At 50.2% G+C, this 140,008-nt stretch overlaps 7 protein-coding genes across 8 annotated transcripts; 4 read left to right on the forward strand and 3 right to left on the reverse strand.

Annotated features, from left to right (window-relative positions):
* Positions 1-622: 622 nt before the first annotated feature.
* ALPK3 (alpha kinase 3) lies at positions 623-34,455 on the forward strand (the record flags this gene model as incomplete). The annotated part of the gene is given in 15 exon segments (XM_084293627.1): positions 623-655; positions 657-868; positions 10,373-10,411; positions 13,555-13,676; positions 20,611-20,728; positions 21,960-22,986; positions 26,061-28,239; positions 29,227-29,374; positions 30,825-30,952; positions 31,225-31,260; positions 31,368-31,642; positions 31,979-32,067; positions 32,275-32,492; positions 32,693-32,741; positions 32,847-34,455. Coding segments are annotated over 15 exon segments (4,995 nt in total). The 3' UTR covers positions 33,169-34,455.
* Positions 34,456-34,601: 146 nt separating this feature from the next.
* LOC311213556 (sodium/nucleoside cotransporter 1-like) lies at positions 34,602-44,604 on the reverse strand. The gene is made up of 16 exons (XM_084293628.1): positions 42,627-44,604; positions 42,453-42,553; positions 42,237-42,328; positions 41,615-41,804; positions 41,117-41,258; positions 40,239-40,352; positions 39,769-39,846; positions 39,371-39,451; positions 38,933-39,013; positions 38,674-38,799; positions 37,329-37,459; positions 36,953-37,121; positions 36,184-36,772; positions 35,757-35,855; positions 35,300-35,411; positions 34,602-35,009 (listed from the first exon to the last, which is right to left on the reverse strand). The coding sequence occupies exons 1-16, from the start codon at positions 42,708-42,710 to the stop codon at positions 34,892-34,894; spliced, it is 2,307 nt and encodes a 768-aa protein (XP_084149754.1). The 5' UTR covers positions 42,711-44,604; the 3' UTR covers positions 34,602-34,891.
* Positions 44,605-53,808: 9,204 nt separating this feature from the next.
* Positions 53,809-71,974, forward strand: SHF (Src homology 2 domain containing F). The gene is made up of 7 exons (XM_084293175.1): positions 53,809-54,489; positions 61,857-61,986; positions 62,992-63,210; positions 64,462-64,599; positions 67,447-67,618; positions 67,943-68,062; positions 71,191-71,974. Exons 1-7 carry the CDS (start codon positions 53,983-53,985, stop codon positions 71,375-71,377), a joined length of 1,473 nt encoding a protein of 490 aa, XP_084149301.1. The 5' UTR covers positions 53,809-53,982; the 3' UTR covers positions 71,378-71,974.
* A 6,728-nt stretch (positions 71,975-78,702) lies between these two features.
* Positions 78,703-88,464, forward strand: LOC311213559 (mitotic-spindle organizing protein 2B-like). Of its 2 annotated transcripts, none has more exons than XM_084293637.1 (3): positions 78,703-78,869; positions 78,983-79,128; positions 88,249-88,464. In XM_084293637.1, the coding sequence occupies exons 1-3, from the start codon at positions 78,730-78,732 to the stop codon at positions 88,404-88,406; spliced, it is 444 nt and encodes a 147-aa protein (XP_084149763.1). In that variant the 5' UTR covers positions 78,703-78,729; the 3' UTR covers positions 88,407-88,464. The 2 variants fall into 2 exon arrangements, with proteins under 2 accessions (XP_084149763.1, XP_084149762.1); XM_084293636.1 differs by lacking the exon at positions 88,249-88,464 and adding an exon at positions 79,209-79,894.
* A 6,703-nt stretch (positions 88,465-95,167) lies between these two features.
* LOC311213492 (olfactory receptor 10A7-like) lies at positions 95,168-96,130 on the reverse strand (the record flags this gene model as incomplete). Its single annotated transcript, XM_084293531.1, has 1 exon — positions 95,168-96,130. One exon carries the CDS (start codon positions 96,128-96,130, stop codon positions 95,168-95,170), a length of 963 nt encoding a protein of 320 aa, XP_084149657.1.
* Positions 96,131-113,938: 17,808 nt separating this feature from the next.
* On the forward strand, positions 113,939-114,878 carry LOC311213455 (olfactory receptor 12D1-like; the record flags this gene model as incomplete). Its single annotated transcript, XM_084293466.1, is given in 2 exon segments — positions 113,939-114,861; positions 114,863-114,878. Coding segments are annotated over 2 exon segments (939 nt in total).
* Positions 114,879-119,286: 4,408 nt separating this feature from the next.
* On the reverse strand, positions 119,287-119,913 carry LOC311213493 (olfactory receptor 6B1-like; the record flags this gene model as incomplete). Its single annotated transcript, XM_084293532.1, has 1 exon — positions 119,287-119,913. The coding sequence occupies one exon, from the start codon at positions 119,911-119,913 to the stop codon at positions 119,287-119,289; it is 627 nt and encodes a 208-aa protein (XP_084149658.1).
* Between the last annotated feature and the right edge of the window lie 20,095 nt (positions 119,914-140,008).

Genomic DNA, 140,008 nt, shown 5'->3' on the forward strand with positions numbered 1-140,008 from the left:
CTGCCACAATCTCGTCTCTTTTGCAGCAATGCCTGCTGTTGTTTTCTCCTTGCAGGCTCCGGGCACACCGCCGTGGGCAGCCCGCACAGCAGAGCTGTGCCATCCATCAATCCCGCTCCGCAGGGACGCAGTGTCACCGGCAACACACCTGCGGCGCTCAGCACAGCCGCTTGACAGGCAAGATGAAGGTGGAACAAGAGGAAATCCAATTCTATTACAGGTTACGTTTTCATCTGGCGTTAAATCACTCTCACTAATCTTTCGCCGCGTGCGCCCACCTCTTACAGCCCTGTTTCACGCTGTCCTCTTCGGGGAGACCGAATAAATACCAGCACCTTGGGAACCTGGGGGGTAAAACAGCTGCCAGAGTGCAAAACACTCCCGGGACTGACCCCAGGCCAACAATCACAGCACCACACAAAGATTGTGCCTTTGAAACTCCAAGGCATTTCGCAGCCGATCCCGAGCTACCTTTGGGAACCCCCAACCCCTCAAACTGACCACCACGCTGCGAATTACGATTAAAAACCTGTCGTGGGGACCCGGGGTTGGCTGTGGGGGGGGAGAGGCCCCCAACGTCACGACTCCACGACTGACAGCGCCATGTGCGGGGCGCCTATAAATGCCGGCGGTGATTGACAGGGCCGGCAGCGGCGGCGGCGGCGGCCAAGGGCAGGGGCAGCCGCAGCCCGGCCGCCGCCATGGGCTCGCCGCGCCGGGCCCTCGGTAACTCGTACGCCGGTAACGGGAGGCTGTCACCGCCGCTCCGGCCGGGCAGTGTGGAGGGAGCGGAGGAGGCCGAGAACGCAGCCTGGGCTTCTCGGCCCAACCGGCGTAGTTACCTGCTGAGCATCCGGCCCCAAAACAGGTGAGGGCGGTGGGGGGCGGCAAGGAGGGGGTGCTGCAGGGGGCTCTGCTCGCCCCGTCGGGGGTCTTTAGTCGTGGGCTGGGGACGAGGAGGAGCGCGGTGGGCACCGCTGGGGTGTGCCCGCTGAGTGCTGGGCATGGCATCGCTGCCTGCGGACAGGCTTCCAAGGAGACGGTGGGGAACCAAAACGACTGATTTGGGAGCTGGGAGGTGAAATCCAGCTGTGTTAAAAGGTGGAGCACCAGTGCGGAAGGCCAGGCTCTTGTCCCGGGCAGCGGGCGGCCGTCCAGCCCGCAGCCAGGGGCACACCCGGGTGGCGAGCGGCTGGAGGCTGCCGGGCGCTGCTGAGGGTAAAGGCAGCGCAGAGCTGGGAGTGCCGTGTCCGCATGCCCCGGGGGGCCCTGCCAGGGTTACAGCAGGATAGCAGAGGCCAGCTGGATCGATGGGAACCCAGGCGCATCCCAAAAGCGATGTGGCGTGTGTTCGCTCCTCGCTTCCCTGCGGGTGTATTTCTGTGGCTGTTGCTGGGGCAGGGACGGTCAGCATCGTGCATCTTCTTATAACGGGGCCGAGTGGACTTTCATGCTGTGAAATGGTGACAGACATGAGCTTCTGTGTTCTTCTTCTTCTTTTTTTTTTTTTCAATTTTTATTTTTTATTTAAACCTCAGAATATTTGAGGTTAAACTTGCCTGCAGGATACTGCCCTGCCCTTTCTGGCTTCATAGTAGTGAAACTGCTGGTGTTATCTACACCAGACTCCATGCAAGGGGCCCGCTGTGCGGGTGCCTTATCTTATTGCCAAAAAGGCATTTCTACTATGTAGATACGGGCTGAGCAGTGACGAGAACTACATTCCTGGGTTAGAAATGGCCTCAGGCAGGAGGTCTGTGGTAGGAATGAGGCTTTGTTCTCAGGGGAGAAGGTATGATAAACATGTTGCTAACTCGGACTGGCTGAGGTTAGTGAATGCAAGGCAATGTGCCAGTGAAGGCGAAGGTGTTGGTTACAGCATTAGTTGTTCGAAATAAAGCCTTTAAATTACTTTGAATTTGCTATGAGTACTCTTCAACCTGTAAGCTCTTGAATTGAGTGTGCATCTTTCTTATCGACGATTTATAAATAATCCATTTCCAGCATGTCAAGGGTTGATGCCTCAAATAATCTGAGATTTGTGAAAATAAATAGAGCACCGAAAGAGATGGAAATGTGCTGCCTGGCAGTCAGATGTTAAAGCTGGGGTAATGCCAAAGTTAAGTTGCCTTAATTCAGTTCCTTTGTGCTTGTATTGTAGTGTGCAATCTAATTGCAATCTGGCTGTGTACCCTAGCATCTTCAGTACCAAGAAATACACATGCAGTATTCAAAACCAACCTGTGACCTCAGACCATGCTTAATGCTGCAAAGGAAATGTGTAATTGAGTCCAGTACCTCCATTCTACAGATTAAAGGTAGAGTCTTTAATAAGATGTTGAGGCCTTTTGCCTAGAGCTTGATTCTCTATTTATCCCCCCTCCCCCTCCCAGTATGTTCAAATTGCACCTTTAATCTGTTTAGCCATAAGGGAGGGTTCAGCAGTCCTCAACTAATACTTCCAGTGTTCCCAGCTGGCTTCCCCAGATCCCAGAGATTTTGCTCGAGGCCATTGAGGAAGATGCAGAGTGATGTGGGCGAGCCTGGCATCTCCGGGATGTGTTGACTGTGCTGCTCAAGCACAGCAATACCGCTCCCTGACTGCAAAGCTCCTAGCCCTGAACACCTTGACATTGCCATGCGAGCACTGTGTATTGGCAGCACCCCAGTTTCCATATGTAGGAGCCTTATGCTTTTGCAGAAAAAGTGACACTGCTGCAAAGATCAAATTGGCAATGGATTCGTTTTCCACAAATTGTCCAATTCCTTTTTCAACCCATTCAAGGACTGGGTCATCAAAGCCTATGGCAAGGTAATTTCATTTTGCCATTTAACTTCAGTGGCTGTCCCTTCTGTTATAAGGAGCAGTGAATAGATATTTGCTAAATAGCAAAACTGACCTTTCCCTGTATTTGTGACATCTTCCAGTTTCTCTAATGAACAGGGGAAGAGTAATATAGAAGTCTTGCTCCCTGCACAGCCTAGAGTATGTCTACAAGTGCAGAAGATTTGAGCCAGGCTGTGTGGAAACTTGCTGTGAAACTGCATCGCTGTCTATGATGCAGGGCAAGGGTTTGAATGAAGTGGGGCTTTTTGTCCTGTAATTAAATAACGTATCATAACAATTCTGGAAAGCGAGTGAGTAGGAATGATGTAGCGAGGAGGCTTTCAGAAAGCAATTATGAATTTAATTAAATCCGGGAACATCTGGAGAGCTTGCCTGGGAGAACTTGAAAAGCAAGATGAGTGACGTGCAGAACAGCAGATAACATTCAGCAGTTTTCTTTAATGCAGAATGTATTTGAATTTGGTGGGTTTGAAGCTGATGAGCATGGGACGAGTGGTGCAGATACAGAATTGCAGTGGGAGGCTGTTTTGGTGGTTGGAGAGCAGAAATGGATACAATGATCCAAAGAAAGTATGTGTTTTTTTTTTCTCTATTGCTGTCTCTGTATGTATTTGTGGAGTGTTTAGCTGAAATACTTGCCTGCTCTCATCACCAGTTCCCAAAGGAAAAGACTAGAGAGAGTAGTGGCATGATGAGGAAATCTTTGTGAAAATAAACTGAGGTTAGGGACAACTCATGAAAAAGTTTCACCAGCATACTTCTATTAATGAGCCATGTAGAGAATAGCCTAGATGGTCTCAGTTGGCTTCCCTAAGCCCATAGTAGGAAAGTGATGTGTAAATTGAAGAATTCCTATTTGGAAACTGGTATGTGCTTTTCCATTTTTTAACTTGGAGAAATCGATGGGGTGATGCTACAGAGTTCCAAAGAACAGAGGTGTTGAGAATTGCTATATTCATGGACTGTCCTGAGTTGGCAGAGACACACAAGGATCATTGAGTCTAACTCCTGGCTCCACACAGGACCACCCAAAAATCAGACCACGTGGCTGAGTGTTGTCCAAATGCTTTTTGAACTCCAGCACACTCAGTGCCTTGACCACTGCCCTGGGGAGCCTGTCCCAGTGCCTGACCACCCTCTCTGTGAAGAACCTCTTCCTGACACCCCAGCCTGACCCTGCCCCGTCCCAGCTCCATGCCGTTCCCTCGGGTCCTATCGCTGTCCCCAGAGAGCAGAGCTCAGCACAAGCTGCTCCGCTTCCCTCGGGAGGAAGCTTCAGGCCACCACGAGGCCTCCCTTCAGCCTTCTCTAGGCTGAACAAACCAAGGGACTTCAGTTGCTCCTTGTACACCTTGCCCTCCAGACCTTTCACCATTTTTGTTGCGCTCTTTGGAGCACTCTCTAATTTTGCGGCTCCTCAAGCTGCACACAGCTCTCAAGGTGAAGCCGCACCAGTGCAGAGCAGGAAAATCACTGCCCTTGACCGACCAGCAGTGCAGTGCCTCATGCACCCCATGATAAAGAATATCATCCCTTTATTAAAGAGAGTATCCAGGATATTTACCTTTTGTGCACTTGAGAACTGGTCTTTAAGAGGAGCCTTTCCCTTTGAACAGACAGTTCAGAGACCATCAATTACTGGCTGTCCTCTGTCTTTTAATTTATCTGATAACGGGCAATGAGGAGCAGCAGGTATGGTGACTTGCCTTGCCCTCGCAGCCACCAAGTGGTTTTGTTTTTGTCGTGTTTTTAAACTCTTATGTCTTAAAGCAGTGGACTATAATTACTTTACAAAGTGAGAGGAAAAGCTGCCAGTCCTGTCCAGGATCTGCCTTAGCTGCATTCATGACTTCAGAAAGTCTCTATTAGTGTCCTTTTTGTAAGAACTAGCCGACTTTGGAAGACATCTAGTGCGGAGATACTTTTTTTTTTTTTCATAAAAACTTATGACAAAGGTTTCATTTGAGTGCTAGGCTGACTCTTCTGTTGGATATGATCAGTACCTCTCATCTAGTGCGGATGTCTGCTACTAGGTCTTGTTAAAGCATTGCCTCCTTGCTTAAATATCTTTCTGCTGTCATAGCTTCGTCATACGCAGCTATTTATAGAGTATAGTGACATTCCCTCTGATCTTTTCTTGGACAGCCGTTTCTGGCTGTGGTGGCAGTTGAGTTTAAGAGGGTGCCTTTCCGTCATTTTTCTATGTACCCAGCTTTTCTGGCTAAGAATGGTTCCCTATCTTGTATCTCTTCCTTTGCACATAATAACAAATTAAGGTGAAAAGAGCTGTTACTATAATAAAGTGAGCTGAAAACGCAGGGCTGCTTAGCTCCTGAAATGCATGGTTAGCTGTCTTAGTTCAGACGAATTCCCTCTTCAGCAGCTGGGCATCTGTAACTTCTTGTGAGACCTCGCTTTTGGCAGCGATCTGTATAAATTCCTGATAGGAAACCAACTGTGGCTTCGGAGGGAATTTGGTGCATCTCTTGTCTAACAGAAGTGTCCCAGATTTTGAATGACACTCATCCAATACTTGCTCAAAAGACAAAAACGAAGGCATTAATGGGCCGATCTGCAGTCTGTAGGCTCCTGAGGGTAGAGGTGTCTTTTTCCTGTAGGTACGGCTGTATGTGCAGTCATGCCTGGTTTGATTGGGCTCCTCGACAGCTGTATGCTATGAATAATAATCCCAAGCTGTGTTTTCTTCAGTCCTTTTTAAGGTGACCTGTCCTCGTCTGGTAGAAAGTTAGGTAAAGCTGGTGTGTAGACTGATAAGATGATAACCAAAAGTGAAAGATCACGACGTGGAGCTGAACAAACAGTGTCCTTCAAGAGCAGTGCTCGAATTTAAAATAGATCACAGGTATGAATTTTGCTCTTCTCTGGAAACCTCATAAATGGAGACATTTCCCAGACCTGCAATCCCCTTTCATTGTGTAAAGGGGCGTTGCAAGAGAGGCAGATTCCAGGAGAAGAAATTAAAATCTGCTCCATCCTCACCCTGTCTCAGCTAGGGAAGGAAGGGCCTGGATGAATGAGGCTGTTATTTCACACTGTCTCTCACCTCTTATAGCATCAGCAGGTTTGAGAAGGGGAAGATGGAAGAGCTTTTTGTCCATTCTTGTTTCTTGATGTCTTTCTTCTAGCTGTAAAGTTAATTTGGATAATAAAGACAGTGATACTTCGGAGTTAAAATACACAAATCTAAAGCATCTCCTGAGTGTTACAGCAGTTGATACGGGAACATGTAACTCAATTTATTGTTTTCCACCTTCCCTGTTAATGAAATCTAGCTCTGAATTGTAACATTCCAGTCCATGTTCATTTGTCTTGGAGTAAATTACTTGCAGAAAAATACCATATTTCTCCAGCTCTAACATCGATTTATTCTGTGACCTTGACAAGTAAAGACTCAATACATCCATTTTCCAGTCTGTAAAATAACAACGTGTCTTGTACAACTCCACAGCACTCACAGCTAGTTTATCACAAGGTAGCTGATAATTACTGCCACAGTGTATGAAACACAAACACACTTTTTCCGTGTGTGCATGAAGTGCTTGATAAGAAGTGAGACACATGGCAGGAAAGAAGCCTTAAGCATAACCACATGTACATGAAAGCTTCGTTGTTGTCTTTCAAAAATCAGAAATGCTTGGCTACTGACAGCTGAGAAAACGTTCAGAGTGGCTTGTGTTTGCCTCAAGTAGTATTAACCTTGGAGGCAGAGAAGTTCATGTGAAATCTTATCCTTAGGAGACTGCATGTGCAAAACATGCCCAGTAATATCACGGGTCAGAGTAGCAGTGGGAGGGAGCATCTGCACGGGACTGTCAGGGCAGTCCCTGTGTCCTGGGGGTGTTCTGCCCCGTTCTCCGTGGGTTCTTACACAGAGTTTTCTGCAGTGCTATTTCCTTCAGAACATAACTCGGAGGTCTTGGGCTTGCTGTCATTGAGGCATTTCTCTGTTCACGTGTTGCACTGGACAGCTAGTGCAGCTCAATCTTCGTGCTGTAGAAGAGCACTGAAATGTATTAGTGACTGTTGCAGGTCGAGTCCATGTCCACGTGAGGATGAAGCTACTGCAAGGCATATTTCAGTGTCTCTTGAACTCCTGTTGACATCCATGTGAGGACCTGAGCTGGAAGGAGAATGCTTTCTTCACTCCCAGATAAAGAAACAGAGAAATGAGGATTTTGTGCAGTGACTGCACGAGAGGGATTAGAAAAGATACTGGATTTAAAGTCTGTTTTTAAAGCAATTAACTTGCCCTCCCCTGTGAGGTGATGTACCAGACTAGGCCATCAATTTGAGCAAAACTTTTAGTGATTAGGAAGTGAGTGGTGTTGAGTTCTACCTCCTGCCCTTGCAGCAAGACTGAAATTTGGCAAGTGCATGAAAAATGGGAGAGACAGTCTTCATTTCTGAAGGAAATTACAAGCAGGTGAAGGGCTAAAACCTATGAGAGGGTGATAAATGTCCAAAGTTTGAAAGCATCTCATGAAAGGAAATTTAAGAAGAGCTGAGGCTGAGCAGCGGGGTGTAGTTCTCATGGGCTGGTGCAACAGCAGTTAATAACCAAACCTGCACTTTTGGGGCTAGTTTTTACCAAGCTGTCTCTTACCTCATAGCCTGCAGAGACTTTCCTCCCACAAGCATTGGGCATGCACAGAGCAGACCTCTCCAATCTAAGCATCCAGAGCCCCCTTTCTCCAGTGGAGAGAAACCAGTGCCTTTAGACCTTGATTCGTATCTCAGAATAAGCTAAGCTGCTGCCTTTATCCTACATCCCTCAAGCTTGCTCAGAGGAGATATATCCGCTGTAGATGCTGCAGTTAATTAGCAGAATCCTGCACTGTGTACACTAACAAGTCTCTGGAGAGCTGAGGATACGGACAGCCCAATCCCAAGGCGTATCAAGCTAGGCGTGCTGGGGCATCTGTCGTGCCTTGCACAGGAGTCCCGCATTTCCAAGTTAATAGGTTTGGTTTAGACTCTTATGTAGTTATGCTGGTGCAGCTCTGTGTGGGTATGCTGTAAACTTAATTAAAATGAAGAGAAACGCCAGCTGCCTGCAGGCAGGGCTGTTGTAGCTGGAGCTTTTAGAATTTGATCTTACTCTCTCTGGGCTTAAATCTCTAGTCTGTGAAAAAAAAAAAAAAAAAAAAAAAGTTTGCTTAGTTCCTTAGCATATTGGGGTTAAACTTTAGTTAATGCCTGTGCTCTTAATGGTGGTGTCTTTCTTTTTTTTTTCGATAGTATTAGGGCTCCTCAAGAGACCATCAGTCCAATATTTAGCATAATGTTTCAGGACATGCAGTGAATAAAGCCTGGGCTGTGTGCTGTACGCTGGGAATTAAAAGTGCTGACGGTGTTCACTTCTTGATCACGTACGTGAGCAGAAGGGGGTTGTGTCACAGGCACCCTTCATTCTGACTCTTGCCTCTTGAATGATTTGATTTACGTTGGAGACAAGACACCTCCCTGTCTGTCTTGTGCAAGAAAGCATGACTGAAACACTGCTTCTGCTAATGATAGCACTCTCCATCAGGCATTTTAGGATCTACCCTCCTGGCTCCTCAAGCAGTGCCTGTGTCCTTTATGTTTCTGGAGGTCAAAAGGAGATGGTTTCCCTTTTAGCGGGTATGCAAAACATTTTTGGGTTCCTTTACTGTTGGAAAGCAGCTCAGAGGAATTGGAGGTCTCTTAAAGCGTTGGGCTGGGCAGGAATGGTGAAGGCAAAGCGATGTGCTGGTCAGTAAGGCAGGTAATGCCAGGGCCTTGTAGTGCTGGAAAGGGCTTGGAGCTCAAAGGGATGCCCCAGGTGCTGGGACTCAACTGGAAAAGCCAAAGGCTGAAGTTCCTCAGACTTCTCCCATGGGCCAACCCACTGCACGCAAGATGGATCAGGCAGCTGATCGTCGACCTGTTTTGGTTAGTGTTTGATGCTTTTCCAGCCAGATAGCTCCTGATCCACTCATCGTCTGGTGGCATGAGCAGTACTGGCACTGGGAAGAGATCAGGGTCATGCGGCTGGGGGTGGAGAGGGTGAAGCTGCTGCTGAAAGGGCAAGTGCCACCTGTGTTTGTTGGGTTAGAGCCGCTCCTGAGTGGCTGCCTAAAACTTCCTCTGTCTGATCTGTCCTTGCTCCCCTGATCTGAGCAAAAGGAGTCAGTGAGCTCTTCAGGAGGCTGCTCTTCTTCTAGTAAGAGTCTCTACACACGCAATTAAAGTGACTTGCATGTTAGTTCTTCATCCACAGGTGGAAGTGCTGCAGGGTTGGCAGTAGCAGTTCCCAGAGGCCTTCTGTAGTCATTTTTAGGACAAGACTGAGTTCTGCTGACTTCTGTGCAACAGGGACATGTGCAGAGCCCAGATGTGGTAATTTGGGCAGGAGACCTGGAGGTGTTCACCTTTCTTAGCTCTTCATGCTGTCCATTGTAGCACCATCAGAAGGCACAGCGGTTTGGTTGTTCAGTAGTGCTCCAGCGTCCCAGGCTGGTAAGGTCTGATGCCTTACAACCCAAAGGGCATGTCCACACTCCAGTCACCTCTGAGGCCATGTGGCGAGGTTGTAGTAGACAAAATGATCGTGTATTTCAGTGTGATTAAGTCAGGGAGCTTGCGTGCTGCAGGCTGGCTGGTACCTACTTTTAGACTTCTGGTTCTTATGTAGATGAACCCAGGGCACAGTCTGATGAACCACTCCTGGCTGCTGTGGGTCTGTGCTGAGTTTATTTCCTAATAAGCAAGGGCTGCTGCTGCCACAAAATGACAGTGTGGGTAATTTGGCTGCGGATGTGAGCCCCTGAAGACACTCCTCTGGGAGAGCTGGTGGCTGTTGGTAAGTAACTCATCTGGGTGTCTTGGGTAGGGTTTGGTGTTGGATTTCATTCCCTGAAATGGCTGATTTTATACAATGCTCCTGCAAAGAAGACAAAACCTGTAGATTCCTGAAAAGTCTGTATTTTATTATAGTTCTTGTTTGTTTGTTTTGTTGTTTGTTGTTTTTTTTTTGGCCAGCCCTTAGTGATTTGGCTGACAATCCAGAAAGCAGTGTATGGTGACCGGAGCATTTTCAGCTTCTCCAAAACCCTGGTACCTCTGTCCTTGGAAGGATGGAGGTGACCAGCTCAGGCCACCTGTTTGTGGGCAGACAAGTGGCTTTGCAGCAGGCTGTACTCTTGAGGGCCACTTACCTGGGTGGAGCTGCCTGCTTCGAGCACAACGCTGCAGATGGTGCATGGAAGGCTCAGGTGCTGCTTCTTGGAAACCTACTTGTATAAATGTCCTGACACTTATTCTCTGCAGTTAATGAATGTTTCATTTTTACAGCCTTTGATTTCAATTTACAACGTGGCTTGCTCGTCCTGGCAGTCAGCCTGAGTAAGGCAGCTGTACCTTCTTTTAATAGGAACTATGACCTGTGCAAAACAACTCACATTAATACGTCTCTGTAACGGTTTATTTCAGCTCCTTTCCATGCTTTTTTATCTAATGGTTTTTATGCTGTTTTTTGCTTAGCTTATCAAGCAGCAGATTCTCTCTCTCCAGTTTAGGAAGGTAAAACTACATTGCATTAAACTTCTCTGACCAAACACTTTGCTGAATCTGGCTGCACACGATTAATCCGTAATGCTTTAGTACTAATTAAAGAGAGCCCTGGAGTGGTCTAACAGTCTTATTCTGCATGAATGCATCCCTAATACTTGCCTGAACTGCGGACAGCAAAGTGAATGTTCATTGTAATTCCTGTGATAAGGTGCAAGAAATATTCGTATTCCCTGGCCAAAGAGGATGGGTGTACAGTTTGTTCAGCTACTTCTTGATATTAAAGTGAGACTTCCATACAGAGACATTACAAATTAGATGTTCCTGCCCTGACACTTTCAAAGAAGGAATTTTCTTCTTTCCTCATCACCCTCTGCCTTAGCATGAGGATCCTCTTTCATTTGGACTCTGCCATGAAATGCACTTGTACAGCTGGACTTTGGCAAAAGAACACATTTGGAAGTCAGTGGGCATTCCTGGTTTGCTGCAGAAGCAAGTAGAGGATTGACTGTGGATGGAAAGGCCTCTCCAGAATACCCCTGTAGCTGTGGGATTGTTAACCAAAAGGTCAGGAAAAGAAAACTGTGAAGAAGAAGAAAACACTTCTCAGATCTTGTTTTCCTGCAGACTACTTTTGTATGGAAATCCCTCTTTAATGTAAAAAGGCTACTGAATTGCTGGTGTCCTCTTCCTAGTCTACAGGGCTTTTTCTGCAGCAAAGATGCCGCTTCAGGAAGGCTCAGAGGAAGAGTGGCTGCTGCCTTGTATCAGATTTCTTGAATGCTCTGAATTACTGGTTTAGAAAGCAATTTGAATTGGACAAGTCTTGTTGCAGCTGGAATGAGTCAGCTGAGAGCCCCACAGTGCTGCAGTCTCTAAAATCCGCCTGTGACTAATACAATGGTTTCTTTGAAAGATTAAAGAGACTTTCCAGGGCTCTCTGCCAAGTGAGCATTGGGCAAGTCTCGTCTGATTCATCTACTGTGCCTGTGGAGTCCCCAGCTTCTGGTGATGCTGCTTTCCTAGAGCATTCAGTAGCCTTTGCTGTATTTCTCCTGACTCTGGGATTTGCACTGAAAGGACCAGGCTTACTCACAGTGCTGCAGTGGCATGGTGCTGGGATTAAACTTGGTCCTGAGCGTGTCACTCTGTGTGTGCACATCACCTTTTATTTTTTAAGATGCTGATCCTGTTGCTCTCTTGCTGGGGTGTGAAATGGTCATTGATGCTTGGGACATTCTAACTTCACTATGTGGATCTAAAAGGCATTTACTGGTCTAGGGACAGCAATCCTTAATGCAAAGGCCATCAAGCCCCAACAGTAACTGCCTTGGCACTGGATTTTCTGCCTTGCTCTTTGGAAATGGGAGTTATTTTTCTCTTGGTTTTGGGGTATGGAAAGGTTTCTCTGCTTTGGCACCCACAGCCCTTTTGTGGCTACGTGGTCGGGTAGAGAGTTGCTTGCCAGGACCAGTCCTTGGTTTGATTTCTGCAGAAAGGAGTCCAAGCTGTGGCATCAGCTTTTTACCCTGTGTCCCACAAGTGTGTTTGGATATAACCCTTGCTCAGTAGATGAGTTGAGTTTGCAACAGCCCTAGCTACTGCCCCTTCCCTTCCCCTTGCCCAACGCAAAGTGCCTGGGAGCTGGGTGAGGCTCGCGCGGCACCAACTGTTTGCTGCCCGGGGCTTCAGATCCCTGCATCTCTCATAAACTGATGCTGGTGGGAAGCCAGAGTGAAAATCGCAGCACTGCAACCTCCAGGTAAGTTTTCTGGGTGGATGAAACAAGCAGTTGCTGTGGCTGGAGCTCTCCTGGCACCTTCAGCCATGCGTGCAGCTCATTCCATGCTGCAGTGCCTGTCAGCGCACCTGCCCTTGCTGGGTTCATGCTAAGTGTGGATTTTGTTTTCTCCTGAAGCAGACTGCTTCCCCAGCAGGTAGAGCATGAGTAGCAACAGTGCCAGCATCCTGCCTGCGAGCTGGGGGCTGCTTGTGAGGCTGGGGTCTTCCTCATGGAGCCCTCATTATGTGCTGAGAGCCCTTCTGCTCGTGGTGGAGCTGTGTCAGGAATGATCTGGGGGTTTGTTCCACCTCTTGCATGTCTTTAGAAGCTGATCATTTGTTTAAGGAATGTGTCTTCCACTGCTGAAAATGATGTAAGTAGAGCTGCTGGGTACCAGTTACATTGCAATACTTGCTGTTTCTCCTAAGGTCCTGGTGCTTGAGAACTTGGGGTCCTCTCTTCCAGTGTAAATATGTAGTGTGTTAATTGCAGAGGAGAAAATGAAAGAAGTTCTTCCCTTCCAAGAGAGCCAGAGTACTATCCAAATGAAGATCCAAGTTGGAATTAAATTCTTTCCCTTTATTTAAGGAAGTCCAAATCTTCTGAAGCCTCTCTTGGTGACGCTCCAACAGGGTTGGCTGTAGGAATACATTGATTTAGTGCCACCCCCAAATAGTATTTAAATGACTGGAGAATCTATGATTCATTTTCATGAGCTTCACAGGTGGTACTGGCTATCTGGATAGTTCTGGCTACTTGGTTGGCCCAGCCTGAACTTTGGGGTCAGTGCATGGGGTACGTAGCATGAGTGCCTACCCACAGTAGCAGATGTCAGCTTAGGATATAATTCCTGAGCTCAGAAGGGTACAAGCCAGGTTCAAGTGCCACATGTTCAGAAGCCACATTCAATTCACACTTGGCCTGAAATTGCAATGTAAAATCTTCACAAATGAAATAAAATCACAGTAAAGAGCACAACGCTTGGAATGCTGATAGTGCAGTATCAGGACTGTGAAGCTAATTTTGTTAGTGTCTTAGTTTGAGCCTGCTGGCTGATCAAAGAAATGCTCAAGTGTAATCCAGAACTAAAATGATTCTTGACATTCATTACCCTGATAGCTTCATATACAAAGGGGTTGTCTCCCAAATGACACTTTAAATTGACAGAATCATCTTAGGAGTGAAAAAACAGTCAAATACCATGCCTCTTGACTTGACTTTTAAAAATCCTACTGTAGGGATGATGGGAGGGAAGGAGGGCATTTATAGCAAGAACACAGCACAGACATATTTCTGAGATGAGATAGGAAGGGGACCCTTTGATTTCTTTCTAGTACTTTGATCTCTAAGAAATGCTTCTTGAATCTTCCAGGAGCACCTTCTGCGCAATCATTTCTCAGCTGACGGAAGAAACCCAGCCACTATTTGAAACCACTATCAAATCCCGTTCTGTGTCCGAGGACTCTGATGCTAAATTCACGTGCATAGTGACAGGTAACAGTGTCTTCAGTGAATAACCTGGTCCTGCCTCCCTTGCTGGACTTGTGCTAGTTAAACTCTAGAGCAAGCGATAACAAGGCAGCACATAACAAGCCCAATGTTGTCAGGCTGCCAAGTAAAGATTCAGCGATTGCATGATGATTGCAGATGATTTCAGCTTTAATTTAAGGGGGGAAGGTGGGGAAACAGTCGAGATTGTAAAGAAGCAAAGGCATAACCTAACATCTCAAGCAGAGCAGATTAAAGACCAAAAAATGTAATATGATGATTACTTCTTGGGCCAGTGACATTTTAGCATCCTAATCTCTGCTTTTTTCCTAATCCTGGACCCCTTAATTTAGGAATGTGCAGTTCTAAAGACTAAATCTGTTATACTGGAGCCACCTTCAGCTCTGGTTGCTGGCTGTAAATCTGCATCGGTGACAAACATGTATACCTGGTAATGTCTGAAATAAAGACCAGTTTCTACCCAGTAAGCTAAAATCTAACCCTGAGCAGGAATGGTTTAGGCCAATAAGAGGGGAAAAGGGGGAGAATGAAAAAAGAGGGTCGTATGGTGATGGGGCATGGCAACGCACTGGTATAAAGGCATGCAACTCCTTTGCTGGTGAGCATTTGTCTTTTAAATATAGAGATGCTAAAATCTCCTTTTTTTCATAGTATTTATCTGTTTATGACACTGATCCTTCCTGGTATTGCATATGTTACTTATCCAGACAGTTTACTCAGGGAGAGAACAAGCTTGTAAGTTCTGGAAGGAGAAGGTTATCTCTAATGAGCCTCTTAGTCACAAGTACCACAACTTGGTTGAGATTTAGGGGATCTAGTTTGCCATTACAAAGATGCCGTAATACAAATAAGCTGTATACAAAGGAGAGCATACTGAAGCACTTCTCTGAAAGACGCCTGCTTTGAATTCTTGGCTCTTCTCGTATGATACACTTGTTTTACAGGTCTGACTTTCTGAACTTGCAAGGCTACAACTGGTACATTTACTTCATTAATGCTTAACTTTAGCAGACCACTTCCTGCTTCTGTGGTAAAACTGGGCTGCTAGGGATGCCTCCAAGCCATGCCCTTCAGTGCTTCATTAGAAGGGCTTTCCGATTGAAGTTATTTAAAAGGAGAAGCTTTACATATTGTGCAGTGGCATGTAACTCATCATTTTGCAAGCCAAGAGTATCACAGGTCAAAAGCTGAGTGATGTTTGGATGCGTTATGAAATCCTGAGTAATAGCAGGTACAGTTCTCTCCTCCTCCTCTCCTGAAAGCGGGGAGGTGTGCGAACCCAGGGCATGCCTGCTTCCTGTAGGGACATGCAATAGCACTGCTTTACCTTTCAGGATTTCTTGTCCCTTTTAAAATGCCTAGTCCGGGCTTAAGTCTCCACCAGCTGTGTTTTGGGGTGGACAGCCCCAAAGTCTAGATAATACTTTCAGCTCCATGTGGGCCCTGTCAAGGTGAGAGGTGCATGTGTGCAGCTGAGCTCTAGTTCAGCTCTAGTTATGCTGGAAGTTGGCTGTCAGGGTAGGAAGTGCACTGTGCATTTGAGGCCAACAATCTGGGTGTGATTTTAGGAGGAGAGGGGAGAGATACTTCAGTCAGCCTTCTAAGGGCCATGTCCATATCCTTCACAGCATCTCTCCTAGAATAGCTGGAGAAACCCTTCACTGTGCAGGAGACGTGCTGCCAAGGAATAACTGCGTCTGCTTGTACCCACTGGCAATACATCTACAGACAGACATGGTCTTTCTCCTGTCTGTAGCCTTTCCTGTGGTCTGCCCATGCTCTCTGCAGGCAGGAAGCTGCCTTCCTGCTTTGGCTGACCTGCTGGTGCTACGTAGCACAACCTGACGTGTTACACCAAGTAGAAAACTTGACCTGATGCTTGTCTCACTTCCTAATACAGTGAAAGAAAGCATCAAATGAACATCTTCATCATGTAACCTATTGCAGTATTTTTACACCGAATAAATTAGACTGGGGAGTATCTTTATGCATTTAAATGAAGAGATGCCCTTCCCAAGGTAGGAATTTTCACAGAATAGCCCTCAAGCAGCTTGGACCACCTGTCCCACTTTGAGTGTGTTGCATGTGGGCTGCTCATCTTGGGATGTTTTTGGGACAGAGGGGCGTGAGGTGGAAATCAAACTCCTGTTGTAACGTCTAAGCAGGAGTTCAGATGTCTCCCCTGCCACGATGTTTACATTCAACGGGGAGATACTACAGGGGGAAAGGAAGTGGCGATTGCATCCCTGGCCAGTGACCAGTGTGGAAACAGCTCAGTCCCACTGCTGTGGCTGGAGTCCAGGGACACTTTGGTTCATAGCCTTACAGGAGGCAAAGGGCAGACTGTCAGCTGCTCCTGTTGTGACTCTCAAGCCCCATACACAGATACATGACCTACAATAACATCTTAATATTTTTTGCTGCTTCTCAACTGATAACGAGTTCCAGGGCAGTCCCACATCTGGGAATACCAGAGACTCGCTGGTCACGTCCTAGGAGGGCAGTGTTTGAAGAATCAGCCTCCAAATTTGCTGGGGGCTGCAAGCAAGGAAATAAGTCTGAGGCAGACTTCCTGATGCTCTTGGGTGGTCACACAACCCCTGCTTTCCTCCTGCTGTCTGGTTCTCCAGCTCTGTTCTGCCTGCTATCAGAGCGCCTAATAAGTCTGACTTGATTGTTTTGGGTCAAATCATGCATCAGTTATGACATATTCTCATTTTTTTTAGACAAAATGAGTTCAGCCTTTATTCTCTGAGAATAAAGGGAACAGCAATGCTTCCTTTTGTTGTGTGATTTCTTGCAGAGCACTTTGCTTCTCTGCACCAAGTGGTTTCCTTGGTGGGTCTGGCAGGACTTCAGGACCTCAGGGGTCTCATCCTGCAGATCCTTTCCTATCAGTACCCATTGGGTGCTTCTCTTTAGAGGGTGCCCTTTACTGCAGGTAGCACTACAAGGATTTTACAACTTTTCAGTTATACTCTGTAGAGTGTATAGGGAAGGGTGATGCATGCTGATGAAGTGCAGGGGCTTGGATGAGGGGGCCTGGGTCTGTAACTGCGTGTTAGGAAGTGAGGCAGTGACTGCCCCCAGCCAAGGCTGTTACCTTGGAGTAACCAAGTACCAGGTTACCTTACTGACCTTGTTGCCCAAATCAATAGCTCAGGAGCTCGTTCCCATGGTTCATTTCATGGGTCAGTGCTTGTGCTGAACAAGTGCCTGACCTGGATAATTCTCCCGTGCTCTGCGGATGCTAGATCAATGCTGGCACCTGTGCTGTGGCACTTGTGCAAGGTGGCCCATCCCTGGAGGGGGTGGGAACGAAGCAAAGTGCCCGGAATCGGTGTGATTTCATCACAGAGCTATGGGGAGGAAAGTGCCCTGCCTGCAGCTTGGGGAGGAGGGCTGGAGTGCAGTGGGTGAGGGATGTAATGAGCATCAGGGATTTCAACTTGCTGCATCTGTGAGAGCCCTCCTAGGGAAACTTCTGTCTCATGAGAGGAAAGTGCTTGGATCAAGAATGTGTGGAGAGGCATGGGGGCTCTGAAGAGAGGTGGATGGGTGGGTCTGGGGAAGGGGTAGGTGATGAGCAGAGGTGGGAGATGCAATGCCTGGGTTTGGGGCAGCCAGCAAGAGAAAATAAGGGGGAGCAAGTGGCACTCACAGGCTAGGGGAATGGAGAGGTTCTTGGTGAGAGTCTGTCCCCCTGTCAGCATTACTGGAAGTCTCCCAGCCTTGGGCAGGGGAGATGGGGATCTTTAAATTCATGAAGCCAGAAAGGACCAGATCTTACTGTGACTTGTCCTCTCCAAACTGCCTGAAGCCCCCAAACAGCTTCTGCAGAGCAGAAACAGAAAACCAAGGTTATGTGCAATTGTTTCCAAACTCTTTTCACCTTCCCAAGTTTCAGAAGCTTAACTTCCCCCTCCTCTGCCCTATAAAATAATAATAAAAAAAAATTGCTTTAAACATGCTCTCTGAGTGATTTTGGATGGCTGATTCAAGAGCTGTTTTGGATAAGGTCACAAAAGCTTTGAAGGCTTCCCAGAATTTTAACAGCTTCAGGAAAAAGAGTGTTTGATCTAAACTTGGCAATTTCTCCATGAAAAAAATCCCTGCTTAGAAGGTCTTCCAGGCCGTGCAGCGCAGGGCCTGGCTGTCACGCTGCAGCAATGCCGCCGGAAGACACACTTCCCAAAAGCTTCTGCTGGGCCTGAAGACACCCGGGGAACGCGGCGGGAGCCTGCCCTCCTCCCCGGGAATGCGCGGCACCTTTCTGTCTGTAAGTGCGGGTGCTTGCTGGTGAATGCAGCAGACCAGCTGCTGGCAAATCCCTCTGAGCACCAGCTGCCTGGGGGCTGCGAGAGGGACAGGCTTGGGGAGGGAGAGTGCCGGGTTTGTGAATGGCTGCTCTGTCCCCAAACGGGCCGCTTGCAGCCGCCGCCATGCCGTGGATGGATGCTGCAGCTGCCGGCATGACCGGCGGTGCAAAGCACCTACCGGGGGCAAAGCCTACCCTAAATTTATTAGCTTGTCAGACTGCAGATGGATGCCTGTGCCTGCAATGCCAGCAGCAGCTCCCCTCCCCAGTATTAGGCTCCCCGGCGTGCCCATCTCACCATCCCCTGCTCGACTCCTGTTACAGCCCCTGGGGAGGGACGGCTGGCGGTCACAGGCAGGCAGCCGGGCTCTGCTGTTCCCAAATGCTCGACTGGGCTGCATGTGGGGTTGGGAAGCCTTTCAGCCTGCGGGTTTCCAACCAGTGCTTGCCTGTAGCTCCATTTTGCTGCCAGCTGGGGTGTTCAGTGGGGGCTGGTCCCTCGCTTTGTGGGCTGGCAGGGTGGCAGCTCCTGGTGGCGAGCAGGTAGCCTTGTGTATGCAAGTGCAATGAGCCAGAGAAAGTTCAGGCTTAGCAGAAGGAAAAGCCTTTCATCGAGGCACTGTGCAGCTATAGAAATTACTGTTCTTTCCGGCAGATGTCAGCTGGGAATGGGAATCAGATGCAGAGGCCACGGGGGGACATCACAGGACTTCTTGGAAATGGTACTCTTGCAGTTCCCAGAATGAGGTGCTGTGGTGGCTGTTCACACAACATTAGGAAAACCTACCTGCCAGCTAGCTGTGCTAATAGCCATGGGGCCTCCTGAAAGTCTTGTGTGCCAGACAGCCCTTGGGAAGGGTAGGGTTGCCCTGGATGAAGTGTGAGCTGTGTATGAAAACGATTTTGTTCCTTGTCCCTGGAACAGAAAGGGAAGAAACCACCATGGGCTTGTTCAGTCCATGGTCCTGCTGCCAAGTGTAGTCAGCAGCTAATATTTATGGAAAATATAAGCAGCAGGGTCAATCCGTGGTGATTTCTTTGCTAGGATACTCATGTGGCTTCCTGCGGTTGGCAGCTTAGGGTTCATTCACTTCAACCACACGTCTGTGAGGGTCTAGGGGAGAGCTTTGCATGAAGGGCTTTGAGGAGAGACTCATGACTTGGCTCCCTGCAGAAGAGGAGGGAGCATTAACCAGCACGAACCAAATGAAAACCAGAGCTGCTGATGGCAGCAGCGAAGGGTGAATGAGGCAGCAAAGGGTGTGAGAGATATAAGGGTGGTGAGGGTGGAAAGGGATGCCAGAGGCAGTGCAGTGTGAGAGACCTCAGTGAGGAAAGGAAGAGAACAGAGTAAAACCTGGGCTGTGGGAATGACTGTGTCATGGGGATGGCTGTTGTTCTCGTCTGATAGCAGAGCAGGAAAGGAAAACTCTTCCAAGAGTACTTCCGCAGCCTTGTTCTGGTCGGAGCAGGATAAGGCCTTGGAAAGGCCAGAAGACGGTGGAGAGCCCTGATGAGCGAGGGGATGGGAACGGAGTGTGTTGGAAAGCGGATGGTGGGGAAAACAGATGATGAATGGGGAGGAGATTTGGTATGTCCTGATTTAGCTCTTTCTGGTCAAAGGCATTTTGAGTCAGCCAACACCAGAGCCAATTCATGCTGATGAGTCCTTGCTCCTGCTTTTTGCTCCTGCTATGGGACCTTCTTTGTGGGAACAGACGTAAGCTGGGCTCAGGCATTGCTGCAGGTTCACAGCTCCTCTGGCTGGTGCAAACAAGAGGCTCCTCACCCTGGAGATCAAAAGTGTCCTGGCCAGCCCTGAAATCTGTGGTCCAGCCATTGGGAAGTGTCCAGGTGGCCACTTGCTAAAGCAGTTTTCCCCTGAAAAATGTGCTGCTCCTACTCCAAGCTAGTGCTGCGGTGGATGGGAGGTGCTGGCAGTGGCCAGCTCAGGTCTGCCTGTGCTGATCCACCGCCGCCGAGCGCGGTGGGGAAGGTGGCTGAGCGCCCAGCTCGCTGGCCAGCCGGTCACACACGTCCTGATGTCATTCCACGGAAAAGGCAGGTGACATCTGCTGTCAAGTGACATTTGTAGGACACCAAGCTGGCTGTGATGCAATCAAGGTTGCTTCTGTTCAATGGAAACTTTTGGATCAGTTTACGGGCTGTGACACTTCGCAAAATGTTGAGGGCTTCACGGAGGGGTGAGTGCCTGTTTTCTAACATTAGCCTTAATCTCATCAAAACATGCCTCTTCCCCTAAAAGCGACAGTGCGCTCACCGTCTGCTCCCAGCCAGTGTTACAGGAGATGGCCATGTGATTCACTCGCCTCTGTTCAGGAATGAAGTGTTGGGATTTTTTCCTCAAAAATAGACCTATTCCTAGGAGCGATAAAAGACTTGGATAAGCCCATCTGTTTTCCACTCACAATACTTTTTCTGCTGTGTGATTTAAAGAATGTGATGAGCCCAGAATAACACATACCCTGTCCTGCCAGAGCGCTTTGTTTTGCTGATGATTCCTTGTCCCTGCAGGAGCAGACTTGCTGTGTGGCTGGTTGCAGTGTTCCTCATGCTGCTGTCCCTCTGTCTCCTCCGCAGGGTACCCGCAGCCAGAGGTGACATGGTACAAGGATGATGAAGAGATGGACCGCTACTGTGGCTTACCTAAGTATGAGATTTTCCGCCATGGAAATCGCCACACCCTGCAGCTGTACAAGTGAGTAAGGAAGCTGGAGAGTAGTTGGATTTGCTGGTGGGAGCTCGTTTTGGTGACTCGGAGAAGCCGGCTGTCAGCAGCGATCCCCCCAGTGCCAGTGCTCCCCACTGCAGTGTTCCCAGCCAGCCCTTCCCAGGCAGCTCTTCTCTCTGGTGACTCCCAGATCACATCAGGATGAGCTCTGTTACTGCATCCAGGGATAGCAGCCATGCTGGAAGCATGAGGAAGGTCGGGAGAAATTCCCCTCCCTGGAGCCTTCCAGTGCTGTAACAGTGTGTGCTGTTGCTGCAAGAGACGGGAGCAGAGTGTTAGGACTAACGCCAGGTGAGCAAAGGGAAAGCACTGGCTACATCCAGGAGGATGATGATGGTTCAGGGATCAGGCAGGATAAGGACAAAAGCAGTTCATACAAGTGTCCTGAGCAAGGACAAAAGAGGGAAAAGGGCTGTAGCCCTGCCCTAGGAGGGCCTTTCCTAACTTCCACTGAGAGGACAGGGAAGGGAAGGGCTGCTTTGGCACTGTACTGGAAGAGTCGAGGGCCTCCTTTATTCAGCCCAGGCTACCCGCTTCCTTTAGATTTAGACAAGGACTGTGTTTCTGGAGAGCCAGGAACATGTTCTCAGCTAGCAGAGACCTGTTGCAGCTTGAGTCCTGGATTTGGGATGTCAGACAAGAGACCTGTATTGCTGATAGTCCTGTGATCCTTGGGATTCCAGCGTGGGCTTTTCTGCCGCTCCAGGTTTCCACGTGGCGCAGTTCTTGCAGGAGCGGTCCAGGAGTTCCAGGGGGTGAAGGCAGAGGTGTGCATGTACTTGTGCCTGCCAAGTTAGGTGGGAAGACTCTGGTAAGGTGGCAGGACAGAAGAAGAGCAGGAATGTAAGAAGCAAAGTTAGTCTGTGAAAAGCTGAGAGGAGAAGATCTTGTGGAAGAATGTGGCTGAGAACAGTCAGAAAGCTTGGTGCTGGCTGTTCCTCCTTCATCTCAGCCCTCTGTTAGCAGAGTTACAGCCCAAAGGGCACTGGGCACTGGTTTACATCTGGGTTGTTTATCTGTTAGTGCTGAGAGAAGGCAGAGCCAGCCCCAGGTCTCCAGACCCACCGCAGGCGCCATGGGCCAACATCTGCATCTTCTGGCCCCTCTGTGGCAAGAAGTGGGAGAGGGCATGTGTGTGTACACAGCTGCAGTGCTTGGGGAGGATGGGCAGGTCTCATGCAGAGCTTTTGGTTTCCAGGTGCCGAGAGGAAGATGCAGGCATTTACCAGGCCTCAGCTAGAAATAACAAAGGCATCGTGTCCTGCTCAGGTGTGCTGGAAGTAGGAACCATGACGGAGTTCAAAATCCATCAGAAGTGGTTTGCCAAAATTAAGAGAAAAGCTGAAGAAAAACTGCGAGAGATAGAACAGAGCAAGAAACGAGGGAAAGAGAATGTGGAGGTGGAGAATGTGCAGGGAATGAGCCCCGATCGGCTCCAAAGAAAGCGGAGGCTGGCCAGGGATCTGAATCTCCGGTCAGGAGCCTCTCCATGGGAGAAAGAGGATGCGGCAAAAGTGCATGTCGGTGATTCTCAGTCCAGATTCCACGAGGCTGAGCTGAAGGAACAGTCAGTAAACACGATGACTGGCTTACCAAACAAACTGGTAGCACCTTTGAAAGCAGAGGTGACCACCAATGGAGATGCTTGTTTGGAAAGTGCAGAAGAGAATGGGAATGGCTTTCTCGCGTACATCTACGAGACGGTGGAAGACCTAGTGGCTAAGCCAATGGCCAAAGACTCTGCAGCTAAAAAGAAAAAGAAAGTGGAGGATGCTCCAGCACCGAAGCAGGAAGTTTCAAAGCGAGAGGAAAGTGGGAGAGACAGGACAAAACCCTCAACAAATCCAAGGTTTGCCCCTCCCGTCCCCTTACGCAGGAGTGCACATCTGAGGGTGGCAAACGATCAAGAAGTGGAAAATACTCCAAAGATCAAAGAGTCTGGGAAAGCTGTGAATCAGGACACTAAAATTAATGGTGATGTGCACTTCTCTTTGAAAGAGATGTATTTTGATAATCAAGCGAAAGCAGCAGCGGAGAAGGAGGAGGCAGGAGCCAAGGAAGAGGCTGCGAGAGAGGCTGCCCTGCAGCCCGCGGGTGTCAGCAGCCAGACAGAGGGTGCTTCACCATCCTCAGAGGTGTCAAAGGCAGGACCTACACCACCCGAGGGAAGGAAGAGCCAGCACACAGCACAGAAGTTGGAGGGACATAAAGCCGTCGGTCCAGAGGTAACTAGAACAAATCTCAGCCAACGTGGTTGTGGTGCAGCATCAGCCCTGGGAGGCTGCCTGCACCCCAAGGGAGCTGCTGCTGCAGATTCGCAGGTCTCCTCCAGCAAAAACACCCAGGAAACTGTCTGGGCTTTGTGTGCCCAAGTGGCAGAGCTTCCAGCTGAGCACCCCATCTCCGAATAAATGTCAGACGAGGTGGCGAGGAGAGATGTACGTCAGGCCCTGCGGCTGGACAGCTGGTCGGTGAGCGGCCCGGGGCGTGCTGCAAGCTCTCCGGTTTAATCGGCAGCCTGACCTCATGCAGAATGCTTCCAAATCAGTTAAGCAGGGAGCTGTGAATGGCTATTTATAGCTGGGGGTGGATGCCTTGTGTGTACGTGAGACTGATGACATCTGTTCAGTTTAGCAGTTGAGCCTGAGCTTCAGCCGGCGTTTAATGAGCCCCCCATGCAAATGAGCGCAGCGTGCCAGGTATGCCACGTGAGCTGTGCCAGGCAGGGCGTTGAATTTTGTTTACAGTGCAACATGTATACAGTAGATCTGGGCTATTTTTTGGCTCTCCCCTGTTGGAAAAACTCTCTTGCAAGACTCATTGTGGTGGCCATGCAGAGCCAGGGCACCGCACCTGCTCCTGACCCTCAGTACATCTTTTAGTCAACTTCTATTTTTGTCACTTAACCACTTAACCTGAAGCATTTTCCATGAAAATATTAGACTGGAGGCTACCAGTTTTTTGCTTGTTTGTTTGTTTTGTGTTCTTTTTTAAAATTTGATGAAGCCTTCTGAGGTAAAGGGTTCTCTGAGTCCAATTTGCAGATGCCATCAGAATCTGGTGTTCAAGCAAGGGTAGGTGCACACTCTCAGTACAGACCAAGGCTGTTGGATGATGCTCTCTGGGTGTAGCACGTCTCCCTCAGTAGGTAACGCAGTACGTCTGGATGTGGGGACATCCATGATACAGAAAGTGGGACTGCCGGCTGCTCCAGTAAAAAAAAAAATTCCTTTCTTCCTCTTATAGATTTCTTTAACCATAGACAGGAGCACTCTTTATTCTCAGAAATATGCTGCTTTATGCAGTGAATTGAGTGTCTGGGTCCTGGACTCAAAGCAGTGAAGCCCACTTTAACCCATTGGCATCACATATTGCTGCATTAATTATTGCTCTGTGTGTAAGCCCATGGAAAAGCAATTCTTTTTCTCTCTCTTCTGCATTATTCTGCCCCTTGCTCTTAAGGAGGGTGGAACTTTGTGTACGGCAGCCAGGCTGTCATCCCTCAGCTTTTGACAACACATCAAGGTATTTTCCTCTTCAAAAACCCACTCACAGAGGAAACCTGTAACTTGACAGCTAGTGTGCTTTTTGAGCAGACAAAAAGCTTTTGATTTGAATTTGAATGCTTCAGCTAGTTAGTGTTGCTGGGGGAAGTACTGAGGCTTTTGTGTGACCAAATAAGCCATTTTAAAACCCTTTGAAGCTGACTCCAAGTGTGCTTGAGAATATTTATGCTCTCCAGGACACAGATTGCTTTTTATTTTATTTTTTAAATCTTTCCCGCAACCCAGACAGGGCCTTAGCAGTGTTTTCCTGGTCTTGGGACCTATCTGGTCCTTGTGCTCAGGACTTCTCTTTGAGATGGATTTATCTGTAGCAGAGGAACTTTATAAAACGCCAGCCACTAGCCAGGCTCTGAACATCCACATGCACAAGGGCAGAGGCAAAACTGGGTTTGAATGAAAACCACCCTTGCAGTAGTTCTTGTATAATTTTGAAAATGGTGTTTTTATCACATTTCTTTGACAAGCCCCTAGTTTAGGTGTTTCACAGTTGCTTTAGGAGAGGTGCTTTTCTAAAAAGCCCCCAGCAAGTTCTTCTGAATGAGCTTTAGTTCCTGTGCCTCCTAGCCCCAAAAGATGGGCAGCCAAAGAGATGCCTCCCTTGGCAACACTGTGGCACAGAGCTCTCTCTGAACGTCCATCTGTGAACCTTGTTTTCCCCAAACTTCCCCGGTGTGCCGTGGTCCTTCGCACTCTTTGCAGTTGAATAGATGGACTGGGGCTGTGCAGTGACCATTCCTGTCCTTTTTTGTGGCACTGAGGACCAAAAACTGCAGTCCTACGTATGAAGTGCCACAACCCTCTTTACCCATGGACCTCATTTTGGAGGCTTAAAACTCCTTCAGGAGAAAAACTTGAGCAGTGGATCCTCTGGGATGTCCTGCCTGCAGCCCCTCTTGATAGGGGAAAGGAAAACTGTTGTGTGACTGCCCCATTCCCACGCAGATGTCCTGATGCTGCTAGCTGAGCACCAAACAGGCACAGCATATATCAGCGGTATCACTACCTCCCCTGAACCTTGTCCTACAGAAACAGGTAGTGTCCCTTGGCTGGAAGATTTCACCAAATCTGCTCGGGATAAAGCTCAGCCATCGCAGTGGGCAGCTTGCTGAAATGTCTGCTAGTGTGCAGCTGCAGTCGGAAACATTTGAGCTTCCCGAATGTCAAAGAAACAGGATGGTCAAATAGCACAGATAACGTCAGGGTGTACAATTTCGCTATAAATCATTTAGGCAGCCTCATCCAGATACTGTGTGACATGCCGATCGCCCCATCTCAGAGTGGAGATTGCAGATATAGTGTCAGGGGAGTACTGACTCTTAAAAAAGAGCATGAATTTTATACAAGGTCTTAGCAATGGCTGTTGAAGATGGGAAAGTGTTGCTCCTTGGGCAAGTGTGGTGTTGGAGGAGCTTGTATTTAAAGCCACTGAGTGACTTAGAGGAGCAGATCCCCTGCCTCTTGGTTGTACTGCTGTGTCTTGAAAGGCAGCAGAGTTGGAGCTGACAGTGAAAAACCACTTTGTGCAGTGTGACAGGGTGCTGTGGGACTCACTACCATGGGATGATGGTGAAGCAGCAAGGCCCTGGATGAGTATCAGCGGTACCAGGTTTGCACAGTTAAGATTCAGCATTCAAGCAGAGGCTGGGCAGTGTTACATGGTACAGATGGACCATAAGCACCACTGAGCAGACCCAGGCAGTAAAATAATGTTTCCCATTTTCTTCTTTGACTAGGTTGCAGGAGCAGTGGGACGGTCTGCTAGTGACCTAAAACATCCAGTGTCTGGCCCAACAGTAGATACCGGTCAGCAAGCCAACAAGTTAGAGGAGCTCAAGAAGGAGACTCCGGTTTGCCAGGACACCAGGGGGGCTGGAAAAAGGACAAACCCCAGGCTGAGGCCTCAGGAGCCACCAAAGCCACCACCACCAGACCACACACAGCCCCACAAGGAGCAACCTCCCTCTAGGAAACAGTCAGAAGGACATTCCCATACTCCTGAGGGCAGAGAGGCACGGAAAGGACTGTCAAATCAAGATGTTAAGAGCCAAGGTAATAAAGAGCCATTGCCAAAGAAATTGAGTCCTCCAGAGCCTGGAGAAAATACTCCTCGTGAGCAAAATGCACATCAGACTATGGTAAAGGATGGGAAGAGCAAAGAGACGGGTTTAGAGCCATCCGGGAGTGAGCCCTGTGCAGAGGCAAGAGGCAGCAGTGTAGCAGAGTCATACCCTGTAGTGGGAGGGACACATCGGGGGCTTCGGGAGGCTGAAACCCCAGCTCCTGCTTCAGGACGAGTGGACAAGGAAGAATCATCCCCTGTAGTGGGAGGGACACCTTTGGGGCTTCAGGAGGCTGAAACCCCAGCTCCTGCTTCAGTAAGAGTGGCTGAAGAAGAATCATCCCCTGTGGTAGGAGGGAAAACTCTGGGACTTCGGGAGACTGAAACCCCAGCTCCTGCTTCAGGACGAGTGGCCAGGGAAGTGTTGTCCCCTGTGGTAGGAGGGACACCTCAGGGGCTTTGGGAGGCTGAAACACCAGCTCCTGCTTCAGTACAAGTGGCCAAAGAAGAGTCGTCCCCTGTGGTGGGAGGGACACCTCAGGGGCTTTGGGAGGCTGAAGCACCAGCTCCTGCTTCAGGACGAGTGGCTGAAGAAGGGCCAATCCCCCCTCTTGCAGCAGGGACGTTGGTGGCACAGGAGGCACTGCCTGCAGCTCACAGCAATAAAGGGAAGGAGCCTGCTGCAGGGGAGGCCCTGTCTGGAGCCCAGCTGCTGCCTCCTGCGAGCAAAGCCACAGAAACCAAAAAGGCAGATGGATCTGCACCACAGGAGGAGTTTCCAGAAAGTTCTTCAGGGCAGGAGAGTGCCAAACAGGTGCCTGTACTACCTCAGAGGAAGGAAGGAGCAGAGCAAACAGCTGCAGCTCCAAAGCAGGAGCCAGCAGCACCTTCGGGCACTTTTGAAAGAGGCACTGAGGTTCAGCCACAAGCACCACTGGTCCTGCCAAGCCCCGAGAAACCTCAGGAAATGACTTTGGAGGAGAAGATGCAACACAAAAACCTTGTTTCCTCCTTGAAGAGCTACCTACTGCTGCTTTTAAAAATGTCAGATAGCAGCAACAGTGACACAAAAGAAGATGCTGAGCCCAGGGCTGAGGAGCAGCCCACTGCAGAGGAGGCTGCGCTCCCAGAGATAGGCATTGCAGGCCTGAGCCCCCGCACCTCCAGGAGAGTTTTGGAAAAGGTACAAAACAACCAGCTCTTCCAGACGGCAGAGAATTTGCCTCTGACTCCCAGGACAACCAGGCGGATCACAGGCCTGATTCAGGAGGAATTTGTTACCAGCAAAGAGATGCTGGCTTGCAGGCCTGTGCCGCCAAAGAGACGTACAAAGGTGGCTCCCGAAGCGGAGGGGTCATCCCAGCTCTCTGTGCCATCCATCGTGGTGGGCAGTGTGCCAGGAGCAGGAGCGGGACAGCCTCCTAATACTGCTCCCATTTTGCCTCCAGTGAGCCCTGAGAAAGAGAGCCCTAGTGACCCTTTGGCTGCACTACCTTGTGCCACACCAGAGGAGCTTGCTTCTGGGGCCCGCCGCAAAATATACCTGCCAAAAACGAAGCAAGCTGGGGAGGAAGAGGAGGCAACCCCAGAGAGCCAAGGGCATGCAAGAAGCCCTACTGTTTCACCACGGCAATCCAGGAAGAGTGCAGCCCTGCTGCAGACACCTGCCCTGGCTCCATCCCCTCCAACAGAGCAACGCTCCCCAACCCTCATGAGGAAGATGGCCACGTTGGAGGTTCCTAAGCTGTATGATGAACCCGCAGGTGACAGCAGCAATGATCCCGAAGTCCCTGAAGATGCTAAGCTAGAAGGGCAGCCAGCAGAATCCAAGAAAGCAAATAACCCATTTAAAGGTAAGGAAAGAGGTAATCCCCGTGAAGCAGATTTCCCTGTTGCCTACAAAGGGAGCCTGGCCAACCAAGCTGGTGAGAGCCAGCTGGGGACATGTGAGTTCTGTGCATTTGCAGGGTTTTCAACATTGTCTTTTGTCCGTGTGAAAGCCCAAAGTGTGCTCCAAGTATTTGAAAAGTCAGATGTAGCTGGGTAAGATGGGACAGATGCTCATCTGCCCGAGCACAAGAGATGCACAAGCACATCTGCTGTAGATAAACTGCTGGCGTCCACCATTCCCTACCACAGTTAGCACAGAGGAGGCAGAGGAAGGCCAGAGACAGTAGCGCTGAGAATGGCTGTCTCCACAGCCTGGACTTCCCAACCCAAGGGAATGATAGAACTAACTCTCTTGTTTTTGGCCAGCATGCCCTGTTCCTCATGGTGCCTCGTGCTGCTCAGGGCTCCAGTGGGTGTAAGCAGGGTAAGCACACACCTTTTCCACCTCTGTGGTCAATGCTGATGTGTTTCCTGGTGGCAATGACTTAGAAAAGGCTTAATGCTGGTGTTGAGGTGCTTGCAGGAGCCAGGTGATAGCCTCACTGAAATCAGCACTCGTAGAATCTGAATCACTTAGGTTGGAAAAGACCTCTAAAATCATAAAGTCCAGTTCTTGCAAAAGTAGGGCTAACCTTACTGAATGCCTACCATAGTAGATATGTTTCCTCCTACATTGCCTACTGTTCTTCTGCTTTGCCTCTGGCCGAGCCCCACTAGGCACTGCAGTGCTGTGCCGTTGAGAACATTTGTACCTCTTACTTCCCATTGTATTTAGAGCTCTGAGACCTTCTCTGGGAAGGCAACGTTGTACCAGGTGGCACTGTGCTGATGTACTTGTGATACCCACCACCTAAGTCCAACGCAGCAGCACTGGGGTAGGCTGGCCTGTCCCCAGAGCTGCATCCAGCATTGTGTGTCTCACCATCAATCTCTTTGCACCCTGTCCTTAGCTCCACAGGTGATTCGTAAGATCAGGGCTGAACAATTTTCCGATGCATCAGGAAACCTGAAACTTTGGTGCCAGTTCTTCAATATTTTGAGTGATTCTAAGCTGATGTGGTACAAGGACGAGATCCCTGTAGCAGAAGCACAAAGGAGGTAACCTGCTAGCTCCACGTCATTGTAGTCCCTGTGCATAGCCCTGGGTTCATGTGTTAAATCCAGCTCTGGCCACTGTTTACTGTGGTAAAGATGCCCATTTTCTTAAGGCTGCATGGGAAGCTCATTGCATGGCACGGTACGTTGTGAACATCATTTGCTCAGTGCCCTGGGAGGGAGGATTGCTCGGACAGGGAATTGCTGCCCTACTTGTCCTACTGATGCTTCATCTAGAGTCTGGCTCAACGGCTGATGCTTTGATTCATGGAGCCCAGGGGAGGGCAGGGGCTGATCCAGACCTTGGAGAGGGCAGGGAAAGTGTTGTGCCCGTCTCAGAGCTTGAAAGCTGGGAGCAAACTACAGAACTGGGACCCCAACTGATACAGGGGAGGGCTGGTAGCTGTGCTGGGAGGGCCTGCACACTGCACTTCCATGCAATCAACACTGGCAAGCACCAAAGGAGAAAAAAGTAGCTCTGGTTTTGCTCTCTCTATCCCTTGGCACTGCCCTTGCACAGGAAAAAAACTTGTGTGTGGCTTGTATCTGGGATGCTCTTTAGGGTGTGTTACGGAGAACAGCTTGTGCTCAAGCCCAGGTGAGCTCTAGCTTGTGTGGGAACATCATCCACATTGGATGAGATTTGCCTGATGCCTCTAAGAGTCGTGTGAGTGAGGATCCTTTAAAATGGGCAGGCAGAAAGAGATGCTTCTGGGGCACCAGTGATGTCCTGTGGCAAATACTTGAGCTGAGGCAGGTGGACTAGGAGTGTCCATTTCCTTCTAGCTGAACAGTGTGGCCAGCTGAGCCGTGGGTCTCGGGAGGAAGATCCCTCCTTCCTCTGCAACCTGTCATCCCCTTGCCAGTTCACACTGGCCATGCAAGGCAGAAATTGGCTTTTGGTTCCTGTGGGGACTGGTCTGCCTGGCGTGCTGCCACCTTGGCCAGGAGATGCCAGCCCAAAGCTTGGTTCTGCAGGTTCATGATTTATTGGTTCCTTGGAAAGGGAGAGTCTGCAGGATGGGGAGTAGTGTTTGCCTTCACTCCTGAATGGCTGAAAATGTAGGAGGAAGCTGAACACCTCTGTGTTTGACTTCCAGCTATCTCACCCAGACAAGCATTTATTAGTCAGCTAAAGCCCTGACCAAGCCAGACTCAGAGGCAACCACCTTTATCAACATGTAGCCCAACCCTGGCCAGAGTTTGCAGGGCTTGCCTGGGAGATGTGCACGTCCGTGAGTATGAAGGGCCAGCCTCCTGTTGCCATGAGGTGCCAGGGGAGCAGCTAGGATGCTCCTGCCTTCCTGCATGCCCACCAGCTGGCTTCCTTTCCAGCCCTCTGCCCTCCCTCCAAAGCCAGCACGGTGCCCACTGCAGCGCCCTGGCTGGTGACAGGGCTCCAGGTGTCCCCATGCACTGCCCGAGGCTGACACCTTGCTCTGATTTCTTCCAGTGCTGGTGATGAGGGCCAGGCAGCCTTGGCCATCGTGCAGGCATCCCAGAAGGACTGCGGAGTCTACCGCTGTGTGATCAGCAATGAGTACGGCACTGACTCCACTGATTTCCTGCTCAGCCCAGAAGGTGAGGAGCCTTCAGCAGCCTGGTGGGCTCTTACAGCTGCCAGGGTGTGCGGTGGGGTGGCACGGCGAGCCACAGGGAGGGTTTGGTGCTGGGCTGCAGAGAGGGAGCTCTGCAAGCTGCCTTGGCAAAGTGCATCTGCCTCCATGTGCTGCCTCTGTGAGCAAATCATGCCTTCCTCCTTGCCATCCCCCCATGTGGAAGTGCGTGGGCCCTGAGGCAGGATGGGATCCTGGCTGAACCCTGACTCCTCTCCTGCTTTGTGTCTCCTCCAGTGCTGTCAGGATTCATCTTGCGGGAAGAGATCGAAGGTAAGGGTGATGTGCTGACAAGCTGCTGCCCCCACCTCCCTGCCGCGCTGTGGTGTGGGCAGGACGTGCCCGCGTGGTCCCTTCTCACCAGCTCTTCCCTCCACCAGTCGGCGAGGAGATCGAGATGACGCCCATGGTGTTCGCAAAGGGCTTGGCTGATGCAGGCTACTGGGGGGATAAGTTCTTTGGGCGTGTGGTGAGTGAGGACATGGAAGTGGGTGCTGGCTTCCTGCGCAAGGCCTGCCGTGCCAGAGCCATCTACGGCCTAGAGCCCATCTTCGAGTCCGGCCACACCTGCGTCATCAAAGTGCACAATTTTATTGTCTTTGGGACCAAGAATGAGAACAGCCTCATTGAGAAGAACTATGATATCACCATACAGGTGAGCATTGCAGGCTGGCATTTGTGGGGAGACCCCACTTTTTCCCCTCTGTTGGCACCACGGTCCCCAGCGCTATGCCTGCTTTCTTTATTTCCTTCCAGTTTTTGAATGCTTTGGATGGGTCAAGCCATATCCCTGTGGGCTTCAGCCCTTCTCTCTGAGCAATGCAGAGCTGCTCAGAGCTTTCCTGTCACCTGTCCTTTGACTGCTGGGATAGGGGAACAACTGGGAGTGGGCCCAAGGGATGCTTTTCCAGGAGGGGGGTCCCAGGGCTTTGTTGCAGGCTGATTGGCACAAGGAGGGACAGGGCCCTGACTCTCCTGCTTGAATCTCCAGGAATGCAAAATCCAGAACTCTAGCCGTGAGTACTGCAAGATCTTTGCTGCTGAGGCACGAGCCGTCCCTGATTTTGGAGCAGTGCCTGAGTAAGTAGGGTGCTGCAGCCCCTTGGGCTTGACGGTGGGGCAGAGCTCCTTGGGAGACGGTGGGAGGGTTCTCCATGGGGCACCGGGGACATACCAGAGGGCAGCAACTTCTTCTCCTACACTCAAACAGAAGAGATTTGGGGGGAAGGCAAAAGCCAGAGACTGATGTGTGGATCTGCATTTGCTGAGCTGTGTGTTACCACACAGGATAATTCCTCTGTACCTGATTTACCGACCGGCCAACAACATCCCTTACGCCACGATGGAGGAGGACCTGGGTGGGCCCTGTGAGCAGTACTGTGTCACCGAGAGAGATGGCAGCTTGGTGGCACGAGGCACCTCGGAGATTGTGCTCAAATGCTGTGCCTTCCAGCACTGGGTATACCAGTGGACGAATGGAAACATCCTTGTGACTGACATGGAAGGTAAAGGGATATTCCCACCCAATTCCCATGGCCCTTCACCACTTGTGTGCTTGCAAAAGGAGGAGAACTACCCCCAGCCTTGCCCTCCTGACTGTTTCCCTATGTGCCTTGGAGCCCTGCTTAAAGGGTGATGAGCTGCCTTTGGCTCCGGTGCCCATCCTTGCCTGGGCAGGGGCTGGTTGTCCTCCCTTTCCTTGCAGGCGTGGGCTGGAAGATGACCAACGTGCGGATAGCTACCAACCTCAAAGGGTGAGTGACACTCCAGATGTGGGGTGGCATGGGGCATGATAGTAAGCGCCATCCGGTGGGACGTCTCCGAGCACGAGGTGAGGCTGAGTGTGGCTGTGTTGGCAGGTACCAGGGGCTGAAGGAAAGCTGCTTCCCCTCCCTGTTGGAGCAATTCGCGGCCACTCACCAGTGCAACCATTACTGCAGCATCCTGGGCCTGAAGACTCTGGAGCCAGCCAAACCCAAGGGCTCCAAGAGCCCCTCCACAGGCAGGAAATCAGCCCAGTCCAGCCCCCAGCTTCCGAAGAAGGGGATGGCGAGTCCCCAGGGCACCCGGAAGGCTACTGTGAGCCCCAGGAGCTCCCGGAGAGCAGTGGAAGCAGGGGAGGCCCAAGCAGCCTCCAAACTCAGGTCTGGAGAGGGCAGCGGGTCTGGTTGCCCACAGTAGCTGGAGCTGCAGCCGTGGGGACCCCCGCTCCGCCCACCAGCCCAAGCAGCCGGAGGGCAGCGTGCGACCACGTGCTGCAGCTGCTCTCATCCCTTTGCTCCTGCCCCGGCTCCTCACGTTTGTGTTGTGTGGTGTGTGCTAGCGCAAGCCACTCAACTGGCTTCGCAGCAGGGCCGGCACAGCTGAGGGCATTGCGGCTCCCACCCGTGGGCCCCCTCTCACAGACCTCTCTGCAGAAGATGCGTGGGGCCATGCACGCCCCTGCGCCGGGACTTGGTTTCCACTCCTGCCTCGTTCCATCTGGCTTGTTTGAACTGGTGCATTCAAGACGTGGGCCGTCAGACCAGCTCCCTCGGGCTTTGCTTATGCTGTGCCCCATTCCTGGCAGTGCTCCCCTGAGCTGACCAGGAGTGTAGGCTCTCCTCCTGGCTCCCAGCTCTTTTCTGCTCCCCCAGCACATGTCACCACTCCTCTCCCTCTTCATGTCCTCCGTAAAGCCCAGACAGTGCTCAGTGTCAGGGGTGTGAACCAAACCAGAGCCCAACCGGTCCTTTGCATGCTGATTTAAATTGTTTTGCTGCAGCGGGGTTTAGCGGTGAGCTGCAGCACTTGTGCTTGCCTGCTGCTATTGCTTGGGGCTCTGGGGTGCGGGCCAGCCCCGTGGCGGGGTGCTGGTGTCGGTGCCAGCAGCCGCACGGGGTGGGAGCTGCACCCCTCTCCTGGCTTCCATGGCTGGGTGGATGCTGAGGGCGGTGGTGCTGCTACAGGTAAGGATGCTCTACCTCAGATGGGGCGCCCAGGAGCGGGGCATTGCTGGCCACGTGTGGTTAGTGTCACCCCCGCTTGGCGCAGTTACCCCAGTGGCAGCGTCTGCCCCTGTCCCTGCTGCCCTGGTGCCACACAGAGGCCAGTTCTGAGCCCCAGGGCCACCTGCTCTGGCCATGGTGGGAGGCATCGACGGGTGGGCAGCGGTGCTCCTGCTGCGAAGTAAAGCCCCCCACAGTGGGACAAGACTCCTTGGTCTCATCCCATCACCTTCCCTAGGGCTCTGGAGAGGCGTGCTGGGTGACAGTGCTGCCACACCTAAGCATGGGGAGGGCGGTGGCACCCGAAACGGTGACTCGCTGCAGCCTGGCAGAGGAGAGAAGGGGCTGGGCTGGGAGCAGGGGTGTGCCCCGGTGCCCTGGTGCTGTCGTCAGATCATTGTAAAATAATGGTGTACATACATGGCCGCCTTGGCAAATGGGTGTGCTCGAGTGCAATAAAGTGAGAAGGACTGGCCTGTTCCCCGGCGCTGTGGTCGCTATGGAAAAGATGAACCCAAGCATGGCGGGACGGGGAGGCTTGTCTGGGGAAGGCAGGAAACAGCTTCAGCCGACAGCTTTACCCCATCCACGCTGGCTGTGGGGAGAGGAGAGGGGCTGGGCCCTGAAGCTGGCACCTGGTGGAGGCTCAATTTGCAAGGTTTGCAGCAAAAAACAGCTATGGCGAGCTTCAGTCATGGGATACATACAGCCTGAGGTTTATTTTGGAGCAGTTCCCCTGTGTCCAAGGAGCCAACACCCAGGGCTGCGGGTTGCAAGGTGCATGATGCTGTCTTTCATCACTGGAGTGGACAGGACCAGACACACACGTCCACACTGTTTTTTTTCGTGCCTCTGGGACCGGTGTGTGCGGACCCTGGTGTTCCTTTGAGCTGGCAGCAGCCTGTGAGTTTCAGGGTTCACCACGCGCAGGATGTGTGGTTGTAGTGCCCACAGCACTGCATCAGCCATAGCTCACTCTCCGCCTGGCCATCCCAGACGCCAGTGAAGGAGAGTGTCCCGTTCTCCAGCATCGTGCTGAAAGGAAAGAGAGGCACGGTCAGGCCTAGAGCCACCCTTCCACCCCCATCCCCAGACTGATGGTTCAGAGGCTCACACTGGGCTCCTCATCCTCCCAGAGAGAGCCAGAGAGCTGGCTTGCTGGGTGCCGACTGTGCCCAGCTGCTGAAGGGCGAAGGAGATGGGACATGCGTGCAAGCTCCACGAGCCAGTCCCATCCCAGCCCTGTCTGCCACCCCCATGCACATGGGTCCCCAGACAAGACCCTACAGCTCCAGACCCTCTCCATGGCCCAGCCGCACACCTACCTAGCGAAGAGTTGCTTGCAGCACGTGTATATGGGGTAGCTGGTAGAGGTGAAGTTGGCAGTGCCGAAGAAGGTCACGCAGTCGCTCACCTCCGTTGGCGTGTACATGAGGCCTGGGGGACAAGGCCTGGTGGTTTGGTCTCTGGGGGACCACACACTCAAATCCCACACCCTGACCATGCATGCACCACATCCTCCCAGCTGGCTGCAGACAGTGGGAGCTCCTCACAATGCCTCAAAGTCCACCCTTGAAATATCCCAACTGCAGCCCAGGTGAGGGTGAGGAGCCCCAGCAGTGCCATGGGATTTGGGGGACCCTGAGAAACTGCCACAGGGGGGAGAGAGCAGAGGGTTTGGAGGCCCTGTCAGAGCCGTGGGGGTGGCCCCCAGCTTTCCCACACCTGCACCAGCATTTGTAGGGGCGTTCAGCCCTTTGCCTGTTCTCCCCAGGGACCTACCTGCCAGGCAGGAGTTGAGCATGGAGACGCAGATGCCGGTGAGCAGGGCTCGCAGCACAACGGAGGCAAAGTCGCTCTTGCGGTGGGGAACAAGGGAGGCTGCGGGGACAAAGCAGAGAGGAGGGCAAGTCAGATCCTTGCTCTGCTTCTGGACCCCGGTTGGGGACACAGAAAGAAGAGACATGTCCCAGGTCCCCATCTGGCTCTGCCATCCAGTGCCCTGCCCAACCATGCTGGTGTAGCATCGTGTTTGGTGGTCCTGGCCACAGCCCAGCCTGTCTGCCCAGCCTGTGGTGAGGGTGGAAGTCCCATTTCTTAGCTGCGTGCTATCAGAGGCTGAACGCTGAGGCTTGAAGGCAGCAAATTCCTGCCGCCCACAGGTCCCATTGCCCCACGCCCAAGCACCCAGGACGTGGGTCACACTCACTCAGGCCTCCCAGCATGATCCCGATGGAGCTGAGGTTGGCAAATCCACAGAGTGCAAAGGTGGTGATGGTCTCGGCACGCTCCTGCAGGGCACAAAGGCAGGGGACAGTCACCCTGACCCAGCCCCACAGCGCCCTGTGCTGAGCTTCATGGTGTAGCTCCCAGCCCAGCCAGCCAGGGTGCAGATAAGTCCCCCCCCCAAATCCTTTCTCCTTCAGTGGGTCCTTCGGGATGACCCCAAACCCAGTAGTGAGTGGACATTCAAGTCTAGTTGGCTGTGGGTGTCCTCCCATCCCCCAAACCATCACCCCCATGCCCTGCCAGGCCCCGTGCCCCGTTTCAGCTGGCTCCATCAGTGCCCTATGCCCAGCGGGGTTGGCAGTTGCCCTCACAGATATCCACTGCTTCTGGCCCCCGTTCCACTCCTCCAGGCCGTCCAGCCGATTCTTCTTGTACATGGCCAGCTGCTGGTACGCCACGAACTCATTCAGGAAGATCTTGGTCCCCAGGAGCTCGGCCACCAGTGGCGAGTCTGCCCAGTCTGCCCCCATGAGAAAGGCCACGGGCATGAGGACGTAGGAGCAGATCATCTGGGAAGAGCGCGCCAGGAGGGAGCACCGCAGAGCTGAGCCCCTGCGTAGCCCCCAGCTTGGGCACCCGCCGCCAGCGTTCACAAAGCACCAGCAAAGTGAACGCTAGGCAAGGGGGGGTCTTGGCAGCCCACTGAGGCAGCGGGTGAAGGTGGGGATGGGCAGGGGATTCGGGGATACCTGAAAGGAGAGGTCTTTGATGTTCACCATCTCCCCGAACCACAGCAAGGCAGCGTTGATGAACTCCAGCACGGCCAAGAAGGCGATGAGGTTGGCCGCGATGTTGGCCACAAGCCCCACCGAGGCAGCAGCCCCACTACTAGCGGCTTCCAGGATGTTCTGCTCTTCCCTGGGAGAAAAAAGACCCAGACAGGCTCACGTGGCCAGGCAACACCACTGTGAGGTTGGTCCTGCTCTGTGGATGTACTGCGCTGTCTGCACACCACAGGGGTCTCCCAACCTTCTGCCACCTGCCATACCCCAATTGCTCCCGCAACTTCCCTGCTGTGGCGGGATGTGTGCAACCCCACCACCCCATCCCGCTGCTCCCACTCACCCGCCGGCGATGTGGACGCTTTCCTTGCCCTTGAACTTGGACTCTTCCACTTCGGGGTAGACCAGTTTGGACATAGCGAGGGCACAGGGCGCAGCCATCACGGAGGCTGCAATCAGTGATGCTGCGTCTATCTGCAACAGGCAGACCATGGGCTCAGGCGCTGCAGCTCCGTGCAGCTCAGGCTGCACAGGGCTGCCCCAGGACATGGCCAGCAAGGGCCAGCAACACCTGGAGCAGTGCCAGGCTTTCTGGTTGCTCAGGGTTGGAAAATGTCTCTGCATTTCCCATCTTGGCCATTGAGGAGGCATAGGTCTGGATGGAGACATTGCTGGAGCCACAACAATCATAACCTCAGATGCTAATCTCTTGCTGTCTGACTTAACCTTGATGATTTTTGTCCCCTCCCTGTCCCTTTCTGTCATTATCATTATCAGAGCAATAAGTTGTGCAACATTGTGAACTTCCACCCCCACTGAACAGCCGAGCTCCCAGCAGGAGCAGAGTATTACCGTAACAGCCTCATCTCACCCCTCCCCTGCCCTCTGCGCAGCAATTTATAATTTCTCTGTCCTTTCACCCGTGGCTCCCTCCTTAAGTAGCCTAATTAATGTTTAAATAGCAGTAGCTCAGCCAGAAGGTCAAGGGGAAGGTTTATTCCCCAGTACAGAGCACTGATGAGGCCACATCTGGACACCACGTCCATCTCTGAGACAATGATGAACTGGGGAGAGCATTCCTGGCTGTGGCACGGGACAGCCGAGGAGATGCTGGAGGAGCTGGGCTTGTTCAGCTGGGAGAAAGGAGGGCTGAGCGGGGGGGAGCTGCAGTCCCCAGATACTTAAAAGGGGGCTGAAGGGAAGACACTTCCCAGAGGTCCCTGGTGAAAGGCTGAGAAGCACAGTACAGGTTACAGTGGAGGAATTCCTGCTGGACATGAGGAAAAAATTGTTCCCAGTGAATTGGGGCTTCTGGGGCAGACCAGAGAGGTGGGGAGGATCTCCACCATGGAGATGTTCACCGCTAACCTGGATGAGCATCCCGCTCAGGCTCTGCCATTACCCAGTCTGGGCAAGAGGGTGGACCAGAGACCTCCAAAGGGGTCTTCCAGGCTAAATCATTCCCTGACTCAATAAGATCTACCCTGATTGCTGTGGAAGGGTCCCTGGCAGAGCTCTGGGGTTTTGGCAAGGCCAGCAGAGGTGAGGTGAGACTGGGCATGGAGACCCCTGGCCCGTTATGGAAGAGGACCACAGTAGGTCCTTTTCCCCCACAAGCTGAGGGCAGTTCTGGCATGTCAGAACCCCTGAGCAGGGAAAACGTGGCTTATATCTGGCCATGCACTCACCCCAAAAGATATATAGGCTCCCATCACGCTGCCTGCAATGGTGGAAAAGCCCCCAGTCATCACAGCATGGATTTCTGAATAGGTCATGTCCGCAAGGTACGGGCGGATGAGCAGTGGGGCTTCAGTCTGTGTGAAAGAAAAGCCTCTGTTGTCACCATGCAGGGCTGTAGGTCTCCTGGGAAGGAAGGAGAAGACCCTTCCTCTGGGGCAGCCTCAGCTGCAAGGACTGAGGGGCTGGATCTCCTCCCCAGAGCCTTACCTGTCCCACAAAAATGTTCCCTGCCACACTCAGGGTCTCAGTAGGGGTGGTGCCCATTGAGAACTGAAGCAGCCAGGAGATCTGGGGACAGACAAGGCCACAGTGTCCCCAAAGGCTCCTGACACCCCACCACCCACCCTGTGAAGCAGAGCACTATCTGGTCCTCCAGCCTGCCCTTGCCAAGCAGCATGGTGGTGGTCTCCAGAAGTGCCCAAAGACCAGGTAGCACCATCAACCCCAGGGCTGGGCTTTCTCAGGAAGATGTGCATGAAAGAGGGGTCACGATAGACGTGTCTATCATTTTAGCAGAACAAGTCAAACCAAATTAGTACCATCCCAATTTTCCAGGGACATCCATCAACTTTTCATTGGGGCTGCAGAAACCACCTGGTCCTTCTCCTTTCCACCACCATCACAGAGCTAGACACAAGGCCCTACCTTCAGGATGAGCCACTGCATGGCACCGAGGTAATAGAGGATGGACATCACACAGCTGAAGAAAACAACGATGGGCAGAGTCTGCAGACAAGACACCAGGGTGCAGGATTAAAGGGGAGTTGAGCAGCACATCTAAGTACACTTGGGGACCAGGCTCCCCTGCCACATGGGCTGGGCATGGTGTTGCATATCCAGCCCACACTATTGGGGTGCCACAACACTGGGCGAGCCCAGCAGGAGGGACAGGAACCCGTATAAATTCCCCATGGCTCTGAGGAGGTCCATGGATGGGCACAAAGCTAAGGGAGACCCATCCTTGAGCTGGTTGAGCTCTGGACAAGGCCAGAAGAAAACCAGGCTCTGCCTCTCCCTCCCCACATCCCGTTCCCCAAGCTGACCTGAAAGGCAAAGACTTCTTCAACGAGCGTGTTCCCAAAGACAAAGACGGAGCCAGCTTTGGTGTAGCCCAGGAAGATCTGCAATTGAGGACGTCATAGGGTAAGAGGGAGATCTCCATGAGCTCTTCCCCTGACATCTGTCTTCTGCCTAGCAGGTGACTGCCCCTCAATCCCACAGCCAGATTCATTGCCCCAGCAGATAAAGACCCCGTGATACCTAGGCTGGGGATAGTGGTGGGGTGTCCCTGAGGCACGGGGCACTACTCCAGCCTGCAAGGGACACTGTGCCAAAGGGCCTGGGCTGTGCCACAAAACCAGGAAAGAGCTGGCTTTTCTCCAGTCTCAACAAGAATGCTGGCGTGCATTCCCTGCCTCTCCTCCAGCCCATGCCACGCTCGGCTCTACTTACTGGTCGCAATGGGAGCTACCTGGAGGGCTTAAGCATGGGACAGGGTGAGCAGAAACAGTACCTGGATCTGGTCACCCAGCCACCGGAAAGCTTGGATGCCAGGGGTTGTTCGGAGGATGAAGAGGCCAATTAAGAATTCCAAGGCAATACCCCAGAAAACAGCTCTCCAGGACACCTGGGGACCAAGAGTAGAATGAGGACCAAAGCGTTACCAAAGCCTACAGACTTACCTCTCTGGCTTCCTGCCCTTTCAGTGGCTCTTGGGTGGTGGTCAGGGGGATGCTATTTGTCAGGAATCCCCTCAGAAACCTACAAACATAGGCTGGTGATAGAGGGAGAAGACAAGTTGGTGGGAGTCAGGAAATGGCTGGTGAAATGCAACCTGCCAGGCTTGCCAGGGAGGAGAAGGGCGGTGGAGACCTTCTTGTGGTAGTACAGACCCCCTAGAGCAAAATTGCTTGTTCACTAACACTTTGGAGGAAGGGGATGGAGGGATTGCCCAAAACATTGAAAAGGGCTGGGCTGGAAACCCCTGGGACTTCAATCACTTCTGCCCCTCCACCCACAGGCACCTGAAGCTCAGGCATGGCTCTGGTGCTGGGTCTCTGGGTCTGCCCCAGTGTGAAAGACACTGTGGAAAACAGGATAAGGGGACCACGGGGGAGCCCTGGGTCAGGCAGCAGGCAGGAGAGCAGTCTGGTGGCTTTGGGGCTGCAACCATCTAGCCTGGGCTCTGCTCCCCAGGCTGTGGCCAGCTCTGCCCAGGGGCCCTGCTGGGCTTTTGTGTCCTCCAGGGAGCCTAGGGACTTCTCCCCTGCTCCAGCCATGGGCCATCAGGGGATGATAATGGGAAAGAAGCATTTGTTCCCCACATCCTCCTCAGCTCTCAGTGCTGGGTGGCCACCTCTGGTGAGGCCACGCCACACCTGAAACACATACTGCGCTGTGGTGCTTGGAGAAGATGAACAGAAACAGCACAATAAAGCAGAAGCCAGCTAATGAGATGAGCTGCTCTGGGTTTCTGGCGGTGTCCAAAGCCAGCCACGTGACCAGGCCGCCCAGGAGGACCACGCTCAGCAGCCTGCAAAGTAAATCCCAGACTGTCACAGAGAGGAAGCCCCCATGAAGGCAGGAGCTAACTGTGTGGGAGATGTCACCCTACGGGCCGTGCATCTGAGGAAACCCGGGTCTCAGATGCAGATGAGGGGTACAGCTAGCCATCAGGCTACTGAGGTAGAGAGGTGGTGGCAAGCCATTTCTGCCACGGCTTCTACATGGCAGGGCCATGCCTCACCACCCATGAGGTGCCTGCACAACACTAGGGCACATGCCCAGTGCCACCAGCTATCGGTCACGCCAGCCCTGCTCTGGCCGGACAACCACAGGATAGGGGACCCAGGCTCTGGGGAGATGCAGCCCTGTCTCCTCCTCACTCACCATTTCAGCCATCGCCAGGATTTTTGGAAGCATTTCTGAACAGGGCTGAGGAGCTGCAATACCTTTGCCCCACAGTACTTCTTGAAGAGGCTCCATAGCATGAAGAAGACAACCACAGCAGTTATGATGAGTAAGGCAAGGGCTCGCTGGAAGTTGAGCCAACAGGCCGCAATGAGGTAGCACAGGTAGGCTGGAGAAGGCACGTATGGGGTCAGAAACATCAGAACCATAGGGATTCACAATGCTAATTGTGGCAAACAGGTCTGTTTCCTCAAAACATCCTTCCCTGACCACCCCTGAGGCTCTTGTCTATGCATGGGGGGGGGTTAGGTAGCACCACCTGAGCAGCCAGGCTCCTTAGTGACAGCATCTCAGCTGTGTGGGTGCACACAGAGTGAGCAGAGGCAGAGAAAACTCTTTGTGTAGGTGGAGAAAGGGGAGGACAGTGAGATGCGGGGAGCTCTCATGGACAGGAGCAGCGAGGTGAGGAGGACTTGGACAATGGGGCTGGTGAGGATAGACACAACCTCCATGTGGGCAGGGGTGCCTGTTGCTCAGAGGCTGGGGGCACAGCCATCCCAGGGGATATGGAGCTGGGGTCTCAGTGCTGGGAAGTCCTCACCTACTCCAAAGATCCCCCAGAAGACCATCCGCAGTGTCTTGGCATGAGCCTTGCAGAAGCGCTTTGCCTTGGATGCTGGCTGCAGAGCCTTCCTGGGGAGAGTCACACACCAGAGACACGAGAGGTGCAGATTTATCCTGAAGATCAGCCCAATTTCGGACTCACTGTGACCACTGGAAATACTTCACATGCATGAATATACGGGAGTTATCCTACCTGCAGTATGAGGAGACTCTCCCTTTCCCTTCTCCACGCCTTTCCTCCTTGCTCCCACCACGTGGACCATCATGGTTCTCCTCATGGAGTCCCTCCTCACCCTGGAAAACATTGTTAGCTGGAGCACCCCAAGCAGCTCCTGTGGCCCAGTGGGAGAGGAAGGGGGTGATTTACCAGAGATTCAAAAGCTGGGTTGTCTATGCCCTTCTCAAGGCTGTCCAGGGATATCCGGTTTTCTTCCATCTCCAGGTGCGCCATTGCCTCACCGCATTAGAGAAACAGCACGGCGAGGGACCAGCTGCCCAGGGAGAGAAAGCTGGGATCAGCTCTGGGAAGGACAAATATCTGACCCCTGTCGACAGTTTGGGGTCTCTGAGGAGAACACCCTTAGAAGTTAGCATTCAGAGCAGCTCCTGCACCAGCAAAGCACCAGATCATCCCGTGGGGTCCTCAAGCCACAGGGCTGGTGCGCAGGCTTGCTTGTTCTTCTCCTGTAACTATGGGAGGGTCCTTGTTCTTCCATGTTTCCAAACAATTACAGGAGAAAATTTGACCCCAGCAGTGCTGCAGGGAGAGCTAGCACCCCTCCTCCAAGGTGCAGAAGATGTTGGCAAAAATGTTGTGGGGAGTTGCGAAAAATAAGAGTGGTCGCATGTCCCATCAGGAGCTCTTGGAGCACCCATGTCCTTCAGTTGAGGATAAGGAAGGTCTTTTCCTGTCGGTAACTAGTACAGCACAGGAGTGATGGGTAGGAGTAAACTGTGATTTGCATGGGGACCAGTCCTAAAGGAAGATTTTACTGGGAGAACTGGTCCAGCAAAGCTAGAAGAACCAGTGTTCCCACCAGTGCAGGGCTCCTTGCAGCATCTCGTTCAGGCACCCTCCCGCTACCTCTGCCTGGAGAAGGACAGGAGACTCCTCTCTGTGCAGAGGAGTCACAGAAAAGGCGGAGGGTGGCTGCAGGAGCACTCTTGCATGAGGACATAGGGAATGGTGAGGAGCCCTTGCTCTGAAGGTCTGAGTGTCAGGACAGCAAGGACAGGGCAGAGAGGGCAGGCTCACGCTTCCCATGGCACAAGGATCGGGCTCCACCAAGGACAGCAGGCCCCCTCCAGCCCAGGGACCCCCCAGCACCTCCCAGTCCCAGAGTCTGGGGACCCCCTCGGGTCTTCCCCAATGCTCCCAGCCCACCCCCAGAGCCGCAAGGCACTTGCACCCCGAGGCAGGGGGGCTCAGTGACCACCTCCCCTCCAACCCCCCATGGCTCTGCTGCTTTTTATTTTGCTGAGGCCTCCTTGGCCACCCTCCTCCCTGGGGTGGTGCCAGGTGAGCAGGGAGACAATCGACGCCCCCCTCCCATGCCCCCCTGTGCCCCCCATGCGGGGCCACGGTGCTCCCCATGGCCCCTGCCCAGCTGTGGGACCCCACAGCCACACGCAGGGCCCTTGTCCTTGTCCCCCACCCCAGTCCCTGTGCCCACCGGGCCCCAGCGCTCACCCGCCAGCCCCGCAGCTCCGGCCTGGTGCCGTGCAGTTACGGATTAACAGCTCAGTCCAAAGAGTCCAAAATGTCAACCCATAGCGAGCGATAGCTCGATAGCTCGGCTCCTCCCGGGCTCACGCCCTGGCACCCAGCCCTGGCTGCACCATGAGCAGCAAGGGTGCTGGAGGAACACGGCTGCACCCTGAGGGTGCTGGAGGAACACGGCTGCACCCTGAGGGTGCTGGAGGAGCACAGCTGCGGCCTGAGGGTGCTGGAGGAGCACGGCTGCACCGTGTGGGTGCTGGAGGAACACGGCTGCACCGTGTGGGTGCTGGAGGAGCACAGCGGGGCAGCCACGGCTGCACCCAAACCCCAGCGGTGCTCCCATCCCAGCAGGACGCTTTGCGGGAAGCAAGCTGGAAGAAGAAATACCTGGAAAAAAAATAAAATAAATAATAAATCTAAAGGGGTGTTAAGCAGAAGGGGCCCCTCCCGGCCCCGCCCCCCCACGCTTAAGAGGGCGCCCGGCGAGCTGAGCAGGCAGAGCCCCGGTAGCGCGCCGTGATCGTATAGTGGTTAGTACTCTGCGTTGTGGCCGCAGCAACCTCGGTTCGAATCCGAGTCACGGCATCGCCCCGGCGGTACCACGGCACACGGGCTCCGAATTTTTTTCATTTGTTTTTGCCCTTATTCCCCTCCTTCCCCCCACGTCCCATCGCACTCCCCCGTGGCACGGACGCCTCGCGGGCCCGTCCCGCTCGCTTCCACCATTTTCGCTCAGCGCAGCCCCGCGGTGGAAGCGCGGCCTCGGGGGCTGGAGCCAGGACCCCCCCGGACCCCGATCGTGCTCGGCAGCTGCGGCAGGACCCCCGGGAGCCTTCCCCGGCCCCGGCCCGGCCCCGCAGCCCCCGGCGAGGCGGTGGAAGGAGCCGGTGTGGGTAGCGACGGGGTGGGGGGAACGAGCGAAAATTGTGCAAAAACAGGGCTAAAAGTATACAAGGCGACGCAAAGGGCGTGCTAGAGCATGTTGATGAACGAGGGGAGTAAGGACAAAAAAAAAAAAAAAAAATTCAGAGCCCGTGTGCCGTGGTACCGCCGGGGCGATGCCGTGACTCGGATTCGAACCGAGGTTGCTGCGGCCACAACGCAGAGTACTAACCACTATACGATCACGGCGCGCTACCGGGGCTCTGGGCGCCGAGCTCGCCGGGCGCGCTGTTAAGCGCAGGGGGCGCTGAGCTCACGGCGGGGCGGGGCGGGCCGCCGGGCGTTGCCATGGCGACACGGGGAGGGGGAGGAGAGGGGAGGGGGAGGCCCCCTCCTCCGCTCGGCCGTGTGCGCATGCGCGCACCCCGCGGCTCTGCCCTCAATGCTGTGAGGGCCGCTGGTGGTGGTGTTCAAGGAGGCTCTCACGTTGTTTTCGCATCCATAACATCCACCGAGTTCTGGTTGAATTGAATAAAACCCCTCCGTCCGGTTCTGATTGAATTTAATAAGACCCCTCTGTCGAGTTCTGGTTGAATTTAGTAAAATCAAGGCTCACGGCAAAGGAGCTCTGCATCAGCTCCTGTCACTCTGTGCCCATATACCAAAAGGGCTCGGAGGTGTGAAGGGAGGTGGAACGGCCCTTTTGTGCCCCCCCTTTGCCCGTGCCCATCTCCTCCTTCCCTCAGCCTCCACTTTAACATGCCCCAGGCCCTGGTGCCTGTGCTGGTCCCTCAGCAGCACTGTGAACCACTGTGTCTACACATCAAACCTGGGGGCTGGTGCATGAGGGGCTCTCCGGTGGCATCTCTGCCTGCCCCGTGTGTCTGGGTGGCTTTTGGGCACCTCCTGCCCCAGTGCTGCCTCTCAGCTCCCCTTGTCTGCACCCAAAGATTTCCAGTCTGTCCCTCCCGCAGGGCTACAGGGTGCTCCTGCTCATCTGCAGCCACCCTTGTCACCATCTGCATCCTCATGCTGGGCCCGGAGTGGGTGCAGCAATTTCCATGTTGGACCAGCACAGCTGTAGTGGGGAAGAAGCAACCAAAGGAGAAGGTGGGATGCTGTGGAGGTGCAGAGCATCTCTGGCAGGACGTGCTGTTTGCACCTGGTGGGGATGGGGGACCTACAGCAGTGCACGCAGCGAGCAGGGGATTCCTCCTTCCTGAGCGTGGTGTCCACCAAGGTCTTGATCCCAATTCTCAGCCTGAGCTGGGTGCTCTCCCAGCTGCATGCTGGGCGCTGCTCACCCGGCGTGCGTGGTGCTGGTTGCTCTGCAGGCAGGCAGGAGGTGGCGGGGCTCGTGCTTCGGATGCTCGGCCGTCAGAATCACAATGACCTCAGCTGCTGGAACAGACACCACCAAGATAAACACTGTGGTGATAAGGAGGAATCGGCCAAACATGGAAGTGAGCAGGGAGGTGGCGAGTGGATGTGGAGATAAGCACCAGGGATGTGGAGATAAGCATAAGGAGGTGTGAAGCTGCTGCCACCCATCAGTGGCAGTGGTGGCCCTGTCCCAGCACAGCTTCCTGCCCATGGGATGCCTTCCCTGGTGGGATTTGGATGTGAGCACTCCTAATAAAATCATGCCGAGTTTTCAGGGCCTCAACAGTTTTTTTTACTGTGTGTTTTTGTCCACAGGATGTTGCTGATCTCCCTGATCTGTCCTGCCAAGGCATTAAGGGAAAAGGGGTGTGTGGTATGGGGGGACTGTCTATCTGCTGGGTGACCTGGTCCCTCTGGCCTCTGCTCAGCACCTGGGCAGCATGCTTGCTCCAGGCAGGCTCCTGAGCTCTGCCCATCCTCTGTGTCCCTTGGTGGCTTTCCTCCAAGCCATCTGATGCCTGTGGGTTGTGTTGGATAGGATTTTAGAGGTGCCTTCAATGTCGAAAAGCTGGTGCAGCCAGGCAGAGCACTGCCGGGCCCAGACGTTGCCACTCCATGGCACAAACATAAATCTTCCAGCTGGCACAGGAACAAAAGCAATTCATCACCGTACGGCTGTCTCAGCTGCTGTGCCCCTAGAGCGGCCTCTCCAGCTGCTCCCTCACTGGGGCAGCCCCCACCTGCTTTCCCCACCTCGGGGAGGCAGAGCCTTCCCCACCGCTGCCTCTCTCAGTCCTCATCCTTCCTCAGATCCCTAAAACATCCCCAGGAGTGATGTTGGTGCCCAGGGGAGCAGGAGGGGTGGGCAGCGCTGCAAGGAAGAACTCCAGTTTTCCCGGTGATATAGAACCGTGCACTGATGCAGGCCATCACTATCGTACTCACAGGCCATAAATGCAGCTTAAAATTTGCTCGGCTGCTGAAAGCCCCCCCCCCTTTCCTGAGGAAATCAGAGCATCTCCACTGACTGATATCATCTAGTCCTATATTCCGTATTCATATTCCTAACAGACACTGCCAGACCAATGCAGGGTGCAGCAGCAAGGAGAAAGGTCTGGGATGATTTTGGAGGCAAAGGTTAAGGTGGGATTTGGCAGGTGAAGGAAAGCACCTCTGTGAGCTGTGTGAGCGGTACAAGCATCCTGACGTGGTTCTGTCCCCACCATCCAACTCCCCATCTTTTTCTAGCTCGTAAGATGCGTGCCGAGAACTGAAGGAGAAGGACTCAGGCTTTTCTTGATAGGAATTTTCAGCTGTGGTTTCCTTGAGAGGCCTTACGAGCCCACAACAGTGCATAAGATATTCTTCTGGGTCTTCTCCTGACCCTGACTAAAAAGAGCTTTTTCCAGTTTAACAGTGCTACATAGGGCAGGCAAACAGGCTACATCAGACCGATTTTGTGCTTTGCTCTGTTCTGGGATCTCCTTCCTTGGCTCTGATCTTCAGAGATCAAGGCAAATGGCCCCCAAAATGCATGGAGTAGGGATTCCCCAAAGCTGTTGCTTCTGACCTGCAGGGAGCACAAAGCTCCTTGAGCCCTTTTGCAGTGGGTCCAGCCTCCGGCGGGAGCTGGGATGTGGTGACAACATCACAAGGGAAGGCAAGCTGCCCCACAGCCCCACAGAAATGCTGTCCTGTGTCCGTATGTGCCCTGCCTGGTTCCAGCTGCCAGCCTGAGCTCTCAATCTGCCTTTGTCTGCACCACAAGCGGAGCCTCCTCCTGCAGCAGGGATTTACAGCCTGCACACAGCCACCTCTCAACCCTTCTTTGTGATGCTGAGCGGGCAGAAAACAGGCAGGCAGAACTGCCAGGCAGCCGGCCCAGTCCTCCTCTCCTCACCACTTGCACTCCCCTCTGAATTCACCTTCATTTTCTACCTCCTACCCCTTTTGGAGACGTGGGGCTGGGCTGGTGGCAAAACCACCTGTATGGGGGAATGGCCCCTGGTTTGTTCCTGTGCACCGTTTCCATCCTCCTGATGGCTGGTGACAGCCCTTTTAAGAGATACAGGGGGGATACCAGGGTGGTTCGCAGCCCGTAGGCGATGTAAAGCCAGTGAGAGCACCTGTCTGGGGAAGGACTCAGCCCTGTGAGCATGGCCATCGCAGCTGGATTAATCAAACCCACCATTAACACTTTCCTGGGGGGCACAGGTCCCCTGCCAGCCCCCAAGCACTGGCCTCCAAGCAGCACGTCACTTTGATTGACCTGCAGATGCTTGGCTCCTTAGTTTGCCCTGCCTCAGATCGATGAGTGCAGGCGGCTCCAATCAATTCCACTTTACTGCTTGCTATCGGGTTCAGATCTGCACTCTCCCAGCTGGTCCCAGCTTCCTTTGTTTGCTCAGGAGAGGAATTTGGGTAGCTCACCCCATTTGGAAGCTGCTGTGCCCTTGCAAGGCCAAGCCCCACAGACGCAGATGTTCCTCCCTGCCCTCCCCACTGGCCCTCGGGACCCAGTGCTGAAGGGGGTGAATTTGTGCTGTGACTTGGAGCCCTGAAAGCATCAGCCTGGCTGGGGAGCCTGAAAGCAGGTAGCTGGATGAGGCCATGAGATCTGCATAATATTATATGGTTGTTGCCACCAAGCCGGCATCTGGCATGAGGTTTCCCTGTCACGAGCCTGGTTTTGCTGGGGAAATACCAAAGGCAGCTGCAGAGAGGTCCTGTGGCTTGGCTCGCCATCCCCAGGAGCACCGAATGTGGCTGCAACTCTCAGGGGCTTGAGCCCATGCACAGTCATTTTAAAGGAAAAAAAAAAAAATAAAGCCCAAAGAGTTTGCACAAGGGATGTTTGGAAATTTCCCTCAATCCCGTACCTGGCATTTGTGGTGAGAGAGGCACTGTGCATAAGTCCTGAAGTCATTTTTCTCTCATCTCTGTCACCCAGCTCTCTTGTTGGCCAGTTTCCAGGGTGCAGCGCCTGGATTTGTGGAAATGAAGCTCCCACGGCTCTCCACACCTTGTCAAGTGTTAATGAAATAATGGATCACAGCAAGGAGCAGTTGTGATGCTCACGGCCACGGATGTGCGGGGGGCTGTCGGTGCTGAGAGCAGAGGCAGAGAAGGCGCTTGGTGCCGCTGGGGCCAGACCAATGCATTTCACAGGCAGATGTCTGTCAACAAGTTGTCGACTCTTCTTTTGGTCAATTAACATGGTTTCAATTATATTATCAACTGCATAACAATTTATTTGACAGAAAGGTTGGGGAGATGTGAAAAACATCTGCCAGAATTTGCCCTGCTTGGTAAAAGAGCATGCTTTGGGCATACCCAGCCTGTCTGGACACAGCAACCAAGCGGCCCAAACACACTTACTTACCCGGGTCTGCATCACTTGTACATGCAGAGATGTCCTAGCTAATGATGCTTGGGAGGAGAAAAATGTCACATCGTATAAAGGACTTGGCATGGGCCCCTGTTCTCCATTGCCTTCCCCATGCAAATCGCTCAGTTTGGGCTCTCACCACCCCTGTGGAACTCAGTGCAGTGCACTGGGGCGAGCAGAGGCTGCAGAGCACCCTGTGCAGAACATCCCTTCTGTGCCAGCTCACTCCCTGCCCTCCCTGGGCACCCTTAATAATTTACATTTAATAATTTAAAGCAATATATATATATGTATATATTTTTATATATAAAGCGCCTATCACTGTGTTGATAAACACTCTTTGGAACCACTCCAATGGCAGGGGTAAGAACAGAGTTGGCCTGAGGAGTACCTCAGCACTTCTGTTTCCAACCAGTTCTTAAGGCTGGACTCTTTTCAAGTTTCAGAGACAGAAATACATGTCAGTTATAAATATATCATGCCAGTTTGGCGGGAGGTGGGGGCAAATTTAGAATGGGTAAAGGGGAGGGAGAAAGGACAAAGGCCTCTTACATTTCCAGTACTGCAAACAACAGTTTTGACCTCACGCAATGAGTCAGTGGACTTTTAAATAGTCTTATCCAAACAAAATCTATTCTAAAATCTCTCCTCTAAATACAAAGACTTTCTTTCTGTGGATTTGAAGGATTTCTTTCCGTGGATGTGTCTGGTCTTGTTCCTAAACCACGCAGCATCTGCAGCAGCCCATGGAGGGAGGGTCACTGTGCACAGTCTCCTCCTCGTGTTTCTCTCTCAACTACCTCTCTCTCCCCACTCAGCCAAACCATGCAGCTCTCTGCCCTGTGCCCCTGCTCGTCTCATTTCCATGCCAAAGTCCCAGTCCATCACACACCCCATGTGCAGAAACCTTAGCTCATCCTGTCACCCTTCTCTGCACATTTTCCTGTTCTGCTGCGTCCTTGGGATGGGGGGAGCAGGACCACACATAGCCCTTCAGCATGGGTAGCTGGGACTGCCCCAGAGGATGGTGGCACCTCTGATGTTGTCTCTACCTTTTCCTAACCTTTCCTATCAGTTTTGATTGAGAAGTTTTGCAGTTCTGGCCTCTGCTGATTGCTGAGGGTACATTTTCACAGATGTCAGTACTTCTGGTCTCAGAACCCATTCCTTTAGATACCTAGGCCAGGCTTGGTTTCTCCATGTGTGCCACATCGCTGGCACTGGCTTTCATCTTGTTTAATTGCCAGGTTGCTCAGGCTCTTAAAAGTCCTCCTGCAATTCTTAGCACTCATCCACAGTATCCATAATAATTCACTATTATTAGCAGATTTTGTCACTTCTCCACTGATCTCTCATCAAACAATCAGCTTGTAGAAATGCAGGTGACCTCTCAGTTGGACCTCCCTCAGGTGCCCACTGCTTTTTCCATGAAAGCCACCAGCTTTGGAAGAAAGAAACTCCCTTTAAAAGAGCTGTGCTGACTCTTTCCCAGGATGTCATATTTATCCATCTGTCCCCTAACGATGCCAGTTTCCTACTCCTTATGCCAGTTTTTGTTCATTTGCAGAGAACAGATGTGTCATTTATCAGTCCGTGGCTCCCTGGCTGCCTCCTTGGAAGCATTTTTAGCATCACAGTCTCCACCTCCCAGTCCTCATGTCCCCTGCTGTGCCCAGACCTCAGGGGAAGCTGTGCATGGCCAGCAGCTGTAGCATCCTCTTGGTCCATCTTAGTTTGTGTAGGGTGCTCCCACGGAGAGAAGGGGCTGCAGATGCTACAGGCATTTCTAAGCTCCCAGAGAAGGCTGGGTGGTTTTTATTCAAAGCTGCTGAAGAAGCACCTGAAGATTCAAGGGGCTGCACGCCAGGGGAGATATTGGTGTCAGGGGTAGCAGCTGACCCAGTACCTGACTCAGGTGACATGGTAGCGAGTGTCAAATGTCCAATTCAGCCCCCACTTCAACTGTGGGTGAATCTTCTTCTGGCACCTCCTCCAGAGCATGCAGGAGCAGAGACATCACCTGAGTCACCAAAATCCACAGTCATGAGTAGGGTACCAAACCCAAGAGGACGGATGAGGGCTGAGGACACATGCAGCTCTCCACAGGGCTGGAATGAGCCTGGAATACTTTGCCTGGCTTTTTCTTCCTGGCTCTTGCTCCAACCTGCCTGGGAAGTGTTTACCCAGGAGAGAGGGCCATGCTGTGAGCTCCAACCCAACGACAACAGAGAAGAGCTCCTGGACCCTCCTGAGATGGAGGTAGATGGTGCAAGATACAGGCTGGCAGCAGAGCTCCTGCAGGCGGACATCCTTCCCTGAGGTCCATACAGGCCACTGCAGGCAGCCTTCTGTCTCACGCATTCATGCAGCCTGTAAGTGGGCCAAAAATCACTTCTTCACAGCCAGGGCATTTTCTCCTCCCAGCTACAAATAGTGGCCCCACCGCCATCCTTCCCTGGGGCTAAGGGGGCCGAGGGCAGCACAAGCATCCCGCTGGGGGCCACTTGCCACGACTGCACAGGAAAGCAGATGAAATGTTGAGTCTGGCACACAAGTGTGCTCCCTGGTCCTCTCCCATCTGCCAGTCCCCACACGAGCAATGCTACGTGACAGCCATCTGTCACGCCAATGTGCCCGGCCGTGGGGACTTGCAGGCAGAATGGCATCGGGGCCACGGATGTGGCACCAGAGCCAGCCTCTACGGTGCAGGCATCAAGCCCGGGTTCCAACATGCATCAGAGACGACGGATATTAACAGTTGGGGATTGGAGCAACACCAGCTGCAGCGAGAGACGCAGATGGAGCTCGGCTTTGGCAGTGCGAATGCAGAAATCTGTCGCTGCTTCTTCAAACCTGAAATGTGCTGCTGTGAATGGAGAGATGTCGCTAGTGTCTCGTCGCGACTGCAGAAAAGATATGAGCAGCACATGCCTGTGCTGAGCCTTGCGGGGTATAAAAAGTGCACTTGGTCAGCCCCTGACTGCCCTTTAAATCTCTCCAAGCACAAAGATGCCTCCCAAGGGGGCTCTCACCCTTCACCCTGCTGCCCTGTGTTGCTGTCTGGGCGGTCTGGGCTCTTCCCTTAGGAAAGGGAACATAACGTCATGCTCAAATCTGAAGGCTCAGCTGTGTCTTGGGATATTCCTCCTTGATGCCCCTCCAGGTGAGAGCAGGATGCCCCACAGGGCTGAGACACGAGAATGGGCCTGCCTTGTGCCCGGTGGCCACCTGCCAAAAGGTATTTGGAAGAAAATCAGCCCCGGCAAATGGTGAGGAGGTGCTGGAGCCATCGGTGTGCTCAGACTGCAGACCTTCCACCCCTAGCATGGCCACAATGCAGCTCACCAAGCAGGGAGCGATGGGAGGGATGCAACAGCCCGGGATGGGAGGGAAGGACCTCTGCAATTCCTCCAGAATGTCCGTAATTAAAAAAAAAAAAAAAAAAAAAAACATCATAGAGAGCTAGATCCCTCCTTGGTCACCTCTCAGGGGATGCGGAGCATGTGTTTTCCAGGCCTGAGGATTTACGAGAGCCGTCGCTGACAGATGTTGCTGAACGCTCTCCCTGGCTCCTGGCAGCCCGTGGAGGTACTCTCAGTCTCACGTGCCGCCGAGCCCTGCATCCCGCTTCTTTCCCAACGCCGGCCGGACAGATTTATTGAGAACCTCAGCCTGTTCTGCATTTTAATAACAACTCCATCATCTCCATCTGCCAGGATTTAGCTTGCTGCTGCTAGGGTGTAAATGCTGCCTCGGTATTCGCTCCACTCCTGGCAGAGCTTTTCTCCTCCTGAAGTCTTTTCCCTCCTGCATTCCCCACTACGAGATTTCTGTTTTACTTCTGAGCACAGCCTCTGAGCTGCGTCCCCGTCGGGATTTGGGGACGGCAGTTTGCGGGTGTCGGGGCTGCGGGCGAGCAGGGCCGGTGCTGCGTGGGGGCGGCCACCCCAAAGGCTGCGAGCCCAGGGAGCTGCCGGGGCGGCGGGGGGAGCCCGGGGGAGCCTCGGGGGCGCCGAGCGAGCCCGATCCGCCTGCGGGGAGCCGAGGGGGAGCCGGGGGGGAGCGGGGCGGGCCCGGGCCGGGCGCCGCGGAGGGCGGTCCCGGGCGCAGGGGGGAGCGGGGCGGGCCCCGGGGGAGGCGGGCCGGGAGCGGGGGGAAGCCGGGGCCGGGCGGCGGGGGAGGTTCGGGGGGGATACGGGGGGGATCCGGGCACGCAGCTCGGCGACCCGCTCGGAGCAGCCGGCGCCGCGGCTCCGGCAGGTGGCACTGGCCGCCTCCCTCGGCCGCCTCCCCCGCTCTTCCCCCCCGCCCGGCCCGGGCTCCGCCGCCGCGCTCAGTCCGCCGGCGCCGATGCTGCTGAGCGGAGCGGCGGCCGGCTCGGAGCGCGGCGCCGGGGCCGGGGCCGGGGCCGGGGCCGGGAACGGGACCGGGACCGGAGCCGGGACCGGAGCCGGAGCCGGAGCCGCCCCGCAGTGCGTGGGCACCATGGCCCGCTGGCTGCGCGAGCACCTGGGCTTCCGCAGCGCCAAGCCCGCACCGCCCGCACCGCCCAAGCCCGACTACCGCGCCGGGCCCCCCCAGCCGCCCCCGCCGCCGGGAGGCGCCGCCGAGCCGCTGGCCGCCGCCCAGCCCGACATCGTGGCCGCCTACCGCCTGCAGAAGGAGCGCGACTTCGAGGACCCCTACAGCGGGGCGCCGCCGAGCGCCGCCCCCGACGGGCCCCGCTACGTCTCGCCCAAGCACCGGCTCATCAAGGTGGAGGCGGCCGAGAAAGCCCCCGCCGGCCCCGCGCCTCCCCCCGCCGCCCCCGGCTCGCCCCCCGCCGGCCCCGAGCCGCCCGACGAGCCGCCGCAGGAGGTGAGTGAGTGAGTGGCCCCCGGGGGGGGCTCCGGGGCTGCTCCTGGGGCTCCCACCGCTGGGGGGGCTCTGCCGCCTCCCCCCTTTATGCCCCCGGTGCTCGGTGCAACGCGGAGCCGACGAGCTCACGGCGGCCCCACGCGGCTCGGGACGCTTCCAGAGATCCCTGACGGCCGCCCCGAGCCTCCTCCTGCCCCGCGTGTGCCTGCCTCGGTGAGCCTGCCGGGGCCTGCCCGGGCTGTGCCAGCTGCAGCCGGGCTCCTCGGAGCTGCTTTGTCAGGAGGCGCCCGTTGCCTCTTTGTCTGACGCCTCCGAGCTGCGAGCCCGGGGTGAGAGCAGCGCTGGGTGCTGCCCGTGCTTCCCACCCCGGGAGCGGGCAGCCCCAAAAAGTCCTCGCCAGGCAAGGGACAGGGGCAGGGAGAGGCTGCCTGGAGCCGTATGGCACCGGGACCCCTCCGAGGGACAAACCCCAAAGGGCCTCGGCCATCCCCGGCCTCCTCACGGGACCCCGCCGATGGAGGCAGGAGGGCACCGAGCGCCCGTCAGCGCCGCAGCCTGCAAGATGGGGCTTGTCAAGTGAACTCGGCGAGATTGCAGATCTGGCTGATGGAGGGAGTTGTTGATACAATCATCGCAGACGCGGGCTTGGCGTTGCCTGACGTGCGGAGGAAACACACACGCCGAGCGAAATCCGCTCGGGAGTGTTTTCACGCAGATGAAGAGCTCGTGGCTGGCGGCTCTCTGGAAGTTGCTGTTAACGAGCGAGCACTGCTGGGAGGTTTGCAGAGGGGCCGTTCGGTTCCCTGGTCCTCCAAGCTCCCTGCTGCGGGCAGTGGAGGAGGAAGAGGAGAGGAGGAGGGCCCTGGCAGAGGGCACTGAAGGTGCTGTTGCAGGGATTTGTTTTGCTGAGGCAGGCTCCTGGCACCTGGATGATTTTGAAAAGGACCAGGGGAAGGCTGTGCTTCTTGGAGGGACTCAGGCTGTGGTTTGTGCAGGGCTGAGCAGGAGCTGTGTGGAGCAGGGACTGCTGGCCAGTTCAGCCACGGCTGGCTCGGGCTCCCTGGGCATCAGAGCACTGGGGTGAAGCTGGAGAGCTCAGCCAAGAGCCAAGATCTGGGGGGTGTTTGGGGAAGCCCAGCTAACAGTGGGAGGCTGAAGAAGACCCTTCGCTATATCGGTGGCAGGCAGCGATTAGGTTATCTCCCAGTCTCATGCATGCCTCTGTGGGGAGGAGGTTTCTAATTCTTCGGGGCTTCGGTAGGGGATGGACGACAAAGGCAGAGCTCCAAAGGCTGGGTGAGACAGAGGTAAGGTAGGATTGTTTGATAGGGCATGCAGCCACCCATTGAAACAATTTCCCTGGAGGAGCGGGGCAGTGTCCACCACGTGGGGCACTTCTGCAGGGCTCGGGCACCCTTTCTGGCTCCCATCTGCTGGCCTTGAAGTGGGGCTGGGTGGTGGGAGGATTCCCTGGTCCCGGCAAGGGCGTGATGCTCACGGTGGTCCTTTCTGGAGGTGGTCCAGGGGGATGGAGGGTGCCTGCACGATACTTGCTCTTGGTGACAACGTCAAAGTGTCCTGGAGCAGGGAAGGCACATCAGGGCTGGGAGGGAGCCCTGATGAGCTCTTTACCCCAAAATGGGGTTGTGGCAGGCTCAGTGCTCCCGCTCTCAGAAGGAGGTGGCGATCCCTGTTCCCAGCTCTGTTCCATGTCCTCAGTGGGAAGCGGGACTCCAAAAAGTGTTTGCGTGTGGGTCTTGAGTCGTGGTGATGTTAAAGGTGAAGGGAGAAGTTTAATTATAGGCACAGGCAAAGCTGTGCTGGGGCAGAGAGGTTTTTTGTTGAGTTACACTAAAAAGCACGCTAATAAGATGTGCAGCCCTTCCAAGCAGGAGGGACAAGGAGGGACGGAAGAGGAAGGAGCAGCCGCTGGCTCGTGGCTGTGTGGGCATGGGGACCACGTTCCCTGGGAGCCCTGTGCCTGTGTAGTGCCGTGCCTTCCCTTGCTGGAGAACTGAAGAAGGGGCAGGAATGTCTTGGCAGCAGCATCCCTCCTGCCCTGGCCATGAGTATGTGCTATGTGACTTGCTGTCATCAGGTAAATCATCAGGTCGTGCTGCCTTACGTGGGGTTTGCAGCATCTCGTGGGGACATGCTTAGGGTCTTGTGGGGACATGCTTAGCTCTGCAGCAGCTCCCTTTCCATTACAGAAGCTTGCTGGAGGTGGCAGGGAGGAGGTCCTTCAGCAGTCCTTCCCCTACAGCAGCGGGCAGTGGGCTGAGACCACTCACCTGTGCAAGGGGGACCCTTGAGATGTCTTCTGTGCCACATGTGGAAGAGACACAAGGAACAAGGTCATCGGGGCTCCCTTTGATGCACGTGGGTGAGGTTCAGCCTCTTCTCAGTGAAGAGACCTCCTTCATGAGAGTGTGGGGACACCATGCAGAGGTGTCCTTGGGGTTGGGGTTGTTTCTCTGCACTGTTGCTCCACACGTGGCTTTACCCATGTCAGGGCCGGAGCCTTGCTGCAATGTTGCTTTGTGTCGTGCCTGTTGGGACTGGCTGCTGGCTCTTGCAGTTGCCCCGTGCTGCTGGGTGCAGGCCAGACCCTCTGCAGAGCACTGGGAGCCTGTCCTGCTCAGTGACACCTTAGGATCTTCCTCAGGATCTGCCTCTTCTCTTTGAGCTGCTGCACACTGGTGGCGATGGGGACAGGGCTGTGTGGTGCAGGGATGCGTGGCCGCGGGTGCTGCCTGCGGTTTGCCAGTGTTCAGTGGCAGCATGATTAGGGTCAGACCCGAAGTCTGGGGCTCCAGATGCGACATTTGTGCTCAGAGGGCAGGGTCAGCACCGTGGGGTGTGGGAATGGCTGGCCAGGAAGCTCCTGGGCGTGTGTCTTTCCTGAGAGAACCTCCCCGAACTGAGTCATCCTGCAAGATGCTGTGCTGTCCGCCCCGGGCTCCCTCCTCCTCCTGTGCCCTGGGTGCAGCCATGTCCGGCTCCTCAGGCGGGGAATCCGACCCTTCTTGGACAGCCGGCTTTTGGCTTACCTAAAAGTGTGGCTTTGGCACCCACTAAAAACTGAGCAGCCTTTGGGAAAAGGTCCTGGGGGTAAAACTGGGGAAATCCTGCACCCAAAGGAGAGAATGAGCTGGGTTAAATCAGAGCTCAGAGTGCCTCCAGTGTGAAACATGGGGATTTGCTGGGGAACTGCAAACACACATCATCTCCAGCCATTTGTTTATAAAGTGAAGGACCTGCCCGGGTGTCCTCTGGCTGGAGACAGAGCTCTGCATGAAGTGGAGCGCCTTGTTATTGCAAAAGGCAGTGGCAGGTAGGGCGTTTGTAGGTGAGGTAGTGCAGAGCCTCAAGTCTGCCCTGGGATTTCGGTGTCTGAGCCATGATCTCCCTCTTGGAGAGCTGCTGCCTGTCCCCTTCCCTGGTGTGCTGTGTAAAAACTGCATTAACACCAGAACCTGGCCCTTACCCTTAATTTTAGTTTGTTTTCCTTTCATACAGTGGGCATAAATAATAGAGTGAGACTAGCCTCAGTGCGGCAGCGGGGATCTGGGTGTTTATTACCATGGAAGATTAATGCATGAAATGTACTCCTGGGCACAGAGAGGACGTGTTGGAGGGTCCAAGTGCTGATTTGCCCGGCTGTTCTCCAAAGGATTGCTTTGGAGAACAAGAGCACCAAGAGCTGTCCCGTGGCATTGGCTTTGCAGGCCAGGCATGCCCTTTGCACCAGAATTGTTTCAAACACAGCAAAGGCTTCAGCATATACATGGGAGGGAGCAAGTGTGCATCGGGGCTTCTTGCTCTGCAGCCCTGCACCGTTCATGACGTCCGGTGCTCGGATTAGGAAATGTCAAAGATGCAGTTTCCCAGGCAACCCTAATTCACCCCCACGTGCCAGTGCGTTGGGATACAGTCAGTAGCTGCGTGGTTGCTGCCATCCATCCTCCAAGAGCTCTGCCTCGCTCTCGGCACTGGGTGTGCAGTGCTCCCCTCCAGCCTTGGCGCCTGCGCTGCGTTGCTGCTTGCTTGGTGTTGCACCCCGAGTGTGCCTGCTGCTGCGTGTGGTTTGCAGTTCCCTTCTCAGCTTTTCCATGCCTTGCCTCTTTGCCATAGTGCCTGACCATTTCCAATATGAAAGTGTTTATATTCTCAGTACTCCATGGGCTCGACTCTTACCCAGAGGTATCTTTGAGGTAGTGGAGGAATAAAGCCAGCGTAGCAAGAAAAAACACCAAGCCCAGGGAAAATGGGGACTCAAGCACCCAATCTGGGCCATTAGCTCTGTGTCTGACCACGTCTCACCTGCACAGAGCCATCTAATTGCTGCTGAGCATCTCTGCAGCCCCCTGCAAGCAAAACACTCAGTTTTAGGATGCTTGGGCTCTCAGCAGAGATGCTTTGGATCAGACCCCACAGTCCTCTAGACCCAGAGCGTGTCTCTCCCTGTCCAGGGAGCCAGACCCAGGCACCCAGGGGGTACAGAAAGGGTTTTCCTCCTGTTGGGAAGAGCAAACGCTGGGTGCAGAGGAGCCTCTTGGCTGCAAAGCCGCTGTGCTGGCGCCCTGTCTTGTCTGAAGCTGCTCTGCTCATGGGGTGGGAGAGGGAGGGTCCAGGACTGGTGCCAGCAGCAAGCCAGGTGTCTGTCTGTCTAGTAAAACACATCTAGGAAATAGGCTTTGTGGCAGGTCTTAATGCAGGCGGGTTTGGCTGAGGACAGGAGGAACGAGCAGGCAGCCCCTTCCTGACCCTGGGAGAATCAGCCAGCTGCATTCACAGCCCTGCAGCCACCTCGGAGCCAGGAGAGCCCTTTGTAAAGGGCGAGCACTGAGCTCTGAAAGCACAAAACCAGGCAGACGTGGGCACTCGGTTGCTCCTTGGTGTGCCTGGCATGGCGAGCCCCTGCCCCTGCACATGTCAGGATGCGTGTCTGTGTGTTGGTGCCTCCCTTGGCACTAGTGCCTGTGCCGATGAGCTGTCACCGGCTCGGGGCTGTGCTCTGCAGAAGTCCCTGCAGCAGCGTGGCAGGGTTTTTGTGGCTTTCCAGGACGTGCGCTCAGCCTGCGGGATGCTCTGTGGAGTGGCGGGCACCAACCTGCTCGGTATTGCCCAGGCAGCAGCCGACTTGCAGGCTTGAGCCCCTCTCTGCCTTGCAGAGGATGAGGGTGTCCAGAAAACAGCTCTTTGAGGGGCTTCTCGCAGGCGAGTGTTAACACAAACCAGGATTTCAGCAGCAGCGCCAGCTTGCATTCGGGTTTCATGCGGACGCCCCTAGCCCTTGCTGGGGAGGGAGGGCAGCTCCAGCAGACGAGCAGCTGCACAAGCCACTGGCAGCTCAGATTTCCCTGGGTGGTTTTGCCTTAGTGGTGGTGAGCAAAAGGCTGCAGCCCTTGGGCTCGGTATTGCCCCTGGATCCCACGGGGCCCTGCAAACCTACATCACCCTTGGCTGAGGGAGGCGAAAGCAGCCACAGCAGATTTCCTGGCTGTTCCTGGAGCCCCGACGTGGCATGCTGGCACTGGGCCCTGCCTGCAGACGTTTTGCTCTTTCCATCTTACCCGGAGAAGCTGATGCTCTGAGCAGACATCTGCTGCTGCTGCTTTCACACCAGTGCTGAGCAGTGTGGGCATTGTCTCGCCACCACATCTGAACCCTCGGCCGTGCATCCACCCAGGGTGTCTGCAAGCCCTGGGGCTGGCCGTCTTTGCTCTGGGGATGATGCTCTGCTGTTTGAGCCTCATTATGGCAGGGCTGGGCTGTGAGAGCTGCCTTGGGGTGAGGGAGAGCTGCTCAGGAAGCCCACAGCCCGCCAGAGGAGGCAGGTAGGTGATAGAGGAGCGGCCTCGTTCCTCCTGCAGCCTGGAGAGATGCAAAGGCTCCAGGCAGCACAGAGGTGTTTACAGCTCCAGTTCCTGTCCCCTTTTCCTGCTGTGTTTTGTTGCTCGGGGCTATTGTCAGATGCTTTTCACAGGAAGGAGGAAGAGGGGTTTTGTTTTAAACCCATTACAGCAGCCCGAGGTTAATTTGCAAGAAGAAGCCCAGGTCAGCACTGCTGGCTCTGCCTGGGGCAGCGAGGTGCAGTGACGCTGGGCTTGTGGGGACCAAGGCCGGGATGAGTTTTGGCTGCTGCCACACTGTGCTCAGGTTCATGCTGCAGGAGCTCAGCACAGCCAGCAGTGTGGTCAGCAAACCTTGCTGGATGTCCCGGCACGGCAACAGACAAGATGCTTGGGTGTGCTCAGACCCATCTAGAAATACCTCCTTGGCCCTATTTTAGCTTTAGATGCTGGGGCTTGAGGTGGTGTGTGCAGCTCCTGGCTTGTTACGGGCTGTGACACTGTGTGATGGGAGCGTTCCTGCTGGGAAGCTGCTGAGATGCTGGGGCAGGAGCGTGGCTCTGGGGACTGGTGGGGACCGAGCTCCAGGTCATCCCTCCTGTCTACCACTGGATTGTCTCTCTGTTGCTCATAAGGACAAACCTTGGTGTTTTTTTTTTTTAATTCTTTATTTTCCTTGAGATATTGTACCTGAGAGGCTCTTGGTGCTGTTTTCTTCTGCCTCCTGGTTGCGTGGAGGAGTCCCGTCCTGTATCACTTGGGACGAGTGGAGATGCTACAGGGTCCTGCGAGAGGAATGGAGACGGAGCCTCAGGCTGTTTGTAGCCCTTTTGTTACGAAACGTCTCCAAAGGAGCCTGCAGGAGCCCTGGAAAACAACCAGCGAGCTCCCAGTTGTGCCAGCTGACACCCCTGTACTGGGGTCTGGCCTGCTTTGGATGAGAAAACGCGGCTGTGCGCGGGGAGCTGATGTCAGTGCCTTCGGAGAGGACCTTGCTGGGGCATCCGCTCAGGCGCCGGCGGCTTTGCTGGTGCCAAGCCGCTGCTAACGGAGGAGGCTGGGCCGCCTTCTGCTCTGCTTGGCTCCGGCCCAGCTTTCGGGACAAAGGCTGGAGCGTTTCCACCGCTGAGAGCCTCGCACGGGCGCCTGGAAAGCTGCCGGCTGCCAGCACCTGCTCAGCAGGGCTCTGGTGCTGTGAAGCCCTCTCAGCGCCCCTGTTCCAAAAGAGGATGCGAAAGGGGCAAGCGAGGGCTGGCAGCAGCCACGTCCCAGGCCCCCAGTGCTGGTGCTCTTTGCCGTGGTTGTGCTGGTGATCCTGGGCTCCTGCTTGCTTCACTCCCTCTCCCAGGACTCATGGCGTGAAGGCACATCCGACCTGCTTCCCTTTGGGGCTGGGGGTCCTGGGTGCCTCTCTGGCTTCTCCTAGCAGAGCTCGTGGTGAGGTGTGGTGTCTGAAGGGGATTCAGCTGATCCCTGCACCCCCTAAACTTTTGGTTTCTTCCCCTTTTCCAGCTGGCTGTCCTGGAGGACTACGCAGACCCCTTTGATGCTGCACAGGTGGCCGGTAGCCAGGCAGGGCTGGAGAAGGTGACGGAGAACGATGGATATATGGAGCCCTACGAAGCCCAGAAGATGATGGCTGGTAAGGTGGAAAGCTTTGTGCAGAGGCCACTGTGCTCTTTGTAGCTTGGGTCCCTGCTGCTGTGAACTTGGTGGCCGCTGTGCTCTGTTCCTTACAGCTTGTGGTAGCACCAGGTCGCCCAGACAAGGCTTCTGAGGGCTGGCTGGCAAACCTGTGTGATTGCTGCAGTGGTGCAACAGCGACTCTGCAGCCAAATTTTCACAGGTCCATGCACGTGGGATGGGCAGAGCGCTTGCAAAGGCTACCCAAGCATTAAAGGCACCTCGATGCTTCTGCTTGTGGTGCTGCCTGTGAGGCTGAGCCAGGAGAGACATGACATTCGATGCATCTGGCATAAAACAAGACAGATGTGGGAGCTGTTTAATTTGGTTATGACGGGTCCAGAGCGTGCCGTTGTCTGCTGCAGCAGCAGGGTCCCCAGCGGGCTCGTTTATGGCTTGAAAGCAGGTGAGGTGAGAGCACTCGTTCCCAAAGGCATTGCTCTTACTGCTGCAGCGCATGCAGGGCGGCTGTGCTGGCGTGTCTGCTCCAGGCTCTGGCTCTGCTTTGTAGTCCCGTGGTTTTCCTGGAGCAAATGGTTTCTGGAAAGCTCACGCGGCTTTTGGAGGAGACTGTTGCTTTTTTGGAAAAATCAGCAAGCGACAAAGAGTCTTGTGTCTGCAGAGAGGCTTCAGTTTTGCTCAGGGGAAGGGCATTCTGTTAAACCAGTCACGCTGGATGTTCAGGGGAGAAAGGCAGCCTTGCTGCTTGTGGGGACTCATTTCCTGGGGCGGTCTGTCCCCATGGACCCCGCTTTGCAGGGAGATACTGCATCATGGGGAGAGAAGGCATCCTGGTGCTGGGGACCGCTCAGGACCCAGCAGCTCTGCTGCTTGTGGCAGGCTCTTGCTGCAGGTTTGGGGTCTGCTCCACCACCAATGCTCCCTGTGTTGCCCTTGGGTGAAACTAAGCCCTTGGGGATCATGGCCAGGTGAAAAGTCTGTGGTTCTTTCCCTCTTCTGCTAGAGATCCGCCAGAAGGGCCTGCGGGAGGCTCCATCCCGGCCGCTGCACCTCTACGACACCCCCTATGAGCCCGTGGCTGGGGGGCTGGAGGCAGACAGCGACCGCCCTGCCTGCCCCCGGCCCAGGGAGTCCCGGCTGCCCGAGGACGACGAGCGGCCTCCAGAGGAGTACGACCAGCCCTGGGAGTGGAAGAAGGAGAGGATCTCCAAAGCCTTCGCAGGTGAGCCAGGACGTAGTAGCTGTGTAGTGTTTTGCAAGGGGGAAGATGTGTTCTCAGCGTGCCTTTGTGGGGTTGGCAGAGCCAGCCTCCCCGTTCCCATGGCTCGGGGAGCGCTCCTTGACTCGTGGTGGCTACTGCTCTTCAGCAGGGCTGGGGGGAGTGGTGGTGGAGCTGCCTCGGCAGCCTGTCCACTGCTCATCTCCTGCTGCTGTGCCCCTTACTGCCTGATCCACACCTCTGGTGCAATCTGACCCCTGTCTCCCACCCCAAATTGCATGGCTGGGGCTCTATGCTCAGCTCAGGCAGAGCCCTCCTTTGGGACTCCCTTTGTATGGACAAGAGCTGGGTGCTCCCCCAGGAGCCTTCGGCCCTGCAGACGTCCAGCCTCCCGACCTATTTATCCGTGTTGCAGGATCGATTGTGTTTGTGTTTGTTAATGAGGAAATCCATGCTGTGCATTAGTGCTGGCTCATCCGCCGGCGCTGGCTAATTGCCACACTCTTATCTAGGATGCATTTTAATTGCAGCACGGTGTGTCTGCACTGCTGCCAGCATGCACGAGGCGCTCGAGACTGTTTTTGTTGGTGCTGCGCGGGGATGGAGGTGAAGAGGTGTGGAGATTTGGGCTTGGGAGTGACTCCTCACCTTGTGGGTGAATGCACATGCCAGGCTGGATGTGGCAGTGTCTGGTTGTGCCTATGGGAGGCCAGGGCTTGGGTCCCAGCACAGTAGTGCCAAGATTTCAGCTTCTTGGGCTCTGCTGTGGATCCCTGGGCTGGGTTTGTGTGGAGGGGTCTGCACTGCTCCCAGAGCAGGTCCTGCTGTGGCTTCTGGAGTGTTTCTCCTTTCCTGAGAAGCTGGGAGCTCTCTGCTGGCCCCTCTGCGAGCCCCCTGATGGGCACCTGGTGCCAGCATGAGGCTAATCCATGGCGAGCAGAGTCTGCACCCCCTTCTCTGCCGCTGCTGCAGCCTGCCTGCAGCCCCACAGCCATGGACAGCAGCTTGTCCTCTGGTGGCCTGGCTGTCCCCAGGAGCTCTGCTGGGGTACTGGGTGCCCCCGTGTGTGTCCCAGCAAGCCTTGGCTGGTGTAGGGCCCCTGGGAATTCCGACCTTAGATCTTCACCCTCCCGGCTGCTGTCCTTCTCCCTGGGCTTGGTGTTGCTGACTTTTTTTTTCTAAGCCCTCTCTTTCTCTCTCTTTCTCTTTCTTTCTCTTTCCACTCTCCCCACCCTCCCCCCTCCCCTTATCCAGTTGAAATCAAGGTCATTAAAGACCTGCCGTGGCCACCGCCGGTGGGACAGCTCGACAGTGGTGAGACCCCCCCGGACGGTGAGGCTGGTGCCCCCGGCCCCCCGCAGCACGGCCAGCAGAACTACGAAGACGCCAACGGTGGGTTTTGCATGACAGTGGGGTGTCCGGGGTAGGCTGTGGCCCGTGCCCACCACAACCCTGCCCTGCTGCCTGCCAGCACCGGGACGTTGCCACGCTGGAGCTTGTCTAGACCTGGCAGGGCTGCCTGCGGATGGATGCTGCCGGCTCTGTGCTGAGCAGTGCAGATCCGCCCTCCTCCTCCTCCTCCTCCTCTTCCTCTTTCTTCTCCTCCACATTTCCCCAGCTCCTCCTGGCCCCTTGCTTGTCCTGCGCAGGATGCCAGACCTTTGTCCTTGACTCTTCTGTGGCTCCTCCAGTTACCTGATACCTCCTTGCACACGGTAGTTGAGCTGCACCAGGGGATTATCCAGTGGCAGAGCTATTATCGTCTGTTTTGTTCTCTCCTCTTTGCCTCCAAATTCCCATCTGACGGCTGCTTTTACCTTTTTGACAACTGTTGAGTGTTTAGCTGATGTTTTCTTGTGACTCTTAATACCCAGGTCACTTACAGGCATGGTAACCACTAATTCAGATCCAACCGCTGAAGTTCGGGGTTGCTTTTTTCCCCAAGTGCATCACTTCATCATTTAACACTGCTCTGTTTCGTCTTCTTTCTTTATTGCCTTGCTGCTCAATGGCAGGGGATCCCTTTGGATTCCTGGCTCTCGCTTTTGCTGTCCTGAACAGCTATATCTCCCAAGGCACATTTTGTCATCTCAGGTTCGCCTTGCAGCAAAGCCCTTTCTGCACATACTGAAGGGCAGAGCCCCCGGCAAATCCCCCTTGGACTCTGCTGGTTGTCTCGCTTATGAAAACCAAGGATTGCTGTTTCTCTTTTGACCCATATTAATTTTTAAGGACCTTGCTCTTACGCTGTGGTAGATTAGTTTTGTTTTTTTTCCAACAGCATCAGGTAAGGGGCTTCTGTCAAAAACCCACCTGGGCTTTCAGGGCCGGCCTTGTTCATGTGCCACCGCTCTTGCGGAGAGCTGGGATGGATCTGTGAGATGTGACTGCTCTGCAAACTGACGGCTGTGCCCCGTTGTGCCGTGCCCGCCTGCGCGTCACTAACGCTGCTCCTGACAGGCACTGCGACGTGCCAGGTGCAGATGTCTGATTTCCTTATCTGCAATTACCCAGGTCCCCGCAGAGCTTCGTAAAAAAAAAACGTATGGCTTTTGCTAAGTTCCCAGGTGGGTTTGAGCACGAGGTTGCACGTGACTGCTGATTTTGCTGCGTGCGGTAGGGATGCCCCAGAGCAGCGCGGCTGATCTGCCAGCGCCAGGTCCCAGCACTGTCCCAAATGCTCTCTTAGGGGTGCTACAGACTGAAGTAATCCCCAAAAAAGAAAGGTCTAATGGAAACTTCCTGCTCCTCTTTGTACAATAAATGCAGGTGTCATGAAGAATTAATTTCTTTGCTGCACAGCCTCTGCTCTTACCCCATCATTTTTTATCCCCGCAGTCACTCTGACACGCACCCTGCTCCTGATGAACACATCAGTTTGTCATTTTTCCTGGCTTTAGCAACACAAATTCTCGTTTTTATTTTGATTTGCTTTGTTGTGTTAAGTTTATCTTGCCAGAGTTTTGTGTTATTCTCTATTTTGCCTGTCTGGGGGTGAATTGAACTTCTTGAAGGATGTATTCTTACTCCTAGGGGCTTGTTTTTAATATCCTGTTTAATCATGTGCATGCTTCTGCTGCTGTCTGACAGGTGTAATGTATTCCTTCTGAGCCTCTAATATGATGACTTGTGCAGCCAGCAAACACTTCAGTGTTTTGATTGCCTGGCTTTTTAACAATTGTCCCAATTTTTTAAGGTGATGAGTTGAAATTGAAGTCTGGTTGTTATGGGCAGGAGCAAACCTCTGCAGCAGCACGGCTTGCCGAGCCGTCACGCTGGGCACTTCGACCTTGAGCAACTCCCGGGGGAATTTAAGCCATGCTAAGTTGTCATGGAGGGCTAGCAAAACCATCCCAAACACCCCCACCAAGCAGCCAGGGCATCCCACGGGCCGGGGTCCTGCTTGTGCTGGAGCTCGGCCACCCCCAGGGTGTCTGTGCCTCTGCAGCAGCAGCCACCAGCAGCCTTGCATCAGGGCAGCTCTGACGGATCGATAAGTAATTTGTGCGAGGGGGCTCTCCTTGCAGGGGAGCAATAATGAACTCTCTGGAGGAGGGAGAAACAATATTATTAATGCTGAAATCATCCTGCACGGAAATAACATTCAGTGGGAGGTTCGGTCCCCAGGGCACGTCTTGGTTAATCCCTTGCTGGGCGGCGAGCACTGGACCACTGCGGTTTGTCGCTGTGCAGGGTCGTGTCAGGGAGGCATCTCTCAGAGGAAACGTCACCCTTCCCCTCCAGGGATTTTTTTTTTCCACCACAACGGAGGTGGAAATGTGTCCCTTGTTTTCAAACTGCCTGCCTCCCCTTTAAGCTCCATCTTCCCCACTCCTTTTTATGCAAGATTGGAGAGCCTCTCAGTACTAATTCTCTTGATGGAAACGCCTAATTGTATGCCGCAGCCACTGAATCTCTGGTTACATCAGCTACACCTCTCTGTGTTTATGAAACCTCCCTGAAAAATATATCTAGGGGCTCAGGAGCCCAGTCTGCACCAAGTCCTGATTGCTCTTAAGGTGGATGCACTTAAGCATCCCCAGACGCCACGGGGAGCTGCCCTGCCCCTTTTTTAGAGCAGGGGATCAGGGCAGTGAGAGAGGACCCGGTGATGTGATGTCTCTGGCCACCTCCACAGCCTCCTGCTGTGTGGGGAAAGCTGCCAGCACGGTGGGTTTGTTATTAGTCCAGCCCGTCAGCCTGTCCCCACCGCCGCTGTGATGTCCATCTGTCTTGCAGGGCCGTCGGAGGGACTGGGGTACGGCCGCACCTCGCCCTGCAGGGAGGAGAAGGCCAGGGCTGGCCTCAGACATGGCACCAGCAGCCTCAAGAGCACCAAGACGCTGAGCGCGGAGCCTGGCCCCTTCCTTGGGGAGAGGATTGACCCTGCCCTGCCCCTGGAGAGCCAGTGGTGAGTCCTGCCTGCCCTCCCCCTATCCACGCTGTGATGCTGCAGGGTGGCTGCAGACCTGCTTCATGCCCTTGCCTTTTAACCCTGGTACCACGTTTTTCCCACCTGCTGCTTGTCCCTTCTGCCCTCCTCTGAGTCCTGCTGTCCCCTTGTGTCCTCCGTGTCCCCCAGGCTGCCCCATTGTGAACCCAGCAGCCCTTTGTCCCCCAGCCCCAGCGTTGCCACCCGCATCCTTTACCCCCAGCACTGCGGCCGGCATCGCTGCTGCCCGGGGCTCGGCTGTGCCCAGGGTGTGCACACAACTGGTCCCACTCCTGCCTGCAGCTGGTACCATGGGGCCATCAGCCGGACGGACGCCGAGACGCTGCTGAGGCTCTGCAAGGAGGCGAGCTACTTGGTGCGCAACAGCGAGACCAGCAAGAACGACTTCTCCCTCTCCTTGAAGTGAGTGAGTCCGGCTGCAGGGCGGGCACACATTTGGGGCCACGCTGCTCTTGTACCTGCAGCAAAGGTGGCACTGAGCGTAAACGCCTGGGAGAGGGCACCCAGAGTAAGGTGACTGCCTGCAGCAAGCCCACCCCAGAAATACTCTGCCTGGGTTGATGGTTGCAGGCTCCCCATAGGCTGTGCTCAGCCACCAGAGGTGGCTAGGCGATGCGGAAGGTGAGCCTTGGGCTTTGGGTGGTGGCTCACATCCGAATTTGTACCCATATGGTGCTGTTTCACATGTGGGGGCACACACCAACTGGCTGCTGGCATGCCCGTGCCCCCACTGCTGTGGGTGCTTGGCACCTGTGGGTGGGCGCATGGCTTTGTGCTGGGGTGCCCACGTGAGTGGGGGCCTGCGCCGTGGGGAGAGGGGGTGGCTTGGACACAACTGTGGGGCAGTTTCTGCATTTCTTTGTGGGATGGCACAGGCTCTTGACATTTGGTTTGGTGTCTGGCAGAAGCATCTCTTGGGAAGACTTTCAGAGCTAGAGGCAGGCTGCTTCTCCCTTGGCAGTGCTAGTAATCCCTCAGACGGATAAAATGATGGGCCTTATTACTCACTTGAATGTGTCTGATTACAGCTTCCAGCTCTGGCTTTTTGCTACCCCCTTTCGTTTTATGAGAAAATAAAGTCTCAGCCACATGGTGGGGAGGGCATTGCGCTGCTTTGGTTTCTCAGCAGGGAATCCTCACCCCCCACAGCACAGCTTGGTTTCAGCTTGGGTTTTGGAGGGTAATGTTAGCACCTTCCCCGAGTTTTGCAGCTTCCCTGAGAAACAAAACTGCATGAAGCATTGAGGTATGTGCCCAGAGCAACTTGCTTGGCTCTTTTGGGAGTGCTGGGGCAGCCTGAACTCCCCCAAAACAAAGCTGTTCTTGTCCAGCAAATGATGATGGATTAGCAAATACCTTCTTGCCCTTCTGCAGGATGAGTATATTAGCTCTCTTCCTGGCAAGCATGAGAAAAGTATTTATTGAGCGCTTCAGTCATCTCTGCCCAACAGCAGCCCACATATCCCTATGCTTTTCTCAATATACTTTAAGTTTTCCCAGTGGTCTCTGTACCTGCATTTCTCCCTGGCGATTTCAGCCTCCCCCATGTATTTCCCAGTGCCACAATTGTGAATTAAATTGCTCCATCTCTCCAGTTTTTATGCTTTACTGCTGCCTTCAACACCAAAGTAGGGCAGATGTTTAGCTGAAAAAAAATAATTCTTCCTTCTGCAGTTGTAGCTTTTAGGTCAGACATCAAGCTTTTTGGAAGAGCTCCCTGTTTTCTTTTATTTGTTAGAATTTTTACTGACGTTTTAATTTTCTCAATCATTTTTTCTTGCCTTGGATTGTGAGCTCCTTTGAAGCAACAGCTTCTAGTGGTCAGCGAGTTGTGTTTGAGAGGTGGTGTTGGGGTTGGTGGGGCTTCTTCCCTTTCCAGTGTGGAAAGCACTGATACTGTGCATTTCTCCCTTCTCATTACCTCTCTACAAGCCAGTCATCCCTTTTTTTTTTTCCTTTTTTTTTTTTTTTCTCTTCCCCCCTCGCTTTTAGTTCTTCCTACCCATCCTTAGCCTCATGGCAAAAATGGCCAAGTCCTCTTCTCAAATGGTGTGGGTGGGTAGGATGTGGCTTTGTAGCACTGTGCTTCTGCCCACAGGAGACTGCACCCCATCCAAGAGCTGCTCAGTCGACGTCCACCAGCCATGCTTGCAGAGAGCACACAGCCTCAGGAACATGATTTTTACTGTGCTGCCTTTCTCTATAGAGCCTTTTAAAGGAAAATCCCTAGGGATGCTTTTTATATAGCTGTAAGCTGGTTGCCTACATCTCTCTCTCTTTTTTTTTTTTTTTTTTTCTCGAACTCTTTTTTTTTTTTTTTTTTTTTTTTTTGAGGAAGGAGGAGCAGCTGAGGAGATGGTCTGAAAGGAGAGCTCAGTGCTGACCTCCAGTCCTTTTGTGCTGCCTTAAAGGAAAATATGCACAATAGAGAGCAGCAGGAGCATGTCAGGTAGCGGGGAGGTTTAACCCTGCCATGACAAGCCTGGCTGGGCCACCCCATGCTGCCTGTCATGGGCAGGGCTGTGCTGCCTTAAACGCTTAAAGGACAACTGCCCCGTGGCTTGTGCCTCCACGAGAGGGGCTGAAGCCATGCTGCAGAGACCCAGGGAATGATTTGGGCACAACCCAGCCTGCTCTACCTCTTCTCCTGCTCTGGACTTGGCTCTAATTCTGCACTGGACTCCTACGGGGTGCAGCACCTGTGGGCAGCTGTGTGCCCCCCCCCCGTGCGGTGCAGCCCCCACAGCCCCACTGCTGGGATGTGGGACCACCTAGGTCTGCAGGCAGGGTGCTCCCAGCAGCACGGCAGCCCCCCCGAGCCTGGTCCCTGGCAGGGAGCCACGCCGCCGCTTCCTCTGCCGTCCCCAGGGGTCCGGCTCCCTGCTGATCAGCGCCTAAATGGATTGCAAACCCATTCCGCTAATGCAGCCGCTCTGTCCATTACGGGCACCGTCTCCTGCCGGGGGGATGGGACTGGCCTGCGCGGAGCTGGAAGCGGCTCAGCATTGCTGATGAGGTCCTGTCTGCTTTTAAGTCATCAATATTTTGCCGTAATGTGCATTCCAGACGCTGCAGACAGGCTGTGGCTCTCCTCGGAGACGCAAATTAATAGCAACAGGGCCATTAGCCCGTCACTTGGAATCAGCGCTCGTGGCAGTATCTGCCTGCGCAGCCGCGCATGGCTCGGTGCCCGTGCTGTGCCGGGAAATGGCCTCGCTACGCTGAGCAGGTTTTATGGAGCCTGCAGTGGTGGTATGGAGCTGGGGGGGGCCTGGCCGCTGCCCAAAGGAGAAAATCTTGCCTTGCCACAGTAAGGCTGGCCAGTGCAGCAGTCCAGCTCCTCCTGGCACAGCTGCTGCGTGAGCCAGGGCGGTTGTAAAAGGGGTTTTGCCACAGGTTAAAGGGTTAAAAGGCTGTCTCTGCGTCACCCTGTGGCTGCAGGGATGGGCTGCCCAGCTCAGGGGAAGGAGCTGGTGTAGGGGGTGACGGCCAGCTGCCTCCCCTAACCCTGCCTTCATCTCTCCTTGCAGGAGCAGCCAGGGCTTCATGCACATGAAGCTGTCCCGGACCCAAGAGAACAAGTACGTGCTGGGTCAGCACAGCCCACCGTTCGACAGCGTGCCGGAGATCATTCATCACTACGCCAGCCGCAAGCTGCCCATCAAGGGGGCCGAGCACATGTCCTTGCTTTACCCGGTGGCTATCCGCACCCTATAGTCCTCACCCTGCACAAGCCGGGCTCGAGGCTGGGTGGACCCAAAGCTGGCCCGTCTGCAGGGCCGAGCGCTGCGGTGCCGAGGATGGGCTCTGGATCAGCGAGCTGGGCACGGACGGTGCTATCGGGGGGTCGCAGCAGCTGGACCCCTCATCCAGCTCCCTCCTACGGTGGTTCCTGTGTGCTGGTTTGCCTGCTGGGATGATGGCAGGGGGGCCCAGCACGAGGAGCCGAGCAGGGCTGGCCGCCTGCTGCCCTCGCCCCCTCCGGGAAGAGCTTGGGAAGCAAGGACTGGAACTGGGGCCTTGGAGAGGACCTGGGGGGAGCAAGGTGTGGGAAAAGGGGGATAAAGCATCCCAAGATGTGTCCTGAGGGTGCCTGGTTCTACCCACGTCCTGCGAGGGAGAGGACAGCCGTGTGCCCACAGGAGAGGAGGCTGGTGCTGTCCCTGGTGGGGGCACAGGGTGTGAGTGAGGCCCGGGGGGCAGGTGCTCGGTACTGGTACTCACTGCCATCATTTGCCAAATGTATATAGTGACCGGTCTCGGCCGCACGTGCAGCACCACTGCCTAATAAAGCGGTGCATGGTCGTCTCCTGCTCCATGGTGTCCCTGTGCCCTTGCCCTGCCGCCTGTGTGGGTGACCTGTGCAGCACTGCACCGTGCAAAACAGCAGGGAGGAGGGTTTTATTAAGCAAAATTACTTGTTTGTGGGTTTTTTTGCTCCCTCACACATAGAGGCCCACATACCCAGCTTACTCTCGTACATAGGGGACCAGGGACACTACTGGTCTTGTCCTGGCAATGCCTTTGAGGTCCTTTGTGGGCAGCAACAAGCTGATTTTGGACTTAACTGTTACGCCCTGCAGAGAGGGATACTCTTTAGGATCTTTTGCCTCCTTGTTTTGTTTCACCCCTTGTAGTTAGGCAAAACATGTGAATTTCACAGGTTTGTTCTCTGGGCATTTAGTAGCTCCAGTCCTGTTCTTCATCTTCCTGGCACCTTGTCTCTGGGCCAGTTTGTTGACTTAGTGTGGGCTCTGGGGTTTTCTGGACTCGGCCTGTAGCTGGGGAATTGCTGTCCCATCACAGTTTGGGGCTGCTCTAGGGGCATTGCATGGGACTGGCATGCTCCCTGGAGCCTGCAGAAGCTGTGGTGGTTTGTTCCTGGCTGTTCAGCCACCCTCACTCCCTAAAAGGCTGTGGTTTGAGCTCATCAAGCGCTCGGTGTCTCCTTCCAGCAGTGCTTGGCTGCTGGCAGCCCCTGCTGCCTCTCCCCAGCCTTTTCCAGTCGGGACGGAGTTTTGGCTAGAGGGTTTTTTCTCCTGGCCCTGCCTCTGTGGGGGCTGGCAAGCACCAGAGCCCACGGAAAGGGCTGGAGGGGCAGGAATACATCTGCAGAGATGCTCATAGATGCCCTTGCTGCATTTAAAAGGTGTCAAGGGGCCCTTAGCAGTCCTGCTGTGTGCTGATGGCCCCAGCACAGTGCTTGTCCCTAGGGGGGATTGCCCTCTGTGACTGTGGCAAGGGAAGCAGAGGCCACCTGAGTCTGTGCATGCAGGGAACAAAGGCACAGGAGAGCCTCACCGTGAGTTTTTTTTTTTTTTTTTTTTCTCTTTTCTTTTTTTTTTTTTTTCCTCAAGAAATGATGGCAAAGAGCAAACAGCCTGGTGGTGAAATCCCACCCACACAGCCTGGCTGTGTCTTGGGGGTGTCCCTGCCAAGCGCACAGCAGCTTCTGTGATTATTTCTCTGGAGCTGGTTTAAACAAAGGGCAAGGTGTGACAAAGCAAGGGTTCAATGGACACTCGTGGGCATGTAGGTCCTGGCACTCCCCCGCCATCATTTGCCTCTGGGGACTTCTGGTTCTTGTTTCAAAAGGCTGATCAGGGTGGAGGATTTTGTCTGTGGTGTTTGCCTGTTGGGCTGAAGGGGGATGCTGGGGATGCCCCCCTGAGCTGCAGGGGAGGAGGTGACCTGTACAACCACCCCAGTAATTCACATCAGGCAAGGAAGCAGCTCAAGTGGGGCCTGGCACCTACTCCTGATGCTGTGGAGGTGAAATTGGCCTCCCAGGACCTAGGAAGGGGAAGAGCAGACACTTTTTTTGTGTGCTCAAGTCCAGCTAATGTCTCTAATGCAGTTGGTGCTGTTGCCTCTCGTCTGTTGGCTGGGTACCTCTGAGATGCGTCTCACTCCATCTTCCTTACCACACCGCTATGGGTAGTTGGGAATGGAAATTACATCCCTCCTCAGCCCTCTTTTCTTCTTGTTGAAGCCCAGCTTTTCTAGCATCTCCTTGTACACCATATTCTCCGGTTGCCATCCCAGTGACCCTCTGCAGGCCCCCCTCTGTACTGAGGGCCTGGAACTGTGTGCAGTGTCCAGACACACTCAGCAGTACAAAGCAAAGGGGACTACCTTCAACCTGCTACACTCACAGGATAACTCGCGTTGGAAGGGACTTCTGGAGGTCTCTAGTCCACCTTCCAAACAGGCTTAGCTTTGAGGTCAGACCAGAGTCAAAGGATATTTTAGAGAGAAGCAGAACTTCCCTAGGCCCAACGAGGCTTTTCCCCCTTAGCAAAGGAGATTCTATAGGGAAGGGTGTGCAGAACAGAGAGACACAACAAAGAGTCAGCCTGCAGCTTGACATCGGGTCAGAGGATGGACCTGAGCTTCTCAAAGCAAGCAGCTCCATGCAGGTCCTGTACATTTTGGGTCTGACCTGGCGATTCCCACAGGAAGTACATTGCTCTGGGCTTAACTCTGGGTCGGGCCAATGTGTTGCATCCTCTGATGGGAGCTGAACTTCAGGGGCTCCCCAGAAAATTTAGATGGACTGAATCCCTCTTCAGCTGGTACTGTAGTGCTACATTTGCCCTCCTGTGGCTGAAATGAGTGGTGTTTGGAAATAAAAGTGGGAAAGGCATGTAACGGAGATGACAGGGGATTCCCATTCATGAGTATGCTCATGTCCAGGGTGGACAAAGGCATGAGAAGCCTGATGTGGCTCTGAGATTAACCCCACTGAGGGCATGAAGGTGGAGCAAGGACCTTCCTTTGTAGCAATTCCCACCCCGCTTGTTGTCCCAATCCCCCGTGCCCTCCCAGCTGCCTGTTCCCCATCCCTCCTCCCTGTCAGCGAAACAGCTCTGTCATTCATCGCCTGATCTCTAGTCCCTTGCTAAGCCCTCCGTAATCGCCAAGCTGTTTTAGCGTGCTGCAGGCCCCGATAATGAAAGAAGTTTGTTTTGTAATTGGATTAGTGCTGCTGGGAGCATGCTCTTGCACGGTGGTCGGGTCAGAGCTGGCACAGCCCCCGAGCCCTGTGCTGCTCCGCCTGGTTTTGGGCCAGCTCAGGGCTGCGCTCGCTCCTGCACAAAACTGTGCTGGCCAAAAGGCAGGCTTGCAGAAGGAAGGCAGCCCGGAGGGGTGAAAGGCTGATTCAGGGCAGAAGCCCCTTTAAACCCAAGTCCAGTGATTAGTTTAAACCCCAGCCCTCCCAGCAACGCCTGCATCACTTGAATGTCACTGAAAACAGTGCCCAGTATTCTGTTTCCAGCCACAGCAGTCTCCAGTGCTGCAGGAGAAGGATCAAATAACCCCAAAGCTCAGCTGCCAAAGTTTATAGCAAAGTGGAGAAAATTGTTCCTGATCCCTGCAGGCTACCAGCAAAACGTGCGGTGTAGCACATACGTAGCACACACATGCATGTGGCACACACATGGCCCAGCTGAATGCCTCCTTTCAAATCTTCTTGTGGAGACCAACTTATTTGACACAAGGGGCAAGTTTCAGCTCCCAGTTCAGAGACCACCTTTGCTCAGTCCTTTTGGTGTACTTCCCCAGCATCATCTCAAAGCGGTTACTTGCTCCTGGTGCCCTGTTTAAAAATTGTTGAAAAATATCTGTGCTTGGATGCCTCCACCTAATTTTCAGTCTACGCTTGTGACGAGTTCTGCCCTTTTCCTTGCACAATTTTGGAGAGATGTCTCCAAAACAGCATGCTTGGGCAGATCTTTTGGTGAGATCTTCCCAGTGCCTCACAACTGACGCAGCAGCGCCCCTCCTGAAAACTTACCTTCACTCCCCCCTGAACTGTTTGCTATTTGTATTAGTGGGGTCACTCTGAGATGGGCGGTGGAGAAGTGCTAGAAATATCTCTGCTCAGAGACACTACTGTTAATATAACCCATTGTTTACTTAATTAGCTGGTTCCTCTGCTGTAACCATACCCATCACTTCCATCATCGGAAACTGGCTCCTATTGAGTGGCAAATCAAACTTTAACTCCAACCAGCCTACACGTGCTGCATCTTCTTGTCTAAGAAGTCAATTATGAAAGAAAAATCATTATATTAAACTGATGCAACGTTTCTGTGAGAAATTCTGTTTCCATTTGCCTGTCTATCTTGAAGAATCTCCTTCAGAACATGGTCAGAGCCTCACAAGGTTACAAAAGCCTATATATGTTTTAATCTCCCTTTTTCCTATCCTGGATGTGGGAGGCACATTAGCTCAATTTCTTTGCTATTAGAGCTCTAACCAGGTAATCCTAAATCTGGTCCACATTCACAGTGAGATGACCTTGCTGCTTTCCTCCTTGCTCTCACGCAGCACCTCCTGGTTGAGCCTCATCTCATGCATTTGAAGTGTGTCCTCATCTGGTGGTTGTGCCTCAGGCACTCTCTCCATCACATCTTGTTCAGCCTGATGACCTACAAGTCTTTCATTTCCAGGATAAATTTATGCATACTGAATTTTTCTCTGTTAAATGGCAGTGCACGGCAAGTCCTGATTGGTGTCTGTGTGGGACCGATGGCTTTGCACATGCGTGTCCTCTCTCACTGTTCATGTTCGGAGTGGGCTTGCTGTGCGGGTACAGTGCTCTGTGATTTACTGCCCATGTGCAGCATTATGGCTTCTCTGCGCATGCACAGCATGTCCTGATTTACTGCGCGCATTAAGGGCTACCTCTCTGCACATTCACAGCACGTCTGGTTTTAGTGCCTGTGCTCAGTGTGCTCTCTCTGGCCATGCTTATAGTATGTGCTGATTTATAGGGCAGGGTCTTGCACCTCTTTGCCTCATGTAGAGTACCTTGACTTGCTGCTCACACGTGCCTCTCTCCAAGGCTGCCTGATTTGCCACTTGTGCACAGGGCAGTCTCAGATTTACAGCCCGTGCAATGGGAAGCTACTCCATGTGGTGTAGTATGGCCTCCATGTGTTCATGACATCCAAACTTATCACGTGTGTTAGTGACGGGTCCTGGTTTCCCATGCATGTGCTGTGCAGTCCCTGTGCAGGCACAGTGCAGCGCTACTTGCTCTGTGTGTGCAAGCACTATCACTGTGACCTGACATCTGAGCACCCCAGCTAGCAATTTATGGTAAAGTCTGGGCTCTGTGCTGCACGCAATTCCTTTTTCCTTCCACACACATGGTCTGTCTGAGACATCTCTGCCCATGACCATCTGCCCTGCCCCTCTCCTAATCATGTCTTACAAGGGCTGAGGTGCAACCTTGCACCACCACCCCTGGCTGCCCTGGCTGATGGCCTGCTCTGGAAATCATGGGCTGCAAAGGTGTTAAAAGTCCTGCCAGAGGTAGTGGAGGGTGTCTGGTGGGCAGATGTCTGGCGGGTGTCATTTGACCAGAGCTTCAGGTGCCACTCAGATTGCAGCTCCAGGAACTGAAGGCTTTCCAAGAGGATGTTTGTGGGCTGTCAATGACTTCCTCTACAGACCTGTTGGCTTGGTAGAGCAAAAGGGGAAAACTGTCCTGTCAGAGATACCAGAAGTGCTTCAGAGAGCAGAGGGGACCATGCAACGTCCAGCAACCCAGAGGAGACTGCTGTCACTCGAAAAAAATTGCAGAACATTCCTATCCAGGCTTACACTAAGGAAAGTGAGGAAGTTGTGACCCACAGCTACGACCTGTGACAGCCCATGAAGGAAACATGGGAGAGGCAGGATCTCCTGTCACTCGCCCTGGGAAGGTTTTCATCCCTGGATGCAGTACTGGCAGCCAGAGGGCAACTGTTGGGGATGTTGAGGAGGGGTAGAAGCTGAGACTCCTCCAATTTGTTGTAGGAAAGGTGTTTTCTGTTTTTGTTTGTTTGTTTGTTTGTTTGTTTTCCCCAGAGGGTGCAGGATGCTAAAAAGCATCTTGCCCTGTTCTGCTGTGACTTGTAGCTGAGCTCTCAGATGCCGCATTGGAAGTAGTCCAGGTGGGATGAGGGAGGGCTGGGGAGTGCATCACCCACACAGTGAGGGCTCTTGCCCTTGCATTTGACTTCCAACCTTTCCCACAGTGCTTCCTGCACATCATTTAGCTGAGCAGGCAAGCGAGTAAGCACAAGGACGTCACCCAGCCTTCTCCCCAGCACCGACCCCAAACTGCTCCATTCAGCCAAAGGCCCTTCCCAAAGCCCATGGTTCAGAGCTGCCTCATGCTTTGCAGCTGTGGCACTGCTGGTAATTCACACTGGCAGCTGCTGCTCCTGCTATCAGTGCTGTGATAATTGTCCCCGCGGGCTGGTCCCGCTCAGGGCCATTAGCAGCAAGATCCTTCTTTTATCATCATACGTCTTGTTCTTGTCTTGGCAGCTACAGTAAATATCTGCCTGTTCCTGAGGCTGAACGCCTGTGAGGACACACGGTCAGGTCACCCTGCGGTGGGTGCTGATTTTTACATGGTTGCAGCTTTCTTGGGGTGCGAAGCAGCAGCGTACACCTGTGGGTTACTGCAGGAATGGGCTGGAGTCTCCTGCAGTGGTTCCTGGCGGTGACATCCCTGCATCGTGCCCTCGGTCCAGCTCTGCCAGCCGCTCATCTGCTCAGAGCTGGGGGGAGTGGGGCAGGCGATCCCCCCCACGGATGGCAGAGGCGATGCTGATTTCCATTTAGATAGAAGAATTTCAATCTCAGCTTGACGTCTGCCTCGCGACTCAAGGCCCAAATTTCCAATTTGCTTCCTCACACGCCGCCAGATGCTCCCTGCTGGGAACTGAAGCATGGCAGAGGCACCGGGAGCCCCGCAAAGGTGGACGGCCAGGTGCGTGAATGCGCCCAGCGATGGATACTCAGCCCCTTGGGGCAGCTATTGTCCGGGGTGAGGGGAAGCAAAACCAGCAGGTGCCTCAAGAAAAAAAAAAAAAAAAAAAAAAGGAAGAAATTGGGGCACGGAGGGGCTGCCTCACAGGGGGTCACACTTCTGGTCGCCTCGTCTACCCCAGCCCTGCGGCTGCGCGGGCGGGGAGGCCGCGGGCTGAGGCGCTGCTGCCCCCTGGCGGCCGCGGGCGGGCGGTGCCGCAGGGCGGGCCGGGGCCAGGCGGCTGCACGGGGCCGCCATGTCGGGAGCGGCGCTGGGCAAAGCGGCGGCGGCGGCAGCAGCGGCGAGGCCGCGGAGGAAGGTGCTGAGCGCGGAGGAGGCGGAGCTGTTCGAGCTGGCGCAGGCGGCGGGCAGCGGGCTGGACCCGGAGGTGTTCAAGTGAGCGGCGGGGCGGGCGGTGCGGGGCACGGCGGAGCATCCCCACCCCGGGTGCGGTGCTCCCCCGGGTGCGGTGCTCCCCCCGGTGCCCCGCGCTGACGGCCGCCCCGCAGGGTGCTGCTGGACCTGCTGCGCATGAACGTGGCGCCGCTCGCCGTCTTCCAGGTGCTCAAGTCCATGTGCGCCGGGCAGCGGCTGCCGGCGGCCAGCGAGAGCGGAGCCCCCGCCGCGCCGGCGCCGCTCCCCGCCGACAGCCGAGGTAAAGCAGCGGGGGAACGGGGAGCGGGGAGCGGGCAGGGGGGCGGCGGGCCCTGACCTCTCTGCGTCTCTCCCGCACAGAGCCCCCGCAGGACCCGCTCGCCTTCGCCTCCGCCCTGCGGCTGCCGCGGCCCTCCGGTGTCCGCCCGCCCGCTGCCTCCTCCTCCTCCTCCTCCTGCTGCCGCCCGCTGCCCCGCTGCCTCTCCGCGCCGCCCGCCGGCCGCGCCGCGGGCTCGGCGCCGGGGGCTCGGCCCCTCGGGCCTTCGGCAGCCCCGGGGCGCGGGGTGAGGGCCGGGCGGCAGGGCCCGAGGCTGCTGCTGGCGGCGCGGCCGGGCGGCGGGGCCGGGCCCCGGGGGCCGCCTCCAACGCGGGAGGCTCGCGGCGCCCGCTCCGTGTGAGGCGGCGGGGCCCGAGCTGCCGCAGCGCCGGGGTTTGCCCCTGTCCGTGCTCCCTCCGGGGAGCGACCCGGAGTGGGTGTCAGGAGAAGGGGCCTGGTGTGCTAGGAAGCGCTGTGCTGCTTCGTCTGCTCCATCCACGTGTAGCAGCACCGCAGCTCGTGCTGGTTCCCGTGCCCAAAATGAATGTTTTTTATTAGTGGGGGTGTGACGTGGAATTGGGAGGCTGCGTGGAGCTGTCACCTATAGCAGCGACTGCTTTGGAATATAATCATTCTTACTGCTCTGGCCTCAGGGGTCAGCAATAAATGTAGCCCCGAAGCTGTGCCATATGCTTTCCAAGCCAGTTCTAATAAAACTTGATTCCCTCTACTTTCCTGAAGTGGCTTTTGGCTGGTAGCGTGACACATCTGTGGGTTACTTCCGAAAGGTTACTTTGAAAGGGCTAACTAAAATAAGTCTGCTGTCACTAAGCTTAAATTTGCCGTGCAGGAGAACTCTCGCTTCTTTTGAGCTTAGGAATGTAGTAAAAGGGGGCAGCGGCCAAAACAGAGTGGTTTCATGGATGTTTGGCATGGTTGACAAGAACAAAACTGTGTGCTGAAAGATAGGTTTGCTTCACACCTCAGGATTGCAGTGCCTCTAACAGGGGTTTGATGGTTGCTGAGTGGGAGTGTGGAAATAGATGAGGTCAAGCTGAATTTTATTGTGTTCTGTTCTCCCTTCCTCTCAGTGTTTCAGGGTGAAAACTCCACTGTAGCTGATGAGGACATGTTGACCCGTGAAGAATTCTGTAGTAAAACTGAAAAAGAAAACTTTTGCCAGCAGCCACTGTTTTGGGAACACAGAGTGATGGAAAAAAGAAAGTCTTGTCAATCAGTGTAGGTGATGAGTAAGGCTGAGGGCAAGTAAGGTTCTTCTCCTGTCATGATATCATACTGCAACTTGGTCTAGTCTCACTGCTGAGACTGCCTGGGTGATAGGGAGTGCTTATGCTGTACAGCAGCTGGCTGTGCTTGCAGGCCTGTGTATCTGATGGCGTGTCCTACAGAGGGCGGATCCGAAAGGCAAGATTCACTTGAGTATCTTCAAGCAGTCAGTTTCAGGGTAAGATTGGTTATGCACCTTCACAGTAGCAGAGCCTGCTACTTCTAATGTGTATTTCCACATGGTAAATGGCTGCAGTTCACCTCATTGAGCAGGTGGGGGTAGCATGGAGGCTGAGGAAGTTTACTAAAGCCTTAACCGGAATTTGGGTGTGCAGGTAATGTCCTGGACTCCCAGGACCTGATGGTTCCTCTTACTTGCTGAAAGAGGTGTTCTTGATTAAAAGTTTACTGGTGAGAGGATATGAATGGTAAAGAGAACAGACTCGTGTATGAGATTTTTAATTATGCACAGAGGAAAAAGACACCTGGCTATTTTTCTTGAGCAAAGTAAGAGGGGCACAGCACTTGGATATTTTAAGAAAGCCCCATCTTGCTGTTCCTTGCCACATTGAGAGAAAATGTCTCAAAATAAGAGAGTAGCAATTCTGAACAAATGATGCTTTAAATCCTGCTCTCTTGTTCTCGTTTGGTGCTTCAGGTGTGGTGGGCCCTGCAAACTGTGAAGGAACTTTGCGTGATGTGTTTGTTCCTGTTTGTCTGTTAATCTGGAGTAGCTTTTCTTCTCTTGTAATGCTGTTTACGTAGTACTTTCCATAAAAAAAATGAACAAAACAACCAGTTTCTTCTAATACTGGGCCACTGCCACAAGCTACTTCTAGCTAGTTGTAGGCCAGCTCCAGTTTGAAATGGTTAAGTGGTGACTCTTCTCTTAACAAGCATTAAATTCCTCAAGAGGAAGTCAGAAACCCTATGGTAGAGTTGATCTGCCCTCAGCAGTTGTCTCCTACCACTAGAGGTAGTACAAACATGTTAAAGAGCCTCAGTTTCTAGGACTTAACATCAGTCTTGGGGTCTTAAATCAGTTTTCCTTTCATCAGTCCAGGATGTTCATTCCGCATCTTTAAGCAGAGCGTCTCCTGGTCCAAGACATGCCCAAGCCTGACTGCATTCTTGCCTCAGGCCCCCGGTGCTGCCAGTCCTTGGGCTTTTGTATATCTTATTGCTGCTTTATTTCACATTTCTGCTTTATTTCACGAGTCTAACACAGGTCTTCAGGGCTACATAATACACCGATCACTGGATCAGAGTGGCTTACTTAGACAGGAGGATCACTCCCATTAAGCCACAATTTTAATGTTCGCCCAGGTACCTGCAGAGTGTATCAGTCCAATGCTGGCCTTGGATTTTCACTGAGCTGGTGCTTAGTACTGGTGGTAGAGATGAGCTTTGGCCTCCTCTCACAACACGTTCATCCCTGGCCCCATGCTGATGGGCAGTGCTGTGCTTCTTTGCCAGAAGGTTTGGTCTTCCCAGTTGTGTCAGGTGTGGTTTTTATTTATTATTATTTTTTAAATTTTCTGGAAGGTTTTGCTGCATTAGGGCTCATAGCGGTCGCTAACTTTGAAGATTTTTTTTAGTTTGTCAGCTCAAGTGACTTTGTCATCACCCAGCACCTCCTGATGTTGAACAGTGGCTAATGTCCTTGTGAATAAATTCACCGCTGAAAGCTAAATCTCTGGACATTCTTTGGGCAGAACTTTACATCTGATAGTGTTTTATCACAATCTTAGTCCTGCATCCTCACTTCTGTGAGTATAAGAAGTGCCAGTGAGATCTCATTAACATTGAGAAGAGCGTGTGTTTTTTTTTCCTAGACCTCCTTGTGAGGGTTTACTTCTGTCCCCTCTCACATGGGAGATGTTTGTGCTTGCTGTGACTCAGTCAAGGAGGGGCTTTGTTAGTGGAATGCCTAGCCTGACTGAAGATGGTCCTCAAGTGCAAGCTAACAGTCCTGTGCCACCGTAACTGCAGTTTTGTACAACTCTGCCTATCTTAGGTCTGATACCACAGTGCAGTGTAGACACCTGGAGCAATGTGCATGGAGTGCTGGAGGAAGATGTGTGGGGTTCTTGGTCGAAGGTCATGAAAACAGATTTCCAGAGAGAGGTCTCAGTTTGTGGGAGCTGGTAATGCAGTAAAGCAGAACAGGACCATAAGTGCCAGCCTTGTTTGTGTTTCCCTTGACCACACCAGGCTGTATTAGGGTTCGAACTATCTGCATGTCAAGGCAGCAGCTCTTAGGGGAAAGTGTGTTGCTGACATACAAATCCCATTAAAATCAATGTATCTTCAGGCTAATTTTCTCTCCTTAAATTGGAGAAGCAAATAGTTAGCTCAAACTGAAGAGGAGGAGGAATCAGGCTTACTCATTCATTGAACTCTCTGGTTCTGAACACAGTCCATCATCAGTTCAGGAGTTGGGGTAAGTGTTAACAGGGTGACTGGGGGTTTCCTCTGGGCTGCATCCATTCTGCAGGGGTTTTTGGTTTGCCTTGCCTTCTTTCCCTTTAGGAGCTGCCATGGGGAAGGGGAACCAAAGCTGTATCTGCTGTTGGCCCTGCCATCTCTTGTTGGAAGATGCTGCTTATTTTTGAGAAGAGGATGGCGTGGCTTCTGCGCAGGACAAGGCGTTTGGAGATGGGAGATGTCCCCTCTGCATAGCTGGGACTTGCCTGCTGACGCAGCCAGAGCTCCTTGCGCTGATGCAGAGAGCAGCAATTGTTGTACACAAGCTTGCCAAGCTGCTTTGCACAGCGTCGTTCAGCTCTGCATATCTGCTCTTTCTTCTGTGCTTCCTTCTTTGTCAGAAGACAGACAAGTGGCTGAAGTAATCCAGGTCTCACTAAACATTAGCTGAGTCTGCTTTCTTCAAGTTTCATCAGTAACAGTGAGATATCGGCATAAGCTTCTCAGCTCATCGTGATGCAGGGAGGTTTTTTAAATCAGTTAAAAAAAGGCTGTCACCCTGATAAGCATTGCTGGGGGTAGGGGTAAGAAAGCACATCACTTTCCTCTCCTCACTCCTGTAGTTATTTCAGCTTCTTATACAGCTAAAGCTCTTAAGCAGCAGGGAATCATAGAAATGACTTTATATTGTGTTTTCCATAGAATATAGCAGTGGCGCTCTGCACAGAGTTGTTTGTTGGTAACAACTCATAACTGCCTCAGAATTACTGTCTGACTATTCGATCAGCCATCTGGCATGCTTAGCTAGAGACAGCTTCATGCAAGCTGCATTCCAAAGTGGTTGTCGCGATAATTGATTTGGGAGAGGAAGAGCTTATTTTAAAAGGAAGGGGTGTTCTTTGGGCAATTTCTTCCCATAAATGCAAGGGAGAGTTGTGCACGCCCATTAGGACAGTGGTGTTGGGTTTAGTTTAGACTAGGCATTTGTATAATTTGCTGTTGTGCACTTAAATATGGCTTCATGTATTGGTTCCATGCTTGCTTTTCCTGTCAGCCCACCTCACCCTAAGCCACTGGTGATTTGTGTGCAGTTTTCTACCCCTCTATTACCATACATTTGCCAATGCCCTGCTCTTTTTTTTTTTTTTTTTTTTTCCTAGACAAGTCAATGTTCTTTGACAGTCCTCCTCTTTTCACTTCCAATATCTTTTCCACATTTTCTCACTCTCCAGCCCAAATGCCTTGTGTGAAGTTCCTTTCCAGGGCTTTGCCCCAACTAATTTTTTGTACCAAATGATTTGTTAACATAAGTTTGCTTTTCATTGTGCTCTCGCCTGGTTTATGGATTTTTGCATGGCACTAGTGCAATCTCCTAGTCTGCGCAGGAGATAGAGTGCTTTCCTGATTAACAAGTGATTAAGAAACTTCTCAGCTTTTTGCTTTCTTGGCTGGTTAAAAAATGTAGTTCCTATTCTCTACAAGGGAGCTACCAAATCTTCGCATGACCAAAATGCAGATGATAGTGAAGTGGTTATCCTTAGTTGCAGAAACAGAACACACAGCTTTTATTTTCTTTTCCTTGTCCTGCAAGTAACTTACAGAAAGTCTAGGCTGTTGGCTGCAACACTCTAAACCTGATGTAGACCTAGTCTTGAAACGATAGGTGGCTTTGTTACGTAGAGCAAAATATTTTTGTGGAAATAACGTGCTCTCAAAACTGAAGTGTAGACTTTATATTTCTCATTTTATTGAATCTTGTGGGTGGGAAAAATCTGTTCTGGATGCTGCAACTCAGCATCCAGTACTGAGTAATGAAGTTGAATACCTAACCTGATTCAAGTGAACAGGCATGTTAGAGAAGAGAGGCTGTAAGTTCTGTGCAGGTGATTTGGAGGCCTGTGTAGGTTGCAGATTATTTTGTGTTCTCTTCTTTCTACACGTTCTCCTTGTCAGGTAAGTGTGGAACCGTGTACTTTCACATGTAGGTGTGAAAGAGAGAAAGCATGTGTTCAAATAATGATCCACTGCTCCATTTGCCTTAATGCATACCGAAGGTCTTAGAAAATGACTTTTCTGCATTTGAAAACTTATTTTTCCTCTTCCTCTGTTTCAGAACTAGTTGGATGGATTTGTTGAAGCACCTTGTGCCAGTTGTACCTGGCTTCCTGACTGTGTCTTCTCAGGGAGGCTGCTTTAGCTGGGGTGATGTTTTAGCCCATGTGCCTCGTTGTGTATGAGCTGTTACAACAAGTACCTTGACAGCTTTGGAGGCCTTGAGAACCTGCCAGTTTGTGTGGTGAAGGACTGAGAATTAAAGCCATAAGTGCTTTGAAGAGTGAGGTCTAGCTGCAGCTGAGATTTTATTTCAAATTTCATCTCTTCCTAATTGTGAAAAAAGTCCCATCACTGTGCCAGCCACCAGTGGGTGGGCAAAAGTTTAGTCCTTCTGGTAACCACGTCATGATTGCAAGATTCCAATCTTACAAGCTGTTCTTTTCATCCAGACTTGAGTCTTTGTTCATCCTGGAAGGCCAGCTGGCTTACAGTGCCTAATGTAAGCCCTACTGAGAGACAGAAACAGGATTGTGGAGAATTTAAATCTACTCTAGCCCATAGTTTTTGCCTATACGCTGTAAAGAAGGTGCTAGAGGTTGTTGCAGCCCTGACATGCTAATCCTCCTGGACTGCATTACAAATAAAGGTACTCACAGCAGCAGCTGATGGCTTCTCCTTTTTCATGCCAGAGGGAAGAAATTTTGCAGTTCCTGTTACTGCTCAGAAGTGGGAAAGGACCCCCTGAGGAAGGTAGAAGATTGAGGAGAGAGTAGGCTGTAGGAGAAGAACTTTATATTTCTAATTCTGAAAGCGTATTTGGGGTTCCTTTCCTAAGTTTGTTTGGTCTTTGCTTGCCTTGTGCTATAATCAAAGATAGTATTTCTTCTCTCTGCCTCTTAAAACTGTCTCTTTCTGCCCTGCAGGCTCCTCTCTTGGTATCTGGTAAAGGTTTGGAGTGGTGGTGGTCTCCTAGAGGTAGCTGTAGCATTTTTTACTGCATTTTTGTTAGAGGTGTTTGGTATTAATGTGTTCAGTGAGCAGCCTATGCACAACTTGCACTGGCACTAGCAGTCAGAGGTAGGCAATGCACAAACATCCATTCCTCTCAAACTATGTAAGGTTCTTGAGGAGGTGCAGATGTAACCGCTGCTTCTGGGGTCATCTTTGGGCAGAGAGAAATCCCTCTTTTGACTTGACTCTTGCATCTGTAACTGCTTGGGCTACAGTTGTTCTGGGACAGCCAGACAGCTACAAGACCAGGGCATCTTGTGTCAGCGAGGTAAATAGCAGTGGAATCCTTTTGCTAGTCCATACTGCTTGAATTGCAGAGGGTAAACTTCTTGTGCTTTGCACTAGTGGACCCTTATATTCCTGACAGTGGAAGTTCACAAACCATGTCTGTTGCTGCACGCTTGATGAGCTGCTCTTGCCCAGTGCACAGGTCTAGAGATGATGCTTCCAAAAATATAGGTGACTTTTATGGTGTTGGAAGTAACTGGTTTGTTTTAGTGTGATTTCAAGGCTATGAGGATGGAGGGCATGTTTTATCTGAGCATAGCTTTTCTTTACAGAGTGAATCTTTCTCCCCAAGTCATTTCAGCTAGGTCAGAAGATCAAGGACCTGACTCCTGGTAGCACGTAATGGTACAGTTGTCTGTATGTGCACATGGTTAGAGCTATCATACACAGGCTGGGAACCTGCACTCTCAGTTGATATATGCATGTGAGGAAGAGGAGAACACCCATATAGAGACGTACTGGACTGCTAAAAGCATCATGGTGAACTCTAATGCTTTGTTTGAGATGTTAAGAGACTTTTCTCTTAAATACTGTGAGATCATGTATTGCCTTTGTGCAATTTGTTTGTTTTCATAGACAATACTTGCATTAGTAAAACTGCTGAAGTGCTTACAAGCTTGAGCTTTACAAAGAAAATCTGCAAGGCTGGTTGGCTGGCTTGGGCTGATGACTTGGCAGATCACTAGTGTGGTTTACAATAATAGTTTTTTTTTTTTTTTTTTTTTTTAAGAACACCTGATTTGGCTGGGATAAGTGAATGTATTTCTTTTTCTAACCTAGTTTGTCAAATTTTACAGATGTGAAGGGGCTACATACTCTTACCTAGAAGTTCACAGGTTGTCCTTCCAGTACTGTGAGGCATGAATTTGTAGTATAGATGGGAGTGCTGTTTTCAGACAGTTACTCCAAGGAGAGACAGGTCAGTTTGGTAAGTAAAACAGACACAACTCCAGTGTGTGCCCTGTTGGCAGCACAGATCCAAGGTGATCCAGATGGCCATGGAGACTCTCGTGTGAGGAGTAGCTATTGGCATTCTGCAGTTTGCTCTGTCGTGATTACTAAGATGTCGCTCTCCATTTTAATTGCATGCGTGTAATTATAGGTACTCAGGGAAAAACAGCTCACTGGATTTCTTGTGTTTTGTTTGCTCCTTACTATGTTCGTGTTTAGCAGTGCTTCTTGGTGCTTGCTATCTTTAATAAAAACTGTGACTATCTTGAGCCCTTCTACATAATTTCTTTGTTCTTTATTTTTTCTTTCCTAATGCAAATATTACTTCTCATCTGAAGTAATTCTCTCTGCCAGGAAGCATCAGTCTTCCTCACTTTTCCCTTGCAGTCACTTGTTTGCAGCACATCTTAGTCTGTCAGTCTTCCTCCTGTGGCTGAATCTGGCAGGGTGGACTGTATGCCCCTTGCTTCATTCAACTTGTACCTTTCTACCCATTGTCGTCTCTGCTGTCATATTGCACTGTAGAGATGGTCAGTTGCACCTACAGAAGGGCAGCTCTGTTATCTTCTGAACCCGGTAAGAAAATCTGAGAGTAACTGATTTTGTGTAGGCGTCTGAATTCCTGGATACTCCAGAAAATGACAGGAAACCCAAACTTGCCCGTCAAATCACAAGTGAGGTTTTCTGATCCGACACTGACTGCAGGCTTTAGAAAGAGGTGGGCAGTGGCACATCAGTTCACTTATCCCAGCCTGGAGGTGTTACGTGCTCTTCATGTTTTTGAATTGCTGTTTGCAGTGCCAAATTCCTGTGCCAGATGAAAACAGGTATTTAAAGAACAAAGTGGCTGGTTACTTTGTATGTTAAAACTAATAATGCTCCTACTGCAACTTATTTTGTTCTTGTGGCCCTGATTTCACAAACTTGCTTTCTGTGTTGGATGCTGGATACACTTGCGACATCTAATACAATTTTGCCTTTAGCATGATTTCTTAAACACTTGCAGCTTAAATGCTGTATGGGTGACACAGGACTGACACTAATGTATGTATTTCATTCATTCAGGGAGAAATAAAACCAGTTCTGCTGTCAGTGGGACCCAGGTGATAGCAGAAAGGAGCAGCAGGGAAGGATCTGCCCAGAGGATGCCTCGGCAACCAAGTGCAAGCCGGCTGCAGAAATCAGGAGCACCTGGAAAGAACAGTGGAGGCAACAGTAACTAGGACCTTGGCACTGATGTATTTTGATGCTTGAAGATGTATAAAAATTGTGTTGTGTGTATTAATCATTACAAACACGATTTGTAACACATGGAACGTGGTGTTGTTTCTTATTTCCAAAAATTCTGCTGGCAACTGCTGTGGTTTGACCCAGCAGGCAGCACAGCACTACACAGCCATTTTCTCACCCTTCTCCCACCTGCAGTGGGATGGGGGGAGAGAATAAGGGGCGGGGGGGTAGTAAAAATCTTGTGGTTGAAATAAAGACAGTTTAATAGGACAGAAAATAAATAATATGTACAAAACAAGTGCTGCATGATATGGTTGTTCACCACGCACTTACCAATCAGTACCCATCAGTACCCATGTTTGGCTGATTTAAGAGATGAGAATTAAGTACTGAGCTAGGTCATATGTTGTCAAAGGAAGAGCTTTACAATGATTGTAGCTTGCACTGGAAACCTCACTGTCCGATGGGGGTATGTTCTTGTTCTTTAACTGATTCACTCCAATTCACTCCATGTGCATGCTCAGGTGAGTTTTAGCATCTTAATCAAAAAAGCACTTTGACCCCTCATGTAGTGTAATCATGTAACATTTAGTTTCTCTAATAACAGTAAAGTGATTTTTTTAAGTTACAGAACCCTTTGCCTAATGAGCCAGGTTAAATGAGGGCATTGTGCTAGACAAAGGGAGAGGATAGCTTCATCACTTTACAGTAAGATACATGCAAGTAGCTAAAACAGGTAAGTGGATTTGTTAGTGTTAAGTGTTGTCATTCATCATTCCAGGGCCTATCCAGGCAGTGCGTGTACTTGCTATGGCCTAAGCTCAGGAGCTGTTAGTGAATTCCATTTCCCTAATTAGGAGAAAGTGCCTCCATTCTTGGTGGGGGATGGATAATGTTTGCAAGAGTCATGGAGATCTCATGAATGTTTTGGAGTATCTGTCAGTCCAGCACAGTTAAGGGGTTTTGCTAGTGTTGGTATATGTGTGAAAAACCCTGTTGGAGAAGTAGCTGTGGAAGTCATGAGTCTGCAACCCATCTGTGGAGATCAGAACTTTTCAAGGGTAGGAGTTAGAAATGGGAGCGAATTAGTTAATATCTTGCAGTAATACACTTTGAAGGACATCCAAGTGAGAGTTTATGAGCTTTTTCATCACTGGCAAGGTCTGGGTATTTCCTGCTGTGATCTTGCAAGAAAGTGCACCTATTCCCACCCTCACACCCCCAAGAAAAAACATCTGAAAAAACCACGCTGCCTAGTAGAGGCAAATGCATTAGTTATCCTAGTTGAATTTGCTGGTAAAAGAGAGCAGATGAAGGGCTGCTTTTTCCCTGGAATATGAGTGAGCAGGCTTGAGATGTGACTCAAACTCTGTGAAGTACGTTGACCACCTTTGAGAATAAACAGTACCTAACAACAGCGGTTTTGCCTGCATGGTCACTGCTTCCTCTCTCTTTAGTTCCATGTCTGCATTTTTTCTATTTATCCTGCTGCAGCTCAGGGTACCTCCTGTGTTGTTCCTACCCACCTGCTTCCAGGCTTCTACAACATCCTCCTACTGCATTCTCCTCAGTCTTGTGGATCATCACTTTTCCTTTCCTGATGTCCATTTTTCCCAAGTAGACTCTCCTGTTCTCCTTTCCATGCTATCAAGCTGAATAAAGAGTGCAGAGTATTTCTTTATATCCTGTTTCTTCAAATCTTTTGCAAAGGTGAGGCACAGTGACTCCTTGCTGTGGGGGACAGCTTGATCTGTTGTCTGGGGGAGTGTGCTGCTTGCTGGAGACCCAGACCTGGGGTGTTTTGGAGGAACTACTAAAGTTCACCCAACCCTATTGACTTAGGAAGGGAAATTTGTCCAGAGGCCAGTTATATATAATAAGAAGCACTGCAGTTGCCTAGGTCTTACCTCCAGTGCAGCAGGCTGTGATGATGACATGGTGATGGTGATCATGTATTTTTCAGAGTCACCATTGCTTTTTTCCATTTTGACAGTATTCAGTACTTAATCAGGTGTATGTGTTACACACTGATTAGTCACTGAGTTTCTGTGCAAAGTGTTTTTTGGCATTTTTCCACTGCCTGTATGAGCGCTGTTGGCTTTAGTATGCAGTGAACGTTGTCTTTTTCAAATATGAGTGAAAACCTTCAGACAAAGGATAGTGAGAGACCTGAGTGAAAATGAGGGACAAAGTTCTCCCAGGGAATGTAAGGACATCCTCAAAGGCTGAAAAGAACAAGGAAGAATTCATATGGAGAAAAAAAAAAAAACAAAAAAAAACCAAAAAAAAACAGGACTTATCAGTCCCTATATAAAGGACTGGGGAAACAGTTTTTATTATGGAGCAGAGTGGCCCAGCGGAAGCGTGCTGGGCCCATAACCCAGAGGTCGATGGATCGAAACCATCCTCTGCTAATGCCTTTTCTTCCCTTTGTTTCCTTATTAGATTTTTTCTTTCATTATTATACGATTTTTTTCTGTTGAGTGGTGGATTTGTGTGTGTGTGTTTTTCTTTTATTTATTTATTTATGTATTTATGTATTTAGAACTGTCACCCTGAGCTGCTTTCCCCATGTGCCCTGGGTTGCACGGTGCTGGCCCTTCCAGTGCGTTCTCCATCTCTGTCAGCTGCCGGCCGAGGGCAGACGAGACCGGGAGAGGAAAAAGGAACAGAAAAGAAATAAAATCAACCTCTGGCCCGTACGGGGATCGAACCCGCGACCTTGGCGTTATTAGCACCACGCTCTAACCAACTGAGCTAACCGGCCTTGTCGGGATGGGTTCCTTTAGGCGCCACTTTCAGGCCTTTTCCAGGCGCTGCCCCTATACGGGATGCTCCTGGCTGGGCTGCAGCCACTTCTGTCGTCCGGGCAATTAAAAGAAGGAAACAAAACGTATAGCAGAGGATGGTTTCGATCCATCGACCTCTGGGTTATGGGCCCAGCACGCTTCCGCTGCGCCACTCTGCTCCCATAGCACTGTAACGTGTAGTTGCACCTCCACCTTCCTGTGGTAGCTGCTGCTCTCACTACACAGCCCAGGGGACTCTGCCAGGGGCAGGGATACATTCCACTAGACCGGGTTGCTCAAAGTTGCTCACAAATTTTGGTTTTGCAGAAATAGCAGTTTGAAGAGTTACCTGTTTAGTTGCTTTTGGAAAAACAATAACAACAACCTTCCACCCTCCCCCCCCCAAAAAAAAACAAAAAAAACCACCACACACATACAAAGGGAACAATAAACCTGGATTACTCAGCACATCACACACCTTGTATCCACCTTAAAGCACCTCAGTGTATTCACAACAGCTCCATGTGTGCAGAAGGAAGATACCTCAACAGTGCCGCAGTTTGGCTCCTCATCCTGAAGGAGAAGCTGGGACCGTTGCCCACATGGCTCCCCTGGTATGAAGCCTGTTTGGCCTTGTGGTGGGTTTTTGGAAAAAAAAAAAAAAAAAAAAAAAAAAAGCTCCCTCCTTCCCTGCTCTCACAGGTCACTTCCAATGTGTGCAAGGAAGTGGGGGGGACCTTGTGAGGGGTTAATGTTATACAACATCTGTGGTATGACAGACACAAAAGTTGCCGACCTTATCAAGATGATCTATGCTTCAGGCATCTTGTGAAATTTCACAGCTGAACTTGGTTGCTAGCATCAGGTCAGTGGGGTAACAGACCTTTTTCTGGAGCCAAAGATAGACCCTTCACAAGCCACATCTACGTCCTTTTAATGTAATTTCTCCTCTCTCCAGTCCACCCCCTCCCCATACACCCATGCCAGTTCCATATCTAAACTCATTTCTCCCCAAATGTCCCTGCTCAAACATGTGGCTGTTCAGCACAAAGAAGTACAGAATCACAGAACTCTTTGGGTGGGAAGGGACCTTTAAAGATCATCTAGTCCATCCCTCTGCCATTGGCAGGGACATGTTTCCCTACATCAGGCTGCCCAAAGCCCCATCCAACCTGGTCTTGAATGCTTCCAGGGATGGGGCATTTACCTGGACAACCTATTGTGCCTCACCACCCTCTGAGTGAAGAATTTCTTCCTAACATCTGATCTAAATCTACCCCCTTTTAGCTTAATAATTCTTATCCCTTGTTCTATCACTACATGCCCTTGTAAAAAGTCTCTCCCCATCTTTCTTACAGCCCCCCTTTAAGTATTGAATAGTCTCCCCAGAGCCTTCTCTTCTCCGAGTTGAACAACCCCAACTCTCTCAGCCTTTTTTTTTTTTTTCAGGAGAGGAGCCCCATCCTCCTGATCATTTTTGTGGCCTTTCTCTGGACCTGCTTGAACAGGTTCATGTCTTTCTTGTGCTGGGGACCCCAGGGCTGAGCGCAGTACTCCAGGTGGGGTGTCACAAGAGCAGACCAATAAGGGAGAATCACCTCCTTTGACCCTCTGGCCATGCTTGTTTTTATGCAGCCCAGGATACCATTGGCTTTTTGCTAGTATGCTCTCAATCCATTCATCTTTCAGTCTGTACTGATGTTTGGGATTGCCTAACCCAGGTGTATCACCTTGCACTTTGACTTGTTAAACTTGTTGAGGTTCACAGGGGCCCACTTCTCAAGCCTGTCCAGGTCCCTCTGAATGGCCTCCCTTCCTTCTACCATGTCAACTGCAACACTAATTTTGGTGTTGTTTGCAAACATGCTGAGGGGTGCACTTGATCCCATTGTCTATGTCACTAATAATGATATTAAACAGCACAAGACCCAGTACAGATCTCTGAGGAACACCATTCATCACTGACCTCCACTTGGACACAAAGCCATTGACCACAACTCTCTGGAAGTGGCCATCCAGCCAGTTTCTTATCCACCAAATGGTCCACCCTTCAAATCTGTATCTCTCAAATTCAGAGAAAATAATGTTTTGTAGGACACATCCTGATGCCTGCTTACCTATGCAGACACCTCAATAGATAATGTCTGTTCTCCTAAGCTTGCTTGCTCTCTTTGGGCATTTCCTAATACTCCTTCTGCTCCTTTACCCTCAGACTGTTGAGTCCAGGCAACATGGAAACAAGGATACAGAGAAGAGGTATGAACTCACATTTGCAACCCACGTGTCCACTGTCAGCAGTCCTTCAACCCTCTGCAGTGCCTTCCCAATGGCAGGGCCTGATGCCAGAGCTGTTAAAGCCCTTGTGGGAGATGGTCTCTTAAAGGCCCACAGGAAACCACAATTCTTGCCTCAAGTGCAAGTTCTAAGCCATGGTGAGGCCCTGTCCAGTGTATCTTCCACCAAGCACTTTGCCAGGGTGTTCCTCCAATATTTTGACACACAGGCAAGTCATCTGCAGGCACCCTTGCGTCTACAGCCTTGTCCCTCCCATTGCACAGCCTAACAGCACAGGGAAGTCCTCCTTCTCAAGGGGTTCCTTTTAAGACAAGTCTTCCTGGAGGTGCCTCTGCTTTATCACTCCACTGCTGCACCCCAAAATGCTGTTTTCCTTCATAACCATATTCCCACACTGCACGGATGGGGCTGGAGTTGCACCATCATTTGCTCTCTGATATGGTTGTGAGCTGTTCTGGAGTAATTCTCCCCGGCATTGGTTTGCAACTCTGTGACATAGCAATACTCATTTCTGATTGCCTGTGGGGATCACCACGGGGATTTTCAAAAGCCATCTGGACGTGGTCCTGGGCAAGCAGTTACAGGTGACCCTGCTTAAGCAGGTGGGTTGAATCAGATGACCTTAAGAGGTCCCTTCCAACCTCAGCCACTGAGTGATTCTAAGATCTCATGCAGCAGGATCCCTAACCACCTCCCATGCAGTCAGAGAAATACCACAGTTGTGTGTTATCCTCCCCCCAACCCCCCAGAGGGCTATAGGGCCACGGACACTGGATTCAGTTTCTTGATACTCTTCTGGAGTAATAGCTGGAGTCCTTTTGGGTTACACCACAGTGCTTAAATATTCCTTAACTATGCTGCAATATAGGCGTGATCTGAAACCTCCTTGGCTGCCTGAAATCCACAGGGTTATCTGCTCCACTAGTCTGGCAGATATATCACAGATTTATGGGAAAGTCACACTGTTTTGCACTAGAAGCAAAACAGGATGATGTAGGACTTTTATAGCACTGCTAGATATTTGTCTTCAAGCAACCAAATCAAGTTTCTTTCAGCTGTTCAACCAAATTACTCCTTAAATGCTGATGACTGTGCTGATTAGATTGTCATTGACTTTGATGGGGGTGTGGGTGTTGACTTACCTATAGATATTTACGGTCAAATACCATAATCTTGATCTGAATCCCAGCCATATATCCAGTCATCTGAATCTCTCTATTTCATTTTTACTCTCTGTTGGAATAAAATTATGTCCATGGGACAAGCAATCTTTTGGCATATTCTTCCTAAAAACATGCAATTTTGTTTTCTGACTTTGATGGTACTATGCTACCCGTTAGTTTTATGTATCTTGGAGTCATGTGTTCTTATGACAGTGATTTATTTTATACATACTTTAAACTGAACAGTGTGTAGAAAAAGGGCAATAGACCTAAACATACTGTAATTAATATTCTGAATTTATGGCTTATTTCTGTAGTCTCTGTAATGTTTTGAACAGTTACATTAAACATAGCATTTATTCAGTACATAGAGAATGTACATTTCCTAATTATAAAAAAAAAAAAAAAAAAGATAAAATGTCCAAACTCCTTATAGACTTTGAGGAAAACATTAATTCTTTGATTTTATTCTTTCAAGTGCAAACAATTTTTAGAAAATAAGCGCGTCTATCTGGGCAGATTCATCTTGCTGAACTGTCTCTTTCCAAACGTCTTCCTCAGAGCATGCTTTACCTCTTTGTTTCGTAAGCTGTAGATGATTGGGTTCAGCATAGGAGTTACTACTGTGTAAGAAAGAGCCACCAGTTTCCTGCTCTTTACCAAGAGTCTGGACTTTGGCTTTAAATGTATCAAGCCAGTTGTGCAGTAGAACAGTGTCACCACCACCAGGTGAGCAATGCAGGTGAAGAAAGCCTTGCGCCTTCCTTCAGAAGATGGCATTTGGAGGATGGCGTGGATTATCTGGATGTAAGACGCTGCTATCAAGACAAATGGGATCAAAACAATTAAAACAGTGGCAATGAACACAAGAAGCTCGAATAAGTATGTGTCTGAACAGACCAGATCTAGAACAGGAGCAATATCGCAAAAGAAATGCTTAATCTCCTTTGAGCCACAAAAGGGGTAGCTAAATAGCCAGCCAGTGAGTCCCACAGAAAGTGGAATACCAGCAATCCAGCATGCTATGACCATATGAAGACACACTCTCCTGTTCATTGTGGTGGTGTAGTGCAAGGGGTGGCATATAGCCACATATCGATCATATGCCATGGCACCTAAGAGGAAACACTCAGAAGTGACAAAGAATATGACAAAGTAAAGTTGCAGGGCACAAGCAGAAAAGGAGATGACCTTTCTCTCCAACAGCAAATCCACAAGCATCTTGGGTACTATGTTTAATGTAAAGCAAATTTCAATTAAAGCCAAGTTTTTGAGAAAATAGTACATGGGAGTATGCAAGGCAGGGTCAGTGGTTGCAACTAAAATGATGAGAAAGTTCCCTGTCATTGTGATTAGGAACATCAGGAGGATTCCCTCAAAGAGGAAGACCTGAAGAGTGGCAAGGTGCGAGAACCCCTGCAAGGTGAAGTATGTCTGGTTTTTGAGACCCAGTTCTTCGTCTGCTTCCATGTGAAAGAACAACCCAGCCTGTATCAGCCAATAAAAAAGACATGAAGAAGAAAAATCTTTATAGGGATGAAGATAAAATAGTGAGTGTGTCTGAAGCCTGTTCCATAAACTAAGTGGGATGAACAAATACAGATGGGCATATAACATTTTGAGAAGCACTCTAAAAAAAGTAAAATATCATAGAAGTAAGGTAATAAGAAAAACAGTGAGCTTAAGTGCAGAAGAGCTAGGATTTTCATTACTGTTTTCCTACTTTCCTTTTTAATTAAGCTAAAATATTGCCACATCTACATCAATTCAACCAGTATTTTCTCAAACATGATTTCATCAGTACTTCATGTATTTTATTTTCTGCTTGTGAAATGTGAGTTTATTTCCTACTGAACTACAATCTAATTAAATTCTCTGCTTTACTTTTGGAAAAAAATATTTTCCCTTATTTTCACACATAAATACATACATATGCATAACTACATTTCAAATAAATAAAGGACAATAAAATTGTTGATGGTACAGCCATACTTTTGATAGCTTGAAAAATGGACAGAATGTATACTTTTGGTCTCATCACTGCTAAAATATAAAACAATGACCTGCTAACTTTTTTTTTTTTTTTAAACAACAACAACAAAAAAAAATCTATCATTGCTCTTTATTCAGCTGTACTATCAATTGTTTATGAATTCAGTATTCTAAGAAACTTTCCTGTTTCAGTTCAGTTCAGCTCCTGTATCAGCAGCAGCTACAGGAACTGCAGAAAGCAATATTAGCTGAGAAAGATCCTACCTGACAGCTTGAACTTAAGGCACTGTCTGACATGCACTTTGATCATCAGCACTGTTTGATCTTCTTAGGTTTCTTCACAGTAAACTGGAGTTATAAATCTGCATTCTTATAAAACAGTCCCTTTCAGGATGTTACCATGTTGACCTGTGTTCCCTCTGATCATTTTAGTGGCCCTATTTTGAACTCTCTTCAAATTATCCATCTCTTTCATGTGCTGAGGGACTCCAAAATGGGACTTCCTTCTCCACAGGTGGCCTCACACATGCAAAGCAGAGGGGAATGGGTGCTTCCCTCAACCAGCTGGCTGGCTCTTGCTAACACAGGTGGATACGTGGTTATTCCTCTCCACTGCAGGGATACCCTGCTGGCTGATGTTCAGCTTTCCATACATCAGGACTCACACATCCCTTTCTGCAGAACTACTTCCCAGACTGTCAGTGCCAATCTGATTCATCACTTGTGCCAGAGCCATGACTTGGCATTTATCTTCATGACATTCCTGTGTATGAACCTTTTCTCCTATTCCAAAACTGCTGGCATCTGGAACTCCCCAGGATGTTCTCCTACATCACATCTTCCCAGTCACTGATGGAGATGTGAAGAAATGTTAGTCTCAGTATCAGTCCATGAAGAATGCCTCTTACAGCCAACTACCACCTAGACTCATATTGTTGAACGTACCTGTGAAAGCTTGATGGTCCAGACAGGTTTCTTTTTTTTTTTTTTTTCCACTCACCTATTAGTTTTTTCATCCAGTTTCTATCTTCCCAATTTGGCTACAAGGCTATAGTGTCAAGAATTGTTGAAGTCATTAAATGACATCCACCACTTTCCCCTGTGGTCAGTCATCTCATCACTATCACACCCACTCTGTGCCAGTCATCTCAGTGTGATGGTCAGGCATGACTTATTTTTGGTAAATCTGTGCAGTAACAAATCCCTTCTTTCCCTTCATTTTCTTGGACATGGCTTCCAGGAAGATTTGCTCCATATTCTTCCCTTGGGCCTGAGGTGAAACTGACATTCCTCAGATCTTCCTTCTTGGCTTCTTGGCTTACTTGAAGATGGACACTTTATTTATTTATTTATTTATTTTCTGTCACTGGGAAACTCCCCAATGAAGTTGACCTGTCAAAGACGACAAGTAGTAATCTGGTAATGACATCAGCCACTTCCCTCAGCACCCTCCACTGCATCCAGTCCCATGGACTTCGATGGGTTCAGCTTACTGAAGTACTCTGTAACCTGATTGTCCTCTGCTATGGGTAGCACCTCCCTTTTCCAAATTGAGCAACTACTTTGTTTCTTTAAAAAATATTCTTTTTCAGAGAAAAAAATTCTGTCTTCTTACAAGGTATTTTACTGAATGATCAAGAAAAACTCTTGTGTTATTTCTGCAAACATCTGTATGACAAAACAGCAGCTGAGAAACCCATTTAAATTTCCCTTATAATCTAAGAACAGGAAAGAGAACTCTCAGATGTTCTTTTTGTTCATCCTTTGGAAGTAATATCTCTCTTACATCTCAGTCAGTCTTAAATAATATGTAAATATAAAAATATTTAGTTATATATATATAATAAATATGGCTCAGACATTGTATGCATTGCAAATATCTAGAGTTTTTAGATGCATGCCATTCTGCCCTTTAAAAACAAATTATTTTTTCTTGAGCCATCTATATTAATACAATTTTTGTTGACAGTTTGTTACCAAAAAGTCCAGAAAATATCAATATACCTCAATTTTCATGAGAAGCCATCTAGAGCTTGTGATATGACGCCTTTGTTCATGAGTTCAGATACTGGGATACCTTCTTCTGCCTTTTGGGCAACACTTCAAGTCTGTAAACAGTTTCATGTAGGATCCTGAAGAGACAGTGAGGTTTCACTGTTTTGAACTACATTTTATCTTATATTGCTTTCTGAGGTCGCAACTCCTCTCTGGATTCATTACCAAGTATACTCAGAAGACAAAACACCTCCCTTGGTATCGCAGCTGACAAAGAACAATTTAAATTAATGAAAGTTATTATTTTTTAATTTTAAATGCACAGAAGCAGTAAGTTTGTTAAGGGAGATACAGAGCAATTTGAAGATGGCCGACTCCTCCAGCTGTCCTGTCCCAAGACTTTTTCTGCCCAGCCCCTGATGCCCAGCCTGGTGCCCGGACACCCTGAGCTCTCTGCCCAGGCTGGGCGATGTGGCTGCTGCTTTCCCCTTTTCAGGTTCAGCTGGTAGCAAAGCTGAATGTTGTGCCACAGATCCACACAGAAACACCCAGATAGACACAGGACACTGACATGACAGGCCAGAATGGCTGCCCTAGTCAAGGGCTGCCTTCAACAACAAAAAGGACTCTTGTAAATGTAGACACCAAGAGTCAAGACCCTTCCTCCTCTGGCTGGTAGAGATAGAAGTTCACTAGTGAAGGCACACACAGAGCACTCTCCAAGTTCACAAGCACACATGCATTTACAGATCTGTAAATGAGTACCTGGCACAGCCCCTCTGTCCACCCAGCACCCCTGCCCAGACCCCTGGGCCCCTTTACCCCTTTCACAGGTCACCTTTTGGTGGCCAGTCCTGCCTGAAGTTCACTGCAGATGCACACACTCACACAGCCGTCCCTCAGGCACACCATGTTCCTGAGTGCCAGCACAGACCACTACCCAGACCCAAGGCCCCTCCTAATTGCTGGCTGGTCCAGCTTAAAGTTTGCTGGTGAATACACACACACAGCCCATGCATACCAGGTTGGGGATGATACAGACACAGTCTGCCTGCAGCAGGCACACAGGCTATGACCTGTGGCCCTGTTCCAGCCACTAGTGAGAAGTCTGTGCTCACACCAGTGCCCTGAGTAGCTGCTTTGGGAACAAACACCACTCCCGCCCCATGGCTGGGAGTAAAAGACTCACATTCACTCCAACTACTGACGCTAGGACCTCGGTCACTCCAGCAGCGGGCACCATAGGGCAAAGGTGCACCTTGTGTGGCTCCAGTTGCTGGTAACCAGTCCACTCACACTGGTCCCTCCCAGCAGCTGGCACTCCAGGCTCAAAGACTGTAGGACCCTTCCAATTCCTGATGTTAGGATCCCCACTTGCTCCAGCAGATGGCACCAATTCCACTTGCACACACACACACAAGTCCAACCAGTGACTGCTGCTGAGACATCCTCACTCGCTCCAGCAGCTGGAGTGCCTGTCCTTCCTTGACCTGACTGTACTTAGGGTCATGCAGAGTTTTTGTTACAGATGTATAAATATTAATTAGCTTTCTGGATAAACACTATAGTAAATGAAGTAATATAGACATTTCTGGCCCTGGTTAATTTGGCCTATCTATGTGACAGCTAGATGTCACTGAGTTCTTGAATTAGGAACTCTGATGATATATATTACCCAGACATATAAACCAGACATATAAAGTAGATCAGATGAAGGACTTTCATACAGATTTTTCTCACTTTCTTCATTTGTAGTTGAGGAAGACCAGACAACTATCTTGGATATAGACATCCACACCACAGATATAAGAAATAAGAGTAATCTAGAATATAACATTAGCAAACAACTCGTCAATCCACTAATCCACTACAGAGTTTCATCTTATTATGAACTGAATTTTAGCTGTATCAAATGAAAAAAAAAAAAAAAGACAAGCAGGCTGACGAGAAGATATAACAGAATCATGGAATCATACAGTGGCCCAGGTTGGAAGGGAGCTCAAAAATCATCTAGTTTCAACCCATTTGCCTTGGACAGGGATGTGCAAATTTGCTGAGGGTGCAGACTTTGTTGTTTTGGTGGATGCTGAAATTCAGAATCTGGCATCACCTGCAGTAGCAGCTTCTATAAGTAGACCTCTCTGAATTTTGCAGTTTACTGAAATAACAGTGACTACATCTTGGTTCATCTCATGTTAGCTTCTTCTGCTATGATAAAACCTCATAAGTGTGCAGGGATCTTCAGAACTGTTGTTCATTCCACAGAAGATAAAGGGCAGGGTCAATCTCATGGCAAAGGCATACGAGCTACTGCACTTTCATCTACACTAGGCAGCCTTATGCAAATGGTGGCAAACACAGCTTGGGCAGAAGGGTATAGCTAACCCTGGATTTCTCCAGTGTAAATAAGTGCAGATACAAAGACTCCCTTTATATAGACATTCTCATTTCTTAGGTGTGATTCATCCCATCCTTAAGTAGAAATCTGAAATAATCTTCTCTAATAATAACATCCTTATTTCATTTGCTAAAATTTCTTTCATATAATCCAATATATTCTGTACATTGCTTTAGAATCCCACTCCTTCTGCTTATCTCCCCCTTCAACCATGTGTGTTTTGGGAATAATTATAGATGCCAGAATAGTATATTTTTCTAACAAAGTTTTAACCTGGGAAGATACAATTTGGGTTTTAGATGGGAGAGAAACTAATATACTATGAATTTGACAAATTTCTTTCTCACTTTTCTGAAATGTTTTCCTCTGACAACAGAGACAAAAGTACTAATCAAGGTATAAATGGACAGCAAAATCAGAAATTGTTTAACTGAAATATTTATTGTGGAATTTAACGGTCCTGCAATGTGAATTGATACTCCTATTTAACTTAAGAAATATGAATAGAACTGATGAGATAGAAAGCTGTAATTTTACTGTATGTGCTGGAAAATTGAAATCTACATCTTAAGAGTTCTTTTTTATTGGGGAGAAGGCTGTTTCCTGTTGAAATCTGGATATTGCGAAACTTTCTAAACAAGGAAATAATAAATAAATAAATAAATAAAAGGAAGAAGAAGTAAAGAAGAAGTAAAGAAAGATAATTGATGTCATGGAAAAGTTTTAGAAAAATATCCATAATGATATGTCTTAGGTGGGCTGGTGAGGACTTTGGAGTAGCCCAAGCCTTTGCAATCAGGATAAAGATATCAGATGTGTAGTCAGAGACCAGGTTATCCTGTTTCCTGAAGAAGATGGTCCCAAGGGAATTGCTAACAGTATGAGATAGATGGTTCTAGAAAACCGTGTCCTGTCTGCTTGGCCTAGCATGTTCATTAACAAGGCAGGAATGGTGTCCTTGGGGTAAGCTGGCTGTCTAGAAGCCAATGGAAAGTGTTCCTGGAGGATATTCAGATATCAGACACCCAACATCTTCTGGTGGAACATTGTTAGAATTTTAACAAAGACATGTGCAAGATCCTTCACCTGGGATAACATGACCAAAGAGCCCCGTACACCTTTTCTGAAAGGACCTGGGGGTCCTGATGGACAACAAGCTGTGTACGAGTCAGCAGTGTGCTGCTCCAGCAGCAAAGGCAAATTAGATCCTGGGCTGCATCCAAAGGGGCATTGCTTGCAGAGACAGAAATGCTGTCATTTCACTCAGCAATTGTCAGGCTGCACCGGGAGTACTGCATCTAGTTCTGGTTCCCACAATTCAGAAAAGATGCAGACAGACTGAAGAAGATCCAAAAGGGGACCATGAAGATGATCAGAGGGCTGGAAAACCAACCTTCCTTCCTTCCTTCCTTCCTTCCTTCCTTCCTTCCTTCCTTCCTTCCTTCCTTCCTTCCTTCCTTCCTTCCTTCCTTCCTTCCTTCCTTCCTTCCTTCCTTCCTTCCTTCCTTCCTTCCTTCCTTCCTTCCTTCCTCCCTCCCTCCCTCCCTCCCTCCCTCCCTCCCTCCCTCCCTCCTTCCCTCTCTTTCTCCCTCCCTCTCTTCCTCTCTTCCTCCTTCCCTCTCTTTCTCCCTCCCTCTCTTCCTCTCTTCCTCCCTCCCTCCCTTTCTTCCTTCCTTCCTTCCTTCCTTCCTCCCTCCCTCCCTCCCTCCCTTCCTTTCTTTTCTTTCTTTCCTTCCTCCCTCCCTCCCTCCCTCCCTTCCGTCTCCCACCAGAGATTTAATACTGGCCTGAGATGTCTTTTCTGAACTGTCTGCAGATTCTGAGCTTTCTCAGCTAAGACATACTTATTGTCTGTAAAAGATGAGTTACAAATCAGCCTAACTTGAAATATTCCATCTTCCATTCTGTTTATGATTTGCAAGCTGTGCCTTTATAGAATCGTAGAATATCAGAGTTGGAAGGGACCCACAAGAATTATTGAGTCCAACACCTGGTCCCCAAAGGGCCATCAAAAAATAAATAAATCAGATCATGTGTCTGAGAGCATTGTCCAAATATTTATAGAATTCTGGTAGGCTCTGGGCCATGACCACTGCCCTGGGGAGCCTGTTCCATTGCCCGACTGCCCTCTTGGTGAAGAGTATTCTCCTGATATCCAACCTGAACCTCCCCTGTCATTCTGTGGTGAAATAGATCAGATTTCACTTGTCTCAGAAGTTATTATTTGATGCATGCATCCCTAAGATTTGTGAATGCAGGCCCAAGGACATTGTGGACAGACATTTCTCCTTACTTCTAGACAGTGACAGAGGCCTGGAACTGCAGTTTTTGAGCACCCACATCATAACATGTATGCATTTTGCTCTGAAAACAACACTCTCTAGTGGAGTGGAACTCATAACCTGGTCTCAGACAAATAAAATGTTTACAATGGCCCCTTGAAAGAGTCATTTCCAGAGGTGAATTGAACATCCCATTGGGGACCCATGTAGAATTGTCATGGCAGTTCATTGAGGAACATTGGGTGAGCTGGGCACCTCTGAGGTGGGTGGATCTGGGTGAGCAGTACTTCAGGGAATTGGTCAAGGCTTTGGGATGGGGTAGAGGATATGATGCAAAATGGGAGCTTAGTGGAGCTGGGTGGTAGGACTGGGACAACTGGGACCTGCAAGTTGTTATAGGGTAATACCACATCACCTGGAAGAAGATAGTCTAGCCATCCATTTCTGGAAAGCTAGGGGAATGGTCTGTGGCAAGTGGAAGTTTAGGGGTTGCAGGGGCAGTCTACAAAGCACCACTGAAATAGTGGGGTCTGGTGGGGTGGGAAACTGGTCTGGGGCAGGCAAAACTCTATATGGAGAAGCTGGCTACCATCTCTGTGAGGCTGGACTGCTGGGGACCTGCAGGTTAGGCTAGAGGTGTAGCAGGAAAACTGAGTCTGAGGGCTCTGTTTCAGGACTGATCAGCAGTGTTTGAGGCTGAGGAGCATAGGGGAGGAGGGTAGTCCCACAGCTGGGATAGCAATGATGTGTAGGCCAGACGGATACCAGCTGTGTGGGTGTAGGAGATGTGGGACAGGAGTCACAGTGATTGTAGTTGAAGAGGAGTATCATTGGGCCATACTGTGACAGGGAGGTCTGTCCCTTTCACAGACCCTTGGCTACTTTTTCCTGCAGCAGCAGGGCAAGCAGGAAGAGACCTTTGCTCAGACACCTTTACTGTGCTGCCTTTGCACTCTCCAGGATCCTGGGAGTGCAGAGGCAATCTCCTCTTCATGCTCCATGCTGATCAGAAAGAAACCTCAGGCAGGCAAGGGCTGCAAAGGTTGAGCATCCTTGCTCCTTTCTTTTGGCAGGACACGTCACAGGGGTTGCTTCATGAAAGCATTTTTTCCTTCCTTTCTTTGCCTGTAACCATGCTCTGTTTTTCTGCTCTAATCAGCTCCTCCCCGGAGGGCCATTTGGATTTCCCATAACAGCTCTATTTCTAATAACCTCAGAAGGCCCCATTAAAACTTCAGGAAACTTTACTCCTGTGTTTGCCCTTCACACTCTGTAAATATTACCTAATGGCTTATTAAACCAAGCAAATAATAAGTTTCCCCCTACCCCTCCTCAACTTTCTGTACTATCATTAGGGAGTTAATAGGAAAAATCATATTTGAGGAAGAGTTTTTCTAGACTTGATGTTTTCAATAGTCACATGACACAATAGCACATTTCTTGTTATAAAACAAGCCTAATGACATTGAATTATAAGGTTCCAAATGAACTTAATAAATGTCCATTTCCAGCAGGGGCTGACACTGTCAAAATTAACCTTAACATTATATTTGTGGTCAAGCATCTTGTGGACTGTGTGCCTTCAACTGTATCTCTCAGAAGATGCGATGTTATCAGGGATGTCCCTGTTGACATCTCCTTCCATAGCAGAAACAACACTACATTGCAAAGTCTGTAACAGCTCCAATTTCCTCCAGTGCTGTTCTGTATAATCACCTGCACACTTAGTTGAGATGAAAAATACATTTCTGTACCAAAACTCATGATTACTATAAAATTTTAAAATGGGATACTATTTTACAACACTGATTGTAAGATATATGAACAAAATGAGCCCTGTCTGCATTGCTAGACAGAGGACACATGAATCAATACATATATATGAACACCTAATATGACAGAGAGAAGATTAGAGAGGGGAATTAGTGATGATACATGCACAAGAATTAAACAGACAAATATTAGGTAGTACAAATGTCAATATGATGGAAGAAAAATGTTTAATAGGTAGACAGGTAGGTAAATAGACATTTGTATAAATAGAGAAAAATGCAAAAGAAAAACCAGTTGATATTTAGCCAGATAAAGTATTAAGAATAAAAACATATCATGTACACAGAGATATTTTTCTTTCAACAAATGAAAAATATAATTATAGAAGCATAGGGAATATTTGTAAGATTCTGGTAAGTTTTAGAAAATCATTCTGGGCAACAAAATTAATGGATTAAAGTTCAAGAGAGATACTGATGTTCATTATTTTTTAATATTTTTAATTTCCAAATATATTTTTTTCTTTTAGATGTGGGCCAATACGTATATTGTAAATAAAAGGTTAACTTTAAAATATTAAATGGATATGAACAAGCTATAACATTTTGTTTCAGGATGAGTGACAGCAAGTGATCATAGCCCAGATTAAAATGGGGAATGATCTGCCTTGTCAAGAGACACAAAAATGAACAGGCGGATAGACTAGATAACCCCTTAAGGTCATTGTCAAGCTGTTTTCTCTAGCATGGCTATAAATGTAGCCCACACAAGGGAACTTTTATGAGCTTGTATTACTACTAGTTGAAATTAGAGATTTTCCTGGTATTTTCAGGAGGATTGAAATATTTTCTTCTTCTTATGTTCTTCCTCTGACCTGAGGATGAATATAGGACAAAGGACTTGCCTTGCCTGAACTGAGAGGAAAATACAATGGGATGTCTGCAGTGATCAAGCCAGCTATGGTCTTGGGCAGGATGGTAGAGAACTAGAGCAGGTCTTAAAGAACTAAGTCAAGATTCCCAGTGAATGAGAGTAAAACACAATCAGAACAGTGGTGAGGACATTTCTAGTCATGGTCATCATATAAGTTAATAAATGCAATAGGAAAAGAGGAATGAACAGTTCAGATACATTCCCCAATCCCAAGACAATTAATTCTGTCATGCATTATTGATTTCCTTTCTTGTCTTTTGCCATGTGGTAGAAATTTTAAGCATTAAATTGTAATATAATCAATGAATAAAGTACTGTTTACTTATAATTCAATGGTGTGGAAAGAAGGGGAGCTGAAAAGAGACTATGTTGGTGGCATTATGCTGTGCAGCTGTGTTCTCTGTGATCACAGTTAAGGAAGAAGGACTGCCTTGCCTGTTGGGGCTTGGCTATGAGTAGATGATGAACTATTCCTTTTTGTTCACACTTCCTCTAAGTCAAAGAAAAATAGATGTAAATTATGTACTAATCACATAAGTTGAAGGCCATGATGCTCATGTATCTGAGGCCATGCTGCTCAGATACAAGCAACACCAGAATTTGTGTTGAACTTATAAATAAGCAGACAGAAAACAAAAGCACAAACCATATTTCACTTTAATGAACACTCCTTCTGGCAAGCCAGAACAAGTTTCAGACAGAAAGTATCAAGTTCAATGAGTTAAACAATCCCCTCACATAACTTTCTTTCAGCCTATGTGAAAAGGGAAATAAAACAAAGCTACTGCAGATGGCTGGCAATGTTTCAAGTTATCATTTCTGTTTTAAACAGGGCAAGTTACTTGCTAGTTGCAAAAGAGAACTTTGTTTTGAGAGAAAGAAAATCAAATCAAGTCTAGACTTGAACCCAGTCTCTCCAATCAGTGGGAAGGAGAATTCCAGGAGACAGTTTCTGTCTTGCAATCATAAGGTACTAACTAGTTTTGCAACTCATTTCACCTCCCCCTTTTTTTCTTTTATTTTTTTTAATGGGAAAAAGTTCCAGGCTATCACTTTTCCTTTGACCGAGGAGGAAAACTTTTTTTTTCTAAGGTAGTGACTTTTCATATTTATGGACATAAATTATAATGATGGGGGATGATTATAACTTTATAATGAAGATATCCACTTTCTGAATATTCCTGTTCTTAGTCAGGTTTACTTAGTTGTTTACAAGACCAGAAGTACAATCACAATAATTTATTTTGATATGCTGAGTAAAAAAGGCTTGATATTGAATGGATTTAACAGTAAAGTTAAAAAACCTTCACATCCCTAACAAGGCCATCCCTGTTGGTAAGAATGAGGTCCAGGAGTGCCCCCTGCCTCGTTGGCTCCTCCACCACCTGCGTCAGAAAATTGTCCTCAAAGCATTGTAGGAACCGTTTGGACTGCTCGTGCCTGGCTGAGTTGCTTACCCAGCAGATGTCTGGGTAATTGAAGTCCCCCATGAGGACCAGTGTTCGTGATCATGAGGCTACTAGCAGCTGCTCGTAGAAGGCCTCATCGACTTCCTCCTCCTGATCTAGAAACCTGTAGTAGACCCCCACCACCGTGTCTCCCATACCAGCCCACCCCTTTATTCTTACCCACAAGCTCTCCACCTGTCCAGAGCTCAGAAGTTTTTCCCTGTCACTGTTGAAGACAGTAGTGATGACTTCCCCCAGCCCTTCTCTGTCACTTTTAGCTCCCTTCCCTTCCCCCATCAAACCTAGTTTAAAGCCCTGGTAATCAGCCCAGAGAGCTTGCTCCCCAACACACTTGTGCCCCACTTGCCCAGTCCTGGACCCCGGTCCTGGTCCCCAGATTTTTGTGCCAGGAACGTGATTCCACAGAGCCTTCAAGCATTTCTGTAGCTTTAAAGATGCTGAAATGGTCCCTGGCTTAAGAAGAACTAGTTCCCCGCCTGGCACTAGGAATCGTTGCTTAGGGCTAAAAGCTGAGGCTCTGGTCTGTTACGTGAACAGCGAGGGAGACTCAGCCTCCCTTCTCTGTTGAGTTCAGTGCTGCCTAGCCTTAACATTTTCAGTACTCAGTAGCATACCCCAGGCTCTTGTATTTTGAGAGGGATTGTACTCCCCTTACATCATATGGGAATCCCATTTTTCTGTCTCAAGGGTGAATGGTGTAAGGCACTTGTAAATCATTGCAGATTGTCGATGTTGTCCATTGCCATGTAAATTAAGGCCATGCAAGTACCTTCTACTGTTTCTTCTTCCCTTTCATTTGTTGTCTGGTTTCTACCAAATATTACATATTTGGTGAAATGCCTTAAAACAACATTACTTTTTAATTAACAGGTTTTTTTTGTTTGTTTGTTTGTTTGTTTGTTTGTTTGTTTTTTCTCTAGGTCTGCCAGTAGCTGACAAAGTAGAAAGGTGTGCTTCTCTCTCTTTCTTGTATAGAGTTAGAGGCAATGCCTGATATCTGGCCAAGATGGACAAAGGAGAAGGACAAGGACAAAGCCTGGGAGGAGGACTATGAGCCTTCAGCATGAGAGACCCCCAGAGGGACCACCGGGGACTGATACGGATGCACCAGTGGAAGGGTTCAAAATACGGGAACTAATTATAATAACCCTGCCTTTTCTAGAAGTAGTAATGAACATGTATTAGCCTAGGAGCATAAAAAGCAGCTGCCCGATGTAACGTGTGTGCGTGTTGGAGGAGCCCAGACTCCCCGTGCATCCAGTGCTCTTTACTTGCCTTTTATTAACCCCGTAAACAAATCTCATAAAGCTAAGTTGACTTGGAATTTGTAACAGTATGATGAAAAATGTTGCACTCCAAGTTGGGAAGGGGAGAGGAAAATGTTCATGTATACGTGAGAATTGTACTCAAACAGCTGACTACACCTTTGCATACACCTTTTAAGGGAAAACTTTAAACCTGAGAAGCAACAGGCAGTTTTCTACGTTTCCTGCTATGATACTGGTATATATGATATACCAGTATAGTCTGCTGCAGGCTGAAAAGTAGCCTGTGCCTCAGGTACCGTTTTATGCCTTTGCTTTTGTTATTATATCCCTGTAAGTCTTCAAAAGGGAAATGAAATTATCCTACCCAGAAGAAACACCATCCAGAAGACACTTGAGTTGTTAGGGCCTGAATTCTCACTGAAACCAAAGGCAGGGATCTTACTGACCTGGAGAAAGGGGCTTTAATCTATCTGGGCTTGTTTACTCCTGAAGGAGCGTGAAAGAGATGCGTGTCCTTGTATGTGAAGAGGAGGTGAAGGAACGGCTAGTGCAAGGAACACGCAAATCCATTGCGCCAGACTAATAGGTGGTTGTCTCTGAGCTGGGAGACTGCAACAGAATCACAGAATGATCTAGGTTGGAAGAGACCTCCAAGATCACCAAGTCCAACCTCTGACCTAACACTAACAAGTCCTCCACTAAACCACATCACTAAATATCTAAACGTCTTTTAAAGACAACCAGGGATGGAGACTCAACCACTTCCCTGGGCAGCCTATTCCAATGCCTAACAGCCCTTTCAATAAAGAAGTTCTTCCTAATATCCAACCTAAACCTCCCCTGGCACAACTTTAGGCCATTTCTCCTTGTCCTGTCACCAGGCATGGGGGAGAACAGACCAACCCCCACCTTGCTCCAGCCTCCTTTAAGGTACCCGTAGAGTGCGATAAGGTCGCCCCTGAGCCTCCTCTTCTCCTGAACAAACAAGCTGAACAAACCCAGCTCCCTCAGCCTCTCCTCGTAGGACTTGTTCTCCAGACCCCTCACCAGCTTCGTTGCCCTTCTCTGGACTCTCTCAAGCACCTCCATGTTCTTCCTGTAGTGAGGGGCCCAAAACTGAACACAGTACTCGAGGCATGGCCTCACCAGAGCCAAGTACAAGGGGGCAATCACTTCCCTAGTCCTGATGGTCACACTGCTTCTTATACAAGCCAGGACGCTGTTGGCCTTCTTGGCCACCTGAGCACACTGCTGGCTCATTCAGCCGACTATCAACCGATACTCCCAGGTCCTTCTCTGCCAGGCAGCTTTCTAACCCCTCATCTCCCAGCCTGTAGTGCTGCTTGGGGTTGTTGTGCCCCAGCTGCAGGACCCAGCACTTGGCCTTGTTGAACTTGATACAGTTGGCCTCAGCCCATCAATCTAGCCTATCCAGATCCTCCTGCAGAGCCTTCCTACCCTTGAGCAGATTGACACACTGTTCCAGTGTGCGACCACCCTATCGGTGAAGAACCTCTTCCTGATGTCTAGCCTAAACTTCCCCTGCCTCAGCTTGACACCATTCCCATGGGTCCTATCACTGGCGATTAAGGAGAATGGATCAACACCTGCCCCTCCACTCCCCCTCATAAGGAAGCTGTAGACCGCGATAGTGGAGTGAGTCCAGTGGAAGAACACAAGAACACCAGGGTGATTAGTGGTCGGACACACCTGGAGGACAAGGAGAGGCTGGAAGACTGTTTTCTTTCATCCTTAGGAAAGGAAGTCTCATGGATCTTGTTGCTGTCTACTACTATGTGGTGTGGCATAGGTGTAGAGAAAATGGAGGCCAATACTTCTCAGAGGAGCACAGTGATAAGATGAGAGGTGATCTATGCAAGTCAAAACATGGGAAATTTGAACTGGATACTAGGGAATACTTCTTCACCTTTAGGGTATTTGGACAACTGAACTAGTTGCCCAGAGAGTTTGCTTAAATATCCTTGAAATTGTTGAAAACTTTACTGGACAAGACACAGTGCATTTGGCTTGTTTTGATCAGGGGAAGGAGAGTAAGCTTGCAGAGGTTCTACGTGTCTACAAAACTACTCTGAACATACTGGGTTTTAAAACCCAAGACCGATCTGGAGCTGAGCTGCCAGGAGCTTTATAAAGGAAATGTAAAAGCCACATTCCTAGAAAGATGCATCTTTGTGATTTAAAAGTTCCCGTAGGATTTACACTCCCACATTTGAATTTCTTGAACTAGAATTGAACATGTTATTTTTGTAAGCAGCTGAAACTTTTCCATAAGATTGAAAATTAAGCTTAAGATGTGAATTTTATTTTATTTTATTTTTTTGACTATGTGGCTAAAAACTCCTTATCTGTGAAATTACAATAAAAATAAAACATCAAAAATCATTACAGATCATAACAAATAGAACACGTACTTGATTTCACAAATTTCAATATTTGAAGGAGGTTTAGGAAATGCAGTGACCCAAACACTGCAACCAGCTGAGGTTGTCATCTGCTTCCATTTTTTTTCTTTAGTTTCGCAGGTGACTCATATATGCATTCTGTTCAGGGAGTACTTAGTTCTTTGTTCTGCAACTCAGCACGGAATCACAAAGCTACTCTCAAGAGACTGATGAAAGCAGTAGGAAATTTATTTCCCCTATGATGGGTATTTTGTACATTCTGAAAATGATAAAAAAAAAAAAAAAAAAAAAGCCAAACAAACAAACAAACAAAAACACTTTTTGTTTGTTTTTCCTCATCAGAAATTTCTAGTAGAGTTTGCAAAGCTTCTTCCTTGTGTCTTACTTGAATATATGGAAGTCTTTTTCATCATGGCCACACTATTAATCTCTCATCTAGAAAAATAAGGTATGAAATAAAATAGCAGGACAGAAATTTTTAGTCTTTGAATTCAGAATAGGTTGTTTTGTCCTCAGCTTTGTTTTCTGGCTTTCCCATTCCGTCATGGTTGGAGGGCTCTACTACAGTCAGAAAAATACTGGTTGGTGGTGATGTGAGGCTTGTGCAGAAGAAAAAAAAAAAAAAAGGCAAAAAAAAAAAAACAATTTATACAGTTGGAAAAATAGGCAAGCTTCAGCATGCAAAGACTTTTATTTGCATTTATATTTGAGCAAGTGTTTTCCCCCCATGCCTGAAAAACAAAAATAAAAACCAAACAAACAAACAAACAAAGAACTTTGGGACTTACTCCACCCTGGAAAATAAAACAAAACATACAAACAAACAAAAATTTGGCACATCTGTTTTCCTTTGACTGGATGTGTTTCTCCATTCACTGGAGAAAAGATTAGTCAGCATCTGTGACACAGAAGGAAAATGTTAGACATAGAAGAAAAAAATATCATTAAAGGAGTAGAAGAAAGTGATTAGATCACCTGTAGTTAACTGAGAATAACAGGCAGAATCAGAGGGCATTGTGGGACACACCTTAAAGGAGTGATGTTTTTCCCCAGATGGGTTTCAGTGAGAAACCCTTCTCTGCTTAAAGGCGGCAAATAACATTTAAGAAATTGAAGCGTTTGTATTTCATAGAGAATAACACCTCTAACTCTTCAAAGGCAGGTAACTGACTAACATTTTGATAAATGTAGAATAGTATTAAATCCAAGGTTTCAAATATATATTATTCAAACGATAATGCTAAACGTATTTTTAGCCAAATATGATCAGTTTTTTAGAGTGGGTGCATATATGCAGAAATTACCTTAAGCTACATGCTTACATTCTTTTATTATGAAATCATTTTAAAAGTGTTTTGTTAGTTTATTGTTTTCATGCTAAAAGAATAAGCTACATGTAAAATAGTATGAGAAAGAGAGTGACTGGGTTGGAGATATATCATAATGACTTCTAACAACTACTTATTTTCGGTAAAAGTATGTAGTGGAATAACCAAGAAAGGCTATGAAATGTATCTATATGTGTTGTAACCTTTACAAGAAATATTTTGGAAGTAATAATTTTTCCATTGTTTATATTCATCAGTATTAATCATGCTACATTCAATACACAGAGAAAAATTCTCAGCTTGCAGAATTTGCAGTCTGTACTTTAAGTTAGAAATACTTGTGCTTATCTGCCCCAGCAAAATAATTTTGGGACTTTGCTTTTTATTGTATATGTGAAGGAATTATCCATAGTGCTAAGCAAACTTACTTGAGACAGAAAAAAGTGAGAGCATTTGTTTGCTCACTTGTATTTTAAAAGACTAGAGATACTGACTGTACTGATCATTAATGTCTTAGTGGGCCAGTATGATCAGCTTTCAGTGTGATGAGCAAATTTGGCTAAGAACTTGCACTAGCTAATTTGGCTCCTACAAACTCACTGTTGCTCCCCCACAGTATTGTAGGAGATCAGATGCCGGCTTTTGTTCCATTCATGTGTTGCTACTCAATGAAAAGAAGTTGTTCAGGCAAAATATAAAATTCAATAACAGAAACAGCTTGTGATCACATGCTAAGGCATCATCTTCTTTTATTGACAGCAATGTACAAAAGAAATGTGCTTACTGTATGGAACCTTGGAGCACCTTCCAATCTTCATTTTTGATTTAAAAAAAAATTGAAATTGCTCATTTTTAAAGACCAAAGAACTATCTGGAAGAAATAGTAACCATTAGAAATGGGAAAGTTAAAATTGGCTTAAAGAAATGTAGGCACAATAGTAAAAAGAAAGCATCAAGAGTGATTCACATTGTGAATCTTTATGAATTATGAAGTTTTATTGATGAGATTAAAGGTTATAGCAGGGAGTTACAGATGGGCAGAACTGAAATATTAATGTAGCTGAAGGTGAAGAAGCAGCAATGTTTCATATTTTACATATTGTCCTTACATATTCTTCCATATTATGCACGGATGGAAGTTTTTATTTTAATATTTAATCTCTGTAAAAAATTTCACTCTTCTTTGTTTTTGTTCTAGACAGAAATTAGAAGACTGCACTATAGTTACTTTTGTTTGTGTTAAATTCTTGTGTTTGTATTCAGCTTTTATGTTTGGTTGCATATACATGTACAATGTTTTGTTCTTTCCTGCATTTGCTTGTATTAAAATAGTACAGAAACAGATAAGTATTGTAATACAGCATTTCTCACACTGTGAAACCTTGACATTTTGCTTTTGCTTCCTATTTTTCTAGCAATGCTGAACCGCACAGAGGTCAGTGAGTTCATCCTTTTGGGCCTCACCGATATCCAAGGTCTACAATACTTTTTCTTCATCTCCTTCCTGTTGCTCTACCTAACTAGTCTTCTGGGAAATGGTGTCATTGTGACCATGGTGATATCTGAGCCACGGCTCCACACACCGATGTACTTCTTCTTGGGGAACCTTTCCTGCCTGGACATTTTTTACTCTACAGTTACTGTTCCCAAGATGCTGACTGGTTTTCTCTTTGGGCATCAGCCTATTTCTTTTGCTGGGTGCTTAGCCCAGCTCTACTTCTTCCACTTTCTGGGCAGTACTGAGGCTGTGCTTCTGGCCACCATGGCTTATGACCGCTATGTGGCCATTTGCAACCCACTGTGCTACACCCTTGTCATGAGTCAACGGACTTGTCTGCTGCTGGCTGTGGCCAGCTGGTCCATTGGTTTTGTACATGCCATGATGCATTCAATTATGACCTGTCAACTGAGTTTCTGTGGGCATAACCAAATTCATCACTTTTTCTGTGATATCAAGCCACTGTTGAATTTGGCTTGTAGTAGTACCAGCCTCAACATGATCCTCCTTAATGTTGTCACCACATCTATTGCTCTAGGCCCATTCATTCTCATAGTCCTTTCCTACCTATACATCATCTCCTTCCTCTTTCAGAAAGTCCAGTCTCAGGAAGGAAGATGGAAGCCCTTCTCCACCTGTGCCTCTCACTTTACTGTTGTGGCGCTACTGTACATACCATTATTCTTCAATTATACACCTCCATCCTTGAGCAGCTCCTCTATAACAGACATGCAGGTGTCTGTCATGTACAGTGCCATCACCCCAGCTATGAACCCCTTGATCTACACTCTTAGGAACCAGGAGGTGAGATATGCCCTGAATAGAACATTAGGGAGAAAACTCTCCTGGTGGAAAGTGACCAAAAGAGGAACAAAATTCAGAATGTAGTTACTCCACCATTCATATTTACAAGAGAAGAGATCAAGAGGATGCTGTATTACAAGAGACTAAAAAATCACTCATTATCTCATGTAGTTCAGCACATTACAGTTTAATTGCTTAGATGTAAATCGGGAGATGTTCAAGGCTTTGGTGTTTATTCTGTCAGTGTAGGTGTCTTATTGTAGCCCATCTAGTCTCCAGCATCCAATACAGAAGCATGTTTGTCTCTTGCAGGATATGAGCCAAAGCTGACAGTCCCATTCAGTAGTCCTGGATAATACAAAGTCTTATATTATTACTTGATGGCTCTGATTAGGAAGCTCACACTCTGTATATCCCTAGAGAGCTAGTATGTGTTACATTTTGGGTGTTGCATAGCCTGAGAATTTTGCCAACATTTGACTTGAGTCAGCTCTTTTTGGGGGGTCCATATCTTTTCATTAAGTATAAGGGGAGCCTTACTAATGAACTTGTATTTAAATGTATGCTTAAAAATGGAGATGAGGATGAAGTGTACATTTTTAGACAACTACATCAAGACCTTTCACTTGAATTCCACCCTCTTGACTATCTTCTACTCTTCTGTCCATCTTACTTACTCCTGACTGTGCTAAATACTTTTGTCAAGATTTCTGAAGATGCTGACCACCAACTTCTAAAAAAGGCATCATGAACAAGGCAGACATTCTTGCTGTCATAACACTGAACACATCACACTGAACAGTCAGCTAGGAATTCCGCACCCACTCTGAGCACTCAGATGCTCCTTCCAGCACTCTTGGATTTTAAGAACAACTGTGCCTGAGGCAGACAGAAGATTTGACAAGCTTTTTACATACACTCAGAAGAAATGATATGTTGTGGCATAATGTTTTGTGACAATGTATGTAGGAAGATACAAGATAAATTTCAACACCAGCTTTACTGCAATGCAGGGTGAATAGGAATGAGCAGGAATCAGGTATACAGCTATGCAGCTAACACCAGCACTCAGACTGAGCCTTTTTTATTTTTTATTTTTTATTTTTATTTATTTATTTTTATTTTATTTTTTTTTTATTAGCTAGAATATTGCAAAGGAACTGTTTCCCTCCCTGCAAGACCTGCCTGGTGTTCAGTTCTGCACTGAAAGAAACTGTAAATCTACACTGAGCTTGCAAAGGGTATATGTGTACTGTCTTTGAGAACAAAGCAGAGAGAGATCTCTGCTACCAACTTGGTGTGCAAACTGGCATTTGCCCCAAAAATGGTAGTTTGCACCTCACGGAATGAACTGCCTGTAATCACATGGCATATGGTTAGATCTCTTTTGGGTCCCATCTTGTATGCAGCCATTTAGCACAACTCCAAAAATGTTGATGTTCTTATTTAAAATTTTCAGTTCAAAAAAAGGGAGTTTTGTTTTGGCTGTTATCTCTGCCCTGTGTCCCTGGAGGTAGCATGAAGAAAGGACAGGTGTTTGATAATGCTTTTGAAAACAAATGTGGGAGATTCTTACTGGTTATGTAAGAACTCAGTGCCCTGTGATAGGAATGGAATTAAAGAGTGATACAGTGTAAGGTAGTCTATTCTTCTTTTTGTAAAAGGGTAGAGGAACAAAAGCGAAGTTTGGAACCATATATTTTTTTCATGGACTAGTTTTCACCTACTGGAACTTTCTATTTTGTTTTTGCTGATGGTATGTAATGAGTATATACTCATGCTAAAGCATTTGGAAAACTGAATTTCAACTGCATCTTACAAACAAACTGTATGAATCTTCATCACCAAACTGAGCCTGTGATTATTGCTATTGTGTTGAGACTAGAAGACTACCCAAACCTTTACAAAAGTCCACACTGAACGCCCATGGACTTAGAATTGTATAATCGTAGAATGGTACCCAAACATTGGTCAATGACAAGAACAAATGAGAACACTGTTGCGTTATAATCAATGGATATTGATTTATCTGCTGTATCTCATGTAGCCAACTTCAAATTTGATGAATTTAAAGAGATTCTTAGAGCTGTTGTCAAGTGTGTGTTAAGAGTAGCTGCATCCAGCATATTCCTGCAGTCCTGGATAGGTGAGTGGAATGATTGCTCTTTATCCTGTGGTGGTTTTGCCCTGCTGGGCAGCTAAACTCCACCACAACTACTCTCTCACTCCTCCTTCTTGAAGGAAAAAAGGGGAGAAAATACAATGAAAAGAGCTTAAGGGTTGACATAGTTGGGAGACCACCCATCAATTACCATCACAGACAAAACAGATTCAGCATAGGGATATTAATATAATTTATTACCTATAACAAGCAGACTAGAACAGTGTATAAATCAAAGCAAATGAAAAAACCTTCCCCCCATCTGCCGTCTCCTACATCCTCCCCCTGAGTGGTGCAGGAGAAGGGGGGCTGCAGTCAGCCTGTAACATCTCTGTCGCTCCATGGTTGCTCTGTTCCTCTGCTCCAATGTGCGGTCCTTCCCACAGGATGCCATCCTTCACAAACTGATCCTGTGTGGGCTCCCCGCAGGCTGTATCTCTTCAAGAAATGCTCCAGTACGGGTTTGTACCACAGGGTCCATCCATCAGGAGCAAACTGCTCCAACATGGGTCTCCCAAGGGTGGCAGCTCCTCTCCACAGGCTGCAGCTCTGTCCTGGAGCCTGCTCCTGCAGGGGTTCTTCATGGGCTGCAGCCTCCTTCAGGCCACATCCACCTGCTGCACCATGGGGTCCTCCGTAGGCTACAGCATGGGGAACTGCTCTGCTGTGGTACCCATGGGCTGCAGGGAGACAGCCTGCTCCACCATGGGTCTCTCCACAGGCCACAGTGGAACTTCTGCTCTGTGCCTGGAGCACCTCCTGCCCTCCTTCTGTGCAGACCTTGGTGTATATAGAGCTATTTCTTACTCCTCTCTCCCAGCTGCTGTTGCACAGCAGTTTTATTTTTCCCTTTCTTAAATCTGCTCTCACAAAGGTGTAACCAACATTGCTTACTGGCTCGACTCTGTCCAGCAACAGATCTCTTTTTGAGCTGCCTGGAACCGGCATCTAACACAGGGCAGCTTCCGTATTCTTCTCACAAAGGCCACTAGCCGCCCCTCCAGCCCCACTGCTACTAAGCCCTTGCCATATAAACCGAATACATATCCTTGTTCCCATGCCCTGCTAGTAGTGAGCCTGAACATGAGTTCCCGATAGGTGCATGTACACACACACACAGAGCCACAAATGGATCAATACAGGTAGAAGGAGACTATATTTTATAAGTCTCCACATAACACAGAGAGCATGAATGTGGATGTCTACTAACAGAATATCCCCTTCATGAGTTTATCTGTCTACTAGACCTTTGGTCTCTCCAGTTTTGTTCTCTCAGGCCCTTGATGTTTTTGTTGTCTGGCATCCAGAGCCACAGTACCTTTGGCAGCTAGACTTTGGACTAATGGGCTTTCCACATCTTGTTTTCTGACCTTGGTCCCTCTAGTCTTAGACCTGTAATATTCCGTCTCTCCAGAATCTGTTTTTTCAGGTGTCTTTTCCTGATCAATGTCTTTATGTTTACTACCAAATCACTCACACATATGCGTATGCACATGTAAAAAGGAAAAACTTGAGGCAAGACATAGACAATTTGTCTCAAGGCAGGACATTGTGCAAAGAGGTTGGAGCCAGGCTCTTTCTAGTGATGCCCAGTGACAGGACAATAGGCAATTGGCATAAACTGAAACACAGGAGGCTCTGTCTGAACATTAAGGAAATCTTCTTTACTGTGTGTGTGACTGAGCAATGTAACAGGTTGCCCAGAGAAGTTGTGGAGTCTTCCTCCTTGGAGACATTCAAAAGCCATCTGCCTATGGTCCTGGGCAACTGGCTCTAGTTGGTCCTTCTTGAGTACAGGGGTTGGACCAGGTGACCTTCAGAGATCCCTTCTAAACTTGACAATTCTGTAATTCTGTGAAAGGAAAGCAGTTTAATAAAAAGGCAGGACAGACTGTGGTAACTCTGTACAGTGGTTGACCAGACTAGTGCACATGACCTTTTATTTGCTCATTTTCCTGTGTTTATCTCCCTTTACCTTCCTTTGGCCGTTTCCCTAAACAAACTGTAATAAATCCTGTAATATCCCCAATTCTTTTAATTCCAGACTTTCCATCCATCCCTAGGCTTTCCAAATTCTATACTACCTTATGCTATAGTCCCCTTTATTTTGCATAGCACTTGGGAAAGTTGATGGGACTATGGCTCAGTCATTCACCTTTGATAGTATTAGGGATGACTGATTCAGAAGGATCAGGTTGTCAGCATTCTCCACCCTGTCATTGTTCCTCTCATCACAGTCTGTCTCTGTGACATTAGCCAGATATCCTTATTGTGTACTTATCAGCTTCAGTTTATACATAGTTTATCCTTGCATTTGGAGAGAAGTGATGGATCTGGAGACCTTATAGATACTGATTTTTTCCGAGAGAACTTTTTTTAATGCTCTCTTCAGTTCCTGATTCCTCAGACAGTAAATGAAGGGGTTTAAGATGGGAGTGACAATAGTATACACAGCTGACACAAGCTTATTCAAGTCATAAGGATCGATCTTCTTGGGCCGAGCATACATAAAGAGGGCAGCTGAGAAGAAAATGGTGACCACAGTTAGGTGGGAAGCACAGGTGGAGAAAGCTTTCTTCTTACTTTGGGTGGTGGGGATATGCAGAATTGTCGTGATAATTAATAGGTAGGAGACAATAGTGACAGAGAGAGGAACAAGCAGGATGAATAAAGCCAACATAAAGTCCATTGTCTCTGCCACCGACATATCAGTGCAGGCGAGGTTCAGCACAGGGCTGATATCACAGAAAAAATGGTTAATTACCTGGGGACCACAAAACTCCAACTGAGAGATGAAGGAGATCTTGATCAAAGATACAGTGAACCCACTGAACCAGGAGAGAGCTATCAGGTATATGCACATTTGGTATGTCATGATGACCAGGTAGCGCAATGGTTGACAGATAGCCACATAGCGATCATATGCCATGGCAGAGAGAAGGACACATTCAGTGCACATGAAGGAGCTGAAGAAAAAGAGCTGGGTCATGCATCCCACAAAGGAAATACTTCTGTCTTCAGCAATGAAATTTGCCAAGAGTTTGGGGATAGTAACTGAGATGTACCAGACCTCAATGAAGGAGAGATGACCAAGAAAAAAATACATGGGTTTGTAGAGCTCATGGTTTGTTTTGATTAACAAAATGATGACCACATTCTCCATAACAGTTAAAATGTATGTCAGTAGTAGTACTATGAAGAACAATACCTTCAAGTCCATTAGGGCTGGGAATCCTAGCAAGAGGAACATGTTGATCTGGGTAGAATTCTCTTCCATAAAGAGAAGTGCAGAGCTGAGCCTTGGAGATCAAATACAGAACAGGAAAGGGGAAAAAAAAATAAGGGAAAAAAAAAAAAAAAGAAAAAAGAAGAAAAAAAAAGAGCAGGATATGGAAAAGAGGCTTGAAAATTAAATGCTTATTTCTGAAAAAGTTAAACAAATGTTCTTATCCCTAGATAGGATTTGTGTGATTAAGCTTTAGATGACTACTGTGTAGGTTTCTCTTTCAGTCAATGAAAAGAAACAGGCAGCTTATCTGACCTTAGGATAAGATAAACTTCATCAAAAGTGCAGGTTGAGTAATAACAAGGAAAATGTAGATGACTAGTCCAGCTGTAAGCATCCATGCAGAAACCATTTAAAGTACATTCTGATGAATCTTACCCCTAATTCCTGAATTCATTTTAATTCTATTTTATGAAAAAATTATTCAAATTTTCAAAAGCATTAATGAGAGAGAGATAAATTAATCATCTTGTCAATTGTATTCAGGCATCTCAGAACTGTGATCTTGAAGTTACTGGAACAAAAGACCTTGTCATCCCATATCATTATTTTTTTCCTGTTAAAACAGTTTGCATGTAGAATACTTATTTTTTTGAAATATGAAGACAGAAGAATTGGCGCATTTCTATAAGATAATGTTGAAAATATATTGATGGAACATTTCCTGGTAAAGTAAGAAATTCAAAAGAGTTTATTTCATCTCTAGAAGAAAAAAAAAATAAAGAGGATACAGAAATTTTAGTTTGTGGATAGTAACCACATTTTTTAAATTTTATTTTCTTAATATTAGTTTTTTATTTTTTTTATTTTTTTTTCATGAGAACTTTCAGTATGAGTCTGTGAGATGCTTGAGGAAAAATAATTTTGATGAAGGACATTTTTTGCTAATTAAAAAGAAAAAAATGGCTAAAATAATTTGAATTAAAATCTCTCACTAGTTTACAGGTCTGAATCACAAAACCCTATCAGACTTTATCCTGCAAACCCACCATTGTAATCTATATACACCCACAGAACATGTAACACTTTATGTTGTGATAGATGCATCTTTTATGTCTAATTTTGGATCCATTTAATTCATTTTAAAAGCTGATTTTTCTCCCCATTAACTGAATTGTATGATTTCTCAATGATTAGCTAAAATTTAGATACTTACACTTTTCAGATCAAGCCAATTGCCTTTAAAAAGAACTCAAGAACAATAATCTTATTAGCAGCTATAGTCATTTTATTGTCATCAATTTATGCTTTGAAAGTTCAGAGCACCACCTGGACCCTGTTAAGTCAAAAACTGCTGAAAGAATGTATTTGGCACTAAAACCTGAATTGAAATAATTGCTATTGACTTATAAATTAATGACTTATATAAGTAATAAATTTATAAATATGATTTATAATTGTTTCAAAGCACTACCTCATTATTAAAATTAAAGCATTGATATTATTGCTCTTTTCAGTTCACAGTTTTGCTTGAATATAAATACAGTATAAACATATATAAAAACGTAACTTGTATAAATAAAAATCACAAAACAGGATTTAGCATTTTTCTGTAAAGATGATCACCAATACAACTTGTCTTACTTATGCCTGGTATGAATATATATACACCACTTCTCCAAAATTAACTCATTGGGTGCAAAAACTTACAAGACTGAGACTTGAAGATATTCACAAATAAGACTGAAGACCAAAATTTGAGGCTGAAAATCAGACAATCAACTGCAAAGCGGTCCCATTGTTTGATGCATCTCTAGATTTTGTGTTCTCTGTTAGTCCTTGAAGTCATGTATGGAGGAGAAATCAGAAGTGTCTTTAAGTAGCCATGGTTCTATAAATTTAAGTGAATTTCTGACAGTTTAGACCTGGCTGTGACTGCTTTTTGTATACAGGAGCATAATTCTACACAGTGGCCTTTGAGACCTTGTCAGAAAGTTTTCAGATCGTTCCCAAATGATTCTGTCTCTGGATAGATGACTGCAGGTTGCTGTTTTTTTTTTTTTTTTTTTTTTTTTTTTTTTTTTTTTTTCTCCCCAGCCATGTTAAACACTTCTTTCATGTCTTTAAGTAATTTCAGGTGGCCAAATAGTTGTTGCATGGGTTGGAAAAGAATAATCCTGGATCAATGATGGGCCATGAACATCAGATCCCTGTATTGCTTTACATTTCTTTCAAAATGTGATCACATTATCTGAGTTGCAGACAGATAACAAGGGCTTCATATGTGCTTGAGGGAGGCAGTAAGGGCCAGAGAATGATGGTATCCAACCAACAAGAATAAACTCTCTCACAAGGCCTGCACAGATTTCTTGCACTGTGCAGAAGCAGGATGGACGCTGTGGCTCAAAATCCAAACCCAGTGTAAACTCCAACAACTGTTATTGCTACTTCTTCTCTCGTATCTAAGAAAGGAGAAAAGCACTGGAAACAAAGATGAGAGGAAACCAGATCCCACGGAACAAGACTTCAGCGTCTTAATTCACAGAATGTAGAATAAAGATTTTCTAATGTGGTGAATGCAGTTCCAGTTACAGTGTAGCTGACCAAAGCTGTAGGCATCATTGGGCTTTTCATGCATCTATGCTTAACATCTTGCCACAATGCACTTCTGGGACAGCTGCACAGGACTGACATATAATACAGGATATGTGAGAATATTTTGCCCTTTTATGGAGACCTAAAGCATCTGAATTTTACTAGACTTTACTAGTATAAGGACCTTAACTAAGACCTCTGAAGTAAGTAAGCAAGCTCTGGTGTGGCCTGAATCACTCCCTAGGGCCCACTGACTGTTTTGTCTAAATCTCATAGAATCAGAGAATCACAGAATATCCTAAATTGGAGGGCATCCACAAGGATCATTGAGTCCAGCTCCCAACTCCACACAGGAGCACCCAAATATCAAACCGTATATCTGAGAGCCTTGTCCAAATGTTTCTTGAAGCAGGCTTGGTGTCACTTTCATGGGGAGCCTGTTTCAGTGCCTGACCACCAGCTGTTTCCTCAGATCTTGTCACTGGTCACCAGAGAGAAGAAATCAGTGCCTGCCCCTCCACTCTCATCATGAGAATGCTGTAAGATGTGATGAGGTCTCCCCTCAGTCTCTTCTTGAGGCTGAACAATCCAATTTACTCCAATCAGTCCTCGTATGTCTTCTCCTCTAGACCTGTCATCATCCTTGTTGCCCTCCTTTGGACATTTTCTAATCGTTTTATGTGCTTCTTATATCATGGTGCCTAAAACTGCACACAGTAGTCGAGGTAAGGATGCATCAGTGTAGAGTAGGGTGAGACAATCACTTCCTCAACTGGCTAGCAATGCTGTGCCTGACGCACCCCAGGATATGGTTGGCCTTTTTGGCTGCCAGGGCACATTTGTGATTCATATACAGCTTGCCACTAACCAGAACTCCCAATCTCTTTCTGTGAGGCTGCTTTCCAGCCTCTTGCCCATCAGTTTGTACACAGATCCAGGGTTGCCCTGTCCCAGGTGCAGAATCCAGCACTTCTCTTGTGAAACTTCATGTGGTTGGTTATTGCTCAGCCCTCTAAATTGTCAAGATGTCTCTGCAAGACCTCTCTACTCTTGATGGAGTCAACAGCTCCTTGCAATTTAATGTCTGCACTCTTACTAAGTACACATTCGATTTTTTGCATCCAGATCATTTATAAGAATAATGAAGAGAACTGGCCCCAAGATGGAGCCCTGAAGACCCCCACTATTGATTGGCCACCATCCTGATGCAACTCCATTTACTATAACCTTTTGAGCCTGACCTGTCAGCCAACTGTGCACCCTTCATATTATGTATTTATCGAGTTGTACGATGGACATTTTGTCCAGAAGAATACTACAAGAAACAGTATCAAAAGTTTTACTGAAAAAAAAAAAGATTATATCAACTGGTTTCCCTTGGTTTCCCTTGGTAAACACTGTTACATAAAACAAAAATTGAGTTAGCTAAATAGCACTTTCCCCTAGTGATCTTGAGTTGGCAATGACCAATGACTGTGCTGTCTGTTAAATGTTTTTCAATAACTCCCAACATAATCTTCTCTGTAATTTTACCAGGCACTGAAGTGAGACTGACAGACCTGTAATTACCAGGGTCTTCTTTCTCGCCCTTCTTGAAAATTAGGGCAACGTTTGCCAGCTTCCAGTCAACTAGGACTTCTCTAGATTCCCAAGACTGTTGAAAAATAATTGATAGAGATCTCATGATGATATCGATCAGCTCTTTGAGCACCCTGGGCTGAATTCCATCTGACCCCATAGACTTACATGCATCCAGCTGGAGCAGCAAATCCCATACATGTCTGGAGTTGGCTGGGAGTTTATTGTTCCTGCAGTCAGTCCTCCATATCAGGGCTGTCTGGGTCCCAGGGCTCATCATTGCTGTTGAAGACACAGGTAAAGAAGGCATTGAATGTCTGCTTTGTCTATATCCCTACTTCTGAGGTGAATACCCTCATCAAATAATGGAGCAATATTCTCTCTGGTCCTCCTTTTGCAGTTAACATACTTCAAAAAGTCCTTTTTGTTGGTCAGCTTCAACTTTAATTGAGCTTTGGCTGCACAAATTATTTCCCTACAATGGTGAGCAGCAATGTTGTAATCCTCTCATGTCACCTGACCTCATTTACTGTGGCCATATGCTGTCTTTTTCCATCAAAACTCTAGAAGAAGATCCTTGCTCAGCCAACCTGGCATTCTGTCCTGCCTGCTTGACTTCTGACATTTTGGAGTCCTCTTTTCCTGTACTCTTATGAGGTAGTACTTTAAAAGTGACCTGTGCTGATGGATCCCAGCACCTTCAAAAGCAAATTCCCAGGGGACCATGCTAACTAGTTCCCTGGGCAACCGCAAGCCTGCTCTCCCTATATCCAGGGTTGAAGATTTGGTGGTAGTTTTCCTCCTATCACCTAATATTTTAAATTTGACTACTTCATGGTCACTATGGACAAGATGGCCACCAATCACCACTTCACCAACGAGACCCTTTCTGTTAAAAATCTCAAAAACGGACCCACCACTGTCCAAAGCTGAGACAATACGCGATGTTAATTGTGCCTCTGTGATAGCATAATTAAGAAAGGGGGGAAAGAGAAAAAAGTTGTGCAACAGAATCTGAGAGAGAGGAATGAGGAAAAGTAAAGAGAAGCAACGCTGCAGACATCAAGCTCAATGAATAAGGAAGGGAAGGTGATACTCCAGGTCTGGAGAAGAACTTGCCCTGTAGCCCAGTGGACAGTGGAGGAACAGGCTGTCCCCCTGCAGCCTGTGTAGCAGACCATGGTGGAGCAGGTAGATACGGCCCGAAGGACATTGCAGACCACTGTTAGCCATCAGAGGAGCAGACTCTGGGCCAGAACGGCAATCCCAGGAGAGGAGCTCCTGGTGGAGCACTCCTGAAGGGCTGCACACTTTGTAAGGAGCATGTTGGAGTGGTTCTTGAAGAACTGCGTTCTGTTGGAAGGTCACATTGGATCAGTTTGGGAAAGACTGCATCCCATGGCTAATATCCCATCCCACAGCTTCCACTGTCAGGGTCTGTCTCCACACAGGTTGTCTCCACGCTTTTTCCATGGAAGCAGCTGAGATGGCAGGTGAGCAGATACGGTTCTGTGTGTCAGGATACGCCGTATGGCAGTGTGAGGCCAAGGTGCAGGAAGGTGCGTCCTTATCCGTGGGCTTCGAGCAGTCAAGGGGCCAGGAAGCGTGTCAGCAGGTGGCAATTTGGGCTGCTGGTGCAGGTCCCTTGTGCAGCGGCTTTGGGTGCAGCCTGTCCTTGAGAGTGGCAGGGAGCTGGTGGTCATTGCCCAGAGCACTTGATGATGCCATCAGAGCTGGCCAGAGCAGGTAGTTGTGGCCGAGTGGTGAAGGCGATGGACTAGAAATCCATTGGGGTTTCCCCGCGCAGGTTCGAATCCTGCCAACTACGGCATGCAGTCCCCTTTTGGTCTGCCTGCAGTTTCTACTAGCTTCTTAAGACAGGCTCACCCTCTTATCAGGAGACTGACCTTGGTAAGGGACCCAAGGCTTCTTGCTTTAGTTAATTTGCACAATGCACCATAGTTAGCAAAGACACTAAGTAGCACTAAGTAGTTTAATGCCATCAGCGCCCTAGAATCATGGAATGTCCCGAGTTGGAAGGGACCCGTAAGGATCATCAAGTCCAATTCCTGGCACCGCACAGGTCTATCCAAACGTTTAGACCATGTTACTAAGTGCACAGTCCAATCGCTTCTTAAATTCAGACAGTCTTGGTGCAGTGACTACTTCCCTGGGCAGCCTGTTCCAGTGTGCAACCACCCTCTCGGTGAAGAACCTCTTCCGGATATCCAGCCTAAACTTCCCCTGCCTCAGCTTAAGACCATTCCTGCGGGTCCTATCACTGGTGTTTACGGACAATAGGTCACCTGCCTCTCCACTCCCCCTCGCGAGGAAGTTGTAGACCACGATGAGGTCCCCCCTCAGCCTCCTCTTCTCCAGGCTGAACAGGCCCAGTGATTGCTCAGCTTCTCTTAACTCCCTCTCTCAGGGGAGCGCAGCACAGGCAGGGGCAGGGCGCTGTCTGTGAGGGGGCACAGCCCCATCACAGGGCAGCGTGATTTGCACACATGGTGGCGGCCCTGGTGAGCTGTGTGGAGAGCAGGTGGTGGGAGCCTGCAAAGCAGGCAGGCAGGTGCCCCATTGCTGCGGGTTTGGCTCAGGGCACCGCAGGCAGGGCTGGGCGAGGTGGGGGCAGCAGGTCTGGGGGAGAGCAGAGTGGCGCAGCGGAAGCGTGCTGGGCCCATAACCCAGAGGTCGATGGATCGAAACCATCCTCTGCTACAGCCTTTACTTGCAGGCTCCTGTGCCAAGCTTTTGTGCCTCTGCTGCCGTTCGGTCCTCTCTCGTGCCGCGGCTGGGGCTGTTATGGCTGTTGCACTCCCTCTGCTCTGCACCCTTCCCCTTTGCTTTCTTGCCAGTCAGCACTCCAAAAGGGCCCCTGAGCAGCGCAGGCTGCTGTGGAGCAGCAGACACACCACAGACTAACTCTTTCCACTGGAAACACAGCAGGCAAAACCTGCCCTCTCCCATGTCTACCCGTGTGGGCAGGTGGCTGGAAGGAGGAGGCCCCTGAGGTGGTGAGCTGCAGGAGCCTCGGGGAGGCATGCAGCCAGATGTGTTGGTGGTATAGTGGTGAGCATAGCTGCCTTCCAAGCAGTTGACCCGGGTTCGATTCCCGGCCAACGCACACCAGCTTTTCTTCAGCCAGGCAGCAGCAGCAGCCGTGTGTCGGGCTCCAAAACCACCCAGTTTCTGTCCTGACATTTGAATGCAACATGCTTAGGGGCATGGTGCTGCTGGATTCCTCTCCCAGGGCACCCCCATGACCGGGGTGCTGCAGAGAAGTGCTGAAGCAGTTTAGTGCTGCAGCAGATGGATGGCTGTCCTTTAAGGCTCAAAGGCCTGTCTGGCTGTCTGAAGTCACACCAACTTGACTGAATTTGCTCTCTTCATCCTCCTCTGTATTCGGCATCTCTGCAGAGTTGGCTGGTAAAAATGGTGTTTCTTGAGCTTCAGAGGGTATGCTGGTGTGTACAACGCCAGTGTTCGGAGCACAGCGTTCTTTCCTCTGAGGTTGGCTTTAAAATACTCTCCTGCACAATCGTAGCCAGGACTGCGCATCTCGGCATCCCATCTAGGCTGCGTGCAGAGCCACTGTCATACTATACTGAGCCTCGGTCATTTTGGAGACCTTCTGAATATACCTGGAAGTGGATGCAGCAAAGTTCCTGGGAAGAAGGAGGTGAGGTACACACTCCGCTCTCTGGAGATACCACTCTGACGCCTTTCCAGGCACGTTCCTTTGAATCCAGATCCCCGACCTGTCCCTGTCCTTCCCCGTCCACAGAAGTACAGCAAAGAACAGAAGCCATGCATACGTGTCTGCGGTAGGAGGGCTCCAACCTCACGTCCATCCTGTGATCACCAGGATGGACACTCATTTCTCTAAGAAATTTCCACCTTTCTGTTGCTCACCCATTTATGCTAGTTGCTGTGGAATGAGGTCAGGGAAGTCCATCTAGCCGTGGCAGTGCACCAAGCGTGGGGAATGACTGGCAGGCATGGGAGAGGGCAGGTTTTGCCTGCTGTGTTTCCAGTGGAAAGAGTTAGGATGTGAGGAGAGAGGGCACCTGAGTGCCATGAGAGGAAGAAGGCATTGCACGTTGTGCAACACATAGGAAGGTGTGTTGTGTGTTGTGTCATCGTGGCAGCTCTTTGTTTTGTTGAACCTCGTGCTATGCCCCATCCCTTGCTCAGGGCAGGGCCACAGCACATGTCCAGGAGGTCCCATGGTGTAATGGTGAGCACTCTGGACTCTGAATCCAGCGATCTGAGTTCAAATCTCAGTGGGACCTCTACTCTGACTTTTATTCCAATCTTCCAAGTTCTTGCCTTCCTCCCTACCCTGTGTTACCAGCCCCAGAGCACCGGTATCAGTGCCCCTCCTCCTACCCTGGGCCCCACTGCCCGCAGTCTCTTGCTTATGGAAACCTGTCACGTGCTCGGGTAGAGGAGACTGTTGAAACCCATGGCCCGTGGCAACTTGGTCATCTCCAGAGACTTCACAACATCCAAGAACGGTACATTGCCGTCTTTGACCACTCTCAGATCAGTAGTAGAGGGTTACTGTGCAATGCTTTCCTCGAGGAGTGAGGAGCTAATGGAGGCAGGAAGAGAACAGACCACCACGAGTCTCCAACTGTGCTGCACAAGGTCTTTAATGAGAACGAGAAAATGCAGTGGAGCAGTACAGAGACCAAGAAGATCGTTTGCAGGGTTCAGGGAGGCAGAGAGAACGGCCCATCCATCTCAGGGATGTCTGCCCCAAATGGGATAATCCACACACTTCAGCATTTGAAGCGGCAGAGTGGGGAAGGCAGACACAGCCCTGACCCCCCCAGACCAAGGGAGCCCCCAGAAGAGATGGGAACCCCCCCAGTGCTGAGGGAGCTGCCAACAGCAGCTGACAGAGAGGATCCCACGGCGGTGCTCTGAGGGAAGGAGGTGAGGATGGGGCCTGGCAGAGTCACCACGACTGGGGAGGGCTGGATGGCAACCGTTGAGTCAGCGCACCGGGCGACACACGGCTCACTGCAGCTGCTGGCAAGTGGGGTTGGGCCAGAGGCACCGCAGGAGGATGGGACACAGGGTCTGCAGCAAGACATCTCTCGTCGAGGGAGGCGAAGCTGAAACACAAAGTAGCAGGGAGGGAACACACACCCCAAGGTCAGCCTTTGTCATCTCCAAAACAGAAGTGGCTGCACTGAAGATTGGGCAGGAAGCACCGGGCTATTTGGTAAGGGTCCCTCTCTTTTCAGGCACTTAATTCTTGCAGAGAGACATCCCTGCAGCTGAGCCCCATCAATCTAACCCTGCTAGAGAGGTCCCCACAGTCCCCAGCTCTCCAAATCCACCCCTTCAAAAGGGAAAGAAGTCACAGGCCCGAACCATCTGTATTGCAGTGCCAATCTGAGGCAGCCCAAGTACCAAACGGAGTCGCCAGCGTGACAGCAATGGGGCCCTCAGGGAGAGCTGGAGCGAGCGCAGGCTTACCTCGTTCCTCAAGGAAAGGGAGAGAGAAGAGAAGTGGATGCAGAGCCTGCAGCAGCATGGTCTTTTATGCTGCATCCCAGAGCCCCACGGGAACAGAAACATTCCTTGCTCATGAAGCATCAAAACACCTCATAGTTGCTTCCTTCAGAGGCCTTGGTGGTGGTTAAGAGCTTGCTTCTTTCATCTGCCAGCTTTTGTTCCTGCCTCATACCACCCAACACTGAAATGATATATCTGTGTCCCAGCTCCTAAGACCAATTACGACAGAGGTCTTAGCCTGCCGGTGCGGGATTGTGTGTTTCCGTCATACAAACGTCCTTTGGAGTATCATCCACTTTGTGGTGAGCATGGCCACTAGTCACGGTGATACCCAGCCACAGAGGACACGAGGTGTCACCACACAAGGGCATTCAGTGCCAAGATTTGATCTAATTCTGTGAGACATTTCTCCCTGTGGTTTATCAAAGATATGCAGGAGACCTTGGACTAAGGGCAGGTAGACGATCAAGGCAGCACACGTGGAGGAGACATGGGCCATGTTTCCAAGATGTTTCAGCAAGGATGGAGTGTTCTGAAGTAGAGGAAGTCTCCTGAAGGCAGAGGAGAGGACATCAAGGTCATTGCTGACACTCGTCATGCTCTGACAGAGCCCAAAGACAAAGTTCAATGAAAGCAGAGTCAAAGGGAGGAAGGGTACACCTGAGGCCAATGCAGTTCTCTCTCAAGAGGTCTCTGAAGCAGTGAGACCTTTCTCTGTGCCTTCACAGAAATGCAGCATGTCAAAGCATAGGAACGCGATGCAAGAGATGCCCGCGTCCTTCCCTGAAGTTGACCCACTCTCCAATTGACCTGATTTCCTCAACACATTTGTCCCACTGGCCAGAGGTCTGCCTGGCCTGCTATTGGGTTGAGGCTTACGGCAGGGAGACTTAACCTGATTTCATTTTTTTCTGGACCAGGGATGGAGCAGCTCCTTCCATGAGTTTGGAGTTAAAAGTGAGTGGGGATCTGCCTCCCAGCACACCTGACAGTCATCCTGATGTGGAAGAGCTGGGAAAATCCCTGAGCTGCAGGCAAACATGAGTCACCCAGCTGTGGACAGCAGTGGACATGGCTTTTCGGCCTCAGGCGTGCCAGGAATAGCAGAGCTCTTAGCTTCACTCCTACCTACGTGCTGCTTTCCTTACCAAGGGAGTTTCCAAGGGGCTCTGTACCCTTCCTGAAACACCAGGTGCTTTTACGCATTCTTGTGCTGCTGCCTCCCAAGGCATTCCCTTTGTGTGGCTGGTCTGGGGCCCATCTGATACAGTGCACGCCAGAGTACTCAGGGTCTGAAGGACCCTCTGGAGATCCTTTGGGCTGAAGTTCCGGCCTCAGCTGGCCAAATATCCCATTTATCTCAGGGGGTTCTGGGCCTTATCTGGTTGCCATCTGAACACTGCATCCCCCTCAGGTCGCAGGCTCTTGGTAGCTCTTCCAGGGCTCCACCATGCCCACTGTGACCTGTTTTCTCCAAAGGACAGCTGGCAATTTCCTTGTGGCAGCTTGTGAGCATTGCTTCTCTCTTTGCCCATGTGATGAGACAGGAAGGGATCAGGATGTGAGAGGGAGGGATAGGAAAATCACCCAGCTGGGGCTTAAGGCACTTTGAGCACTTGCAAATAGGCAAGGAAGTGCCTACAAGGCAGCATTATGAAGAAATTGCACATATCCTTTCCAGAAAGGATGGGGTGCTTCTTTTAGAGGACCAGAATACTGATGCACGCAGGATGGGGAATAAACAAGATGAGCTAGAGATGTGTGTGTGTAAGGTGTCTGGCTGTGCAGGAGTTAACTTTCCCCACAGCAGCCCATAGAGCGTTGTGCTCTGCACTTGTAGCTAGAACAGCACTGATATGGCACCAGTGTTTTGTCTACTGCTGAGCAGTGCCATCAGAACTCTCTCCATGCCATCAGAACTCTCTCCAATGCACCCTAAGGCCAGTAGGCAGGGGGTCGGCAAGAGCTGGGGAGGCGGCCTTGGCAGAACAGCCAATCTGAAGTGACCAAAGGGATATTCCCTACCATATGATGTCAGACTCGGCAAGAAAAGCTGCGCAGGAAAGGAGAAGGCGGTGCTCTCATTAGGAACACGTCTGTCCACCCACGCGACCACTATGCATTTTGAGACCCCGCTTCCCAAGATGTGGCCCAACATAACTTCCCGATGGGAAGTAGTGTATAATTGTTTTCTCTCTCTTTGCTTCCGTACAGCATTTGCTTGTTTTGCCTTCTGGGGTATGTTCTTGGTTGTTGTTGTGTTTAGTTTTGGTTTTGAAGCAGTGTGATCAAAGCAATGCCCACGTTCTTCCCTAAAGGTGACCCACAATCAAATGTCCGTGTGCTGCTCAGCAGCTTCATCCCATTGGCCAGAGGTCTGGCTGGGCTGCTTTTGAGGACAGGCTCATGGCATGAGGGCAAATCAGCCTCCCAGCGCACCTGGCAGTCATCCTGATGAGGAAGAGCTGGGAAAATCCCAGAACTGCAGGCAAACATGAGTCACCAAGCTGCAGACAGAGTGGACTCGGTGTTCTGGCCTCAGTCATGCCGGGAACAGGAGAGCTCCTACCCCATTGCACCCAAAGTGCTTTTTTCTTCACCAAAGGCATTTCCAAGGGTCGTTGTACCATTCCTGAAACAACGGGTGCTTTTGCACATTCTGGAGCTGCTGACTTCCAAGGAATTACCTTTGTGCGGCTGGTCCATGGCTCATATGACTTGTGAGACCTAGACTTGAAAGGACCTTTGGATGTGAGCCACTCCAACCCCTCCGACCGCCTCCCCAGAGCATGGTGCTGCGTGGTTTCTCTCCCAGGGACGAGCACCCCCATGACGAGGGTGCTGAGAAGTGCTGAAGCAGTTTGGTGCTGCAGCAGGTGGATGGCTGTCCTTTTTGCCTCAAAGACTCATAGGCCTGTCTGGGTGTTCTCAACTCACACCAACTCGAGTGTATTTGCTCTCTTCATCCTCCTCTATATTTGGTATCTCCGTGGTGCTGGATGATCTAAGGTGGGATTTCCTCAGCTTCACAGAGTATGCTGGTGTGTACAACGTCAGTGTTCGGAGCACAGCATTCTTTCCTCTGAGGTTGGCTTTGAAATACTCTTTTGCACAACCGTAGCCAGGACTGCGCATCTTAGCATCCCTGTGTCCCATCCAGGCTGCGTGCAGAGCCACTGTCATACTATACTTAGACTCGGTCATTTTGGAGACCTTCTGAATATACCTGGAAGTGGATGCAGCAAAGTTCCTGGGAAGAAGGAAGTGAGGTACACACTCCGCTCTCTGGAGATACCACTCTGACGCCTTTCCAGGCACGTTCCTTTGAATCCAGATCCCCGACCTGTCCCTGTCCTTCCCCGCCCACAGAAGTACAGCAAAGAACAGAAGCCATGCGTACGTGTCTGCATTAGGAGGGCTCCAACCACACGTCCATCCTGTGATCACCAGGATGGACACTCATTTCTCTAAGAAATTTCCACCTTTCTGTTGCACACCTGTTTATGCTAGTTGCTGTGGAATGAGGTCAGGGAAGTCCATCTAGCCGTGGCAGTGCACCAAGCGTGGGGAATGACTGGCAGGCATGGGAGAGGGCAGGTTTTGCCTGCTGTGTTTCCAGTGGAAAGAGTTAGGATGTGAGGAGAGAGGGCACCTGAGTGCCATGAGAGGAAGAAGGCATTGCACGTTGTGCAACACATAGGAAGGTGTGTTGTGTGTTGTGTCATCGTGGCAGCTCTTTGTTTTGTTGAACCTCGTGCTATGCCCCATCCCTTGCTCAGGGCAGGGCCACAGCACATGTCCAGGAGGTCCCATGGTGTAATGGTGAGCACTCTGGACTCTGAATCCAGCGATCTGAGTTCAAATCTCAGTGGGACCTCTACTCTGACTTTTATTCCAAACTTCCAAGTTCTCGCCTTCCTCCCTACCCTGTGTTACCAGCCCCAGAGCACCGGTATCAGTGCCCCTCCTCCTACCCTGGGCCCCACTGCCCGCAGTCTCTTGCTTATGGAAACCTGTCACGTGCTCGGGTAGAGGAGACTGTTGAAACCCATGGCCCGTGGCAACTTGGTCATCTCCAGAGACTTCACAACATCCAAGAACGGTACATTGCCATCTTTGACCACTCTCAGATCAGTAGTAGAGGGTTACTGTGCAATGCTTTCCTCGAGGAGTGAGGAGCTAATGGAGGCAGGAAGAGAACAGACCACCACGAGTCTCCAACTGTGCTGCACAAGGTCTTTAATGAGAACGAGAAAATGCAGTGGAGCAGTACAGAGACCAAGAAGAAAGTCTGCAGGGTTCAGGGAGGCAGAGAGAACGGCCCATCCATCTCAGGGATGTCTGCCCCAAATGGGATGATCCACGTGCTTCAGCATTTGAAGCGGCAGAGTGGGGAAGGCAGACACAGCCCTGACCCCCCCAGACCAAGGGAGCCCCCAGAAGAGATGGGAACCCCCCCAGTGCTGAGGGAGCTGCCAACAGCAGCTGACAGAGAGGATCCCACGGCGGTGCTCTGAGGGAAGGAGGAGAGGATGGGGCCTGGCAGGGTCACCACGACCGGGGAGGCCTCGATGAACACCGTTGAGTCAGCGCACCGGGCGACACACGGCTCACTGCAGCTGCTGGCAAGTGGGGTTGGGCCAGAGGCACCGCAGGAGGATGGGACACAGGGTCTGCAGCAAGACATCTCTCGTCGAGGGAGGCGAAGCTGAAACACAGAGTAGCAGGGAGGGAACACACACCCCAAGGTCAGCCTTTGTCATCTCCAAAACAGAAGTGGCTGCACTGAAGATTGGGCAGGAAGCACCGGGCTATTTGGTAAGGGTCCCTCTCTTTTCAGGCACTTAATTCTTGCAGAGAGACATCCCTGCAGCTGAGCCCCATCAATCTAACCCTGCTAGAGAGGTCCCCACAGTCCCCAGCTCTCCAAATCCACCCCTTCAAAAGGGAAAGAAGTCACAGGCCCGAACCATCTGTATTGCAGTGCCAATCTGAGGCAGCCCAAGTACCAAACGGAGTCGCCAGCGTGACAGCAATGGGGCCCTCAGGGAGAGCTGGAGCGAGCGCAGGCTTACCTCGTTCCTCAAGGAAAGGGAGAGAGAAGAGAAGTGGATGCAGAGCCTGCAGCAGCATGGTCTTTTATGCTGCATCCCAGAGCCCCACGGGAACAGAAACATTCCTTGCTCATGAAGCATCAAAACACCTCATAGTTGCTTCCTTCAGAGGCCTTGGTGGTGGTTAAGAGCTTGCTTCTTTCATCTGCCAGCTTTTGTTCCTGCCTCATACCACCCAACACTGAAATGATATATCTGTGTCCCAGCTCCTAAGACCAATTACGACAGAGGTCTTAGCCTGCCGGTGCGGGATTGTGTGTTTCCGTCATACAAACGTCCTTTGGAGTATCATCCACTTTGTGGTGAGCATGGCCACTAGTCACGGTGATACCCAGCCACAGAGGACACGAGGTGTCACCACACAAGGGCATTCAGTGCCGAGATTCGAGCTAATTCTGTGAGACATTTCTCCCTGTGGTTTATCACAGATAGGCAGGAGACCATGGAGTATCGTCAGGTAGACGATCAAGACAGCACAAGACGATCAAGACTTGGTTCGCTGAACACATTTGTCCCACTGGCCAGAGGTCTGCCTGGCCTGCTTTTGAGGTGAGGCTTGCAGCATAGAGCCTTAACCTGATTTCATTTTTTCCTTGGCCAGGGATGGAGCAGCTCCTTCCATGCATTTCCACGTATAAAGTGACTGGGGATCTGCCTCCCAGCGCACCTGACAGTCATCCTGATGTGGAAGAGCTGGGAAAATCCCTGAGCTTCAGGCAAACATGAGTCACCCAGTTGTGGACAGCAGTGGACATGGCTTTTCAGCCTCTGGTGTGCCAGAAATTACAGAGCTCATTGTCTCCCTCCTCCCAATGTGATGCTTTCTTCACCGAGGGTGTTTCCAAGGGGCTTTGTACCCTTCCTGAAATAACACTTGCTTTTATGCATTCCCGTGCTGCTGCCTCCCAAGGCATTGCCTTTGTGTGGCTGGTCCAGTGTCCGCATTACTCGTGTTGGACTGGAAAGTACCTTTGGAGGTGAGCCACTCCAACCCCATGTGCACTGCAGGCTCACCTAGATGAGGTTTCTCAGGTGGGACTCATCACCCTTTCTAGACCTTGCCCACCTCAAGGAGTTCTCAGGTGCGTCCTGGCCCTAGATGCACTTCATTGGTACTTTAATTTCCCCTGCTGACTGGTTCAGCTGATGGCTGCTTTTATAAGGTAAGAGGCAGGAATCCACCAAAGAGGAACACTTTCACCTGAGAAGGGGCTTGCATGCTGGACCCCTCTGCCAGCCAGGGGCTCTCCAAGCTGACCTTCCCTGGCAAGCGAGCTGGCAACCAGGAAGGAACTGGCAGAGAGGATGCCAGCAGTGTTGAGCAGATCTCAGGGTCTGGAGATTGAGAGGAAATAAATACTGGAATTAAGCATGAAGCCTCCCTCCAGGATTGGCCGGGAAAACCCGTGCTGGGACACACTTCCTCTCATCCTTTCAGCACTGCTGCACAGGAGACTTTTCTAGTCACTGGTAAGCAAGGATAACCAGGGCAGATGGCGTTCAGTGCACGTACCCGTCCTCATACTCACTGTGGTGCCAATGAGCACGTTCAGACCCCGTGTCTCATGGAGATCAAACTAGAATTAGCTGTGGGCTTTCACACCCAGATGAAAGAACAAAAAAAGCTCACAAAAGCTCTTCAAACAACAGCCCCATCTCCTGTGTATGACCAACACCGCCCAAAAACAAACAACAAACCAAGAAGCACAAGGACAATATTTGATCCCAGGCCCTACTTTGGAATTTTCACAGGGAATCAAAGGCATGAGGGCATTTCCTGAGATGAGGTCCTACCCCAGGAGGTGGGACACCTTAGGTGTGGAAGCCCAACAGCACAGCCCTCAGAGGAGCATGTACAGGAGGACAGGCTTGGCCTGAGTGTACTCTAGTTGGGCAAAGGGCAGAGGAAAGAAGCTGCTCGGGAGTGGGACTCGAACTCACGCCTCCCAGGAAGACTGCATCCAGAATGCTTGTCCCTGCCTCCTGTCCACAGTCCTGCTCCCATCCCTGAACCTTCCCAGAGCCAGCCTGCCTCCTTCAACCTCCACCAGGCAGGGTTGTAGGGTGCACACTTGCCCTCCTTGCAACATGGGCCACTGCCAGGCCACTGCAGCACCTTTGGGTACGTGGGAGCACAGGGAGGAAGAGTCCCTGGCACAGGGGCAGCACACTGCTAACGCTTCTCCCTAAGGCCGAGGCAATCCTGCACAGCGGCAACCAAAGGAGGTGCCAGCAAGTGATGGCTCTGCACATTCAACGTGCTGCCAAGGGGCTCAAGGCACACGTGTACTCTTCCCCTGACTCCCTGCATTCCCTCCAGAGCCTGTGGAAATGCAGAACCAACCACTTGGCCAACAGGGCTGTTTCATGGCCTGTTCACTGGGGGAGCAAGGGTGCTTCTTTGTGCCCTAAACGGGCCCAGCCAGCTGGCTACAGAGGGCTTTATGACATAAAGCCCTAGGGGGAAGGCTGTGACAGTCTCATGGTGTCGGTGCACAGGAAAAGGCTTGGAGAGTCAACGAGAAGTGACAGGGTATGGGCCGAGTGCTGAGCAATGACTGAGATCCAGTGTCACAGGGATGAGGCTCATTTGCAGCCCATGCAGCAGAAGAGGAGAATGCAACTCTATCTTAGACTTGAGGCTTCAAGTCTTTCTTTCTTCTTTCTTGCGGCTTTGTGGTGGAACAGGCTGTCCCCCTGCAGCCTGTGTAGCAGACCATGGTGGAGCAGGTAGATACGGCCCGAAGGACATTGCAGACCACTGTTAGCCATCAGAGGAGCAGACTCTGGGCCAGAACGGCAATCCCAGGAGAGGAGCTCCTGGTGGAGCATTCCTGAAGGGCTGCACACTTTGTAAGGAGCATGTTGGAGTGGTTCTTGAAGAACTGCGTTCTGTTGGAAGGTCACATTGGATCGGTTTGGGAAAGACTGCATCCCATGGCTAATATCCCATCCCACAGCTTCCACTGTCAGGGTCTGTCTCCACACAGGTTGTCTCCACGCTTTTTCCATGGAAGCAGCTGAGATGGCAGGTGAGCAGATACGGTTCTGTGTGTCAGGATACGCCGTATGGCAGTGTGAGGCCAAGGTGCAGGAAGGTGCGTCCTTATCCGTGGGCTTCGAGCAGTCAAGGGGCCAGGAAGCGTGTCAGCAGGTGGCAATTTGGGCTGCTGGTGCAGGTCCCTTGTGCAGCGGCTTTGGGTGCAGCCTGTCCTTGAGAGTGGCAGGGAGCTGGTGGTCATTGCCCAGAGCACTTGATGATGCCATCAGAGCTGGCCGGAGCAGGTAGTTGTGGCCGAGTGGTGAAGGCGATGGACTAGAAATCCATTGGGGTTTCCCCGCGCAGGTTCGAATCCTGCCAACTACGGCATGCAGCCCCCTTTTGGTCTGCCTGCAGTGAGCGTGCTGCTGCCACGGGATGCAGGCCCCCAGGGGCCCAGGCACAGCCGTGTTCCTCCAGCTGCACAGGGCCTTGCCAGGGAACACAGCAGCTCCCCCTTGCTCACTTTGAGTACTTGTCCTCGCCTCCGCCCCAAAAGTGCCCGGATGGGCAAGTAATGCTGATGCCATTTACCGGGCAGGCAAGAAGTGGACACAGAAAGAGCCACAGAAAGGGCCACTGATGTCCAGGGGCTGCAGAAGAAGTCCTTCTGTGAGCAGAGTGGCCTCACCCTGAAGGGAAGACACCTCCTAGCTCTGAGAGCAGTGGATCCTCATGGATCTTGCCTAAAGGCCATGGGGTCCTAACAGCTGACCCTCTCTCTCCCCAGCCTTTGTACACACAGGAACAACCTTTCCCAGGGGTCCTTCCCAAATTTCCAAATGCAGGTACCTGGTTTGTCCCCTGCAGTTGTCCCACTGACAGTCACGGATCAGCAGAGCTCTAAGGGGCAGCTCAAAGGCTCTGCCCCGAGCTATACGCACTGCAGAAGGCAGGCAGTCTCCAGCAGCACTCTTTGACCTCCCATCTGCATACCTAGGCATCTGTGTCCTGTTTTTTTGTTTGTTTGTTTGTTTGTTTGTTTGTTTTCTGTATGTCTGTCTGCTGTGTGCCAGGGCACGTGGACAGGCCGGAGAAGCAGTACGCAGAGGCAGAAACATACAGGCCTGAGCACGGGCACCTCAGCCCTTGGCTCTCATGACAGCGTCTACCTGCAAAGCCTGCCCAGCACCTTCCCAGGAGGGCTGGCAGCAGCTAAGGCTGGCCCTCAGGCAGGCTGGGTGGATGGCCCTGCCCTGCCCTGCCCTGCCCTGCCCTGCCCTGCCCTGCCCTTGGAGGCTGGGAGCCACCACCCGACAGCAGAGCTGCGAGGGTCAGGCCTCGCTTCAGGGCTCGGGGAGAGGGCTTTCCGTGTGTGCCTGGCAGGCCCCAGCCCGGTGGTGGGCACAGCCCTGCAGCTGTCAGGGAGCAGCGAGGGCTGGGCTGCGTCAGGAGGTCGGAGGAGCCCTGCTCGGTGGGGGTGACTTGCGGAGAACGGGCTCCAGTCAGTAAGACTGTAAAGCAAGTATGTTTATTCAGCGCTGGGCAGCATGCGGGGTAGTCCCACCAAAGTCGTGTGCACCTGACATGGCAACTTGCCTTGGTTATATGCAGTAAAGGGTTTACATATACATGAAGTTTCACAATACGCCTATACATATTAATAACCTGTCCCCGCTTCGTATTAAAATTAGTTCCAATGAGTCATTTCCATAAATTCCTCCCGTCTGTGTTTGCACAGTGTATCCTGGTGGTGGTCATCAGGGGTCGTGGGGATGAAGGTTGGTGACTCTTCCTCGTCACCACTAGCTTACCTCTTGTCTTTGTGCAGACTCGGTTGCTCCTTGGCTCTTGTCCATCCACAGGACCAGTTTCTACTAGCTTCTTAAGACAGGCTCACCCTCTTATCAGGAGACTGACCTTGGTAAGGGACCCAAGGCTTCTTGCTTTAGTTAATTTGCACAATGCACCATAGTTAGCAAAGACACTAAGTAGCACT

The sequence above is a fragment of the Netta rufina genome, assembly GCF_964035555.1.
Source record: "Netta rufina genome assembly, chromosome: 11".
Classification (NCBI taxonomy): Eukaryota; Metazoa; Chordata; class Aves; order Anseriformes; family Anatidae; genus Netta; species Netta rufina.

Coding starts and splice junctions, on each gene's coding strand:
- LOC311213556 (XM_084293628.1), bottom strand. CDS start 42,710: ATGGCGCACCTGGAGATGGAAGAAAACCGGATATCCCTGGACAGCCTT. Junction 42,329..42,452: donor AGAGTCTCCTCATACTGCAG/GTAGGATAACTC, acceptor GACTCTCCCCAG/GAAGGCTCTGCAGCCAGCAT. Junction 35,412..35,756: donor GCTCAACTCCTGCCTGGCAG/GTAGGTCCCTGG, acceptor CTTGTCCCCCAG/GCCTCATGTACACGCCAACG.
- LOC311213559 (XM_084293636.1), top strand. CDS start 78,730: ATGTCGGGAGCGGCGCTGGGCAAAGCGGCGGCGGCGGCAGCAGCGGCG. Junction 78,870..78,982: donor CTGGACCCGGAGGTGTTCAA/GTGAGCGGCGGG, acceptor GCCGCCCCGCAG/GGTGCTGCTGGACCTGCTGC. Junction 79,129..79,208: donor GCTCCCCGCCGACAGCCGAG/GTAAAGCAGCGG, acceptor TCTCCCGCACAG/AGCCCCCGCAGGACCCGCTC.
- SHF (XM_084293175.1), top strand. CDS start 53,983: ATGCTGCTGAGCGGAGCGGCGGCCGGCTCGGAGCGCGGCGCCGGGGCC. Junction 61,987..62,991: donor AGCCCAGAAGATGATGGCTG/GTAAGGTGGAAA, acceptor CTCTTCTGCTAG/AGATCCGCCAGAAGGGCCTG. Junction 67,619..67,942: donor CTGCCCCTGGAGAGCCAGTG/GTGAGTCCTGCC, acceptor TCCTGCCTGCAG/CTGGTACCATGGGGCCATCA.